This window comes from Mesoplodon densirostris, chromosome 4, assembly GCF_025265405.1.
Source record: "Mesoplodon densirostris isolate mMesDen1 chromosome 4, mMesDen1 primary haplotype, whole genome shotgun sequence".
NCBI classification, from domain to species: Eukaryota; Metazoa; Chordata; class Mammalia; order Artiodactyla; family Ziphiidae; genus Mesoplodon; species Mesoplodon densirostris.
In genome coordinates, this window is record NC_082664.1 from 140,672,325 (window position 1) to 140,816,503 (window position 144,179).

General features: G+C 44.6%; 2 protein-coding genes and 1 pseudogene across 4 annotated transcripts; all 3 read left to right on the plus strand.

The window, feature by feature from the left end:
* The first annotated feature begins 3,326 nt into the window (after positions 1-3,326).
* GNB5 (G protein subunit beta 5) lies at positions 3,327-50,738 on the plus strand. 3 transcript variants are annotated; one of them, XR_009531806.1, is made up of 13 exons: positions 3,327-3,562; positions 16,896-17,032; positions 20,537-20,578; positions 22,605-22,681; positions 28,592-28,724; positions 34,428-34,571; positions 36,363-36,454; positions 39,627-39,675; positions 41,187-41,283; positions 42,548-42,714; positions 43,927-45,633; positions 47,106-48,203; positions 49,204-50,738. XR_009531806.1 is itself a non-coding variant. In XM_060097331.1 (11 exons), exons 1-11 carry the CDS (start codon positions 3,451-3,453, stop codon positions 43,936-43,938), a joined length of 1,062 nt encoding a protein of 353 aa, XP_059953314.1. In that variant the 5' UTR covers positions 3,327-3,450; the 3' UTR covers positions 43,939-46,663. The 3 variants fall into 3 exon arrangements, 1 of the variants encoding a protein (XP_059953314.1); XR_009531807.1 differs by lacking the exon at positions 3,327-3,562 and adding an exon at positions 3,978-4,070; XM_060097331.1 differs by lacking the exons at positions 47,106-48,203; positions 49,204-50,738 and having other exon boundaries at positions 43,927-46,663.
* Positions 50,739-51,412: 674 nt separating this feature from the next.
* Positions 51,413-55,521, plus strand: BCL2L10 (BCL2 like 10). Its single transcript, XM_060096118.1, is given in 4 exon segments — positions 51,413-51,530; positions 51,533-51,849; positions 53,850-53,928; positions 55,367-55,521. Coding segments are annotated over 4 exon segments (669 nt in total).
* An 830-nt stretch (positions 55,522-56,351) lies between these two features.
* On the plus strand, positions 56,352-57,654 carry LOC132488180 (T-complex protein 1 subunit delta-like; annotated as a pseudogene).
* Positions 57,655-144,179: the final 86,525 nt, after the last annotated feature.

A 144,179-nucleotide genomic window follows, 5' to 3' on the forward strand; every position in this document is an offset into this window, starting at 1 on the left:
TTTTCTCGTACACACACATCCCTTTTTCGTCTCTCCCTCTCTTTCAGCTTCATCTTGGGTAAAAGATGTGTGATCAGACCTTTCTCGTTAACGTATTTGGCTCCTGTGACAAATGTTTCAAACAACGGGCTCTGAGACCAGTTTTCAAGAAATCTCAACAGCTCAACTACTGTTCAGTATGTGCAGAAATTGTAAGTGCTGCTCTTTAAAACTTTAAGTCACTACCTGTCTTTAAACAATGTCTAATGTGAGGGTCCTGTGACAGGTGGGTTGCCAGAGAATCAGTTAACATACACACACACACACACACACACACACACACATTTGCAGCACACCCAGGCTGGGTGAGACAGTGTAGTGTGGGGATTTAGGATGTGGGCTCTGGGCTCTGACTGCCTGGGTTCAACTCTCAGTTATGTTCCTTGGAGGCCTTGTACCAATGGACCTCCCCTCTCCTGGGAGGTCTGTTTTCCCATCTGTAAAACAACAATAATGGCATCTGTCTCATAGGGTTTTGGGAGAAACAAAAGTGAGTTTATTTGAGAAAGTGTTTAAAACAATACCCAGCAGAGGAAGTGCTCAATAAATGTTTTAGCTTATTATTTTTTAGAGCTAATGCTTTTTTCTTCTGTCTTCTCCTAGTCTGCTTGGCAAGCAAGCAAGCTAAAAGAAACTCTGGTAAATAAACAGCCGGGGAGCACCTTCCCAAAGGCCCTGCTCCGGCTGTCCCTAGGAACAGCTCTGCAGAAGATTGAACCATATAGGGCCTCAGTATTTAGCGAAATCAGGCTTAAGGAAAAGTGCTCCTTGGGTCTAAGCCTTCAGCGAGGGTAGGCACTGAACACAAAACCTGGCACTTTTCAAAATACACACATCAATCCTCACCAGAGATGGCTTTGCGCAGGCTTCAGACCTTGCAGCAGAAATGCCCACAGCCGGGCTGAGGCACTAGGAATATCCTGTCTCAGAGGATTTGCAAAGCCGTGTGGAGCCCCCACCTGGTCACACGTGGTAAAGCACTCTTCCCCACAAGCTCAGTAGGAAATCCCGATCATGGACACGATGAAAAAACAAAACACATATCTAAGGGAGGAAAGATAACGTTGACATTTTATCCAACTGAAGAGGAAAAACTGTATTCATCCTTTTAGTCCCATTGTAACCCCTGACAGTGATCACATTTTTAAAAATTATTCCTATAAAGCAAATTGCAAGTAAGCAGCCTCAGGTGGCACACAGGCTTTGGTACAGCATAGTAATCCTGATGTCACGGGGTTCAGGCTCAGTGTGATGGGCTTCTACCTGCAGCACATTGTGTTCTAAACTTGGATCTGCAAACTGCAAACTGAGGACATTCAGTTCTTAAAATAAACCTGCTTTCTGATGGCCCTACCATCCTGGAGCAGTGCTATTTATTAATCCAGCTCTTCTTTTGAAACAACTTCCTCTGTGGACAGAAGGAGCCCAGAATCCCAGATGTCAGGTCCTCTGTAGCATCACAGATTCTTCCCAGGTCAGAACCCTGCCTGGAGATACTCTTCAGAGGATTGTCGCCAGCTATCTCCACCACAAGCACTTGGGGTTCCCAAATATTCAGACAGAGTCTTTGGACTGTGGAGACATCCAAATGACTGACAGCTAACTTTTTAATCCAGGTGTTTGGGATTGTGTAGACACAGCCCCCCGGGGACACTTTTCATGGATAGGGGCACCCCTGTAACTCCACCACTGCTGAAACGTAGCAGCTCTCAACTTTTCTGACCTCCAGCTTCCTCACAAAAAGCAGTGAACAGCAGACTACAGGAAGGCACTTTGCAAACTTTGCCAGCCATTGAAAAGTTACATGGCCTCATCTCTAGATGGTAAACTCTCCAGATTGGAGGATGTTTGGGGGTTATTTTACACAAAGAGCCTTCAGAGGAGGGCACACACCAGTATGGAGCTCCACTCACCCCAGGTATCCACAAACAGGCAGCCCCTGAGGTAGACACACATCCCACAGTGGGCAAAGAGGTGCCAGCCTGAGGAGGTGATGAGAGGATGCTGCTCTTCCCAGGTCTTCTGAGATGATACTTGTGAGAAGTGTCCCCCATGATCCAGTGTCTCATTTAAATTACTTGCTGTGAATTGCTCGAGTGTACCAGGCAGCCTTAATGATAACAACGAGCACATACTGTGTGCCACGCTTCACTCTGAATGCTCTACATAGTCACTCCTGATGAGGATCCTATGAGGAAGGTATTATCCCCATTTACAGATGAGGAGCCTGAGACACAGAGAAGTTTAGTAAGCCACTCAAGGCCACACAGCACAACCAGGATTTACCCCCAGGCAGTCTGATCTAGACAGAGCCTGTGCCCTTAGTCTTTTGCTCTAATTCTGACACTGTTTCTGGGAGTGTGAACTAAGCAAAGCATTTAACCTTTCTGTGCCTCAGTTTCCTCGTTTGTAAAATGGAGGTGACAATAATACCCATTCAGGGTGACTGTGGTGAGTTATTAATGTAAAGCACTTGGAACCGTGCCTGGCATGAAAAGAGACTGGAAAGAACGGGTGCTTGAGTCTGCCACAAAGTCACTAATTTGCTTCCTTGAGGGAATTATAGCAACCCTTCATTCTAAGGTGGAGGAAGCTGCCTCAGAAGTGACGTGTCTGAGATCACTGGGCAGGGGCTCAGAAGCCCCTAGTCTGGGTCCCTGTGTGTCCCTGGCCCCACCACCACTTCCTTCTGCTGCCAGGGACTTAATTCCCGAGTGAATAAAAGAAAGGCAAAACCAAGAACGGGCAAAGACCCCACAGCTTCTCAGAAGCCAGAACTAGCTTTGTATATTTAAGTCAATAAACGAGGAGAGTTTTCATTTCGTTGTAGGGGGAGCATCAGAGCTACCAGGGGTCAGACCGGGTACCAGTGGCGCGAGCCAGGCCCCCTTCCCCTCTCCTCTCTCGGCAGGCAGAAGCCACCAAGCAGGGGAGATGTGTGCGGGGGGACAGGGGGAAAGGGGTGTTGCAAGGGCTGTGTCACTGGGACTTCCCCAAACTCCCAGGAGCCGGGCAGTCCTGGGTTGGAATCCCAGCTTGGCCCTCACTAAGTGCGCGTCCTTCAGCAAGTCACGTATCTCCTCCTAACCTCGGTTTTCCCACCCGCAAAATGGGCACGACACTCCCTGCGTCCCCGGGTGCTGTGCGCTGCAGCGCTAACTCGGGCCTCGCCTAGGGCACTGCGCAAGGGCTCTGCGCCCGCGGACACGTCCGGGGGAAGGGGGAGGGGGGAGGGGGATCGGCCGCAGCAGCCCGGCTCTCAGCAGCCGGCGTCAGCGCCGAGGGGCGGGGCGCGCTCGGGGAGACGGCTGGAGCTGCGCCGGTGGCGGCTCGGCGCAAGCTCGCCGGCCCGGCCTCCGCCGCCCGCTGACTCGCATCCCCGCTTCCCTCCCGCCGCGTCCGCGCTCGAAGATGGCAACCGACGGGCTCCACGAGAACGAGACGCTGGCGTCGCTCAAGAGCGAGGCCGAGAGCCTCAAGGGCAAACTGGAGGAGGAGCGGGCCAAGCTGCACGACGTGGAGCGTGAGTGCGGGCCGGGGCGGGGCCGGGGGCTGCGCGCAGGGAGGCGGGCCGGGGAAAGGAGACCGGCTCCGGCTCCCGGGGGGATAGGGGGAGAGGATGGAGGGGGGCGGCCCGGGCCCGGAGCCAGGCCCCTGCTATCGCCCTGGATGAGGGCCCCGGTGCCTAGGCGCCACATGAGACGCGGGTAGCGGCCCGAGCCCCCGGACGCGCGGGTAGGGGACCCGAGACGGACGCTCGCGGGCTCCCGGCACCTCGCAGAGCCCCTGCCGGCTAGTGGAAGCCAGCCCGCCTCTGGGCGGGGGCGGCCCCTGGCTGCTGTCCTCCTGACGTTGGATCGTGGGACCAGTTACCGTCATCACCTGCCTGCCTGGAAGACGCAAGCTGATCTCATTCTTGCCCTTCCCCAGCGGAGCGGGGTGGGCGGGGCGGGGCGGGGGGTGGTTGTCAGCGGAGGCAAGCGCAGCGAGCTCTTGTGGACGCGGCCTAGGGTAAACTCCTGGTTTTTTTGGTAAGCATTTTACTTTCTCCATCACTGTTGTCTTTTCTCAGTTTCGCTTTTGCAAGGACCCAGACTCTGATATAAAAGCTCACTTTTCCAGTCCGAGAGTGGAGAGCCAGATGGGGGAAGGGAAGCAGAGGAGCTTAACAAATCCAAACATTTAGTTCCTTTAAGGCTGTTTAAGAAGCTTTTGGACGGATGAGGTGTGGTTAGCATAAAACAGCAGTAGCAATCTTAATAAACTTACATTATTGACCACGACCATAATTCAGAACCAGTCTGTGATTTTTATGAGTGAACAATTAAATAGCCAGATTACATGACTTAGTGGGATCAGCTTCCCTTTACTCTGTGGGATGCTGTGTCCTCAGTAGTGCTTGGGCTCAGGCCAGGCTTGGGGAAGTGGCTTCATCTTCCTTTTCAGCCCTGAGGGTGGCAGCTCCCCTTTGCTGAACAGGGCCTCCGCATGCATGGTGTTCTCAGGCACACCTATACGTTGTGCTCTTGCCATTTTGGTACCACCCCTCTACATTCACTTTGGAAAAGAAAGATGGGGTTTATGCTAGGTCCTTTAGCACTTGATTCCTTTCTTTGAAAAAAATCACTTGATAGAAGCAGGTGACCTGAATTTCAAATGTGCTGTGCTTTTGTAGGAGGCAGGCTAAGCCCCTATATCATTTAGAAATGTATTCAGCTACAATTAGCTATAAACCCCAAATAAAGTAATTAAGCAAATTGGGAGTTATTTTTCTTAACAAGAACAAGGGTAGGCGATTGTCAGCTTTGGTTCAGCCGCCCGGTGTGCTATCAGGAACCCATGCTTCTTTTTGCTCCACTACCTCAGAGCACTGGCATTTGCCCATGGTTATAACTGCCACAGTGCCCAGCATCACCTCCGTATCCAGGGCTGGAAGAAGGGGGAATGTGGGCACCAGCTTCTGTTTCTCCTTCTTTTCAGGAAGGCAAAAGTTTTTTCAAAAACCTCCTTTCTCCCCAACAGATTTCTGTTTGCGCTTCATTGGCCAGAACTAGGTCACATGGCTACAGCAAGGGAGGCTGAGAAAGAGAGAAGTGAGCTGAGTACGCTGCCATTCCCAAACAAAGTTGGGTTCTGTTATCAGAGAAGTAGGGAATGGATAATGGGTCTGCCCCATTTCCCTTGGCAAATTCCTACACGCTGCAGATGATAGTGACGATGCTGCAAGCATGGTGTTAGTGCCTCTGAGGTAGGTCGTCTGATTCCTCCATTTCACAGACGAGGAAACTGAGGCACAGAGAGGTGAAAGGACTTGCCGAAAGATCCCAGCTAGTAAGTAGTGGACCCAGGATTCCAGCCCAGCCAGTCAGAGCTCCAGCCCAACCTCACTTCAGCTTTTTTGCCAAACGCCTTAGTGCTCAGTGCAGAGGGCATTCTCCAGAAACGCTCTGGAGAGTAAAGGCTGCCCACTGGGATATGTTTCAGGATTTTCTGTGAATCTGGTAAATTGCCTAAGGCAGAGAGATGGTCAAGGTGCAGCTTCTCAACAGGGAACCTCTGTCCTGCCAAGGATGCAGTGCTCTCAGAGGTCGGGGCCAAATTTTGGACCCACAGTGGAAGGATTTATCCCCACCTGCATATGTTAGAACTTTTGAGTAGAAAAGACCAGAAGCCATGTGGTCAGGGTCGCCTTTATTCCCTCTGTATCTTCCGGACCACTTCTCTTCCACTCTCATGTAAAACCCTTGTTCCTTTGAGGCTCCGAGCACTCAACTGATCTCCCTCTCCATGTTGCTGTCTCCTGACCCCCCAGCCAGGCTCCCTCCTTTTCTGAGGACTATGGCACATGGCTCAAGCCTTCCTTTTGACCCTAAGCCCTGTCCTATCCCTGGTGTCTTCAGGATCCACAAGGGTGACCCTCGTAAGACACTGGCCCCTCACTCCGTCACAGCCCCCCGGGATCTTGTAAGCACTCAGCACTGCTCCTCCTCTTGTGACCGCAGTCTCTCCCACAGAGATCTCCATGATCCCTGGGCTCTTCCAGTCTCTCAGCCTCTTCCTGAGCATGTGCGTTTTTGCATTTTGGTGATGTTAAATCATAGGTTGCCCTGTAGCACCTACCCTGGTCAGGGAAAGGTCTTTAGGCCATAGCCAAGGTGACCAAGTCATCCTGGTGCACCTGGGACTCTTGGTTTTAAAATGGAAAGCCTTGCATACTGGGAAGCCCTTCAGTCCTGGGCAAACCAGGACAGTTGTTCAGCCTTCTATTAGCTCTGACTTGCCCAAATTCTTGCCATAAAAAACTCAACACAACAAAATTACAGAGCATAAACTTGGAGGAAAGAGAACTTAACTGAACTTCAGACTCTCAGTTCTTCAGCTCCCATCCCTTTGACCCTCAAACCAGCATCCATTTTGTTGGGCCCTCATTTCCAAGTCAGACACTGGGCCAACTTTAACTACAGGAAGTGGCCTTTATGGGCGGCCTAAGGGGAAGCCAGCCTACGTCAAACTCCACAGCCCCAGGCCTCGGGCCCCTGCCCTGCCTTTCCCCTCACTCCTCCAGCATTTCCTGCTTCTCTCCACATGTTTTCTGTCATCACCTTCTGCTTACCTTCTCCCATGGGTAGGTGCTCGCTCGTTTGATTCTCAGGCATTTTAGAACCGTGAGGTGGCAGCTTGTGTTAGTTTCCTACTTCTCTTGTACAAATCTCCATAAACATAGTGGCTTAAAACAACACATTTATTCTCTTACAGTTCTGGAGATGAGAGATCTAAAATGGGTTGGAAGGGTTGCATTCCTTCTGAGGCTTTGTGGGAGAGTCCATTCCTTGCCGTTCCCAGCTTCTAGAGGTTGCTGCATGCCTTGGCTTGTGACCCCACTTCACTCCAACCTCGTTTCTGTCATCATATCACTTTCTTTGACTTTGATCCCCCTGCCTCCCTCTTAGAAGGACCCTTGTAATTACTTACATTGGGCCCACCTGTATAATTCAGAATACTCTTCCCATCTCTAGATCCCTAACTTCATCACATCTTCAAAGCACCTTTTGTCACGTAAGGTAACATATTCACAGCTTCTGAGAATTAGGATGTGGACATCTTTGGGGGGGCCTATCACACAGCTCTTGAAACTAGAGGGGTCACCTGCTTCAGCTTCAGTTTTCAGGCACAAAAAGTTTTCTTCCCCTCCCAACAGCCCTCTCCCCTTTCCTTGGGGATGAAGTAGCAGCAGAGATCCAGGGAAGGGTTAAGGGATTTCCCAGAGGTTATGCAGCTACTCTAAGGGCAAATGGGGAGTACAGCTCTCCTTCTCACCATGCTAGACGGTCTCTCAGAAAGCTGAGAGTCACATTAAAATGGAAAAAAAACAGAAACGAAAAACTAAATCTGTGTGCGTGTGTGTGAAGAGGTGTCAGTATTGAGTAAGAAAAAAAAAGTGCCCAGCAGTGTGTATGATATGGTCTCATTAGCTTAAACAAGAGCTGCTTGTATATGCATTAAATTTGTGGCAGGAGACACAGGAAGCTTGTTATCTCTAGAGAGGGGAGTGGGGGGACGTAGAGGTATGTTTTACTTTATACACATGTGTGCATTTATTGCTTTTATAATAAAAAATGAATACTGAAATGGGAGTCAAGATCCAGAGAAAAAGGAGAGAGTTCAGTTTTAAAGAGTTCTTAACTTGAAATTAAAGGGACACATGATCTGGAAGACAGGCTGAAAGCAGACAGCAGGAGGGAGGCCGTGTTCATTTTGGCCAACATATGTGGCAGCCTTGTGGGCCTGTGTGGGGATGACTTCATTCCGGTTCCCAGCTCCTTGGGGGCAGATTCTATTATTATCTAGGAGCAGAGCATCTCAAAAAAGATCTGTGTAATGTCTTTAGGTTAAAAATCCAGAGGAAATATGGGAAACCACAGGAGTCATCATCTGATGTTATTCCCTTTTCTTTGTGTTCTGAGTGTAATTCTGTGAACTTGTGGCTAGAGCCTTGGACTATTCTGACTTTACAGTGTAAAGAGAAATTTAGGAAATCCGTATTTCTGGATTAGTCTGAAGCAAATATGTTGATCCACTTTTTCCACGTTCTAAGGAAATATGCTGCGTGTACTGAGGCTTATAAAAGTGAGTTTCCCAGCAAAGTAATCTGCTTCCGGCTGCTCTTCCATGTGTGGCCTGTGGTATCAGAAGGAGCAGAAAGCAAACTTGCCTTTCATTTCCTCACCCCTTCCTCTTGCTAGAAAACTGTCATAATAAGCTAATGCCGCTGTAGCAGATTCAGAAATACAGGAAAACAAGTCATCCATAACCCCACCACCCAGAGGTAGCCACTTTTAATATTTTGATGTTTTCATGTTTGTGTGTGTATTTATAAGCTTACTTGGGACTTTATAGCTTACGTTTTCACGTCTGTGTATGTATTTATAAGCATACTTGGGATTGTAGTAGGTATAGTTTGAGTTTAGTTTGTTTTTTGTATGAGTCTAGTTTTAATTTAACCCAATGGATTGAATACCTCCTCATGTCATTTTACAGTTCTTTTTAATGTCAGTATTTAAAAATTATGATTTGGAACCATATAGTATTCCATCATAAAGGCTGTACCATAACTTAACCCTTCCAACTTTTAATTCAGGAATTCACGCATTTTTGTTTGTGGCTAATTTATGGTTTTGGGGCAATTCAAAAATCTCTGACAGAGTGAAGTAAGTCAGAAGGAGAAAAACAAATACCGTATGCTAACACATATATATGGAATCTAAAAAAAAAAAAAAGTGGTCATTGAAGAACCTAGGGGAAGATGGGAATAAAGATGCAGATCTACTAGAGAATGGACTTGAGGACGCGGGGAGGGGGAAGGGTAAGCTGGGACAAAGTGAGAGAGTGGCATGGACATATATACACTACCAAAAGTAAAACAGATAGCTAGTGGGAAGCAGTCGAATAGCACAGGGAGATCAGCTCGGTGCTTTGTGACCACCTAGAGGGGTGGGATAGGGAGGGTGGGAGGGAGGGAGACGCAAGAGGGAAAAGATATGGGGACATATGTATATGTATAACTGATTGACTTTGTTATACAGCGGAAACTAACACACCATTGTAAAGCAATTATACTCTAATAAAGGTGTTAAAAAAAAATCTCTAACGCAAGTGAGGTAATGTGATTATAAATGTTTTCCTTCCATCCAGGTGTGTGAGGGTTTTGTATACATCCCATCCCATTCTACCTTGGGGTAGAATCAGACAGAATGAGTTTTTAAAAATTAGCTTTGGATAAGTTTTCTTCCTTGATTCCTTTGATCTTCTACCAAATTGTGGCCATCACAAGACTGTATGTTGATGTAAAATTTAGTAAGTTATTCAAGATCATTTTTTTAAAAAATATTTATTTATTTATTTATTTATGGCTGTGTAGGGTCTTCGTTTCTGTGTGAGGACTTTCTCTAGTTGCGGCAAGCGGGGGCCACTCTTCATCGTGGTGCGCGGGCCTCTCACTATCGTGGCCTCTCTTGTTGCGGAGCACAGGCTCCAGACGCGCAGGATCAGTAGTTGTGGCTCACGGGCCTAGTTGCTCCGCGGCATGTGGGATCTTCCCAGACCAGGGCTCGAACCCGTGTCCCCTGCATTGGCAGGCAGATTCCCAACCACTGCGCCACCAGGGAAGCCCCCAAGACCATTTTTAAAATAGTTCTGTTTTCGTATTTAAGACCTCTCATATGTCTTTGAACTTGTGTTCTGTATTTACAATCAATTTCACAGTGTTCATTTTCAGGGAAATTTTAGAGCGTGTTCATGCTGGGGTCATTTTTTCATTGCCTTATGGAGCAACAGGAATGACGCTGTTGCATAATTTCACTTTATGAAGTTACATGGCTTGAATTCTTGTGTATTGACCTCCACGTTCTACATTTTACTTTAGGTTCCTGTGTGCACTGATTATAAAATAAATAGCAAAACTCTTCCCTGAAAGTTGAGAGGAAGCCACTCTTGATGAAAAGTTCATCTTTGTCTGAAGCCAGTATTACAGATCATTTCCAAGGCCCCAGAGATAAACCCATCACACCCTCATTTTACAGAGGAGGGCACAGGCTCAGAGGACACATTTGTTTACCTCTAATTTATAAGTGTGCCCTCCCCTCAGGACTCATTTTCCTTTCTGAGAAGTGACAGGGCCGGCGCCCCATGTCGGCCTGCACGCTTGCTGTTTGGACCTTGGGAGCCCCTGGGCTCGAGGCGTGCAGAGCAGAAGCGCCTCTGAGCCCAGCACCTCCCTCGACTGTTCATCAGCCTGGCTTTGCTCTGTCTAGTTTCTAGATTGGGCTTCTAGTAAAATTTTATCTATGAGAGAAAGTGGAAGCAGGCAGGGGGAGGGAGCCTTGTGCAACTCAAATAGAAGTTTGAAAACAACTGCTCCACATGACTGCCCAACCCCAGGCCCTGGGCAGGGAGGGTTCAGCCCTGCACACAGGACACCCTGCACAGGGTGCCTGGGGATGATGCTGGGCACTGCTTGTCGAGTTGCTAAGGTCTCTTTTGGCTCTAACTTGGCACCCCTCTCCCTGCCAGGTGGTGGCTGAGCCAGGTGAGGGCGGGTTTCTTGACTCTTGGTCTAAAGGATCCATTGCTCTGGCTACATCAGGAAGTGGGAGGGATCCAAGGTTGGGGTGTCTTCTGGACCAGGAAGCCTTTGTCACTGCCTCACCTAGTCCTTGATTTTCTAAAGAATCACAGCCACCTGCCCAGAGTTTACCCCACGATGGGAGGTATTTATCTGTTCTTAGAGGCCCAAGTGTGTGTGTGCATAAGGTCCTTAGCCTCCCTGAGCCTGTTTCCTTTTCGGTAGAAATGGAGATAAAGCCCGTGACCTCAGGCAATGTGTAAAGCTCTCAGCCCGGCACCTGTCACGCGGGAGACACACAGTAAATGATGGATAATGGCAATGGGCATTGAAAGCCTTCAAAAATGTGCTTTCCGTTTAACTCAGCAATGCCACAAATTGGAATTTATCTGAGGAGGTAATGCAATGCAAGGGTATCACAGTGGCGCTGGAGCAAAGTAAGTGTCCACTGGTTGGGAATTTTTAGTTAATGGTATATTCATAAGTGGAATGTTCTGCCGTCATTAAAAATGACAGATAATTACATTTGACATTTCATGGCCCTTCCATTTCAGAAGCCCTCTTTCCTCCAGGTCATGTTGTTTCCAGTGTTTTGGTCCTCAGCCCCTAGTCCCCACCTGTACATTTTTGATTCCTGGCCAGCCAAATATTGTTAAGCACTTTAATTTGCTTTCCCTATTAAACCACAGCACTCCCCATGGATTAGGTCATGTCTTCCGTTTTACTGAATAACGAACAAAAGTAAATGGTAAGAAACTAATTTCCTGCCTCCCCCTTCCCTACCCCAACTCCTATGCATCCTTCAAAACCAGGTTCCTGGGCTTCCTTGGTGGCACAGTGGTTGGGAGTCCGCCTGTCGATGCGGGGGACATGGGTTCGTGCCCCGGTCTGGGAGTATCCCACATGCCGCGGAGCGGCTGGGCCCGTGAGCCATGGCCGCTGAGCCTTCGCGCCTGGAGCCTGTGCTCCGCAACGGGAGAGGCCACAGCGGTGAGAGGCCCGCGTACCGCAAAAAAAAAAAAAAACAGGTTCCTGTGACGTCTCCTCCGATGGTTGCACCTGCAGCAGAGTCAGCCATGTTGCTCTCGGCTCCCCAACACCTCTGTTAGCTACCTTCTCACTACACGGCAGTGGTTACCTGTGTGCTGGCCTGTCCGTGCCCTGCAGACTGTGAGCCCAGTAAGAGCAGGAACTGTCTTCTTCTTTTCTGTACCCAAGCATTTGGCACATAGGAGGGAAACATCATTCAAGCAGTAGACAGTTACTAGCCTATACTTCTAGCTCTATCCCTCTTCTTGAGTTCCAGCCATGGCTTTCAGTTTCCAGCAACTACCCTACCTGCACATCATTCATAAGAAAGAGCGCTTACCATCTTAATTCCCAACCAGCTCCTTTCTTTCTTTTTTTTTTTCAATTTTATTGGAGTATAGTTGATGTACAATGTTGTGTTAGTTTCAGGTGTACAGCAAAGTGATTCAGTTATACATATATTCATTCTTTTTCAGATTCTTTTCTCATATAGGTTATCACAGAATACTGAGTAGAGTTCCCTGTGCTATACAGTAGGTCCTTGGTGGTTATCTATCTTATATATAGTAGTGTGTGTATGTTATCCCAAGCTCCTGATTTATCCCTCCCCACCACGTTTCCCCTTTGGTAACCATAAGTTTGTTTTCAATATCTGTTAAGTCTGTTTCTGTTTTGTAAATAGGTTCATTTGTATCATTTTTTAAAATTAGATTCCACATATGAGTGATAGCATATGATATTTGCCTTTGTCTGACTTACTTCACTTAGTATGATAATCTCTAGGTCCATCCATTTTGCTGCAAATGGCATTATTTCATTCTTTTTTATGGCTGAGTAGTATTCTATTGTATATATGTACCACATCTTCTTTATCCATTCCTCTGTCAGTGGACATTTAGGTTGTTTCCATGTCTTGGCTATTGTAAATAGTGCTACAGTGAACATTGGGGTGCATGTATCTTTTTGAATTATGGCTTCCTCCCCAACCAGCTCCTTTCTGAATTGTCTGTTGGGGTTTGAGGCATCGCTGTGTTCTCAGCCACAGACTCTGGAATCCTCCCTTTATCTGCCCTATTTCCCCGCCCCGCCCTCCCATCCAAGAAGCTGCCTTTCTGAACCTTCTCAGAGCTGCCCCACCTCCACCTTTAGTGGGTATAACTCACCTGGAGAGCATGTGGAAATGCAGCATCCTGGCTCCATCCCATGGATTCGGACTCCTTGGATCAGGAAACAAGTGAGGCTCCCACTGCCAGTGCTAGCAAGTTTGCGCTGATAAATTTAGGAGTTGGTTGGCAGCTGAAGCAGAGATGATGGATTAGGGCTAGAGAGAGGTACAGAAGAAGAAGAGAAAGGGGCTGAAAAGTTAGGTTAGCCCACCAAAACCTGCTGCCTAGGATTGCTGCAGTTGACTGAAATTTAGTAATCACTGAGCATTCCCTTTATCCTTTCAATAAATATTTACTGGGTACCCACTGTGTGCCAATCTGGAGAGTAATAGCTAACATTCATTGAGTGCTCCCTTTGTGCCAGGCTGGGATAGTTGTCCCAGCAACCCCATGAGGGAAGTGAGGGGGCAGGAAGGTGAGCGGAGGCTCACGGTTGCACAGCTGGTGTGCGACTGCGCAGGACTGTGACCCGGAGCCCTGGTGACCGCTCTGTTGCAGTGAATGCTCCAAGGAGATCCAACAAGACAGCACCCCATCCTCCTGCCACTTACCTTCTAGTAGAATTTCTTAACAGGCTATCATTCTATTCTAGTAAGTTATTATTATAGAAACCAGCTAGCCGTGTTCATCATTTCTTTTTTTTAAAAAGAAAAAGTTAAATCCTGAAGGCCTGTTTCATCAGAAGGCAAAGGAGAGAAACCACATCTGTCCTGAACCAAGCTCCCACAAATGAGTTACAGAGCATATTCTACTCGTTTCCAGTTTTCTGGGTTTTGTTTTTACTTTCTGGTATTTAAAGTTTTTAAAAACTCTTTAATTCAGCAGATGTGAGATTTGGCAGATAGAAACAGGATAGAGTAGGTTGGGAGTGAATCTATATATGGGAAGAGAAAATGTAGTAAGAAAAAATAATTAATAGTTGGGATGTGTTCAAATTCATGCTTTGCAAGGAGGCCCTATTTTGGTTGGTGAGTCATCTTTTTTTTTTTTTTTTGGTAAGAGTGACATTAAATGGCTATGATTGTCCTAATGCTGAACTGGGGGAAGTAGCACTAATTTGATATGAAGTTTCAAAGTAAAATACTAACTAGAATATGCTCACAGCTCTGAGCTGGTATAGGCTTGTGTAAAAGGCCTATAAAAAATCAGAAAAATTCAGTCTGTTTTTAAATTGCATTCAATATGTTTTTGTGAAGAATGTTTCCATAAAAGACTAACATGCTGTTGGTGGCAATAAAGAATGCAGTGTCTTCGCAGAAGTGATGGCATAATAATTGCACACTCGTGTAGCACTGTATAGTTTAGCAAGTACTTTTTTTAAATTTTAATTTAATTTAATTCTTTTTACATCTTTATTGGAGTATAATTGCTTTACAATGGTGTGTTAGTTTCTGCTTTATAACAAAGTGAATCAGTTATACATATACATATGTTCCCATATCTCTTCCCTCTTGCGTCTCCCTGCTTCCCACCCTCCCTATCCCACCCCTCTAGGTGGTCACAAAGCACCGAGCTGATCTCCCTGTGCCATGCGGCTGCTTCCCACTAGCTATCTATTTTACTTTTGGTAGTGTATATATGTCCATGCCACTTTCTCACTTTGTCCCAGCTTACTCTTCCTCCTCCCCTTATCCTCAAGTCCATTCTCTAGTATGTCTGTGTCTTAGCAAGTACTTTTTACAGCGTGGGTTTTCACAGAGACTTTTAACCTGTTCACTCATTTTTATTTCATCACAAAGAAATGGGGCAACTAAAAGAAACCAGGACTTCTTGGAGAAATAAATGCCTGCTTCCAGGGCTAGGGCAGGGAGGGAACATGAGCCCGCAAGAAGATGTGCTCCGAGGATGATGGGGACCTGTTGGAAGGTCTCAGGAGCCTGCCTGATAGGACTCCCACTGAGCAAACCAGGGACGAGTTGGGCATCAAAATAAATAGTAGTAAAGGATCATAACTTCTTGAATAAAGTGAGAGTCCATGAGTCCCTTCTAATGTAAATGAATGAATAAATACATTGGGGAAGAAGGAGCACTCCTCTTTATATTAGAAAGTCAACGAAAAAATGCAGAAGGAATGGTGGAATTAGAAAAGTCACCACTTACCAACCATCATAATAATTGGTTCAGGCAAGAATCATTAATGGATGTTAAAAGTAGGGTATTCAAGTTTGAGGAGTATGGTGATGTTTATGTACTCTCAGAGTACATCCCCACAAAGTACTTTTTCATGACAAAAGGCAAAATGGTAACTGTACAGTGGAGAACCCTGGCAGACACCACCTTGACCAAATGATCCGGGTAAACGTTGCTGGTGATGGGACTAGCAGACAGCAGGTGCCTCCTGATGGGACAGGTGTTCGGGGCAGGACCTCAGCGCTAGTCTGTGGTGTCCCTGCCAAACGTGCATTACCCAAAGCTAATCTTGAGGAAGCATCAGACAAGCCCAGGTTGGGGAACAAACTAACTAGAGATGAAAGAAAGCGACCAGTGACTGCAACACGTGATCTTAGGTTTTCTTTTGCTATAAAGGTATTGTTGGGACAATGGAGAGCATCTCAATAAGGTCTACAGATTAGACATCGTATTGTTTCAGTGTCCGTTCTCTGACTTTGATAGTCATACTGTGGTTATGCAAGAGAATTCCTTGTTTTCAGGAACTACACACTGAAGTGTTTAAAGAGAAGGAAGGGAAGAGGGGAGGGAAGAAGGAAGGAAGGACTTCCTGAGAAGGGGCGCTGTTGTCACAAGGGTTAAAGCACAGAGTCAGCCCCTCAGCCCAGGCTTCAAGGGAGGGAGCTGGGCACTTCCCCAGCGAGCACCAGCAGCTCCCTGGGAAGGCCAGAGCCGGTGCCTTGCCTCCCTCCACCCCTGATGTCCTGTCTGTACCAAGACACCACACCTTTCCTGGGGCTGTCCCCTGGCCTAGAATGCCCCCTTCCCTCCTCCCCACCTGCCCAGAAAAAGGCCCAGCTGAGAGATTTAGAGGAAGGAGAAGCAGAGGTGGGGTTAGGAGCCCGGCGCAGCCTCTAACCGGAAAGAGAGTGGCGCCGCACAAGGGGGCAGAAGCCACGTGACCCCCACCTCAGTTTCCTCACCTGCACAATGACAGCATGGACCGGATGGTTTCTGGGGCCCTTTCTGCTACTTCGCATGAACTTGTCTCCCTCTGACAGCCTCTCCAAAAGCCCCCCAAAAGCTCTCCCCTGGCCTCAGGAAAGAGGCTGTGATCCCAGCCCCTGAGAGATTGATTTTTGGAGCACCTGCCTGAGGTATGTACCTTCTGCAGATCATGTGTTCAGACCTGTGGAATGTTGCGTTGATCTCTGCCCGCCCTGTGAGTTTTCAGTAAATCCACAGTGTACTGTTTGGAGGGTCAGTCAATTTGCTCTTTCCTGCAGCACGTGGATTGGGCAATTACCATGTCCCAGACCCGTGCCCGGCATGGGGGGGACCAGTGAGGAAACACAGGGCCTGCTGTTGAGCAGATGGTGCACGTCCTGGCACCTGATAGGACGGTTTCTGTAAAGTCACTTGTCCTTGTGACTGGAAAGTGGTAGGTTAAAGAACCAGAAGCCCCCACTTTGCTCCTGGTCAGTTGTATGAACTCGTATTAGCCGGATAACCTCTGTAAGCCTCAGTCTCTTCACCCATTCAAAGGGAATAGCGATCTCATTCCACTTCCTACCTGCCCGCCTTGCAGAGCTGTGGCCCTTCAGTGGGAGAGTTCTATGTAGAGCTTTGCAAATATGAGGCAGTCCTGTCCTTAATCCCTCAACGTGCATATATGGAAGTGCTTTGAAAAACAGGGTCATTTTTTATTGAAGTATAGTTGATGCACAATATTATATAAGTTATAAATGTAGGGTCTTAAACACAGAGATAATGGCAGCGTGTCTCTACCTTCTCCTGAGCTTGAAAGAGAGAGCATCGTGAGGGCAGTAGGGTAAAGCGCAGGAGAATGAAGCACCGATGGCTTCCCTGTGCCAGCTTGTGGCTCAGACCTGGTCCTTGGTCACGGGATTGAGTGTGTCTTGTCCTTGCAGTGCACCAGGTGGCCGAGCGTGTGGAGGCCCTGGGGCAGTTTGTCATGAAGACCAGAAGGACCCTCAAAGGCCACGGGAACAAGGTTCTGTGCATGGACTGGTGCAAGGATAAGAGGAGGATCGTGAGCTCCTCGCAGGTACGTCACACCTGTTGGGTGATGGTGGGCACATTTCTCATTGTAAGCTGAAGGGAAAGAGCCGTCCTTTTCAAAAGACCCTCTCCGAATGTTATGTCTCTGCCTGTTCGCCAAAGGACATGAGTTACCCCATTAAGAATTCTTCTGGCATACTTGAAAACTTCACTAATTTGGGTAGATTTGGAATTAGTAATAACTGAAATATTATAAAGTCTATTTGACAAACCATTCAAAAATTTTCTTCCTGAGTCTATTTCAAGGTCTTATTTGTAAGTGAAACCATTTATAAATTAGGGTTTTTTTTCCCTCCAAGTTGAGGGCGTAAGTGGTTGAAGTGCCATTGTGGCTTCTTTCAGTTTAAGAGTTCAGCAGTTTTTATGCCTTAAAGAACAAATATAAACTATGTATTTTGTGAAGTATAATTTTTTCATTCATTTTATATAGTTGACATGGTTTATTTCACATCTTATGTATTAGTTATTAAACTGCTACATAACAAATTACCCTCAAGTTTAACAACTTACACAGTGAATATTTCATATCTTACATGGTTTCTGAGAGTGAAGAATCAGGAGCAGCTCAGCAGGATAGTTCTGGCTCAGGGTGTCTCACAAGGTTTCAGTCAAGATGTTGGTCAGGGATGCAGTCATTTGACAGCTTGGCTAAGGCAGAAGCTCACTTCCAAAATGGCGCACTCACATGGCTCTTGGCTGGAGGCCTTAGCTCCTCACCGCGTGGACCTGTCCATCGGGCTGTTCGCGGCATGGTAGCTGGCCTCCACCAGAGCAGGAGAGGGAGACAAAGGCAGAAGCCGTGCTCTCTTTGATGACCTGGCCTCAGAAGTGACATTCCTTCCCTTCTTCTGCATTCCACTGGTCACACAGACCAACACCGATACAATGAGAGAGGGGCCTGGACAAGGACATGTCTTTCAGGAGGCTAGCTACCACTGCTTAGTGCTTTTTATGTGTATTTTGATGTTACATTCGTTGAACATAAAACCATAAACTGAAGTCATATATTTTTATGGCCAGTTTACTGCCCCCCAACCCCTGCCTCTGCCTTTAGTCCAGCTTTTTCAAAGGCAAATTTGGTTTTTATTTATAACCCTTTTAAGTATCAAAACTGTACATATTCTAAATAATCCATGAGTTCTAATATCTGTGTCGGTACTATGTTTGATAGGACAGGTGTTATTAATCTGCTGTATTACCTACAAATCTAGTATATCACGTTGCACTTGCTTTTTTTATGTTCATAAAAAAATTAATATATCAGTTATGTATTTAACTGGAAAAAAGAAAAGGTTTTCACCCCTACCACCCTGTTACAATCATTATTATCTTAGAGCATCTCTTTCTAGACTTTTTTCCAAAGGCTCCTTTTTTCAAAGTGGTTGTTGAGATGTACATGTTGCCGCCTAGCCTTTTAGACTTTTTTTTAATCCTTAAAAGGATGCCATATGTTGGACTTTCTGTCACTCGTGTACCACTCTTACTAGAGAGGGTGGGAGAGGGGGAGGGATGCTTCAGCACTGCTGACTGACTCTATCCATCCACCTCTACTGCAAAGGGAGTTGGAGAGGTGGGTGGGGGAAAGGAGGAAGGTGGGAAACAGCAGAAGGGCTCTGGAACAGACTTTGAGTGACTCAGAGCAGCCTTTCTCCCTTAAAAGGCAGGAAATTAATCTGCCTGACTGAGTGGGTTGGGGTTTGGGGTGGAGGCACAGTCTCTCCAGGTACGTAGGCCCCTGGTGTAAATGTCTGTGCTCACGGAGGGACCACATTTAGTTATGAGACTGCTTTTAGCTTCTTGGTTGCCTTTCTCTCTCCAGAGCGCACAGTAGGTGGGCGGTGGAGCAAGGCAGGCGGGCTGTGCGGTGGAGGAAGCCTCTGAAGGGAACGCTGACTTGAGTGATACACTGAGTCTCTACCCCCCGCCCCGCCACAGCCCTCTGTTCTGTTATCTAATTCACCCACACAGCATGTATGGGCGTTTAGTCAGAAAAATTAGATGCACAAATGTGCTTAGGAGTCCTAAAAGGCCCCAAACCACCGACTTTGCCTTTGATCACAGCCTCTCAGCCCCACGCACCGTGAATATGGAAATCTTCCGTCAGATCAAGTGAAGCAAGCAGCTGTGTCACTTTCGTTACTCAGACCTTGCTGATGCCCCTAAGTGGCATTCACCTCAATCACCAGATCTGGCTCCAAATGGCTTGAGTGATTAAAAAAAATCAAGCCTGCGGTAGAGGCTGCAGATTCTCCATCCCTGAGGATGTGGGGGGGACCCACGTGCTGAAGGAGGTCGGCTCAGCCGTCCTCCTCCACTGCCAGCGGGAGCCTGGGGGCCCAGACAACCCTTACACCACGTTCTGGGTAGATGACTGCGCTGCAGCGACTGGGGCTTACGTGGGTTTATCTCTGAAGAGTTTGCGTTACAAACAGATGGCATCATATCCCTCCCCACACCCCCTACTGGGGCTGCAGAGCGATTGCAGTGAAAGTGGCCGTGTTGTCTGTGGCATCGCCCAGAGCTCACCCTCCACAGGGAGTGCTCTTTGTTTCCGGAACAGCTGCCCACGGGGGTCCCCACCATCAGAGGTGTGAGTCCCATGTTGTTTTGCAGGGTGGGTGGGGGTGAGGCTGTGATGTCCCTGAGCACCTGGGGGAGTCAGACTGATGTCAGGCCCACCCAGTCCCCCTCCACAGCTTCCACGCAGGGAGGGGGGCGAAGGGTGGGGTGGGGCTCTTACACGGTCCTGCAGGGAACGTGGACTCAAAGGCGAATGGTAGGGAGGACAGGCTGGGGAGGTGGGGTGGGGGGAGGGTGAGGAGAAGGACCATTAGTTACTGTCAGGCATCTGAAGGTAATTTCAGCTTTACCTTATCCATGTATAACTTACTGACATTTGGGGTACGATGGTGATGTCAGTTTACCAACAATTCGTGCTTGGTTTATAATTGGCATAAAAGAAGTGTCTGAGTGTTGCTTTCTGTCATTGTGTCTACACAAAGGATGCAAGGTTGAGAACTGAGACTTGCATCAGGCTGGAAAGTGCTGTCGCCACCTACTCCCATTTCTTCAAGGATGGGTTGGAGGGTCTTGATTGTCCAGATACTTGCTCTGGCTTTCCACTTGGCACTGCCCAGCTGGACTTGGCTTTCCATGAGGTTCTCAGCAGTTAATGTGTTAGGGCTTGTTGACAGTTTTTGAACTGTTTACTCTTTTTTGTTTTTCTTCAAGTGTAGTTGATAATACAATATTATATAAGTTACAGGTGTACAGTATAGTGACTCACAAGTTTTAAAGGTTATGTACTCCATTTATAGTTATTATTAAATATTGGCTATATTCCCTGTGTTGTACAGTATATCTTTGTAGCTTATGTTATACATAACAATTTGTACCTCTTCATCCCCTACCCCTATATTGCCCCTCCCCGCCTTCCATCTCCCCAGTGGTGACCTCTAGCTTGTTCAACTGTTTACTCATTTCCCTCCAGGATGGGAAGGTGATCGTGTGGGATTCCTTCACTACTAACAAGGTAAGGCATTGTCCCTGGTGGATTGAGGCACTTCAGAACCCCAGCCCTGTCCTCGTCCTCTCCAAGCACCCCACTACTGGTCGCCCTGCCCTTCAGGAGCCTATTTGGGGGTGCAAACCCCATGAAAGCCCACCCGTGTTCGGATGGTTCAGCAGCCCACTGTAGCGTTCATTCCTCTCCTGAGCCGAACCCCTCGCCCAGAGAAGAGCATGCAGGGCTAACACAGAGGGTGCCGATACGGAAACAGGAAAGGGCATGGCCCCGAAACTTGCCACATTCACACATGCTACTACTGCATTTAGGATTTTTCTTCTGGCTGATGATAAGAGGTACCCAACCCCCAGTTTCCTCTCCCCTCTCTGTCTTCGACTAGACTCCATAGCACGTGGACTTGAGCAAACAGTGGGTGGGGAGCTGAGACTTCAGTGGGATTAAACCGCTCTTCACAGGGATGCCGTGGAGTCACAGCCCCTTGCAAGTCTGGCGTAGGCATGTACTGCTCCAAGTGAGACCTAAGTTTAGACTTCTAATGAAACAGAAAGGCCAGAATCTATGTGTAGGTGCGCTTGCATGCCTGCATCGTGTTGGCGTTTGCAGTAACAAGTACTGTATGTTAAATATGGACTCCAGTGTTTACTTAGAAAGAAAGCCTTCCTTTTCACTGTATAAAAAAGAAACCTATTATCTGTCTCAAATTGAACAGCGTCCTTATTCTGCATTATTGAACATGTTCAGTAAATGTCATAATAGGCAGTTGTTATACAGCCTGCTCAAGGGGGCCCAGAACCATCTTGTAGAGCAGAGTCTGGAATGGTCAGGCCCCTGGGGAATAATAAAAATGACAATGTAACAATTTGCAGAGGGCTTTCCTATACATCACTCTGCCTCTCCAGAACTCCTCAGCATCTTCAGGGGTGGGGCTAGGGGGTTACTTCTGTTTATGCCTTAGCATGGCGTAGAGCACACGCTGCCTGATGTCTGGGGAGCCATGGGGTTGCCACTTGTGGTCCCTGGCAGGGCCATAGTTATCACTTGTCAGCAAAGGGGCCGGGGTGCCCTGTGCTGAGAGTGGCCACTCATTCGTGGAAGTAGGTTATTCATGATGTCTGAAGGGCTACTACTCTGTGAGTGACAAAGAACTTTGACAGGCAGTATCAAGGCCCATGTCTCCCCACAAAAACACAGAGAATCATAACAGGAAAGAAGACCAGCACTTGAATGTACTTTACAAACCATCTAGTCCCATCCTCTCCCTTCCTAGACGGAGTAAATAAGATAAGACAATGGCCAGCCTATGTGAGGCTGCACATCTCGCTGGTGTTAGAACCAGGTCCAGGGCCCATGGCTCCCATGGAAATAGGGCCACAGACTGAGAAGTTTTTGAATCATGCCTTAGTTGCTTATATGCATGCAGGAGAATACAGGTGACTCAGACCCCAGCCAGGAGCCGAGGACTTACACCTCCTCTGAATGCTTCCATTTTACAGGTTTCCTTTTCTCCCAGAGCACAACTCTAATTCCCCTCCCCAAGCCCACCCCCATTCCTACCTGCCCTGGAATGGTTTAAGACCCACAGAGGACAAAGGCTCTTGTAGACTCACTCACAGGTAAACAAACTTGTAACACACATATAAAGAGTCATTCAAGAATATGTTTTTCAAATAGAGGGAATCTGAGTAAATAAGGTGAAGCATATACGTATGTGAAATGAAATTCAGACAGATCTTTCAAAGAAAATGAGCCCCAGTATTCATTCAGAACAACAGGGGGAGTATAACAGTAAGAAAGAAGTAAGACGTTAAGGATATTCTTTTGCTAGTTGAGATTTTTAACTTTTAGAATGTATGACATAAAGTTTGGTTGATTATGGAGGATCGGAGTCTCCTCATCAGTCTCAGCCCAAACCACTGACCTTTGAAACTAGAAAGTAATTTGGTAGACGCTTCAGTGATTTTACTTGGTAAAAACTGACGTTTGTGTAGAAGTGCCCTCGTTCATTGCGTGCATGGTGTGTGCTGTGTTGCAGGAGCACGCGGTCACAATGCCCTGCACGTGGGTGATGGCATGTGCGTATGCCCCATCGGGATGTGCCATTGCATGCGGGTAAGTATGGGTGACACAGCAGCGTTTCACATGTCCTGTTGGCCATAAAATATTGTTCTATGACCTCTCTCCTGGAGGTCAGGTTAATATCTTTAGTCTCTACTTCCTTCAGAGGTGAGAACTCACAGGATGTGTCCCAAAACCTCCATCACAAATCACAATGTTAGACTGTCCAGTGGCCAAAACCCCAGGCAAAGACACTCCCAACAGGCAGGACATTCCAGGGCCTTAGAGATCACCTCCCAGCAGCGAAGGGCAAAGGCCAGACCTTCCATTAAGTAAGGTTAATTCTTCAGTACTCAGTAAGAATGATAAATACTCTACATTTAAAAAAACCCTCGGGTAGTATGTTTCTAATCGGGCATTAATTGTAGCAAATGCATAGAGTTGGATGGGTTATATAAATTTCTCAATATTTGCTATTGAGATATCAGATGTCTAGCACCAAATTACAAAAAGGATACATTGGGTATATCCTTCTGTGATATATGATGAATATAATAATATAGCACACAATGTCTTCAACAGTAGTTCAGAAAATGATTCTGTAGGCTATTTCTTATTTTAACCCTCACTCCATGAAACCCAGTGGAAGGATTTCCAGGAGGACAGGGGGACAGTCAGGGGTGAGAATAATTTTACAAGGCCCAGGTAGACAGCTTTTTTGGTGACACCCGGTGCAGAGAGAGTACAGAGTGGAGGAATGGCTGGTGCCTTCAGCGCTGTCATCTCTGTTTCCCGGGTCCTGGCATGTGGTAGATGGTCAAGGCCTGCATTGGCTGTCTCACAGGCTGATATAAAAACCAAAGTAGAAGTTCAAGGTGTGAATATTTGGGAAAACACTTTTTAAAATATCGGGAGTCCCATGGATGAGGAGAGAGCAGAAAAACTAAACTGAGAAAGACTGAGTCCTCATCTTAGATAAAAGCACCATCTGCCCTACTCACACCATGCTGCGATTCGTTTTGAGTTTCCAGTGATAATCTAACATAGTGTTTCCCAGCTATGGCTTTGTGACATCCCTGTAACTCCATTATCACACAGATCCACACCTATGTCGTATTCTCTAAATGTCGTTATAGGTGACAAAAGGGTGTTTTTCTCTTCATCTGCCTGACTACTGGGTCTATCTCTCGGTTGGTTCCAAACTTGAAAGCTAAAACTCCACCAGTATTTACACAATTCCCTTCTCAAAAAAATGTGTCAGTTGATTTTATATACATATATGTGTATTTTTTATTTGAAGCCATATCACCAAGAAGCCTTCATTCAGGTATTGTACACTTGCTATGAGCACCTGTGTGCAAGGCACTGGACTGGATGTCCTAGGGAAATTCAAAGATGAATAAAACATAGTACCTGCCTCCAAGCAAGAATATAAAAATAACAATAATGACCACTTACTGAGCCTCTGTCATGCGTCAAGGGCCATTCTGAACTCTATATTTTCTTCACAACAGCCCCTTGTGAAAGGTGGGTGGGATCCACTCCATTTTATAGTTAAGAACACTGAGGCTTAGAGAGGCTAAAAAACATAACAAAGATCACAAAATGAGTTAGGTACTAAAGCAGAGATTCGTTACCAAATGCATCACATTGCAAAACCTTTCTGCTTCTCATAGCAATGCAAATAAACCCAAGTGTGAGTGAGTATCCCGACAGAGCTACAGAAATTACTCTGAGGCTTCAGAATAGGAGAACATGTTTCACCTTGAGAGTCAGGGAAGCCCATAGTCTGAAGCATGCTGGTTCATTGTCACAGCCAAGTGCAAATCGTTCTCACTCACACCATCTATAAACATGCTGCCAAAGCTAGTTACTTGTAAGAGACTACCCAAGTCTACACCTGCACCTCCAAGCAGTTGGAAAGGCAAAGGGGTCCCCTAGGTTCCCCAGGGCCTCAGAAGGGAGTGCCCCTCCTAAATGTCATTCCCCACTAAATGGAAGCAGAGCTCCTTGGAGTAAGACTGATTGTAGGTCTAGGGCAGGAAAAGAGTAAAGTGAACCTAGGATATTTTCTTGTTCCAGAAAGCAAGGGAACACTCAAGTCATATTAATGGAATCTTATCAAACAGAAACAGGAGCCTCTTGAAGGGCCCCCCGCCAACTTTCCAAATTGGGATAATTTTAGCATCACATGGAATAATGGTAGTAATGTATCATAACCCAGTTGAAGAGAAAAAAGAATCCATGGGTGTGCAGTGATACGGGGAGGAGGAGGGATTGGATTTGTCTTTACAGAAAAATATCAGCTAATAAATGCAGAAGGAATTATCACATTAGAGGATCACTATTTTGTACCATAAAGTAATATTTTATTCAAACAAGGATAATCATGCTAAAGCCATTGTATGATGGTTGTTGGGAACAGGATATTAACATGACCTAAAGGTGTCACACCACAGTTATTATTACAGGCATACCTTGGAAATATTGCAGGTTTGGTTCCAGACCATTGCAATAGAGCAAATATCACAATGAAGTGAGTCACACGAATTTTTTGGTTTCCTAGTGCGTATAAAAGTGATGTTTACACTATACTATAGTCTAAGTGTGCAGTAGCATTATGTCTAAAAAAATGTATATACCTTAATTTAAAAATGCTTTATTGCTAAAAAATACTAACCGTCAACTGAGCCTTCAATGTGTCTTAATCTTTTTGCTGGTGGAGGGTCTTGCCTCAGTGTTGGTGGCTGCTGACTGAGCAGGATGGTGTTTGCTGAAGGCTAGGGTGCCTGTGGATGTTTCTTAAAGTAAGACAGCAGTGAAGTTTGTTGTATAGATTGAGTCTTCCTTTCACAAACAATTTCTCTGTCACATGCAGTGCTGTTTGATAGCATTATAGCCACAGTAGAACTTCTTTCAAAATTGGAGTCCATCCTCGCAAAACTTGCCACTGCTTTATCAACTAAGTCTATTAATATTCTAAATCCTTTGTTGTCATTTCAACCACCTCCACGGAGTAGATTCCGTCTTAGGAAACCACTTTCATTGCTCATCCATAAGAAGCAACTCCTCATTCGGTCAAGTTTTATCATGAGATTGCAGCAATTCAGTCGCATCTTCAGGCTCCACTTCTCATTCTAGTTCTCTTGCTGTTTTCACCATATCTGCAGTTACTTCCTCCACTGAAGTCTTGAACCCCTTACTGAAGTCTTAAACCCTTCAAAGTCATCCATGAGGGTTGAAATCAACTTCTTCCAAACTCGTTTTAATGTTGATATTTTGACCTCTTCTGATGAATCACAAATGGTCTTAATGGCATCTAGAATGGGGAATCCTTTCCAAAGGTTTTCAACTTACTCTGCCCAGATCCATCAGAGGAATCCTGTCTATGGCAGTTATAGCCTTACGAACCGTATTTCTTAAAGAATGACTTGAAAATCAAAATTTCTCCTTGAACCATGGGCTGCAGAATGGATGTTGTGTTAACAGGCATGAGGACAGCATGAATCTTGTGTACATCTCCATTAGAGCTCTTGGGTGACTGGTGCATTGTCCATGAGCAGTAATATTTTGAAAGGAATCTTTTTTTCTGAGCAGTAGTTCTCAACAGTGGGATTAAAATACTCAGTAAACCATGTTGTAAACAGATGTGTTGTCACCCAGGCTTTATTGTTCCACTTATAAAGCACAGGCAGAGTAGATTTAGCATAATTCCTAAGGGTCCTAAGATTTGTGGAATGGTAAATGAGCATCGGCTTCAACTTAAAGTCACCAGCTGCATTGACCCCTAACAAGAGAGTCAGCCTGCCTTTTGAAGCTTTGAAGCCAGACGTTGACTTTTCCTCTCTATCTGTGAAAGTCCTAGATAGCATTTTTTCCAATATAAGGCTCATTTGTCTACGTTAAAAATCTGTTGTTTAGTGTACCACCTTCATTAATTATCTTAACTAGATCTTCAGGATAACTTGCTGCAGCTTCTACATCAGCCCTTGCTGCTTCACCTTGCACTCATGTTATGGACAGCAGCTTCTTTTCTTAAACCTCATGAACCACCTCTACTAGCTTCAGACTTTCCTTCTGCAGCTTCCTCACCTCTCTCAGCCATCACAGAATTGAAGAGAGTCAGGGCCTTGCTCTGGATTAGTCTTTGGCTTAAGGGGATGTTGTGGCTGGTTTCATCTATCCAGACCACTAACACTTTCTTCCTTTCAGCAATGAGGCTGTTCTGCTTTCTTATTCATGTGTTCCCTGGAGCGGCAAGTTTAATTTCCTTCAAGAACTTTTCCTTTGCTTTCACAGCCTGGCTTGCACAAGAGGCCTAGCTTTTAGTCTGTCTTGGCTTTCAACATGCCTTCCTCACTAAGCTTAGTCATTTCTGGCTTTTTATTTAAAGTGAGAGGCATGCAGCTCTTCCTTTCACTTGAACGCTTGGATGCTATTGTCGGGTTATTAATTGGCCTAATTTCAGTATTGTTGTGCCCTAGGGAATAGGGAGGCCTGGGGAGAAGGGGAGAGAGAGAAGAACGGCTGGTCAGTTGGAGCAGTCAGAACACATACAGCATTTATCGCTTAAGTTCACCATCTTATATGGGCATGGTTCATGGTGCCTCAAAACCATTACGATAGTAACAGCAAAGATTACCGATCACAGATCACCATGACAAATATAACAATAATGAAAAAGTTTGAAATATTTTGAGAATTACCAAAATGTAACACAGAGACACAGAGTGAGCAAATGCTGTTGGAAAAATGACACCAATAGACTTGCCTGATGCCAGGTTGCCACAAGCATTCAATTTGTAAAAATGCAATAAAGCAAAGTGCAATAAAACAAAATATGCTTGTAATTACAAACAAATCCCCCTTACCATGGAGAGATCTGGTGGTCCCCACTTTGATCAAGTAATCAAAGTTGGCATCACCAATCTTGACACAAGAGACATTGCAAGCCTCCTAAAGTGAAGCAGTAAGAAAGAAATAACACAATATCACCTTTATATATCACATTTATATTATTGCTAAAAATGTTATACTTGAGGGACTTCCCTGGTGGCGCAGTGGTTAAGAATCCGCCTGCCAATGCAGGGGACACGGGTTTGAACCCTGGTCCGGGAAGATCCCACATGCCGCGGAGCAGCTAAGCCCGTGTGCCACAACTACTGAAGCCCGTACACCTAGAGCCCTTGCTCTGCAACGAAGAGAAGCCACTGCAATGAGAAGCCCACGCACTGCAACTAAGAGTAGCCCCCGCTCGCCACAACTGGAGAAAGCCCATGCACAGTGATGAAGACCCAACACAACCCAAAATAAGTAAAATAAAATAAATTTATAAAAAAATGTTCTACTTAAATATAACCATTAAGAAACAACATGACAAATCCAGACTGTGTGACATTCTGTAGGACCACTGACCTAAGTTCTCTCATTATAAACAACCAAAAAAATGTGTGTGTTCTCCATTAAAAGTTCTAAAAAAGACATAAAAACAGAATGTAATGTGTGGATCTAAATGGGCCCTGGATCCTGGAGACAGTTGGGAAAGACTGAATATGGATGGCTTATTAAACGGTGTTAGGGAATTTTTGTCTTCGCAGATGTGATAATGAGTTAGTGATTATAGAATATGTCCTTATTTTAGGATGTAAGTTTGCAGATTGAAGTACTTAGAAGTAATGTGTCATGTCTGCCACTTGTATTCAGATGGTTCAGAATTTGCTCCCACAAGTATGGCACAATGTTAAGTTAGTGAATGTATGTGAAGAGATCTGGGTGTTCATTGTACTATTTTCTCTTTCAATTTTACTGTACATTTGAAAATCTTCAAAGTAAAAGCTGAGGGAAAGGTTACAGCATATGATACTGCCAAAGGAAAACAATTTGAAAAGTTTGTGTGAATGAGAAAGCATACACATATTCTACTGCCCTGTATTAACATTTGACACTTCCGTCTTTCCATGCTAGTGGTTTGGATAATAAGTGTTCTGTGTATCCACTGACGTTTGACAAAAATGAAAACATGGCTGCCAAAAAGAAGTCTGTTGCTATGCACACCAACTACCTGTCGGCCTGCAGCTTTACCAACTCTGACATGCAGGTAAATAAGGGGATGCATGATGACGGGCCAGCCTGCTGGGGAGCAGGGTTGGTCGTGGAGAGCTAAAGCGGAGTTGCAGGCGAGGAAGCTGTTCTGGTGTCCCTCTTCACAGGAGGCTGTGTGCACTCCAGTTGGCTATAAGAGGAAGCTTCTGTTGTTTTTCATATATATGTGTATATGTGTGTATATGTATATATATGTGTGTATATGTGTGTGTATGTGTACATGTGTGTATATGTGTATATATGTGTGTGTGTTTATATATGTTTATGTGTGTGTGTATGTGTGTGTATATGTGTATATATGTGTGTATGTGTATATGTGTGTATATGTTTATATATGTGTATATATGTGTGTGTGTGTATGTGTGTATATGCGTATATATATATTTTTTGGAGGGGGCGTGCCACTCAGCTTGTGGGATCTCAATTCCCCTACTAGGGATTGAACCCAGGCCATGGCAGTGAAAGGGCCGAATCCTAACCACTAGACCACCAGGGAATTCCTGGTTATATCGTTATTTTTAATAAAATCAGAAATGGGGAAAGTCAGGGCTGTTGACTGTTGGTAGAGATGAGATGAACTCCATGCCATATTGAACATCCTCCTCTAATTGACTTGGTGGGGGTGGGAGTGGGTCAAGGAACCTTCTGGGGTGGTGGAAATTGCTATCTGGGTCAGAGAGGTGGTTCCAAGGTGCTTCCGTATGTAAAACTTCACAGGGTGCTGACTTTCAGAGTTGTGCACATGACACGCCTCATCGTACCTATTTTACACTCCCGTTTTAACACATTCGAAAAGAAAAAGCATCAGAGGGTAAACCTGTGCCCTACTATGAACAAGCCACAAAGTGGAGACAATCCAACTTCAACGCTTTGGCTACGTTTTCTCTCACAAGTCCTAAAGCATCCTATCGTGTCTCTGTCACGTCTCTGCAGAAAACCTGCACAGATGCCACCACCCACACTGCCAGATACCAGGGGTGATTGAATAGCAGGGGAAGCTGGGAGCTCAGAGCAGGAGTAGGGGGTCGTAAACGTGCTGCAGGGGCCACCCTGGAGGACGAGTGTGTTGCCAGTGAGGTGGAGGGGAGCACTGTAGGAGGCAGGTGGCCCGAGAGGTGGGCAGGGCCCGATCACAGGGTGCCCTGAGTGGTGGGGCTGACCCTACAAATGTCAGGGAGCCATTGCTGGGGCTGGGGCAGATTGGGTTTGTTTGAAGGAGGAGACTGAGTCAGATTAAAGGCCACTCTGGCTTCAGCTGACTGATGTCAGTGGTGGGGGGTGGGGGGTGGCAAGCATAGCGGCAAGGAGACCCGGGAATGGGTAATGGTCTCACTGCTGACTGGAGGGCTGTTGGGACTTAGAGGGCAGCGTTTACACCTGTTGTTTGCGACCAGGAGTCTTGCAGGCCTGTGCAGTAGAGAGTGCTGTTGCCCTGGCTGCTGCAGTGGCCAGATCGGATGTCTTGGGCCTGAGGGGCAGCCAAAGCAACCGAGGATGTTTAGTCTCCTGTTCTGGATGGTGAATCCTAAACAAGGTTTTATTATTATCTGTGTTTTGTTTTTCTCACTTGCAAGTGAGGATCGTAGTAAATTCCTCCCTCATGAGGTTTTCTGAGGATTAAATGAGATGATCCATCTCAAATACTTAGTAAATATCAATAAACATCAGCTCTTATTGTTTTGTTATTTGTATTAACACAAAGCTTCATGGGTGATTCAGATGCATAGCCTAGTTTGGGTACCACTGAACTCATGAACTAAGCTTCCTTCCAGCTCTGGGATCTAAGATGAAAAACAAAAACCTCAAGAGGCTGGTATAAAACCTACAGATTCTCTACATTCCAGAATAAGTGAATGACAATGAGTTAGAGGATCTGTTTAGTGCATTTATCATAATGAATATTTGGTTTATAAAATTTATTTTTACTTACATTGTAATGAAGATCACAAATATTTAAAATATTTTTTAAATATTAAGAATTTACTGTTAACTTTTAAAAACTATTCATTTCTTTGACTGAAGAGTATGGTATGGAAAATTCCCATTAAAGAGCTAGACCGAGGGACTCATTTCAGGCAGTCATTTGTTTGGACCTGATGTCCCAAAAAAGATTGGCAATTACTGGCCCTCTTGCAAATGTTAGGACAGGACTGGGGTGGAACATCCACTAGTGGGTGTGGCCAGCAGAGATTGGAGGGAATTGTAGCACATCACAAAATACAAGTTCTCAAATTAAGACACGGTCCAAGTCTTGCGTGTTCCTAAGCTGCTTTTACCAGCCTGAGTCCTCTTGTCAGATGTACACAGGCCTATTAAGGGAAGTCGAGGCCAGAGGGAGTCCCATGGGCAACTGCATGGGCTTTGCAGCCTGGAGAGTCTCCAAATTTGAGAGCTGCCTGCAAGTGGCGGCTTTGAGGAGGGCCTTGGGGCCCACACCCAAGAAGCCTGAGAACTCCGGAACTCAGCCAGCTCTTTCTCCATGGAGGGGCCTCTCCTGGCTGCAAGAAGATCCTAGGCCTCCCAGACTGCTGGCAGGAACCCACTCCCAAGACGGTGTGGCCAGCAGGTGCAAGGCCACAGTGGGAATGGATTCTTTCCTTGTAATATGTCCCCTCCCTGCAAGAAAAAGAAGATTCTTTTACAAGTGCTAGGCCTAGCATGCGAGAGGGAAGGGAAGAGAGGGGGAAGGAGGGAGAGGGTGAGAGGAGACCACCAGCACGTGGAAACTAGAGGTGCAGCACAGTCAGTGGGTACACTGAGTGCTGGCAGTCCTGTAAGGCCTACTTTCTGTTTTCTTTCCTCAGCCATCAGTAATCTCGACCCACAGAGGGCTCTGTTGTGGGCACTTACACTGCAAGAGCCCCTTCCCACACTGTCTTATCACCTTGTCCAGCCCCTGTGAGCAGCAGGAAGGTGGGGCGTAGGGAGGCTCTGCTTGCCAGGGTTTAACCCTTGTGGGTCCCCCCATGGCTGCTCGGAACCATGCTGGCTCCAGGGCTCTGCGATACCATCAGCTGGGTCTTTGAGGCCTTGAGCGCTGGATCCCCACTGCCTTTCTCCCAATTGCACTAGAGCCCAAGCCTCACACACACTGGCAGCAACAAAATTTAAAACCCTAGTTCTGGCCGCCACGCCTTTCCCCAGGCACCCCAGTGTTCTTCTTCATGCATGGGCCAGCCTTTGCACTTGAAACTATCCGGAGTCTGCTTGAGGGACAGCTGCACTGACCTCAGACAGATTTTCCTAAAATATACCCTTGATTTGGTCGTTCTGCTCAGAAGCTTTCCACAGGTCCCTCTTGCCTACAGGCTAAAGTCCTCACTCTGTACCCAGGCACACCTTTCATTCACTGCACAGGTGTGCCTTCACCTCAGCTCGCTCTGCTCTCCTCCCCTTCCTCAGTGAGTGGCCAGCTCTCACTCCTCCTCTGAGATCAGCTCACATGTTGCCAAAGTGGGTTTGGTGTCCCTCTCACAGACCTACCCGTATCTCAGCACTTCTCACTTTATCATAAGTGATCATTGTCTTGTCTGCCAAGACCATCAGGAACACCTGCCACCCAGCAATGCTAAGTTTATTAGACCTACTGCAGCAAGGGAGAACCCCAACTTGACAGAATCGCTATACCTTCTCAAAATGAAGAAACTGGGGAAGGGTCCTGAGAGGGTTTCAGGGTCCAGGGTGCGTGGTCCAACCTCGCCATGGTTGCAGACCCTGAATCACAGTTCTCTGCTGATCCTGAATAAACCCATCTTTGCTGGAGAAATACCTGGCAGTGTGTTTGTTTCAGGTCAACAGCTTGCTCACCAGGACTTGCTTTAAGACCCTTACCTCGCTGGGTTTACCAACCCTAAGCTATTATGTCATAACTAGTTTTCCACCTTAAAAGCCCCACCTTAAAATGGGAGGGCACACACCTTGGCAGCGGTCATGGAGGAAACCGGCGAGGCTTCCAGAAAGAGCTGGTGAGCAAGCTGCTGTCCCTGCGCTTTTTTTGCCTGCAACTATAGCGAGTGGACCGTGGCTAGGCATGTGCAAGTCCCCACACAGCAAGGCAAGGAGGACCCTTTTACAGAGTAGAAAAGGAAGTTGGGAGGATTAAACAGAGTTCATGGTTTTTCTTTTTTTAATTTATTTAATTTATTTATTTTTGGCTGTGTTGGGTCTTTGTTGCTGCACATGGGCTTTCTCTAGTTGTGGTGCGTGGGCTTCTCATTGCGGTGGCTTCTCTTGTTGCGGAGCACCGGCTCTAGGCTCGCGGGCTCAGTAGTTGTGACTTGCAGGCTCTAGTGTGCACAGGCTCAGTAGTCGTGGTGCATGGGCTTAGTTGCTCCATGCATGTGGGATCTTCCCGGACCAGGGATCGAACCCGTGTCCCCTGCATTGGGAGGTGGATTCTTAACCACTGCGCCACCAGGGAAGCTCGAGTCCATTGCTTTTCATTGGCTGAATCCTTGCCAGGAAAGAAGAGAAGTCTGTCTTCTTCCTGTTGGTCTCTATCATCACAGGACATGAGAGCTCCCCCGTCTGGTCTCCCACTACATTTAATTGAGGCTTCTGTTTCATTAATTTTTTACAAAGCTATTAGTCTTGATAAGTAAGCTTAGTTGGTTCACAGTTTTGTTTTGTTTTTTTTTTTCGGTATGCGGGCCTCTCACTGTTGTGGCCTCTCCCGTTGCGGAGCACAGGCTCTGGGCACGCAGGCTCAGCGGCCATGGCTCACAGGCCCAGGCGCTCCGCAGCATGTGGGATCTTCCCGGACCGGGACACAAACCCATGTCCCCTGCATTGGCAGGCGGACTCTCAACCACTGTGCCACCAGGGAAGCCCTGCTTCACAGTTTTATCTTGCAGGAGCAGTTATTTCCTGGAGCGGGCAGCTAGGTTATTTTTACTTGGCTTCTCAATATTGTCTAACGCAGCACCGGGAAGTGTGCCTGGCCCTGGAATTGATTAACGTAGGGACAGGGATTTTGGTGGGTTTCAGTCCTTCCTGACAATCCTGTTAACCAAGTTCCAGGAGAGCAGAGACCAAGACACAGTCTTTCTGCAAACCCTGACGCCTAGTGGAGGGCCTAGACGTGGTCAGCACACGGCAGATGCTGGTGGGCCCTGTCTGTCTGTCAGCACCACTCAGTGGCCCAGGGAGCCTCTGGGGGATCCAGCTACAGGAAAATGTGTTTAGCAAAATCCTGCTTCAGGTGGGTCCCGGCAAGCAGCGTCAGCATCACCTGGGAGTTTGTGGGAAATACAGAATCTCAGGCCCCACCCCAGGCTCTCTATTAGCAGCTGAGTGTGGGGTTGCACATTAATGTCTGGGAAGCACAACGCTGAGCTTGGCTGCTTGTGGGAGCCGCTTGAGGTTCTGTTAAGCAAACGTTCACAGAGCACTTCCTACGTGGCAGGCAGGTATAGAGCCCCGCAGGTACCACAGGGAGACCTCTGGGTTTCATACTCTGCAGGAGGACAGGCACATAAACAGCTCAAGGACAGCGAGGGTGTCAAAAATGAACTGTTTCTTTCTCAGTACCAGAGAAAGAGTTCTGTGCTTGAGTCCAGATTTAGCAGGTGTGTGTGTGTGTGTGTGTGTGTGTGTGTAAGGAGCCTCCTCTTCCCCGTGGAACTGTAAGCATCTGCTTGGCTTCCCCTGACAGGGACATTAATGACAGCCACACCCTTCCTGTCCTTTCCTGCGGCAGATCCTGACAGCGAGTGGCGATGGCACGTGTGCCCTGTGGGACGTGGAGAGCGGGCAGCTGCTGCAGAGCTTCCATGGGCACGGGGCCGACGTGCTCTCCTTGGACCTGGCTCCCTCAGAAACCGGGAACACCTTCGTGTCTGGGGTAAAGAGCCAAGGAAGATCTCTGGGGGGTCCTTTGTCCACTAGGGGGGCTCATGGTGGCACTTCCTGTTAATTTGTGGGACTAGGCTGGACACTTCCCTGGATGGGGCTGAGATTCCCTAAAGAAGTAGCAGAGAGTTAGCATCTGAGAGCTTTAGAGACAGTCGCTAGGCACCAGGACGCTCAGGGGGCAGTGGTGGCAAGGCGTCGCTGTGGTGTGATCAGAGCTTTGACACTGGTGGGACACTCTCCCGCCCCACCCCTGCCGGTCACCAGCCCCTCCCACTCTCAGGCACAGGGAGCAGTGTATCTGAAGGCTACGAGTCGGACAGGCAGGCCACCATGGCAGAGGAGCACCAGATGAGGAGCCAGCACACCTGGGACCCACGTTTGCTACCTGACTCTACATTTCATCCTCTGTAAATTGGGCATAAGGCACGATAGCATTTGCCCCCCACCTTCCCCAGGATATTGTGAGCAGTAGAGGGAAGGGTTTACAGTGTGTTATGCAGAGAGGCACGTATTTCTGTGGACACCTGGGAATAAGAATGGAGAACTGAGGTGGCTGGCCTGACCCCTGGGTCCTGTCTCATCTCGCTCAGGAGACAGTGATGAGAGAGGACAGAGATGCAAACGCTATCTAATGATGTTTGCTCCGAGCTGCCCACATCTTAGTCCTGGGCCTCAGGTGAGGGCTGTGAGGCCTCTAGTTGGCAGGGACCCTGATTTTCTTCTTGGGTGTTTGGCCCTATCTGTGTACATTTCATTCTTGTGTCTTTGTATAACTGTATTTATCCCTACTCAACTACACTGTTTTTTCAAATTGTTGATATCATTGTGGATTGTATTGTCTCTTTCAGAGTATTAAACTCCATCTGATTTAGGGTCCTGTAACGATTTGAAGAGACTCGCTGATTCCTTTGTCCACAGTCTCAGTAAAGATGCTTGGAGTACTCAACTCCCATAGCAGGTCTTTCTGAGACATCAGTTATGGCACCTCATCCATCCTTTCCTCTGAGTTGAAACCAACAACTTGGACACTAATTTTAATCCATTACTCCTTCTGTTTGACCTTTGAGAGTCTAATTATACTGCTCATGCTTGATCACAGAAAGCTCTGCAGGAATTTATGAAAATGCTCCCGGAAGCAGGATAGTATGTGAAAGCCTAGTGTTTATGATTCTCTGGGTCATGGTAGCAACCCAGACAAGGTTCACTTTACAGGTGTTGAGGCAGAAGTCCAGGGAGGTGACTTGCCTGAGCCACCCAGCTGACTGCAGGCAACACCCTGACTAGGCTGCTGGGGTGCAGCTGGCCCAGGGGCACCCGGCTCTCCACCTGTGCTCAGGCTGCCCCACACAGCTGAGACAAAGCTGGGAGGTCCCACCACACCCACTGTCCACCTGCCCTCCTCCCCTCTGGGCTTATAGCGGCAGAGATAAAGAGGAGGGGGAAAGGGAGGGAAAAGTGAAGAGACATGCCCAGGAGGAAGGGGAGAAGGAGGCTCTGGAGAGTTTGTAGCCCCTCAGAAAGGTGGGAGAGAAGAAAACATGCTTAAAAGGGGGCTGGGTGCCTTCCCTTGCTCGTCACCCTGACCCCAAGACCTCACTCTGGCCGTGTGAGGGCTTATCAGTTGAGGAAAGTGGCCTTAGGTAAAGCTAGCGCCAGAAAAGCATATTGTCAGCCGTTTACTAATGGGAACTAAAAGGTCTCTGTGACATAACCAGAACTCATGCCTGTCTGTAGACATTCCTTGCATTGTACATAACTCTGGGTAACTTTCCGTTTGTAGGGATGTGACAAGAAAGCCATGGTGTGGGACATGCGCTCCGGACAGTGCGTGCAGGCCTTTGAAACACACGAATCTGACATCAACAGCGTCCGGTCAGTGAGTGAAATGTTCACGTTGCTCCTCTTTCCTCCCAGTGTTCCCCGGCCTGGGCTAGCGCTTAGCCTCTAGGCTCAAGTTACTTGGCTGAGAGAGGCTTTTCCAGCACTAATGGCTGATTCGTGGTGGGACTGAACAGCACTCCCGATTTCTTGGAGAATTTTAATATAATTGCACTAGGGGCAATGGATATTATCCTGTCTAGGTCAAGTCAGTGTTTCTCATTCATTCATTCAACAAATGTTTATTAAGTCCTTATCTGCTAGACATTATTCCAGAAACTGGGAGTACTGTTTTGAACAAGACAACATCTCTCCTGTCCTATGGAAGACAAAGCACAGATAAATGTGCTATTTAAGTACTACTAAGTGCTAAGAAAAAGTAAAACAGGGAACTGTGGTAAGATGGGTTATTTCTTTGAATGGTCAAGGCCTCTCTGAGAAATTGATGTTTAAATTGAGACCAGGATAATGAAGGAGCCAGGCTTGCAAAGAGCTGGGGGGAAGATCAGGGAGGTGAGATGTTCAGGGACCTAACAAAAGGCCAGGTCACCACTAGCGAGTCCTGAGTTGGGGAGGTGGCTAGCATGATCCATGTTTTGCCTTTAAAAGATCGCTCTGGATGCTGTATGGAGAATGGATTGTAGGGGAGCAAGAATGGAAGTATGACGGCCAGTTAGAAGGTTGTTGTGTGAGTCTGAGAATGAAATGATGGTGGCTGAAACTAAAGGAGGCACACAGGGAGGACAGAAATGTCTAGAATTGGGAAGGATTTGAGATTTTACCCTAGCTGCAAGCTATGAAGTAAGGCTGCCACAGATTCGTGGATGCTGCTAGAAGGCATGAGACTCCTGGGTTAGAGATGAAGGATAGTTGGTTACTCATAGTGATGGCAGTAGCTGGGGTATCAGCATTTTTGTGCTGGTTACCTAAGCCCCAATTCTACAGGGTCACATGAAAAGGGCCAAATGACACCTGCCCAGGCAAAGGGCTGCATTACAGGAGAAGAGCCCTGAGCTTAGGGAACCTGAATCTTTTATAAGGGGCAGTAAGCACTGATCCATTTGCTAAGACAGGGAGGGTTGGAGGCAGTGCAGGGAGAAGGCAGTGGTTGCACATGAATTCTGGAGCTCTGTCTTGGGCTAGCTAAGTCTGAGATGCTGTTATACGACCAAGTGGGAATGTCAAGTAGGTAGCAGGAGCTGTGAACCAGATTCCAAGAGAGAGGTCAGGACTTGACATATATATTTAGAAGCTGGCACTGTCAGGACAGCATTTAAAGTATAATCACTGAAGAATCTTTATACTTAGAGGAAAGCACTAGACTTATTCCCCTTAAAAGCTAGAACACAGGGCTTCCCTGGTGGTGCAGTGGTTAAGAATCCGCCTGCCAATTCAGGGGACACGGGTTTGAGCCTGGTCTGGGAAGATCCCACAGGCTGCGGAGTAACTAAGCCCGTGCGCCACAACTACTGAGCCTGTGCTCTAGAGCCCATGAGCCACAACTACTGAGCCCGTGTGCCACAACTACTGAAGCCTGCACGCATAGAGCCCGTGCTGTGCAACGAGAGAAGCCACCGCAATGAGAAGCCCATGCACTGCAACCAGAGAAAAGTCCACATGCAGCAGTGAAGACCCAGCACAGCCAAAAATAAATAAATAAAATAATAATAATAATTTTAAAAAGCCAGAACACAATAAGAATACTTAATTACCTTAGTGGTAGAAATATTAATGAGAATTTTCTAGCTCTTTGACCTCAAATGTAGGAAAGGAAAACGGGAAAAAAAAGATCACTTTTTGCAAATGTGCAGTAATTACCCAGAAAATCCAAGGAAATCAATTGAGAAATTACTACAGATAGTAAATGAGGTTTTTAAGATACAGGATAGAATATAAAGCCACAAAACTAAATTAAATCCCTATATATTCATGAAATAACAGCTTAAACATGCACATTCTCTCACCCATGCTGTTCCCTCTACCCAGAACCCTCTTCTTCTAATATCCACCAGGTCTCTACTTAGGCTGCCCTCTCTCCAGAAGGCCTGATTATTTTTCTTTTTAGATATTTATTTATTTTGGCTGTGCCAGGTCTTAGTTGCAGCACGCGGGATCTTCGTTGTGGTGTGTGGCATGCATGCGGGATCTAGTTCCCCGACCAGGGATCGAACCCGGGCCCCCTGCACTGGGAGTGCGGAGTCTTACCCACTGGACCACCAGGGAAGTCCTTGAAGGCCTGATTAGAGGAGAGGATGACCATAACAGTAATAATCATTAGTTACTGCATGCTTTTTATTTGGCACCATGCCACATTCTTTGTATAATATATATACTGTCTTATTCAGTCTTTTTTTTAATTTTTTTTACAACTTTATGGGAGTATAATTGCTTCACAATGGTGTATTAGTTTCTGCTTTATAACAAAGTGAATCAGTTATACATATACATCTGCTCCCATATCTCTTCCCTCTTGCGTCTCCCTCCCTCCCACCCTCCCTATCCCACCCCTCCAGGCGGTCACAAAGCACGGAGCTGATCTCCCTGTGCTATGCGGCTGCTTCCCACTAGCTATCTACCTTACGTTTAGTAGTGTATATATGTCCATGCCTCTCTCTCGCTTTGTCACTGTCTTATTCAGTCTTTACAGCAGGAAATGTGCTTTATCCTCCTCACTTTTCAGATGAAGAAACTGAGGCTGGGCCAGGTGAAGGCACTTGCCAGAAGTATCCCATGTAGTGAGTGGTCAGTGCACACAGCTTCCCATGGCTCTGTATATCTGATTGCAGTGTCTGTGTTTATAACCACTGTCTTATCCCTTAGCTCTGGCCAAGTCTTGGGAATGGGGTATATGATCAAGGGGAAGCAAGGATACAGGGGACCTGCCTGTGTTCGGTGTCTGGTACAGATATACATATTATCTCATTTACTCCTCACCAATACTCTGCAAGGTCAGTGTCACTGTCCCCTGTTTACAGAGAAGAAAATTAGGTAGGTCAGTGGGACCTTCCAGATGAGCCTCCCTTTCTGGCCTCTGTAATGAGTGGTCTGTGTATCCCTAGAAGTCTGGGGGACCAGCATGGGACAGCCTTCCCAGATGCTTCTGATGGGCACCCAGGATTGGGAATCACCATTCTAAGTGCTTTCTCCCCACACTTTCTCTCTGCAGATACTACCCGAGCGGAGATGCCTTTGCTTCGGGATCAGATGATGCTACGGTATGTTTCTAAGTGATTGAGAGCTTTTCCTATCCAAAGGAGAGATACGCTGACCTAATTTTAGTTTTCAAAAATAACTTTTTTCCTGATTACAGAACTGATGTGACTTCAATAAAGAAAACTTGGGGGAAAACACTAAATTATGTTAATCATTATACCCAAGAAAAATCACAGTTCGGTGAATTCCTTTCTGTCTTTTTAGTTTTAAAACAACATGCTTATAATTTCCTTTTTTCACTTAGCAATAGATTGTGAACATTTTCCCATGCCAATACATATTTTTCTCCCACATTATATTTTCTTAATGATTAAATAGTTTTCCATGTTATGGATATGCCATCATTTACTTAACCAGTCTTCAAGTTTGGGGTCATTAGGTTTTTTCCAAGGTTTTTTTTCCTGTTAAAAGCACTGCTATAAGCAAATATTTTTGGTACTTCTCTTATCATTTCCTTAGAATTAATTCTCAGACATGAACTTGTTGAGTTAAAAATCAGCCTAGTTTTAAGGTTTTTGATACTAATTATCAAATTATGTTGACCTATATTTCAGGAGAAAAAAAATATCCTCCTGTGCCCTCAAAATAGAAAATATCTTATTAAATAATGAATTGTACCCTAATTTGCTATCATGGAAGAAATTACAGGGGAATAGATTGAGGGTTTGATAGTAATGAAAATTTAAAACCTGTATTTCAAAAAATATTTAACAAAATTTAAGGGCATACATTTGGGAAAATTCAAGAGCTTTCAAAACTTCCCTACCCTTTGATCCAGCCATGCTGTTTCTTGGGAACAATTCTATTCTAAGGATTCTGTTTTTTAGCTACTCTAAGGAAAATATCAGAGATGCATATAAAGATTTTTATAGAAGAAGGATCATGGCTTCCCCATAATTTTGTTTGTAAAAGAGAAAAATCAGACATAATCAAACACTTAGCAGGGTATGGCTAAGTAGATTCTGATATATCCACATGAGGAATATAACAACCATATTACTCCTGTTTTTTTAAGATTATTTAATGATATGAGAAAATGCTCACAACATAATGCTAATAGAAGCAATAATGAAACATCCTCCCCATTTAAATCCAAGACTGAAGGAAATAGTACAGGTGTTAGTAAATACCTCTAGGATTGGGGGTGACTTTTATTTCCTCCTTTATGCATTTCTGAGTTTTCCTGAATTTTCTGCAGTGAACACATATTCTTTGTCAGAAAAAAAGAGAGGGCTTTCATTTTTGTTTTTGTACCTAAAGAAATCTGTATTTGCTGTTTCTTTGAATCTCAGTAATCCCTGGAGATTGATAGGAATCGGGATTTAGGGAGAAAATACTAGGAGAGAAAATGAAAGAGGTTTTTTCCCTTATCCCTCAAACTACACAAGCCAAAAAAAAACCAAAAAAAACAAAAACTACACAAGCCACTGGCACCTGCCTGTAGCTCTGTGGCCATCAATGCACCAAACAGGATCCGGAAACAAGTGCCTCTTTGTCTTCTTTGTCACCCCAGTGTCGTCTCTACGACCTCCGGGCAGACAGGGAGGTTGCCATCTATTCCAAAGAGAGTATCATCTTTGGAGCTTCCAGCGTGGACTTCTCCCTCAGTGGTAAGATTTTATTTCAGAAACTTTCCCGGGACTGTAAAACAGGACTTCAATGAAACCCAGCTCTGCCAAGCTTCCCCTCCTAGCTAAACTTCCTATGGGTCCATGTGCTAAAGAGTCTACTTTTGCACCAGTTTTCCTCCACTGCATTTTTGACAGCCTGCTTTGCCCTGCCTGAAGCAGCCTCCCCAGCCCAGTTCGCTCCACGAGAAATGAAAGCTGGGCCCACCTTACGTTCTTCTTCAAAACAATGATGTATCAAAACTCCATCTGCACCTTTAGGCATTTCCTCTCCAGCCTTCCATTTTCCTTTCACACCTGAAAAGGGACCTCTTTTTTCAGAGGTGGGGTGGGGGGGAGTGAAGCAAGAGTCCCTTTCTTAATGCCCCGAAGCTTATGGCACCTCTGCCCTCTCAGCTGGGGAGGCTGCCTGTGAAAGTTAAGGCAGCACTCGTATGCTGGGTCACTGGACCATTCAGTTTTCCCAGACACCCCCCGGTTGTGTAGCTGTGCCTTTGTGCATGCATGCTGCTACTGGAACGTCTTTTCCCTTCCTTCTCTGCATTGCAAACTCCTATTCAGCCCTCAAAGGCCAGCTCAAAAGTTGCTTTCCCTGTAGTGCCCTTTTTAAAAATTTTTTAAATTTAATTTAATTTAATTATTTATTTTTGGTTGTGTTGGGTCTTTGTTGCTGTGCATGGGCTTTCTCTAGTTGCATCGAGCAGGGGCTACTCTTCATTGCGGTGCACGGGCTTCTCATTGCGGTGGCTTCTCTTGTTGTGGAGCACGGGCTCTAGAGCGCGTGGGCTCAGTAGTTGTGGCGCATGGGCTTAGTTGCTCCGCAGCATGTGAGATCTTCCCAGACCACGGCTCGAACCCATGTCCCCTGCATTGGCAGGCAGATTCTTAACCACTGTGCCACCAGGGACGTCCCCTGTAGTGCCCTTCTTGATCCCCCTTCCTCTATGATCACATAACACTTCACACATAGCTGAGCACTTCCATGACAGCCCTTACCACAGGGTGCTGCAATGATTTATGAGTCAGCCTGCCCACCACCACCCTCCACAGGGGCCAGCAACTGTGCTTTCTCCTCTTTGAATCCCCAGGGCAAAGCACAGTGCCTGGCACATAATGGGCACTAAATCACTGTTTATTAAATGAATAAATGAATGAATGAATGAGCGAGTGCATGAGTGAGAGTCATGAAAAGAAAAACAAGAAGGAAGGAACTGGTTTCATAACCATCATATCCTCCTGCTTTAAGGTCGCCTGCTGTTTGCTGGATACAACGATTATACCATCAACGTCTGGGATGTCCTCAAGGGATCCCGAGTCTCCATCTTGTTTGGACATGAAAACCGTGTTAGTACTCTACGAGTTTCCCCTGATGGGACTGCCTTTTGCTCAGGATCATGGGATCATACCCTCAGAGTAAGAGAGAAGTTTTTCTACTTTCCTCTGTGTGTGAGAGCAGGAGTGATTGGCCTTCCTGAAAGCAGAGAGGTCAGAGTAAGCTAGGATGGGCCTGGGCAGCCAAAATAGAGCTCTACTTTCAATTCTGTAGCCACAGAGAAATGATTTGCCTGGAGAGGTAGTGAGTTCCCCATCAATGCAGCTATTCAAGCATAGATACCCTAAAAGTCTGATTCCAGCCTTTGACAAGTCAGATTGCCAGTCTCACCTCCCAGTAGTGCTGGATTCTTAATCTTTGGTCACAGACGCCTGTGAAGCCCACACAGGGGCTTCAGGAGACCTATGAAGCCCCTGCAATTATATGCTAAATTGGGTGTGTGTGTGTGCGCACGTGCGCGCGTACGCATTTTTTTCCAGGAAAAGTGTCCTCATGGCTTTTATTAGATTCTCAAAGAGCTCCATGACTTTGTCAGATGTTGGCTCCCTAGAAATGCCACCAAAATAACCTGTTCATCAAGCAAAGCTTATCTCACTGTGGAAGATCACAAACTTGACAGTTTTATTAGCATTTCAGAAGGGGAGAGCAAAAGCAGGTATTTATGAGGTTTGGGGAGTCTGGTTGAAGGCAAGTCTTTTGATGGAGGGACTTGATTAGGATTGGACAAATTTGTGGCATAGTTTAAGATTGTTGGACACAGGGTCGGGGGAGGGAGAGAATTTCGAAGACCGTCTTGAAAAGTAGGTGGTCATTTGATGCTGTGTACTGTCGTGAGAAGTGTGTGTCTTTTCTAAAGAGGGTAATTGAGTAGTCTAGTCTTAGGGTAAATAGATAAAAGGATTTTTGCGAAGTTCCTGAAACAAACAGTAAAGTTACCTGTGACTTCATCATCCTGGGCAAGAGTTTGCTAAATTAATAAACATGTCAATGTACCCAGTGAGCTGAGTGGGTACAGAGGGTTCTGGTTTTCAATCTAAGAGTTACCTTCCCTAGCAAGAAGGCCACAGATGCCCTTCAGATGATTAACTAAGGGAGAGGGGGAGCCAGGGCCAAAGAAGCACCTTTGAGATGCTAGGAGTAAAGAGTTATCTTTCTAAGACACGTGAATGCTCTATTTTGGATGTAGTGTGTATGTTTGTGTATAGTAGACTTTGATTTTATCTGTTTAAACTCAGGTTTTACAAGTCATTAACTGAAAACAGACTAAATATTATCTATTTGTGTCTTTGCAGGTCTGGGCTTAATCATAATGCACATATAGGTACCTGAGAATAGAATTTGAAATCGTCACATGTAAATAGATCTTGCTTCTAGAGGATCTGAGAGTTTATTGCAACTTAGCTTAAGGGAGCAGCTCCATGACTGAATGTTCAGCAAGCATCTCCAATATTACTGTTAAAACCACCACCCTGGAAAGATCCCAGAATGAGCCTTCAGCACTATGAGAACACCTTCAAGTACAGTGTTTTTCATTTCAAACACTTTTTAAAATGTATCTTTTTTTTTTTTTTTTTTTGCGGTACGTGGGCCTCTCACTGTTGTGGCCTCTCCCATTGCCGAGCACAGGTTCTGGATGCGCAGGCTCAGTGGCCATGGCTCACGGGCCCAGCCACTCCGTGGCACGTGGGATTTTCCCGGACCAGGACACGAACCCGCACCCCCTGCATCGACAGGCGGACTCTCAACCACTGCGCCACCAGGGAAGCCCAAAATGTATCTGTTTTTAAGGTTATTCTAAACTGTCGTCTCAACTCATTCTATCCCCAGTACAGTTCAGCATATAATATATTCCATATTGTTTCCTTGAATCAAATTTATTTTTCGGAGCACTTTAAAAGCTGATTTTTCTCAGTGTACACTGTGACTTTTGGAACTTTCCCCTGCAAGTGCTGACTTTAATGGACTGTGTGAGAAGGACAGTGTTAATTGGTCTTTGATAGAAGAAAATGCCAATTCCAAATGTAATTAGACAGAATCAATTTTTTTAAAGTGTGTTTTTATGGTGAAAGTAGCCTTTTCAGCCTTGCGTCCTATTGTATTTTTTAGGATAAAACATTTTCATATGTGTAAACAGTTATAAATGAAGCAGAGATATCATAAAATAGAAGGTTTGATGTGTGAATCTTGTGATGGTGGGATATATCACTGCATCATGGGGACAGGACTTTTTCTTAGAGGGAAAAGCTGAGTGCTGTTTGTGACACAAATGCTTCTCAGAGCAACCAAAACCTTTCTGTGTGGGAACATAAGACAGTAAACTCATTTAAAAACCTGTTTGTAGTGTTAGACGTATTAGGATTAGTAGCATCTACTCAGACTAAAATGAATCTTGTTCGTATCAGTTACACTCATCTTTATTGCATTGCAAGTGCAATTACATATACAAATTAATTGATAGGGTAGGTCTCGAATGATAATGTCTTTGTTTCACTTATATTGAGGAAAAATAACATAAAATATATCTTGTCTTTATTTGAAATTCAGCAGTTCCTTCTGGAAGGTACCAAGTGCTTTAGTTACAGGATCCCTTATTTTCTGTTCTGTCTTGTTTTAAGGTGTAGAGGCTTATTCTTTGTTTTAGAAAACTCCTCATTCATAAAGATGGCATGCATCACTTAGGCAAATAAAAGGTCATCTCTGACCAAAAATGGTTCCTGGGTGAGGCTTGCCCTGTGGGTGGTCTGGGGTCTGGCAGGCCAGGTTCTCATGGTGCCCGAGGGCTGTGTGTGCTGAGTCCCCTGGATCCTCGGTCCCCTCTCTTGGCCCTGCTCCAGCCTGGCCCTTTTCCTAATGGTAGTTCTGGCTTTGCAGGCCCAGCCGCAGGCTCTGCTGCTTGAAGTTGCCCTTCCAGGGTTTGGAGCCATCCGACAGGCCTGGACCCAGTGCCCCTGTAAACCTCAGGGGGCGTGCCAGGCCCACCTGCAAAACAACTTGTTCAGGTATCAAGATGGGCCCAGTCAGTCAAAAATTACCCAAGCCAGCTTTTCAATCAACTCTTTTGAAATAAACATAATGATTATATGCAATCATTTGCCAAGAAAACATTTACCAAGGGTTTTACTACACAGCAGGCCCTGGAGTAGAGAGAGAAAATATGAAAGGCTACTGCTCACCCCCCTACCCCCTCACCCCCCCTCCTCCCGCATCTCCCAGACCTCCACCCCGCCCTACCCACCTTGAGAGCCCAGAGGGAAGGCGGGGAGGGAGCATGGTCCAGAGGGACAACTTTTCAGCCACCTTCTCCCTCTAGTAGATTCCAGTCTGAACAGGGGCTCAGGGAAATGGGCACAGGGTCTACCCAGCTCCTGCCAACTGCCGAAGGGCTGGCCCCACAATGTGTCCTGTGACATTCTCAAGCTCTGCTCCCAGAATGTTCCTGAGCTTGTTCCTGGGCTCCTAGTTAGGGCATCCCCTCCTCTCTCTCCCACAGACCTTTTTGTGTCTCTGCACTCTGACCTGGGCCTCCCAGAAGTGAAGGAAGGCAGGGCAAAGGAAAAGTCACCCAGACTCTGGGGAAGCAAATTCAAGGTTATATGTTTGGAGAGGTGGGGGAGCATCTTCAGTATATGTGCAAAATAGCCCCTAACTTTCCAATCAAAAAAGTGACCACAATGTGACCACAAAAGTGACCACATTTCAGCCATAAAAAGAAACAAAATTGAGTTATTTGTAGTGAGGTGGATGGAACTAGAGACTGTCATACAGGGTTAAGTAAGTCAGAAAGAGAAAAACAAATACCATATGCTAACACATACATATGGCATCTTTAAAAAAAAATGGTTCTGAAGAACCTAGGGGCAGGTCGGGAATAAAGATGCAGATGTAGAGAATGGACTTGAGGACACGGGGAGGGGGAGGGGTAAGCTGGGACGAAGTGAGAGAGGGCATGGACATATATACACTACCAAATGTAAAATAGATAGCTAGTGGGAAGCAGCCGCATAGCACAGGGAGATCAGCTGGGTGCTTTGTGACCACCTAGAGGGGTGGGATAGGGAGGATGGGAGGGAGGATGGGAGGGAGACGCAAGAGGGAGGGGATATGGGGATATATGTATATGTATAGCTGATTCACTTTGTTATACAGCAGAAACTAACACACCATTGTAAAGCAATTATACTCCCATAAAGATGTTTAAAAAAATAAATAAAAAATAATTTTTAAAAAAGTGACCTTCAAGGCCCTAAGAAAGTATTCCCTCAAACACTCACCCCCATGGGCAGTTAGCCACCTCCCCTATAAGTATGTAATCTCACAGCGCCTGTTGTTTAGTATTTATTGATGAAATACTTGGTTGGAAATATACTACACCACATGGAGACTGAAGGATAAACCCCAGGTAATAAATTATATTTTGCATATTGAAAATAATGCTGAGTGGAGATTTTTAATCAGGTTTTCTTTTTTTTAGAGGACTTGGAGGCAAAGCTACCAAACCATTGTGGTGAAGGTGCCAAATAGATGTGCCCCGAGGTGTGCATAGCCTTGGACACCCCCTTTCCAGCCAGAGAAGAGAAAGGTTAGGCAGACAGGGGGGTCAAACAAGGAGGTATGTGATGACAGGTGTTTGTGGGAAATACCTGTGAACTGAAACCAAGGCAGCTGCTTTGGAGGGAATGGGCGGCTGGCCTCCCAGAAGTAGGGCCCTGCTGCTGGTCCTGTTCTGGAATGAGCCCAAGGCCAGAGCAGGCACCCCATATCCACTTCCCTCTTCCCACCCTGGACCTCCTCTATACCCTTCCCGGGATTATAAGTGGCTTAAAGGCAGTACAGGTTGTAAGGGCCTTAGCATCCTTGCCTCTCATAGTTGCTTGGCCATCTGGCTAGAAGGTGGTCCTGCTGACACTAGGACTCATCTATAAGAGGGGGACAGCATGGGGACAAAGGATGTGCACCTAGTTTCAGACCCAGCTCTACCACTTTTACAGGATATACAATGTCTAAATTTGTCTCAGCCTTTGTTCCCTCATCTAGGAAATGGGACAGTTCCAAGGTATGTAAAGTACCTTCCCCTCCTCCCTTTCCTGTTCCCTTCCTCTCCTTTCCAACTCCTTTCCCTTTTCCCTCCTCCCCCCTCCCTTGCCCCATTTCCTCCCTCCTCTCTCTTCTTGTCTCACCTCTTTCCTGATCCCCTTCCTCCTCCTATCTCTCCCCCTCTTCTTCTCCCCCTCCTCCCTATGCCCCTTCCCCTTGTTCATTCTTTTCTCTCCTCTCCCCCCACTCCACATAAGCGATCCCTACTCATGTATCAAATTGGTAATTATCATCAATTAGAGATTCATCTGGGCCAGTGGTTCTCAAAGTTTTCCATCTTAGGATCCCTCTACACTCTTAAAAATTATTGAGGACCCCAAAGAGCTTTTTGTTTATATGGATTTATATCTATCAATATTTATCATATTAGAAATTCAAACTGAGAAAAATCATAAAACACAAGAATACAGAAGCACATATTCCAGTGATGATGCCTTCACCACACATCAGTAGCCTCTGGAAAACTCCTGAGAAAGTGAGTGTTTTAAAAGCCACACGTACAGAAAAGAGTCAGTATTATTATGAAAATAGTTTTGACCTTGGAGGATCCCCTGGAAGGACTCCCAGGGTCAGATCAACTTTGAAAGCAGCTCATCTGGGCTAATGAGCCCTTTTCCAGCCCCTCCCTGTGAGACGTCCCTGGGGCCATTCAGGCCCTTGTAGGGGTTTGGAAGAGGAGGAGGAAGGTAATTGAGAGAGGGTGGCTCAAGCGGAGGCTCTGGGGCAACCATATGCGGCACAGGAGGGGCCCTGCGGGCACAGAGAGGCAGTGGGAAAGGCAAGAGACCAATGGGGGCTGTGAATCACTGAAAATCTCTAGATATTTTCAGTATTTTAAAAACAAAAACAAAACCAGAAACCATATAAGTAAGGCTCACCAAAAATGTCACATCTTGATTTTTTGGTTAAAAGTGGGACAAGCGAGCCTGGTAACCCTGGTCAACTCATACTAATAACACAAGCTCCTCTGTAAAGAGCTTTTACTATGTGCCCGGTACTATGCTAAGGCCTTTGCACATACCAACTCATGTAATCCTTGTAACAGCCTATAATGCAGTTTATTGCCTCCATTTCATAGGTGGGGAAATGGAAGTTGGGAGGGCTGAATAACTTGCTCATGGTCGCCCAGCTTCTGAGTGGCAGAGTGGGGATTGTAACCAAATCTGACTGCAAACTGCATAGGAAATTCTGTGTGGAGGTTAATTTATTCATCTGTTGTTTGATTGCACTGATAATTATTAGAGTTAACCAATGACAGGGCCAGAGGATCTACCTCTAACCCCCAGGCTACTCCAAATCTAAGAAAAAACTCTGTGCTTGCTGCTAAAATATAATGTTCAAAAAGATAAAATCATGACTCCCTTGAAAATAAAACATGAACATATATCAAAATGTTTATTTAATAATTACTAAGGGAATTCGTAAGATGTCACAACCAGCTCAGCTTGACTTACAGAGATTTATATTCCCTTCAGGCAAAATTCATTTGGCTCACCATGGAGGAATCACTGGCACTGGCAGATGAGGCACTCGGCAGTAGCAGTAGCCAGCTCAGCCTTTGTAAGGGGAATTCTGTTGTTGCCACATCCTCGGTCCCTGCTGCATGGCCTCTTCATTCACGGTCGCATGGACCAAGCACTGTGGCAGCTGTGTAAAGAAGCTCGCTGACCTCCACAGAGTACAGGAGTTTGTCTACCTGATTATTAAGAGTCTTCTCTGCAGTGGCTGCCCTTTGGATTGGAGGCGTTGACATGGGAGACGAGTATCTTCATTCTGCCTCTTCAGAGGGTTCCAGCCACATATCTCTGTCCAAGATTTCCTTGTCACCAATCTTCAAGGCCCTGACCATCCAGCCAAACCATCAGCAACTGCCCATGAATCAATGTAGATCTGTACTCTGGCCATCTCTCCCCCCAGGCATAGTGTACAGTCATATATCCTGTTTGAATTTCTGCCCACTGGGAGGATTTTCCTTCACCCTTGTCTTCACAGTCCCCCACTGAGTGGGGCTATAATGCTCCAGCTGTCCACTTTCATGTAGTACCAGCATATCATACAGACCCATCTATAATCCACGCTTGAGTTTTCTCCCTCAGTCAGCTGGTCATAAGCAATCCCCTGAAGGCCATAGGCATGGAACAAGAGAAGAGGCAAACAACAGGAGCTGTGTTGCAGGGGTCTGAGCCACCTACTCACAATTTACTTGTACCTCACGGACCTGCCTGAGTTCAGTCTCTCATATACCATTTCCACTTGATGAAAGATTGCTGCTGTGCACACCCAACCTTAAAACAAGGCGTGTCAGACAACGTCCATATTATGAGGAGAACTCAAGCTGCATGGTCACCTCATTCAGCCTCTATGAAGACCTAGTAGCAAGCCAGAACCTGCTTCTCAAAAGGATAGTCATCTGCAGAAGAGGACGTAGATTTGCTTCACAATCCTAGAGGTCTGCACCATAACTGTATCGGTGCTTGCCAGAGGCTCCATACAGCTTCTCTATTTGATACTTCAAGTATCATTGGACCTGCTGGATCATAAAACCCAAGTGATAAAATAAGAGTAGCTTGTACTGTAGCCTAAACAGCTGCAAGAGCCTTCTCTTGTTCTGCTTCCCAATCCACCTGCCTGTAGATGGGTTGAGGTTGCATACTCAAATGTGTATGTTGCCTCCAAAGTGACCTACCGAGGGTTGTCCCTCCTTTTTGTCAGTGATACAAGCTGCAGCAATTCATCTTCCACCCTGACGGGGATATTTCAAAATGCTCCAGACCAATGAACCCTCACAAATTTCACTGCTGGTACAATTCTATGTCAGTCTGTGTCCAATCAGGAGAAAGAAGCCATAGAGTAACATGAACAGAGAAAGATTAGTATAAGAAGTATTAACTGTAATAGGGAATTGGGGTAATGAGGGATTGGCCAGTAAAAAGTGGAGAATTCTAAGCAATATAGGGTTGGTAGCTATAAGAAACAGCCAAAAGCTGGGTACTCCCTCAACCTCTATTACAGTGATAATTTAACTGTACTGTGATTGCCTGTTTCTTTTTCCCATCACTAGACTCTAGGGTCCTTGAGAGCAGGAACCACATGCCTTGTTCTCCATTATATCTCCAGTGCTAAGGGGGAGACCTACCACCGCCAAAGACTAGGAGTAAATGAGTGAATGAATGAGTGAATGCAGCCAATATTGGCACTCTAGCAACCTGCAGGAGAATCATCCTGTTTCCTGCCACATATACCAGACCCAAAGAAAGGTACCTCCAACACACACCTGGATGCTTCAGTCCAATCTGAGATGCTGATAATCCTTTCAAGGGAGCCTCCAGTGGAGGGCTGTGTGTAGCCTTTGTCAACCTCTCCTAAAAAGGAGGCAAAAGTCTAGTCCAGCTTCCCAGACTGTCCCCACTGGGTTCTTAGTCCCCAAGCCAGAGCTAAACAATAACCCCAAAAGAGTCTCACTCTGCCCCTGATTGTTATGTGAACACATGCACACAGCTGGGTCTCGTCTATTGGGGCCGGAACAGGTGTAGATGGGATTCCCATCGAAAGCTCCTCTCCGGACCTGGGAAAGCAACTGCTCGCGGCGGACCGGGCGGAGCCGAGTCAAAGCGGAGCGGGGAGGGGCGGGGCGCGGGCGGGCCTAGAAAACAGGCCGGGTCGGGCCCCGGCAGAGGCGGAGCCATGGGGGACGCCTTCTGGGAGCGCACAGCCAGGCTGCTGATGGACTACCTGGAGTACTGCGCCTGCGAGCCCGGCACCCCCGTGCGGACGCCGTCCACGCCTGAGGCCGCCGTGCTGCGCCCGTGGCCGCCCGGATACAGGAGACCAACCTGCACTTCTTGTCCCAATACCGCGGCTTCCGCGAGAACCGCGTCGAGCTGGTGGCCTGGATGGCGCAGGAGCTACTCGCCAACAACCGTGGCGGCCCCAGCTGGGCCCGCATAGCAGCGCTCGTAACCTTCGCGTGGACGCTGCTGGAGAGGCCGCCGCGGGGGGCCCGTAGGCGGAAGAAGACGGAGAATGAAGACGTTAGCAGAGACTGCCGGTTCCTGGTGGCCTTGCTGTGTGCTCAGCTCTCCGGACGGCACCGCGCCCGGCTGATGGCGAACGGCGGCTGGGTGAGCGCGGCGGGCGCGGGGACCCGGCGTGGGTGGGCAGCCCGGGACGCGCCCACGCGGCCGGCGCCCGGAGGGACCCTGCGGCGCCAGCCCCGTGGGGCGTTCGTTTCAGGAGGCCTGGGACATTCGTGGTGAAGTTCGGCTTTCTCCTCTACTGGCGGAGTCAGTCACCGAAACAGGTCTAGCTAGACGGCTCTCATACTAACCCATTCTGAAACAGCAGCGCACGACTTGGGTTTGCACACTTTGGCCTTGTCCTTGACCGCCCTCGGGGTTTTAGGGTGCGCTCATGTTAGGTCTGGATGCTTTGCTTAGGTAGAAATTCCCAAAGTGGCGAAGTCAGCAACGGGGTGGCCTGGGCCAGGTGGGTTCTTTCTCCAACACTTATTAGTTGCACCTTTTTCCATAGACCCCATGGCTCTGCAGGTCAGAGCACGCCAGCCTAAAACGTTAGAATGAAAAGGCAGCCCCTTGTCCAGCACCCCCATCTCTCAGGAAGAGCTGAGGCAGAGGTCTCTGGGGGGGTGGGGGTAGGGGGCAGTGGTTGCGCGGGCACCCCGTGGTGCTGACGACTTGAGGTTCCTTAACTTCTGATTCACTGCACCCAGCCCTCAATTGGGAGATAGCCAGGCGCCCTGGCGCGCAGCTGTAAGCCATTGATCTCTGTGGTCTAGGCTAGAGCGGGAGGCCCTTGCACTGCGGCTCCTAAACTGAGCTCATGATCAGCGAGAGTCTGGCCAGCCTTCAGTAAGAAGGGAGAATGCCTCCTGGGTTCTGAGCGAGACCTCTACTTCTTTCTTCTCCTCCTTACTGGAGTTGAATCAGCAACCGTGGTGACCCAGGTTATAGAAGAAACACAGCCAAACTATTAAAACCAACAATTTAAAAAAAAATCTAAGAATCTAGGGAAGACACTGCAGGAAACTTAGCCTCCTGTTTTGCAATTTCCTGGTAGACCTGTATTGATGAATTGGGTTCCATTTGTGGAGGAGAGGTAGTATTTGAATCAGAACCTTGACCTTGCATGAACAGTTTGAGGTGTTAGCATTAATTCCATTATTTTGGGATGGGAAGGGATGGGGAGGCGGGGTCTTCAACTATTCAGGCCTGTGAACTCTCAGAACCCCACCTGAGCCATTTGTCTTAACAAGGCATTTGGCCCCCAAGGGCACTCCGCCCTAAAGAGGAAATTGATAGGGGGCATTGTTTTTGTTCTCATCTTTTGGCTAATCACCAATGAGTAAGGAACAGTCTTTTAACATCAAGAAGCAGAAATTCTCCAAATGAGTAAACTAGACATGCCCACACCTCTCTCAGCTGCAGTTAAAATGCCACAGGCTGGATTTCAAGTCTCTCCCCCACCCCCATTTTTCTGACTGGAACTGCTTGCTTTATTGTCTCAGGGGATACCTTTCAATTTAGTGATTTGTCAATTTCCCCAAATGGCATCTTTGCTCAGGAAAGAACATGATATAGTATTCTACCTTCCTCTCAGCTTTTGAAAGAAGTGAATGAAAAGATGAGTATTCCTGCTCTAACTGACAAAGTTGTGTCCCTTATGTCCTTCTACCCCCTATGTTAGACTACTTCTTACAAATACTAACTCAAAGATTCCTAATTACAAGTTACCTATTGCTCAGGATTTTCTTTTTTCTTTTTTTTTTTTTTTTTTTTTGCGGTACGCGGGCCTCTCAGTGTTGTGGCCTCTCCCGTTGCGGAGCACAGGCTCCGGATGCGCAGGCTCAGCGGCCGTGGCTCACGGGCCCAGCCGCTCCGCGGCATGTGGGATCTTCCCGGACCGGGGCACGAACCCGTGTCCCCTGCATCAGCAGGCGGACTCTCAACCACTGCGCCACCAGGGAAGCCCCAGGATTTCCTTTTTTTACATTTTAAATTCAGGAGTTGTCTTAGTGTTTAATCTAGAACCTCAGGTGTATTTTATTGAGTACAGGTTTTGAGTGTTATGAAGCAATCTAATTCTCTTCTCCCTCCCCTTATAGGATGGATTTTGTCTCTTCTTCCAAAGTTCATTGCAGCCATCTTGGGAAAGACAGCTGGTCTGGGTTTTTCTCTCATATTGTACAGCAATGATCTTAATCTACTTCTGGTCAAAATTATTGTGAGTTCTAAAATTCTTAACTCATTTCTACCTGCCTAACTGTGACCAGCCAAGCAAATTTGAGATGTGAAAGAACAAACCAGAGTAAACCACCTCCTGAGACATTTTTACCTGCATTCATATAAGTAGTCCTACAGTGATTCAGCCAGCATTTTAACTCCTGACAAGTACTCAGAGATATTAGGACAAAGGCACAAATGGCCCTTCTTTAAATGGGAGACACAGGGATCTAAAGGCTTATTGCTCCAAAGAATTACAGAAGAAACTGCTTTCCATTAAATAGGAAATACAGTGCTATTTGCTATGTTTGGATATGAGTGGATATGTATCTCTCATCTATCCATGATTTCATGTGCTACTGCTGACTAATTTATCAGGGCACTGTGTCGGGGTGTAAAATGATACTACAAGTCCTCCGAGTCACAGTTTAGTTTAACAAAGAATGTAATGGTAAATCCTTTTATAAGGAATTCTTTCTAAATCCTTTAAAATGTAATTTCTGGGACTTCTAGGTTTTTAGGGTTAATATATTGAAATTTTATTTTTCTGACTTCAATAAATTATTAAATCTTTAAAGTTTTAATTTATGCATCTTTAAAAAACAGTTGGTTTTGCTTGGGATTCAATAAGTCTTTATTCTTAGGAGTAACTTGATTGATGACAATTTCCTTTTTATTGTCTCTTTAAATACAACACATACAATTATCTTAAACATTTAATCAATACACAGGCACATAACAAGTCCTTCTCTTTCACCTTCTATTCTGTAGTCAACCCATCACTTGAAGTAGATGGAGAAAGAAAACTTTACCCTGTACCTGAGCCCTATGAATTTCAAAGACAAAAGATAGCTTAACAGGAGAGAAACATACAAATCTTATTTGATGTTAATGTTTTTTACAGGGGACTTCATATAAAAGACGTGAAAACTCAAAGAAGCAGTAAGACTTGGGGTTTATATACCATTTTAACAAAGGGTGATAAATTGTGGAGATATGACTAAACAAAGAAAAGGGGCTTGGGCTTCCAGGGGTGTTATATTGTGGGACAGTGACTAAGAAATATATGGGGGAAGCTAATGGAAGATGAGGATTATTTTAGTAAAATTAATGTAGATTCATCTTGGTATTAACTCCCATTGCCAGTGATAAGAGTGTTCTCCCCTTCCTGGTACAAGAAGGCACCTTTCTCACAGGAAATTTATGCCCAGCTTTTAGGCAGAAAGGGGTCAGAGAGCCCTTCCTATATATGCTATTTCTCAGTTGCCTTCAGCTAAAATAATCAATATGCCAAAGTGAAATATTTGGGGGTAACATGTTCTGATCCCCTTCAGTGGTTAATAGAGAACACAGTTATTCTAGTGCCTGCTGGAATTTGCGCCCACCTGTCCTTTCGGAGCCCACACAGACCCAACCAAGCTTGCTAGCAGCCAGGGGAAAAGCACCCGTGAGGACAAGAAGCCAGCACAGATCTGCTTCAGCAACATCTTCATGGCCAAAGGTGTTGCCGATGCATTAGATCAAGACTTGGACCAAAAGGAATGGATAAAATGATTCAAGATGGAAGAGGTGATGTGACCATTACAAATGGTGCTACCATTCTGAAACAAACACAAGCATTACATTCAACAGCCAGAATGCTGGTAGAGCTAAGGCTCAAGAGAAAGAAGGAAATGGCACCACATCAGTGGTCATCATTGATGGCTCTCTCTGATTCCTGTACCAGGTTTTTTCAGAAATGGATTCATCATTTCCAAATCACTTTAGAAGGATTTGGAAAGGGTATTGAAATCTTGACATGCCGTGACCTGTGGAAGCGAGTGATAGAGAAGTGTTGTTAAACATTGCAGCCACTTCATTGAGCTCAGCAGTTGTCTCTCAGTATTCAAGTCTTTCTCTTACTTGAGTGTAAATGCAGGGAGGAAAGTGATTGATCCAGCCACAGCTACTGTTGTAGATCTCAGAGAGGTCAGAATAGTTAAAAAACCTGCTAATGCCCTCCAGGGTATAATGCTAAGTGAAATAAATCAGACAGAAAGACAAATACTGTGTCATCTCTCTTACAGGTGGAATCTAAAAAAAAAAAACATAAAACCTCATCGATAGAACAGGTTGGTGGTTTCCAGAGGTGGGGGTAGAGGGGTGAGAGAAATGGGTGGGTAAACTGTTCTTGTTTTTTTGCTTGTTTTTAGTTTAAATAAACTATCTTTTTTTTTTTTTTAAAAAAAAGGAAACTTGGTGGGACAATTGATAATTTTGTGTTGGTGGAAGGGCTGGTTCTCACCCAAAAGGTGGCCAATTCCTCTGACATATCCAGAGTTGAAAAGATTAAGATTGGGCTTAAAAACAGATCATGATAATCAAACAGTTTCTGCTATGCCCACATGGATGGAGCCCTGAGGAAAGACAGACTATATTCTAAATTTAACGAAGCAAATTTAAAAAATGGATATAATGTCTTTCGCATACAGAAGTCTATTCTTAAGACATGCTCTTAGTGATCTTGTATTAAATTTCCTGATCAAAATGAAGATTGTGGTAGTTAAAGACATTGAAAGAGAAAATATTGGAACCAAGCCAATTGCTCATACTGACCAACTTAACTGCTGACCTGTTGGGTTTGGCTGAATGAGCTGAGGGGGTCAATTTACATGGTTCTGGCACACTGCTCAAGATTACAGGCTATATTATCCCAGGAAAAAGTTACAGCTGTCGTTCCTGGTTCTAACACATTGGTGATTGAAGAAGCTGGGCCCTCAGTTCATGATGCCCTATGTGTTATTCATTGTTTAGTAAAGCAGAGAGCTCTTATTGCAGGAGGTAGTGCTCCAGAGATAGAGTGGGCCCTGTGGTTAACCGAATATTCACGAACATTGAGTGGTTTGGATTCCTACTGCGTTCATGCCTTTGCGGATGTTACGGAGCTCATTCCATCTACACTAGCTGAAACTGCTGGACTGAATCCCATGTCTACAGTCACAGAACTAAGGAAACCGGCATGGCAAGGAGAAAAACTGTAGGCATAATGTCCAAAAGGATGGTATTTCCAACGTTTTGGAGGAACTGGTTATTCAGCCTTTGTTGGTTTCAGTCAGTGTACTGACTCTAGCAACTGAAACTGTGTGGCCCTGCAATAAACCTTTCTCTGCTCCAAATTCTGATGTTTCAGTTTGTTTGTCTTCACTGTATGTGGGGCACATGAACTTGCATTTGGTAACAGTATGAAGTAGGATTCACTTCTTATAAAAGAAAAGTTGGGGTGGGTATTTCAGCACTGTTTATAGATGGTCTGTTTTTTCCCAGCTAATTTGAATGTTTTCTCTAGTTTGTTGACTTATCTTTTCCTCTACTAATAGCACTCTGTCTCAATTACTCTATGTTTATGACATGTTTAAACATCTGGTGTTATAGTCTAATCTACCCCGCCATTCTTCTTTCTCAAAAAAAAAATCCTTGGCCATTTCTGTGAATTGTTTAAGTTGAACTCTGAAAGCCAGTTTATAAAGAATCCGTTAAGACATTGCTTTAGGATTTTGAATAGAATGGGATTGGATTATAAATCAATTTGGAAATAAGTAGTAACTTTACAATATTGTGTCTTCCCTTCTAGGAACATAACTCCTGTTCCACTTATTTAGGTCTCTTATGGTTTTCTTCATACAGGTCCTGTGTTTTTGCCAGGAGTAGTCCAACTCTTTGAGTTCTTTTGCTACTGGGAATAGAATCTGGAGAGGATGTTTTGCCTTCCCAGAGAGAGCCTGCCTTGAAGAGAAGAGCTCACAGGACAGAGGTCAGAGATTGGGGGTGGGATGGAGCATGGAGAAAAAGTTTTGATGACATGACTGAAATCTCACAATTTGGCTGTGCCTAAAGCTAGTTGGGGCTCAATAAATTAACTTTTCTGCTTAAGCTGATTTTTTAAAAACTTATTTTATATTGGAGTATAGTTGATTAACAATGCTGTGTTAGTCTCAGGTGTACAGCAAAGTGATTCAGTTATATACATATACATGTATCTACTCTTTTTCAAATTATTTTCCCACTTACATTGTTACATAATATTGAGCAGAGTTCCCTGTGCTATACAGTAGGTCCTTTTTGGGTATCTATTTTATATATAGCAGTGTATACATGTCAATCCCAAACTCCCTAATTATCCCTCTCCACCCTCCACCCTTCCCCTCTGGTGACCATAAATTTGTTCTCTAAGTCTGTGAGTCTGTTTCTGTTTTGTAAATAAGTTCATTTGTATCGTTTTTAAAATATTTTTTATATAAGTGATATCATATGATATTTGTCTTTGCCTGTCTGACTTACTTCACTTAGTATGATAATCTCCAGGTCCATCAATGTTGCTGCAAATGGCATTATTTCATTCTTGTTAATGGCTGAGTAATATTCCATTGTTTATATGTACCATATCTTCTTTATCCATTCTTCTGTCGATGGACATTTGGGTTGCCTCCATGTCTTGGCTATTGTAAACAGTGCTGCAGTGAACATTGAGGTGCATGAATCCTTTCAAACCATGGCTTTCTCCAGATATATGCCCAGGAGTGGAATTCCTGGATCATATGGTGGCTCTATTTTTAGTTTTTTTAAGGAACCTCCATACTATTCTCCTTAGTAGCTGTACCAATTTACATTCCCACCAATAATGTAGGAGGGTTCCCTTTTCTCTACACCCCCTCCAGCATTTATTGTTTGTAGACTTTTTGATGATGGCCATTCTGACTGGTGTGAGGTGATATGTCATTGTAGTTTTGATTTGCATTTCTCTAATAATTAGCAATGTTGAGCATCCTTTCATGTGACTGTTGGCCACCTGTGTGTCTTCTTTGGAGAAATGTCTATTTAGGTCTTCTACTCATTTTTTGATTGGGTTGTTTGTCTTTTTGATATTGAGCTGCATGAGCTGTTTGTAAATTTTGGAGACCAATCCCTTGTCGGTCGCATCATTTGCTAATATTTTCTCCCATTCTGTGGGTTGTCTTTTCATTTTGTTTATGGTTTACTGTGCAAAATCTTTTGAGTTTAATTAGGTTCCATTTGTTTATTTTTGTTTTTATTTCCATAACTCTCGGAGATGGATCAAAAAAGATGTTGCTGCGTTTTTTTTTAAGAGTGTTCTGCCTATGTTTTCCTTTAAGAGTTTTATAGTGCCTGGTCTTCAACTTAGGTCTTTAATCCATTTTGAGTTTATTTTTGTGTATGGTGTTAAAGAGTGTTCTAATTTCTTTTTTTTTTTTTTACATGTAGCTGTCCAGTTTTCCCAGCACCATTTATTGAAGAGACTGTATTTCCCCCATTGTATAGTCTTGCCTCCTTTGTCATAGATTCATTGACATAGCTGTGTGTGTTTATTTCTGGGCTTTCTATCCTGTTCCATTGAACTATATTTATATTTCTGTGCTAGTACCATAATGTTTTGATGACTATACCTTTGCAGTATAGTCTGAAGTCAGGGCGCCTGATTGCTCCAGCTCCATTTTTCTTTCTCAGGATTGCTTTGGCTATTCAGGGTCTTTTGTGTCTCCATACAAATTTTAAGATTTTTTGTTCTAGTTCTGTGAAAAATGCCATTGGTAATTTGATACGGATTGCATTGAATCTGTAGAGTGCCCTGGGTAGTATAGTCATTGTGACAATATTGATTCTTTCAATCCAAGAACATGGTATATCTTTCCATCTGTTTGTGTCATCTTCAGTTTCTTTCATCAGCATCTTATAGTCTTCACAGTACAGGTCTTTTGTCTCCTTAGGTTGTTTTATTCCTAGCTATTTTATTGTTTTTGATGTGTTGGTAAATGGGATTGTTCCTTTAATTTCTTTTTCTGATCTTTCATTGTTAGCATATAGAAATACAACAGATTTCTTTCTTTTTTTTTAAACATCTTTATTGGAGTATAATTCCTTTACAATGGTGTGTTAGTTTCTGCTTTATAACAAAGTGAATCAGTTATACATATGTCCCCATATCTCTTCCCTCTTGCATCTCCCTCCTTCCCACCCTCCCTATCCCACCCCTCTAGGTGGTCACAAAGCACTGAGCGGATCTCCCTGTGCTATGTAGCTGCTTCCCACTAGCTATCTACTTTATATTTGGTAGTATATATATGTCCATGCGACTCTCTCACTTTGTCCCAGCGTACCCTTCCCCCTCCCCGTATACTCAAGTCCATTCTCTAGTAGGTCCACATCTTTATTCCTGTCTTCCCCCTAGGTTCTTCTGACCATGTTTTTTTCTTTTTATATTCCATATATATGTGTTAGCATATGGTATTTGTTTTTCTCTTTCTGACTTGCTTCACTCTGTATGACAGTCTCTAGGTCCATCCACCTCCTACAAATAACTCAGTTTCGTTCTGTTTTATGGCTGAGTAATATTCCACTATATATGTGCCACATCTTTATCCATTCATCTGTTGATGGACACTTAGGTTGCTTCTATGTCCTAGCTATTGTAAATAAAGCTGCAATGAATATTTTGGTACATGACTCTTTTTGAATTATGGTTTTCTCAGGGTATATGCCCAGTAGTGGGATGGCTGGGTCATATTGTAGATCTATTTTTAGTTTTTTAAGGAAGCTCCATACTGTTCTCCATAGTGGCTGTATGAATTTACACTCCCACCAGCAGTGCAAGAGGGTTCCCTTTTCTCCACATCCCCTCCAGCATTTATTGTTTCTAGATTTTTTGATGATGGCCATTCTGACTGGTGTGAGATGATATCTCATTGTAGTTTTGATTTGCATTTCTCTAATGATTAATGATGTTGAGCATTCTTTCATGTGTTTGTTGGCAATCTATATATCTTCTTTGGAGAAATGTCTATTTCGGTCTGTGCATTTTTGGATTGGGTTGTTTGTTTTTTTGATGTTGAGCTGCATGAGCTGCTTGTAAATTTTGGAGATTAATCCTTTGTCAGTTGCTTCATTTGCAAATATTTTCTCCCATTCTGAGGGCTGTCTTTTGGTCTTGTTTATGGTTTCCTTTGCTGTGCAAAAGCTTTTAAGTTTTCCCATTTGTTTATTTTTGTTTTTATTTCCATTTCTCTAGGAGGTGGGTAAAAAGGATCTTGCTGTGATTTATGTCATAGAGTGTTCTGTCTATGTTTTCCTCTAAGAGTTTTATAGTGTCTGGCGTTACATTTAGGTCTTTAATCCGTTTTGAGTTTATTTTTGTGTATGGTGTTAGGGTGTGTTCTAATTTTATTCTTTTACATGTAGCTGTCCAGTTTTCCCAGCACCACTTATTGAAGAGGCTGTCTTTTCTCCATTGAATATTCTTGCCTCCTTTATCAAAGATAAGGTGACCATATGTGCATTGGTTTATCTCTGGGCTTTCTATCCTGTACCATTGATCTATATTTCTGTTTTTGTGCCAGTACCATGCTGTCTTGATTATTATAGCTTTGTAGTATAGTCTGAAGTCAGGGAGCCTGATTCCTCCAGCTCTGTTTTTCTTTCTCAAGATTGCTTTGGCTATTTGGGGTCTTTGTGTTTCCATACAAATTGTGAAATTATCTGTCTGGTTGTGTGAAAAGTGCCATTGGTAGTTTGACAGGGATTGCATTGAATCTGTAGATTGTTTAGGTAGCATAGTCATTTTCACAATGTTGATTCTTCCAATCCAAGATTATGGTATGTCTCTCCATTTATTTGTATCATCTTTAATTTCTTTCATCAGTGTCTTATAATTTTCTGAGTACAGGTCTTTTGTCTCCTTGGGTAAGTTTATTCCTAGATATTTTATTCTTTTTTTTTAAAGGCCTTTAATATATTTTTAATGTGTAGTCACTACCAGCTATGTTGTCAATGTAGAAGATGTGATTTACTTTTTTTTTTACATCTTTATTGGAGTATAATTACTTTACAATGGTGTGTTAGTTTCTGCTTTATAACAAAGTGAATCAGTTATACATATACATATGTTCCCATATCTCCTCCCTCTTGTGTCTCCCTCCCTCCCACCCTCCCTATCCCACCCATCCAGGTCGTCAAAGCACCGAGCTGATCTCCCTGTGCTATGTGGCTGCTTCCCACTAGCTATCTATTTTACGTTTGGTAGTGTATATATGTCCATGCCACTCTCGCACTTTGTCACAGCTTACCCTTCCCCCTCCCCACATCCTCAAGTCCATGCTCTAGTAGGTCTGTGTCTTTATTCCTGTCTTACCCCTAGGTTCTTCATGACCTTTTTTTTTTCTTAGATTCCATATATATGTGTTAGCATATGGTATTTCTTTTTCTCTTTCTGACTTACTTCACTCTGTATGACAGACTCTAGGTCCATCCACCTCACTACAAATAACTCAATTTCGTTTCTTTTTATGGCTGAGTAATATTCCGTTGTATATATGTGCCACATCTTTATTATCCATTCATCAGATTATGGACACTTAGGTTGTTTCCATCTGATATTTTATTCTTTTTGTTGCAATGTAAGTGGGAGTGTTTTCTTAGTTTCACTTTCAGATTTTTCATCATTAGTGTATAATAATGCCAGATATTTCTGTGCACTAGTTTTGTATCCTGCTATTTTACCAAATTCATTGATTAGCTCTAGTAGTTTTCTAGTAACATCTTTAGGATTCTCTATGTATAATATCATGTCATCTGCAAACAGTGACAGCTTTACTTCTTCTTTTCTGATTTGGAATCCTTTTATTTCTTTTTCTTCTCTGATTGTTGTAGCTAGAACTTCCAAAACTATGTTGAATAAGAGTGGTGAGAGTGGAAAATCTTGTCTTGTCCCTGATCTTAGTGGAAATGCTTTCTGTTTTTCACCATTGAGGACGATGTTGGCTGTGGATTTGTCATATATGGCCTTTATTATGCTGAGGAAAGTACCCTCTATGCCTACTTTCTGGAAGGTTTTTATCATAAATGGGTGTTGAATTTTGTCGTAAGCTTTCTCTGCATCTATTGAGATGATCATATGGTTTTTCTCCTTCAATTTGTTAATATGGTGTATCACGTTGATTGATTTGCATCTATTGAAGAATCCTTGCATTCCTGGAATAAACCCCACTTGATCATGGTGTATGATCCTTTTTATGTGCTGTTGGATTCTGTTTGCTAGTATTTTATTGAGGATTTTTGCATCCATGTTCATCAGTGATATTGGCCTGTAGTTTTCTTTCTTTGTGACATCTTTGTCTGGTTTTGGTATCAGGGTTATGGTGGCCTCATAGAATGAGTTTGGGAGTGTTCCTCCCTCTGGTATATTTTGGAAGAGTTTGAGAAGGACAGGTGTTAGCTCTTCTCTAAATGTTTGATAGAATTCGCCTGTGAAGCCATCTGGTCCTGGGCTTTTGTTTTTTGGAAGATTTTTAATCACAGTTTCCATGTCAGTGCTTGTGATTGGCCTGTTCATATTTTCTGTTTCTTCCTGATTCAGTCTCCAAAGTTGTGCATTTCTAAGAATTTGTCCATTTCTTCCTGTTTGTCCATTTTATTTGCATATAGTTACTTGTAGTAATCTCTCATGATCCTTTGTATTTCTGCACTGTCAGTTGTTACTTCTCCTTTTTCATTTCTAATTCTATTGATTTGAGTCTTCTCCCATTTTTTCTTGATAAGTCTGGCTACTGGTTTATCAATTTTATCTTCTCAAAGAACCAACTTTTAGTTTTATTGATCTTTGCTATTGTTTCCTTCATTTCTTTTTCATCTATTTCTGATCTGATCTTTATGATTTCTTTCCTTCTGCTAACTTTTGGGGTTTTTTGTTCTTTCTCTAATTGCTTTAGGTGTAAGGTTATGCTGTTTATTTGAGATGTTTCTTGTTTCTTAAGGTAGGCTTGTATAGCTATAAACTTCCCTCTTAGAACTGCCTTTGCTGCATCCCATAGGTTATGGGTCATTGTGTTTTCATTGTCATTTGTTTCTAGGTATTTTTTAATTTCCTCTTTGATTTCTTCAGTGATCTCTTGGTTATTAAGTAGTGTGTTGTGTAGCCTCCATGTGTTTATATTTCTTACTGATTTATCCCTGTAATTGATATCTAGTCTCATAGCGCTGTGGTCAGAAAAGATACTTGATATGATTTTAATTTTCTTAAATTTACCAAGGTTTGATTTGTGACCCAAGATATGATCTATCCTGGAGAATGTTCCATGAGCACTTGAGAAGAACGTGTATTCTGTTGTTTTTGGATGGAATGTCCTATGAATATCAATTAAGTCCATATTGTTTAATGTATCATTTAAAGCTTGTGTTTCCTTATTTATTTTCATTTTGGATGAACAGTCCATTGGTGAAAGTGCAGTGTTAAAGTCCCTTACTATGACTGTGTTACTGTCGATATCCCCTTTTACGGCTGTTAGTATTTGCCTTATGTATTGAGGTGCTCCTATGTTGGCTGCATAAATACTTACAATTGTTATATCTTCTTCTTTGATTGATCCCTTGATCATTATGTAGTGTCCTTCTTTGTCTCTTGTAATACTCTTTATTTTAAAGTCTATTTTGTCTGATATGCGAATTGCTACTCCAGCTTTCTTTTGATTTCCATTTGCATGCAATATCTTTTTCCATCCCCTCACCTTCAGTCTGTATGTGTCCCTAGGACTGAAGTGGGTCTCTTGTAGGCAACATATATATGGGTCTTGTTTTTGTATCCATTCAGCCAGTCTAACTTTTGGTTGGAGCATTTAATCCATTTACATTTCAAGTAATTATCGATATATATGTTCCTAGGACCATTTTCTTAATTGTTTTGGGTTTGTTATTTTAGGTCTTTTCATTCTCTTGTGTTTCTTGCCTAGAGAAGTTCCTTTAGCTTTTGTTGTAAAGCTGGTTTGGTGGTAGTGAACTCTCAGCTTTTGCCTGTCTGTAAAGGTTTTAATTTCTCCATCAAATCTGAGTGAGATCCTTGCTGGGTAGAGTAATCTTGGTTGTCAGTTTTTCTCCTTCATCACTTTAAATATGTCCTGCCACTCCCTTATGGCTTGCAGAGTTCCTGCTGAAAGATTAGCTGTTAACCGTATGGGGATTCCCTTATGTGTTACTTGTTGTTTTTTCCTTGCTGCTTTTAATATTTGTTCTTTGTATTTAACTTCTGATAGTTTGATTAATATGTGTCTTGGTGTGTTTCTCCTTGGATTTATCCTGTATGAGACTCTCTGTGCTTCCTGGACTTGGTTAACTATTCATTTCCCATATTAGGAAAGTTTTCAACTATAATCTCTTCAAATATTTTCTCAGTCCCTTTCTTTTTCTCTTCTTCTTCTGGGACCCCTATAACTCGAATGTTGGTGTGTTTAATGTTGTCCCAGAGGTCTCTGAGACTGTCCTCAATTCTTTTGATTCTTCTTTCTTTATTCTGCTCTGCAGTAGTTATTTCCACTATTTTATCTTCTAGGTCACTTCTCTGTTCTTCTGCCTCAGTTATTCTGCTATTGATTCCTTCTAGAGAATTTTAAATTTTATTTATTGTGTTGTTCATCTCTGTTTGTTTGCTGTTTAATTCTTCTAGGTCCTTGTTAAACATTTCTTGTATTTTCTCCATTCTATTTCCGAGATTTTGGATCATCTTTACTATCATTATTCTGAATTCTTTTTCAGGTAGACTGCCTATTTCCTCTTCATTTGTTAGGTCTGGTGGGTTTTTGCCTTGCTCCTTCATCTGCTGTGTGTTTCTCTGTCTTCTCATTTTGCTTAACTTACTGTGGTCTCCTTTTCACAGGCTGTAGGTTCGTAATTTCCATTGTTTTTGGTGTCTGTCCCCAGTGGCTAAGGTTGGTTCAGTGGGTTGTGTAGGCTTCCTGGTGGAGGGGACTAGTGCCTATGTTCTGGTGGATGAGGCTGGATCTTGTCTTTCTGGTGGGCAGGTCCATGCCTGGTGGTGTGTTTTGGGGTGACTGTGGCCTTATTATGATTTTAGGCAGCCTCTGTGCTAATGGATGGGGTTGTGTTCCTGTCTTGCTAGTTGTTTGGCATAGGGTGTCCAGCTCTGTAGCTTGCTGTTCGTTGAGGGGAGCTGGGTCTTGGCGTTGAGATAGAGCTCTCTGGGAGATTTTCACCATTTGATATTACATGGAGTTGGGAGGTCTCTTGTAGACCAGTGTCCTGAACTTAGCTCTCCCACCTCAATGGTACAGCCTTGATGCCTGGCTGGAGCACCAAGAGCCTGTCCTCAGAATAAAAGGCTCAGAATAAAAGGGAGAAAAGAAAGAAAGAAAGAAGGTAAAATAAAATAAAAAATAAAATAAAATAAATTTATTAAAATAAAAAATAATTATTAAGAAAAAATATTTTTAAGTAATAAAAAAGAAAAAAAAACGGACAGACAGAGCTCTAGGACAACTGGTAAAAGCAAAGCCAGACAGACAAAATCACACACAGAAGCATACACATACACACTCACAAAAAGAGAAAAAGGGAAAAATATATATATATCGTTGCTCCCAAAGTCCACCTTCTCAATTTGGGATGATTCGTTGTCTATTCAGGTATTCCACAGGTGCAGGGTACATCAAGTTGATTGTGGAGATTTAATCCACTGCTCCTGAGGCTGCTGGGAGAGACTTCCCTTTCTCTTCTTTGTTCACACTGCTCCCGGGTTTCACCTTTGGATTTGGACCCGCCTTTGCATGTAGGTCGCCTGAGGTCGTCCGTTATTCACTCAGACAGGACGGGTTAAAGGAGCCGCTGATTCGGGGGCTCTGGCTCACTCAGGCCGGGGGGAGGCAGGGGTATGGATGCGGGACGAGCCTGCAGCTGCAGAGGCCAGCGTGGCTTTGCACCAGCCTGAGGCGCACTGTACGTTCTCCCGGGGAAGTTGTCTCTGGATCACAGGACCCTGGCAGTGGCGGGCTGCACAGGCTCCTGGGAGGGGAGGTGTGAATAGTGACCTGTGCTTGCACACAGGCTTCTTGGTGGCTGCAGCAGCAGCCTTAGCGTCTCATGCCCATCTCTGGGGTCCACGTTGATAGCTGCGGCTCGTGCCTGTCTCTGGAGCTCCTTTCAGGCACGCTCTTAATCCCCTCTCCTCGTGCACCAGGAAACAAAGAGGCAAGAAAAAGTCTTGTGTTTTCGGCAGCTCCAGTTTTTCCCAGACTCCCTCCCGGCTAGCCGTGGTGCACTAGCCCCCTTCAGGCTGTGTTCACGCAGCCAACCCCAGTCCTCTCCCTGGGATCCGACCGAACCCCGAACCTCAGCTCCCAGCCCCCACTCGTCCTGGTGGGTGAGCAGACAAACCTCTCAGGCTGGTGAGTGCTGGTCAGCACCGATCCTCTGTGCGGGAATCTCTCCTCTTTGCCCTCCGCACCCCTGTTGCTGCGCTCTCTTCAGTGGCTCTGATGCTCCCCCGCTCTGCCACCCACCCGAGAAGGGGCTTCTAGTGTGTGGAAACCTTTCCTTCTTCACAGCTCCCCGCCCCTGGTGCAGGTCCCGTCCCTATTCTTTGTCTCTGTTTATTCTTTTTTCTTTTGCCCTACCCAAGTACGTGGGGGAGTTTCTTGCCTTTTGGGAGGTCTGAGGTCTTCTGCCAGCATTCAGGAGGTGTTCTGTAGGAGTTGTTCCACATGTAGATGTATTTCTGATGTATTTGTGGGGAGGAAGGTGATCTCCGCATCTTACTCTTCCACCATCTTGAAGCTCCTCTGCAACAGAGTTCTGTGTATTAATTTCATAACCTGCAACTTTACCGAATTCATTGATGAGCTCTAATAGTTTTCTGTCATCTGAAAACAGTGACAGTTAACTTCTTCTTTTCCAGTTTGGATTCCTTTTATTTCTTTTTCTTCTCTGATTGCAGTAGCTAGGACTCCCAAAAGTATGTTGAATAAAAGTGGTGAGAGTGGACATCCTTGTCTTGTTCCTGATCTTACAGGAGATGTTTTCAGCTTTTCACTGTTGAGTATGATGTTAGCTGTAGGTTTGTCATATATGGGCTTTATTAAGTTGAGGTATGTTTCCTTTATACCCACTTTCTGGGGAGTTTTTATCATAAATGGGTGTTGAATTTTGTCAGAAACTTTTTCTGCATCTATTGATATGATCATATGGTTTTTATTCTTCAGTTTGTTGATGTGTATCACAGTGATTGGTTTGCAGATATTAAGAAAACCTTGCATCCCTGGGATAAATCGCAGTTGATCAGGGTGTGTGATCCTTTTAATGTATTGTTGGATTCAGATTGCTAGTATTTTGTTGAGAAGTTTTGTATCTATGTTCATCAGTGATACTGGCCTGTAATTTTCTCTTTTTTTGTTATCTTTGTCTGGTTTTGGTATCAGGGTGATGGTGGCCTCATAGAATGAGTTTGGGAGTGTTCCTTCCTTTGCAGTTTTTTGGAACATTTTCAGAAGGATAGGCGTTACTCTTCTCTAAATGTTTCATAGAATTCGCCTGTGAAGCTATCTGATCCTGGACTTTTGTTTGTTGGGAGTTTTTTCCACCACAATTTCAATTTCAGTACTTGTGATTGGTCTGTTCTTATTTTCAATTTTTCCTGGTTCAGTCTTGGGAGATTGTACCTTTGTAAGAATTTGTCCATTTCTTCCAGGTTTTCCATTTTATTGGCATACAGTTGCTTGTAGTAGTCTCTTAGGTTCCTTTGTGTTTCTGTGGTGTCAGTTGTAACTTCTCCTTTTTTTCATTTGTAATTTTATTGATTTGAGTCCTTGCTTTTTTTCTTGATGAGTCTGGCTAAAGGTTTTTCAATCTTGTTTATCTTTTCAAAGAACCAGCTTTTAGTTTCATTGATCTTTGCTATTGTTTTGTCTGTATTTCCTTTATTTCTGCTCTGATCTCTATAATTTCTTCTACTAACTTTGAGTTTTATTTCTTCTTTCTCTAGTTGCTTTAGGTGTAAGGTTAGGTTGTTTATTTGAGATTTTTCTTGTTTCTTGAGGTAAGATTGTATTGCTATAAACTTCCCTCTTAGAACTTCTTTTGCTGCTTCCCATAGATTTTGGATCATTGTCTTTTTGTTTTCATTTGTCTCTAGGTATTTTTTGATTTCCTCTTTGATTTCTTCAGTGATCCATTGGTTGTTTAGTAGCATATTGTTTAGCCTTCAGGTGTTTGTGTTTTTTACAGTTTTTTTCTGGTAGTGTATTTCTAATCTCATAGGATTGTGGTCAGAAAAGATGCTTGATACGATTTCAGTTTTCTTAAATTAAATGAGGCTCGCTTTGTGGCCCAGCATGTGGTCAGTCCTGGAGAACATTCCATGTGTATTTGAAAAGAATATGTATTCTGTTGTTTTGGGATAGAATGTCCTATAGATGATATCTGTTAAGTCCAGCTGGTCTACTGTGTCATTTAAGACCACTGTTGCCTTGTTGATTTTCTGTCTGGATGATCTGTCCATTTGATGAAAATGGGGTGTTAAAGTCCCCCACTATTATTGTGTTACTGTCAATTTCTCCATTTTGGCTGTTAGTATTTGCCTTATATATGGACGTGCTCCTATGTTGAGTGCATATATATTTACCATTGTTACATCTTCTTCTTGGATTGATCCCGTGATCATTATGCAGTGTCCTTCTTTATCTCTTATAACAGTCTTTAAAGTCTATTTTGTCTGATATGAGTATTGCTATTCAGCTTTCTTTTGATTTCCACTTGTGTGGAATACCTTTTTCCATCCCCTCACTTTCAGTCTGTAAGTGTCCCTAAATCTGAAGTGGATCTCTTGTAGACAGCATATATATGGGTCTTGTTTTTGTATCTATTCAGCCAGTCTGTCTTTTTGGTTGGAGCATTTAATCCATTTACATTTAAGTTAACTATTGATATGTACGTTTCTATTGCCATTTTCTTAATTGTTTTGGGTTTGTTTTTGTAGGTCTTTTTTCTTCCTTTCCTCTTCTGTTCTCTTGTGGTTTGATGACCGTCTATAGTGTTGTGTTTGGGTTGCTTTTGTGTGTGTGTGTGTATGAATCTATTGTAGTTTTCGGGTTTGCTGTTCCCATGAGGTTTTGATATAGCAGTCTATATATGTACATGGTTGTTTTAAGTTGCTGGTCTCATTCCTGCCCGGAGAAGTTCCTTTAACATTTGTTGCAAAGCTGGTCTGGTGGTGCTGAATTCTCTTAGCTTTTGGTTGTCTGTAAAGCTTTTGATTTCTCCGTCAAATCTGAATGAGAGCCTTGCTGGGTAGAGTATTCTTGGTTGTGTAGTTTCTTCCCTTTCATCACTTTAAATATATTATGCCACTCCCTTCTGGCCTGCAGTTTCTGCTGAGAAATCAGCTGATAACCTTAAGGGACTTCCCTTTTATGTTGTCATTTGTTCCTTATTGCTTTAATATTTTTTCTTTGTCTTTAATTTTTGTCAGTTTGATTACTGTGTGTCTCAGAGTGTTCCTCCTTAGGTTTTTCTGTGCCTGGGACTCTCTCTTCCTACACTTGGGTGAGTGTTTCCTTTCCCATGTTAGGGAAGTTTTCAGCTATTGTCTCTTCAAATATTTTCACAGGTCATTTCTCTTTCTCCTCTCCTTCTGGGACCCCTATAATGTGAATGTTGGTGTATTTAATGTTGTCCCAAAAGTCTCTTAGACTGTCTTGATTTCTTTTTCATTCTTTTTTAAAAATTCTGTTTCGTGGCAGTAATTTCCACCATTTTGTCTTCCAGGTCACTTATTTGTTCTTCTGCCTCTGTTATTCTGCTATTGATTCCTTCTAGTGTACTTTTCATTTCAGTTATTGTATTCTTCATCTCTGTTTGTTCTTTAGTTCTTCTAGGTCTTTGTTAAACATTTCTTGCATCTTCTTGATCCTTGCCTCCATTATTTTTCTGAGATCTTGGATCATCTTCACTATCATTATTCTGAAGCATTTTTCCAGTAGGTTGGCTATCTCCACTTCACTTAGTTGTTCTTCTGGGGTTTCATCTTGTTCCTTCTTCTGGGACATATTCCTCTACCATCTAATTTTGACTAACTTTCTATGATTGCAGTGTCTGTTCCACAGGCTGCAAGATTGTAGCTCTTGCTTCTGCTGTCTGCCCTCTTGTGGTTGAGGCTGTCTAAGAGGGTTGTGCAGGCTTCATGATGGGAGTGGCTGGTTCCTGCCCATGGGTAGATAGAGCTGGGTCTTGTCCTTCTGGTGATCAGGGCCATGCTCAGGGAGACTTTAAGCATCTTGTCTGCTGATGGGTGGGGCTGTGTTCCCGCCCTGTTGGTTGTTTGGCCTGAGGTGACCCAGCACTGGAACCTACAGGCTGTTTTGTGGGGCTAATGGTGGCATCTGGGAGGGCTCATGCCAGTGAGTACTCCTCAGAACTGCTGCTGCCAGTGTCCTTGTCCCCACAGTGAGCTACAGCCACCCACGCCTCTGCAAGAGACCCTCCAATACTAGCAGGTAGGTCTGACCCAGTCTCTTATGGGGTCACTGCTTTTTTTCCCCTGGGTCCTTGTGTACATGAGACTTTGAGTGCCTGCCAGGAGTGGAGATTCTGTTCCCCCCAGTCCTGTAGAAGTCCTGTAATCAAACCCCACTGGCCTTCAAAGCCATATTCTCTGGGGACTCCTCCTCCCATTGCTTGACCACCAGGCTGGGAAGCCTGACATGGTGCTCAGAACTTTCACTCCTGCGGGATAACTTCTGTGGCATAATTGTTTTACACTTTGTGAGTTGCCCACCTGGCAGGTATATGATTTGATTTTTATCATGATTGCACCCCTCCTATCATCTTGTTGTGGCTACTTCTCTGTCTTTGGCTGTAGGGTATCTTTTTTGGTAGGTTCCAGCATTTTTTTATCGATGGTTGTTCAGCAGTTAGTTGTGATTTTGGTGTTTTTGTAAGAAGGGGGTGAGCTCATGTCCTTCTACTCCACCATCGTGAGCTAATCTCTAAACTGATTTTTTTTTTACAAGTGAAACTCAATTCATTATTGAGTCACAGAATCAATTTTTCCCTGTTACATTTGTTAGTAAGTAATGGCTGTCATAAAAAGAAATGTAATGTGGGTTTTGAATCTGGCTATTTTGAACTCTAACTAGTTGGAACTAATGTTTATTTCTCAAAATTTATACCTCACTTTCTTTTTCTTAGATAATTGTATAAATTAGTGAATGATGGGGATAGTTGTTTTCTATCTCCCAGGAATTCCCTTGATTTCTGGTCTGTTGATGGCCTTCTTTTCTTCCAGCATTTTTTTTCATTTTAGTATTTTAGGAGGGAGGAGTTGTGGTGTCATTGCTCAGACCAAAATTTAACCTAGGATCTCTCAGGTTCTTTGAGTAAATTAAGGATTAGACACACCTATATTAATCCTCTGGTAAGAAAAAAACAGTACCTTAACGGCACTGACAGTGCTGAGTGATGAAGCATTCCAGGTTTCAGATATTTTTTTTTTTTCTTTTTGCGGTATGCGGGCCTCTCACTGTTGTGGCCTCTCCCGTTGCGGAGCACAGGCTCCGGATGCGCAGGCCCAGCGGCCATGGCTCACGGGCCCAGCTGCTCCGCGGCATACGGGATCCTCCCAGACCGGGGCACGAACCCGTATCCCCTGCATCGGCAGGCGGACTCTCAACCACTGCGCCACCAGGGAGGCCCTCAGATATGTTTTTGACTGGACTATCTAGCCACAAGAGGATGAAATATTTTTCCCATGTGGTAATTTTGTCATTGTTCTTAGCACGTGTATGCTTGTTCCACAAGCTAATTATTGTGGGCTCATGAGAAGAAGATGAATAGCATTAGGTAGCACTGAGTAATGTGACAGTTCAAGACACTCTTGGGGTGCTGGGTTGGAGTGCATTTTCTAGTAATATTCTTACCCATCAGCCTGTAAGCATTGGGTCCCTCCAAATTTTGTCTGATACCCTATCCCTTGTCTACCTGGAAGGATAATATATTTGTTATTATCTTTTCTCAAATTTATCCTGCATTTCTAGCTTCTAGCTGGGCACTTCTAGGTAAATGCTCTTGCTTCAAACTCATCCATTTTTTCCAGTTGTCCTTTTCCCGTAGTTCTTTTGGACCCCACTCCCCTTCATCTCCCTACTGCTTTTCCCAACCCACACTACTATCATTCTGAGGGTGTATTCTTTCCCTCTTTTAATCAAAATATTCTCTAATCTTCCTCTAGAAGCCTGTCTCTACCCCACATGCCCCACATTTATGACCTTAAAACCTTTCCAGCTCTCTTTGACCACTTTTCATCCTCATATATGCCAAATCCATCTGCAACTTTGCTACCTGGAATAACTAGTAAAATGCTTCTCAGGGATGCATCCTTGTTTAAAGATCTTTATTGGTTCCTCATGGCCTGCAGTGGAAACAGTCCAGATCCCGAGACCAGCTTTCCCTCATTCTGGCCTCATAGTCCTGCCAGTCTGTCCCACTGTCCCCTAGATTCATGTTCTCTGTACTGTCTCTGAACCAGTTTTGTGTTCATGCCATTTCCTCAACAACACTCTTTCCCATCCACCACTCGCTGAAATTCTTCAATACCCATATTAAATTTTGTCTCTTCAGTGAAATTTCAAGAAAACATCTCCCTCTTACTGCTAAGTTCTCTTTGGCTTAAACTGCCACTTTGTATTTTAGTTCTTACCTTACTACTCCCCTTCCCTTCTCTCACCTCCATCAAATGGGCTGAATTATTAAAATAAGCACAAATCCCTGACTTCTACTACCCTCAACTCATTATCAACAGAAAGCCAAATACATAAAGTGTTCAGAATACTTAATAATGGCTCTTCATTAGCTTTTCAATGGCTCTCAGGTGCAGAGAATCACATCAATCATAATTATTAGTTCAGGACATACACATCATTAATCCATGCCTGCACGGACTGCTTATTTTTAATGAAATAACCATGAATACACCACACAGTATAAAAGCTAGGACCTTAACCAAAACATACCTGGTTCTTTGGTCTCTCCCAAAGGTTTCCTTTTGCAAGCACTTACAACTACGGAAATGCAGTGCTATGAAAGTGGGGCAGTCAGGGCTAATATTTATGTATGTATGTGGGATCTTAGTTCCCCGACTAGGGATTGAACCCGGGCCCCCAGTAGTGAAAGCACAGAGCCCTAACCACTGGACCACCAGGGAATTCCCTTTTTTCAGCTTTTTTTTGTTTGTTTTTGGAGGGCTAATTTAGAATGAGGATTCAAGGAGGGCCTCCCTGTAGAGGTGAAGTTTGAGTCGCAGGAGGAGTGGAGAGCCCTGGGGGAAGGGGAGAGAAGAGAGCAGAGAAAAGGAGGAAACTAGGGGTGTGATGGAAACCAAGAGGAGGTGGCACTTGAAGAAGTCAGGACTCCTTAATGTCATGTGATAGAAACTGCAGCAGTAATTTAGGGCTGAATTGCTTTCTGATTGACCCACATGGCTCCTGCCTGGCATGGGGGTTTTCATTTTCCTCCCTCTGGATGTTTTTTGTGGGGGGGTGGGGGAGAAGGTCACAGTTTTTTTTTTCAGTTTTATTGAGATATAACTGACATACATTACTACATAAGTTTAAGATATACAACATAATGGCTTAACTTACATATATTATGAAATTATTACTACAATAAAAAGAAAAATTTTTTTTCCTGTGATGAGAACTCAGGATCTACACTCTTAACAACTTTCCTGTATATTATACAGCAGTGTTAACAATAGTCATCATGTTGTACATTACATCCCTGGTACTTTTTTATCTTATAACTGGAAGTTAGTACCTTTTGACCACCTTCATTCAATTCTCCCTGCCCCCATTCCCTACCTTTGCTAATCACAGATCTGATCTCTTTTTTATGAGTTTTTTTGTTTTGTTTTGTTTTAGATTTCACATATATGTGAGATCATACAGTATGTCTTTCTCTGACTTACTTTACTTCACATAATGTCTTCAAGGTCCATCCATGTTGCAAATGGCAGGATTTCCTCATTGTTGTTTTATGGCTGAATAATACTCCTGTGTGTGTGTGTGTAAGTGTGTGTGTGTGTGTGTATAGAAAACCCTGAAGTCTCCACCTAAAAATTATTAGAACTGATAAATGAATTCAGCAAAGTTGTAGGATACAAGATTAATATACAAAAATCTGTTGCTTTTCTATACACTAATATTGAACTAACATACATACACCACAACTTCTTTTTCTATTCATCCATTGACAGACACTTAAGTTTTTTCCATGTCTTGGGTATTGTAAATAATGCTGCTATGAACATGAGAGTACGCATATCTCTTTGAGTTAATGTTTTCATTTCTTTTGGATAACTCCCAGAAGTCAAATTGCTAAATCATATGGTAGTTACATTTTTAAGGTTTCTCCATACTGTTTGCCACAGCAGCTGTACCAACAATGCACAAGAGGTTCCTTTTCTCCACATCCTCTTTTTTGTCATCTCTTGTCTTTTTAATGACCATTTTTTATATGGTGTGAGGAAATGTTCTAATCTCATTGTTTTACATGTGACTGTCAGTTTTTCCAGCACCATTTATTGAAGAAACTGTCTTTCTCCATTGTATATTCTTGCTTTCTTTGCTGTAAATTAATTGACCTTAAGTGTGTGGGTTTGTTTCTGGGCTTTCTATTCTGTTCCGTTGATCTATTTGTCTGTTTTTGTGCCAGTACCATGCTGTTTTTATTACTATACTTTTATAGTATAGTCTGAAGTCTGGGAGGGTGACACCTCCAGCTTTGTTCTTTTTTCTCAAGATTGCATTTGCATTTGCATTCATTTCCATATGAATTTTAGGATTATTTGTTTTAGTTCTGTGAAGAATGTCATGGGTATTTTAATAGGGGTTGCATTAAATCTGTAGCTTGCTTTGGGTAGTATGGCCATTTTAATAATATTAATTCTTCAATCAGAGAGCATAGGATAATTTTCCCTTTCTTTGTATCATCTTCCATTTCCTTCCTCAGTGTTTTATAGTTTTCAGAGAATAGGTCTTTCACTTCCTTGATTGTTTATTCCTAAGTATATTATTTTTGATGCAATTTTAAACGGGATTTTTTTTTTACTTTCTCTTTCTGTTCATTATTAGTGTATAGAAAAACAACAGATTTCTGTATATTAACCTTGTATCCTGCACCTTTGCTGAATTCATTTATTAGTTGTAGTTTTGGGTGGAGACTTCCGGGTTTTCTATATAAAGTATCATGTCTCTACAAATAGTGACACTTCAACTTCTTCCCTTGAGGTATGGATACTGTTAATTTCTTTTTCTTGTCTGATTGCTGTGGCTAGGACTTTAATACTGTGTTAAATAAAAGTGATGAGAGTGGGCATCCTTGTCTTGTTCCTGAATTTAGAGCAAAGGCTTTCAGCTTTTCACTGTTGAATATGATGTTAGCTGTGGGTTTGTCATAAGTGGCCTTTATTATGTTGAGATTTGTTTCCTCTCTACTCACTTTAATGAGAGTTTTTAATCACAAATGGATGTTGAATTTCATCAAATGCTTTTTCTGCATCTGTTGAGATGATCATGTGGTTTTTATCCTTTTGTTAATATGGTATATCACATTGATTGTTTTTTGAATATTGAACTATCCTTTCATCCCTGGAGTAAATCCAACTTTGATGGTGTATGATCTTTTTTTAAAGATCATATTGTTGGATTCAGTTTGCTAATATTTTGAGGATTTTTGCATCTATATTCATCAAAAATACTGGCCTGTAATTGCTTTTTTGTAGTGTCTTTGGTTTTGGTATCAGGGTAATGGTGTCCTCATAGAACAAACTTGGGGAGTGTTCTGTTCTCTTGAATTTTTTTGGACTAGTTTGAGAAGGGTAGATATTAGTTCTTCTTATATGTTTGGTACAATTCCCCTGCAAAGCTGTCTGGTACTGGACTTTTGTTTACTGGGAGTTTGTTTTCAGTTACAAATTCAATTTCAATTAGTGATTGGTCAGTTCCAATGTCTGTTTCTTCTTGATTCAGTCTTCGAAGGTTGTATGTTTTTAGAAATTTGTCTGTTTCTCCTAGGTTGTCTAATTTTTTGGCATATAATTGTTCATAGTATTTGCTTATGATTTTTTTGTATCTCTGGTATCAGTTATTTCTCCTTTTTCATTTCTTATTTATTTGGGTCCTCTCTCTTTTCTTCTTGGTAAGTTTGTCTAAAGGTTTATCAATTTTGTTTATCTTTTCAAAAAACCAACTCTTGGTTTCACAGTTTTTTCTATTGATTTTTTTTTGTCTGTGTTTCCTCTCTGATCTTATTTCCTCCCTTCTGCTAATTTTGGGTTTTGATTGTTCTTTTTCTAAATCCTTTAGGTGGTAGGTTAGGTTGTTCATTTGAGTTTTTTGTTTGCTTGTTTCTTGAGGAAGGCATGTATCACTATAAACTTAGAACTGCTTTTGCTGTATCCCACAGATTTTGGAGTGTTGTGTTTCCATTTTCACTTGTCTTGAGGCATTTTCTGATTTCCTCTTTGATTTCTTCATTAACCTATTGGTTTTTTAGTAGCATGATGTTTAGTCTCCATGTGTTTGTTCTTTTCCCATTTTTCTTTCTGTAATTGATTTCTAGTTTCATACTGTTGTGTTAAAAAAATTCTTGATATAATTTCTGTCCTCTTAAATTTGTTGAGAATTGTTTTCTGGCCTAGTGTGTGATCTATCCTGGAGAGCATTCCATGTGTATTTGAAAAGAATGTGTATTCTGTTGTTTTGGGATGTACTGTCCTATAGATATCTATTAAGTCCTACTCGTCTGTTGTGTCATTTAAGACCACTGTTGCCTTAGTGATTTTCTGTCTGGATGATCTGTCCATTGATATCATTGGGGTGTTAAAGTCTTCTACTATTATTATTGTCAATTTCTCCTTTTACGTCTATTAGTACTTGCTGTATATATTTAGGTGCTCCTGTATTGGGTGCACATATGTTAATGAGTGTAATAATCTCTTCTTGTGTTGATCACTTTATCATTATATAATGCCCTTTGTCTTTCTTTATGGCTTTTGTTTTAAAGTCTATTTGTCTGATGTGAGTATTGCTACCCCTGCTCTCCTGTTTCCATTTGCAAGAAATATCTTTTTCTATCCCCTCACTTTCAGTCTGTGTGTATTTTTAGCTCTGAAATGAGTCTCTTGTAGGCAGCATATAGAAGGGTGTTGTTTTTTCATCTGATAAGCCACTCCATCTTTTGATTAGAGCATTTAGTCCATTGACATGTAAAGCAAATGTTGATAAGCATGTACTTATTGGCATTTTATTACTTGTTTTCCAGTTATTTTTGTAGTTATTGTCTGTTTATTTATTCTTATTTTTTTCCTTTGTGGTTTGATGATTTTCTTTAGAATATGCTTGTGTTCTGTTCTTTTTAGCTTTTGTGTATCTATTGTAGGTCTTTGATTTGTGGTTACCATGTGGATAATATATGTTTTTTTATTTTTTAAACATCTTTATTGGAGTATAATTGCTTTACAGTGGTGTGTTAGTTTCTGCTTTACAACAAAGTGAACCAGTTATACATATACATATGTTCCCATATCTCTTCCCTCTTTGTGTCTCTCCCTCCCACCCTCCCTATCCCACCCCTCTAGGTGGTCACAAACCACCTAGCTGATCTCCCTGTGCCATGCAGCTGCTTCCCACTAGCTATCCACCCTATGTTTGGTAGTGTATATATGTCCATGCCACTCTCTCAGTTTCTCACAGCTTACCCTTCCCCCTCTCCATATCCTCAAGTCCATGCTCTAGTAGGTCTGTGTCTTTATTCCCATCCTACCCCTAGGCTCTTCATGACTTTTTTTTTCTTAGATTCCATATATATGTGTTAGCATAGGTATTTGTTTTTCTCTTTCTGACTTACTTCACTCTGTATGACAGACTCCAAGTCCATCCACCTCACTACAAATAACTCAATTTCGTTTCTTTTTATGGCTGAGTAATATTCCATTGTATGTATGTGCCACATCTTCTTTATCCATTCATCTGTTGATGGACACTTAGGTTGCTTCCATGTCCCGGCTATTGTAAACAGAGCTGCAATGAACATTTTGGTACATGACTCTTTTTGAATTATGGTTTTCTCAGGGTATATGCCCAGTAGTGGGATTGCTGGGTCGCATGGTAGTTCTATTTGAATTTTTTTAAGGAACCTCCATACTGTTCTCCATAGTGGCTGTATCAATTTACATTCCAAACAATAGTGCAAGAGTGTTCCCTTTTCTCACACCCTCTCCAGCATTTATTGTTTCTAGATTTTTTGATGATGGCCATTCTGACCAGTGTGAGATGATATCTCATTGTAGTTTTGATTTGCATTTCTCTAATGATTAAAGCTGTTGAGCATTCTTTCATGTGTTTGTTGGCAATCTGTATATCTTCTTTGGAGAAATGTCTATTTAGGTCTTCTGCCCATTTTTGGATTGGGTTGTTTGTTTTTTTGTTACTGAGCTATGTGAACTGCTTGTAAATCTTGGAGATTAATCCTTTGTCAGTTGCTTCATTTGCAAATATTTTCTCCCATTCTTTTGATCTTGTTTATGGCTTCCTTTGCTGTGCAAAAGCTTTGAAGTTTCATTAGGTCCCATTTGTTTAGTTTTGTTTTTATTTCCATTTCTCTAGGAGGTGGGTCAAAAAGGATCTTTCTGTGATTTATGTCACAGAGTGTTCTGCTTATGTTTTCCTCTAAGAGTTTTCTAGTGTCCGGCCTTACATTTAGGTCTTTAATCCATTTTGAGTTTATTTTTGTATATGGTGTTAGGGAGTGTTCTAATTTCATACTTTTACATGTAGCTGTCCAGTTTTCCCAGCACCACTTATTGAAGAGGCTGTCTTTTCTCCACTATATATTCTTGCCTCCTTTATCAAAGATAAGGTAACCATATGTGTGTGGGTTCATCTCTGGGCTTTCTATCCTGTTCCATTGATCTATATTTCTGTTTTTGTGTCAGTACCATACTGTGTTGATTACTGTAGCTTTGTAGTATAGTCTGAAGTCAGGGAGCCTGATTCCTCCAGCTCCATTTTTCATTCTCAAGATTACTTTGGCTATTCGGGGTCTTTTGTGTTTCCATACAAATTGTGAAATTTTTTCTTCTAGTTCTTTAAAAAAAATGCCAGTGGTAGTTTGATAGGGATTGCATTGAATCTGTAGATTGCTTTGGGTAGTAGAGTCATTTTCACAATGTTGATTCTTCCAATCCAAGAACATGGTATATCTCTCCATCTGTTTGTATCATCTTTAATTTCTTTCATCAGTGTCTGATAATTTTCTGCATACAGGTCTTTTGTCTCCTTAGGTAGGTTTATTCCTAGATATTTTATTCTTTTTGTTGCAATGGTAAATGGGAGTGTTTTCTTAATTTCACTTTCAGATTTTTCATCATTAGTGTATAGGAATGCTAGAGATTTCTGTGCATTAATTTTGTATCCTGTTACTTTACCAAATTCATTGATTAGCTCTAGTAGTTTTCTGGTAGCATCTTTAGGATTCTCTGTGTATAGTATCATGTCATCTGCAAGCAGTGACAGCTTCACTTCTACTTTTCCGATTTGGATTCGTTTTATTTCTTTTTCTTCTCTGATTGCTGTGACTAGAATTTCCAAAACTATGTTGAATAAGAGTGGTGAGAGTGGGCAACCTTGTTTTGTTGCTGATCTTACTGGGAATGGTTTCAGTTTTTCACCATTGAGGACGATGTTGGCTGTGGGTTTGTCATATGTGGCCTTTACTATGTTGAGGAAAGTTCCCTCTATGCTTACTTTCTGGAAGGTTTTTATCATAAATGGGTGTTGAATTTTGTCGAAAGCTTTCTCTGCATCTATTGAGATGATCATATGGTTTTTCTCCTTCAATTTGTTAATATGGTGTATCACATTGATTTGCATCTATTGAAGAATATTTGCATTCCTGGAATAAACCCCACTTGATCATCGTGTATGATCCTTTTAATGTGCTCTTGCATTCTGTTTGCTAGTATTTTGTTGAGGATTTTTGCATCTATGTTCATCAGTGATATTGGTCTGTAGTTTTCTTTCTTTGTGACATCTTTGTCTGGTTTGGGTATCAGGGTGATGGTGGCCTCATAGAATGAGTTTGGGAGTGTTCCTCCCTCTGGTATATTTTGGAAGAGTTTCAGAATGATAGGTGTTAGCTCTTCTTTAAATGTTTGATAGAATTCGCCTGTGAAGCCATCAGGTCCTGGGCTTTTGTTTGTTGGAAGATTTTTAATCACAGTTTCAATTTCAGTGCTTGTGATTGGTCTGTTAATTTTTTCTATTTCTTCCTGGTTCAGTCTCGGCAGGTTGTGCATCTCTAAGGATATGTCCATTTCTTCCAGGTTGTCCATTTTATTGGCATAGAGTTTCTTGTAGTAATCTCTCATGATCTTTTGTATTTCTGCAGTGTCAGTTGTTACTTCTCCTTTTTCATTTCTAATTCCATTGATTTGAGTCTTCTCCCTTTTTTTCTTGTTGAGTCTGGCTAATGGTTTATCAATTTTGTTTATCTTCTCAAAGAACCAGCTTTTAGTTTTATTGATCTTTGCTATCGTTTCCTTCAATTTTTTGTTCTTCTTTCTCTAATTGCTTTAGGTGCAAGGTTAGGTTGTTTATTTGAAATGTTTCCTGTTTCTTAAGTTAGGATTGTATTGCTATAAACTTCCCTCTTAGAACTGCTTTTGCTGTATCCCATAGGTTTTGGGTTGTCGTGTCTCCATTGTCATTTTTTTCTAGGTATTTTTTGATTTCCTCTTTGATTTTTTTCAGTGATCACTTCATTATTAAGTAGTGTATTGTGTAGCCTCCATGTGCTTGTATTTTTTACAGATCTTTTCCTGTAATTGATATCTAGTCTCATAGTGTTGTGGTCAGAAAAGATACTTGATACGATTTCAATTTTCTTAAATATACCAAGGCTAGATTTGTGACCCAAGATATGATCTATCCTGGAGAATGTTCCATGAGCACTTGAGAAAAATGTGTATTCTGTTGTTTTTGGATGGAATGTCCTATAAATATCAATTAAGTCCATCTTGTTTAATGTATCATTTAAAGCTTGTGTTTCCTTATTTATTTTCATTTTGGATGATCTGTCCATTGGTGAAAGTGGGGTATTAAAGTCCCCTACTATGATTGTGTTACTGTTGATTTCCCCTTTTATGGCTGTTAGTATTTGTCTTATGTATTGAGGTGCTCCTATGTTGGTAGCATAAATATTTACAATTGTTATATCTTCTTCTTGGATCGATCCCTTGATCATTATGTAGTGTCCTTCTTTGTCTCTTGTAATAGTCTTTATTTTAAAGTCTGTTTTGTCTGCTATGAGAATTGCTACTCCAGCTTTCTTCTGATTTACATTTGCATGGAATATCTTTTTCCATCCCCTCACTTTCAGTCTGTATGTGTCCCTAGGTCTGAAGTGGGTCTCTTGTAGACAGCATATATATGGGTCTTTTTTTTTGTATCCATTCAGCCAGTCTGTGTCTTTTGGTGGGAGCATTTAATCCATTTACATTTAAGGTAGTTATTGATATGTATATTCATATTACCATTTTCTTAATTGTTTTGGGTTTGTTATTTTAGGTCTTTCGTTCTCTTGTGTTTCTTGCCTAGAGAAGTTCCTTTTGCATTTGTTGTAAAACTGGTTTGGTGGTGCTGAACTCTCTCAGCTTTTGCATGTCTGTAAAGGTTTTAATTTCTCTGTCAAATCTGAATGAGATCCTTGCTGGGTAGAGTAATCTTGGTTGTCAGTTTTTCTCCTTCATCACTTTACATATGTCCGGCCATTCCCTTATGGCTTGCAGAGTTTCTGCTGAAAGATCCACTGTTAACTGTATGGGGATTCCCTGGTATGTTATTTGTTGTTTTTCCCTTGCTGCTTTTAATATGTTTTCTGTGTATTTAACTTCTGATAGTTTGATTAATATGTGTCTTGGTGTGTTTCTCCTTGGATTTACCCTGTATGGGACTCTCTGTGCTTCCTGGGCTTGATTAACTATTTCATTTCCCATATTAGGGAAGTTTTCAACTATAATCTCTTCAAATATTTTCTCAGTCCCTTTCTTTTCCTTTTCTTCGGTGACCCCTATAATTCAAATGTTGGTGCATTTAATGTTCTTCCAGAGGTCTCTGAGACTCTCCTCAATTCTTTTGATTCTTTTTTCTTTATTCTGCTCTGTAGTAGTTATTTCCACTATTTTATCTTCCAGGTCACTTATCTGTTCTTCTGTCTCAGTTATTCTGCTGTTCATCCCTTCTAGAGTATTTTTAATTTCATTTATTGTGTTCATCATTGCTTGTTTCCTCTTTAGTTCTTCTAAGTCCTTTTTAAATGTTTCTTGCATTTTCTCTGTTCTGTTTCCAAGATTTTGGATCATCTTTACTATCATTATTCTGAATCCTTTTTCAGGGAGACTGCCTATTTCCTGTTCATTTGTTAGGACTGGTGGGTTTTTACCTTGCTTCTTCATCTGCTATGTGTTTTTTTGTCTTTTCATTTGCTTATCTTACTGTGTTTGGCGTCTCCTTTTTGCAGGCTGCAGGTTCGTAGTTACCATTGTTTTTGGTGGGTGTCCCCAGTGGGTAAGGTTGGTTCAGTGGTTAAGGTTGGTTCAGTGTAGGTTTCCTGGTGGAGGGGACTAGTGCCTGTGTTCTGGTGGATGAGGCTGGATCTTGTCTTTCTGGTGAGCAGGTCCACGTCTGGTGGTGTGTTTTGGGGTGTCTGTAGCCTTATTATGATTTTAGGCAGCCTGTCTGCTAATGGATGGGGCTGTGTTCCTGTCTTGCTAGTTGTTTGGCATAGGGTGTCCAGCACTGTAGCTTGCCCTTCGTTGAGTAAAGCTGGGTCTTGGCATTGAGATGGAGATCTCTGGGAGATTTTCGCTGTTTGATATTACGTGGAGCTGGGAGGTCTCTTGTGGACCAGTGTCCTGAAGTTGGCTCTCCCACCTCAGAGGCACAGCACTGACTCCTGGCTGGAGCACCAAGAGCCTTTCATACACAAGGCTCAGAATAAAAGGGAGAAAAAAATAAGAAAGAGGGAGGGAGGGAGGGAGAGGGAGAGAGAGAGAGGGAGAGAAAGAAAGGAGATAAAGTAGGATAAAATAAAGTTATTAAAATAAAAAATAATTATTAAGAAAAAAAATTTTAAGTAAAAAAAAAGAAAAAAATATTGGACGGTCAGAACCCTAGGACAAATGGTGAAAGCAAAGCTATACAGACAGAATCTCACACAGAAGCATACACATACACACTCCCAAAAATGGAAAAGGGGAAAAAATAATATATTTTGCTCTCAAAGTCCACCTCCTCAATTTGGGATGATTCGTTGTCTATTCAGGTATTCCACAGATGCAGGGTACATCAAGTTGATTGTGGAGCTTTAATCCGCTGCTCCTGAGGCTGCTGGGAGAGATTTTCCTTTCTCTTCTTTGTTCGCACAGCTCCCGGGATTCAGCTTTGGATTTGGCCCTGCCTCTGTGTGTAGGTCGCCTGAGGGCGTCTGTTCTTTGAACAGACAGGACGGAGTTAAAGGAGCAGCTGCTTCGGGGGCTCTGGCTCACTCAGGCTGGGGGGAAAGAGGGGCTCGGATGCGGGGCGAGCCTGCGGCGGCAGAGGCCAGCATGATGTTGCATCAGCCTGAGGTGCACCGTGTTCTCCCAGGGAAGTTGTCTCTGGATCACGGGACCCTGGCAGTGGCGGGCTGCACAGGCTCCCAGGATGGGCGGTGTGGATAGTGACCTGTGCTTGCACACAGGCTTCTTGGTGGCGGCAGCAGCAGCAGCCTTAGCGTCTCATGCCCGTCTCTGGGGTCCGCTCTGTCAGCCACGGCTCGTGCCTGTCTCTGGAGCTCCTTTAAGCAGCATGCTTAATCCCCTGTCTTTGCGCACCTGGAAACAGAGAGGCATGAAAAGTCGCTAGAAAAAGCCTTTTGCCTCTTCGGCAGCTCCAGACTTTTCCCCGGACTCCCTCCCGGCTAGCTGCGGCACACTAACCACCTTCAGGCTGTGTTAACACCGTCAACTCCAGTCCTCTCCCTGGGATCCGAAGGAAGCCCGAGCCTCAGCTCCCAGCCCCCGCCCGTCCCGGCCGGTGAGCAGACAAGCCTCTCAGGCTGGTGAGTGCTGGTCGGCACCGATCCTCTGTGCGGGAATCTCTCCGCTTTGCCCTCTGCACCCCTGTTGCTGCGCTCTCCTCTGTGGCTCTGAAGCTCCCCCCCTCCCGCCAACCCCCATCTCCACCCACAAAGGGGCTTCCTAGTGTGTGGAAACCTTTCCTGCTTCACAGCTCCCTCCCACTGGTGCAGGTCCCGTCCCTATTCTTTTTTTTTTTTTTTTTTTTTTTTATTTGCAGTATGAGGGCCTCTCCCTGTTGTGGCCTCTCCCGTTGCGGAGCACAGGCTCCAGATGCGCAGGCTCAGCGGCCATGGCTCACGGGCCCAGCCGCTCCGCGGCATGTGGGATCTTCCCGGACCGGGGCACGAACCCGCATCCCCTGCATCGGCAGGCGGACTCTCAGCCACTGCGCCACCGTGGAAGCCCCCGTCCCTATTCTTTTGTCTCTGTTTTTTCTTTTTTCTTTTGCCCTACCCAGGTACATGGGGAGTTTCTTGCCTTTTGGGAGGTCTGAGGTCTTTTGCCAGCAATCAGTGGGTGTTTTATAAGAGCAGTTCCACGTGTAGATGTATTTCTGATGTATCTGTGGGGAGGAAGGTGATCTCCACGTCTTACTCTTCTGCCATCTTCTCTCAAAACCCTGGATAATATATGTTGACCTATAACTATATCTACTTGTTTTAAACTGGTGCTCATTTAAGTCCAAACACACCTGAGAGATCTACTTTTTTTTACTCCCCTCCACCACATTTTTTGTTTTTGATGTCATATTTTACACCATGTTTATCCCGTAACTGTTTATTGTAGTTATAATTGCTTTTACAATTTTTTGTCTTTTAGTCTTCAGGCTGGCTTCTTTAAGTGATTGATTCTCAGTCCTTACTCTATATTTGTCTTTCCTATTGGTATTTTCCCTTTCCTCTGGATTCTTACTTCTTTTCATGTAGAGAGGGCCCTTTAACACTTCTTTTACAGTAGGTTTAGTATTGATAAACTCCTTTAGTTTTTGCTTGTCTGAGAAGTTCTTTATCTCTCCTATTCCAAATGATAATTTTGCTGGGTAGAGTATCCTAGGTTGCAGATTTTTCCCTTTCTGCACTTGAATATATCATGCGCCTCCCTTTTGAACTGCAATGTTTCTGCAGATAAGTCAACTGATAGTCTTCTAGCAGGGGTGGTTCTCTTGTTTATGACTCTTTGTTTTTCTCTTGCTGACTTTAGAATCCTCTTTTTAGCTTTAACTTTTGCCATTTTAATTATGATATGCCTTGGTGTGGGTCTGTTTGGGTTCATCTTGTTTGGGACCCTCTGTGCTTCCTGTACCTGGATATCTATTTCCTTCTTCAGGTTTGGGAAGTTTTCAGCCATAATTTCCTCAAATACATTTTCAATCCCCTCTGCCTCTCTTCTCCTTCTGGGACCCCTCTAATGCAAATGTTGGTATGCTTAATGTTTCCCAGAGATCTCTTAAATTGTTTTCATTTTTTTAATTTTCTTTCTATTGTTCTGATTGGGTGATTTCCATTATTCTATCTTCCAGATGATTTATGCATACTTCTGTATCACTTTGTCTGCTATTCATTCCTTCTAGTGTGTTTTTTATTTCAGCTATTGAATTTTTCATTTCTGATTGGGTCTTTTTTATATTTTCCAGTTCCTTGTTAAATTTTTCACTGTGTACATCTATTCTTCTGTCTAATTCAGTTAACATTTTTATTACCAATGCTTTGAATTCTTTATCTGGTAAATTGTTTGTTTCTGTTTCATTATTTTTTTCAGGGGTTTTCTCTTGCTCTTTCAATTGAGAGCAATTCCTCTGCCTTTCCATTTTGCTTAACTTTCTCTGCCTCTGAATTTAGGTGAAACAGTTACCTATTGCATCTTGAAGGGGTGTTAAGTGGGAGTATCCCTATACAGACTGTGTGTGCCCAATGCCTTTGATGGGAGAGCTGGATTAGACATGGATGCATACTACCTTTTTCCTCAGGGTGTGCTGGCAGCTATCACCTTGGTAGGGGGTGGGGCTGGAGATGAAGGGCCTGGAGCTGGAGCTTAGTATAAGGCAGGACTTCCCCTCTGCTCAGTGGCTGTCACCACCCTATCACGGGCAGGGTCTGATCCCAAGGTGCTGGAGCAGAAGCCCTGAGGGTTGGGCTGACCTGGATGTGTTCCCTTTAAGTGTGTGTTTTCCCTTCTTCCCAGATGGGGACAGTTGCCCCAGAGGAAGGGAGTGCTGAAGCAAATGGGGCCCATGTGGAGCCCCACCGCAGGGCAGGAGGGGCCCATGTGGACTCTGAGCATGTATTGGGGTTAAGCTGTGGAGGAGCAGCACCATCAGAATCTGGGCTGCTTCTAGTATGCCACTTGAGTAAGCACCAACAGTGGCCACCGCTGCCCTGCCCAGGCTCCACCCCAGGACCAGGTCACCTCTATATCCCACAGTCAAGTCTTCTCCCTGGTGATGGCCACCCCAGATCCAGTGCTGCACTGTGACATGGAATGAACAGGGGGCTGACCATTCACTTGGTTCAGGCTGGGGTGCACACCACCATGGTTTCAGGAAACCCAGTGGCTGCTAGAGCAGAACTCTCTCTGCCCTGCCTCAGGGGCAAGCCAGCACATGTGTGCTCCCCTCAAGTGGAGTCCAGGCTTCCCATAGCCCTTCTATTAGTCCCAGCAGTCCTCCAACCAGGAAAGGAGGCTGTTCTCTTCCTTCTGGTGTAGGACCCCAGGACTGGGATGCTCAATCTGTGGCTCTCACCACTCACTCCCTAGGGTGGGTGTCCACCCATGTAATCTCCCTTTTCCTCTGAGTTCCCTCCCAGGGGCATAGGTCCCTACCCAATTTCTATTCCCTTCCTACCAGATTACACGTGTATCTTTCTTACATCCTTGGTTGTATAGGAGTCCTCCTGCCAGTTTCCAGTTAGTTTTCAGTGAGAATTGTTACACATGTAGATGTACTTTTTTTTTTTTTCTTTTTTGCGGTATGTGGGCCTCTCACTGTTGTGGTCTCTCCCGTTGCGGAGCACAGGCTCCGGATGCGCAGGCCCAGCGGCCATGGCTCACGGGCCCAGCCGCTCCGTGGCATATGGGATCCTCCCAGACCGGGGCACGAACCCGTATCCCCTGCATCGGCAGGCGGACTCTCAACCACTGCGCCACCAGGGAGGCCCTAGATGTACTTTTGATGTGTTCATGGGGGGAGGTGAGCTCCACATCCTCTTACTCCACACTGTGATTGATCCCCCGCACATATAATTGATTGTATGTATTTTGCAATGTGTCAGTTATCTAACACTCACCTGATTAGTGTTCTCAGCCTTCATGGATTAAGGCCTATGTCCATGATTATTATTTACAACATCTAAAACTTAGAGTAAACACTTGTATTAGTCCGCATGGGCTACCATAACAAAGTGCCATAGACTAGATGTCTTAAACAACAGAAATTGATTTCTCACAGTTCTGGAGGTTGTAAATCCAAGATCAAGGTGTTGGCAGCATTGGTTTCTCCTGAGGCCCCTCTCCTCGGCTTGCAGACGGCCATCTTCTCATGTCCTCACATGGACTTCTCTGCACAGGCATCCTTGGTTTCTCCCTTCTTATAATGACACCAGTCTTATTGGATTAAAGCCCCACCCTTATAACCTTATTTACCACTAATTACCTCTAAAATTCCTATCTCCAAATACAATCACATTGGGGGTGGGGGGTAGGATTTCAATATACAAATTTGTGGGGGCCAATTTAGTCCATAACAACTGTCATTTCCTCATCCCCTTTGAAGCAGGACCCAAGAAGCTCAACCCTCCTAATAGTCTTCCATGTGGCAGCCAGAAAGCTCTTTCTTTAAAAGCCAGCCTAATGGTGTCCAGCTTCCCGAGCTTTCAGATACAGTTTAGACTATCTAAATTAACCCATAAGTGTCTAAGCCATTGGCATCTTGCTCAGCTCTCTGACCTTATATCCTGCTCTGTACAAGCCACCCACCCAATTCTCTGCCTTTTCCTACCCCTTCTCCACCGTGTTCCTTCTTTATGGAAGTGATTATAACTTGCTACCTTCAGGTTTTATCCTGTGCGCTTCCATCTGCTCTCCTATCTGTATCCTTTATGCAGCTGAATCTTACTTGTTGTTCAAGACTCAGCTTGGGTCTCCTCTTCTAGAAGCCTCTTTACAGGACACTCTCCTGTACAACATCCTATCTTGTGTGCATATTTATAGCTCAAACTGTGGCTCTTGGCTTGTCTCACCCCATCTGAACCATAACCTCTTTGAGGGCAGGGACTGTGTCCTACTTATTCCATTTGTACTCCCAGCACTTCACACGGTGCCTGGAATGACATAGAGGAAGAAATCTATGGAACTATTTGAATAGTGATGCAAATCAGATACTGTCATTCCATCTCTTAAGCAAATAGCTCTTTTTGAGGCTGTTGTGTATTCCTGTTCAGATGATCATGGGGGCATCCTTTCTTACTGATTATGCTGCCATATTACTAGTTGGCCCAGGCTTGTAAGCTGTTTTGCTAACGGTCCCCACAAAGAACTAGAAAAAGAACAAATTAAGCCCATAATTAGTAGAAGGAAGGAAATAAAAATCAGAGTGAAAGAAATGGAAACCAGATAAAAATAGGAAGAATCAACGAAACTAAAAACTAATTCTTTGAAAAGATAGCTAGACTATATATGTGTTGATTGCTAAAACTTTCCTCTCAGAACCTCTTTGGCTGCATCCCACAAGATCTGATATGTTGTATTTACATTTTCTTTTGTTAAATAACTTTTTAGTTCAGTTGCAATTTCTTTGACCCATTGGTTGTTTAAAAGTGTATTGTTTAGTTTTCACATGTTTGTAGATCTCACTTTCCTCTTGATCTAGATTTCTACTTTTATGCCATTGGGGACAGAAAAGGTAGCTGGTATGATTTCAGTCTTAGATTTGCTAGGATTTGTTCTGTGTCCTATCATATGCTATATGCTGTAGAATGTTTCTTGTGCACTTGAAAAGAATGTGAATTCTGCTTTTGGATGGAATGTTCTATGTATATTTATTAAGTTCATCTGGTCTAATGTGTCTTTTAAGGCCAGTGTTTCCTTATTGATTTTCTGTCTGGATGATCTACCATTGATGTAAGTGGGGTGTTAAAGTCCCCTACTATTATTGTGTTACTGTCAGCTTCTCCCTTTATGTCTGTTAATATTTCCTTTATGTATTTGGTGCTCCTATGTTGGGTGTATTTATGTTTATAATTTTTATATGTTCTTGGTGTATTGACCCTTTTGTCTTTATTTGTCACTTCTTACCATTTTTTATTTCAAGTCTATTTTGTCTGATATAAATATTGCTACACCCACTTTCTTTTTGTTTCCAGTTCTTGGAATATCATTTTCTGGCCCTACATTTTGAGCCTCTTTATTAATATGCCTTTAGAGCTGAGATGAGTCTCCTTAGGCAGCATATAGTTGGGTCATTTTTTTTAATCCATCCAGCCACTCTGTACTTTTTGATTGCTGAGTTCAATCCCTTTATATTTAGGGTGATGTTGATATGTAAGAACTTACTACTGCCATTGAATCTTTTTCCTTCTGGTTATTTTGTTGCTCCATTGTTTTTTATTTTTAACTTTAAAAAAATTTATTGGAGTGTAGTTGATTTACAATATTGTGATAGTTTCTGGTGTACAGCAAAGTGAATCAGTTATACATACACTTATATACAATCATTTTTCGATTCTTTTCCCATATAGGTCATTACAGAGTATTGAGTAGAGTTCTCTGTGCTATACAGTAGCTCCTTATTAGTTATCTAATTTTATATATAGTAGTGTGTATATGTCAATCCCAACCTCCCAGTTTATTCCTCCCTCCATTTCCCCACTGGTAACCATAAGTTTGTTTTTTACATCTGTCCCTCTATTTCTGTTTTGTAAATAAGTTCATTTGTACCATGTTTTAGATTCCACATATAAGTGATATCATACGATATTTGTCTTTCTCTGTCTGACTTACTTCACTTAGTATGACAATCTCCAGTTTCATCCATGTTGCTGCAAATGGCATTATTTCATTATTATTATGGCTGAGTAATATTCCATTGTATGTATGTACCACCTCCTCTCACCCATTCCTCTGTTGATGGACACTTAAGTTGCTTCCATGTCCTGGCTATTGTGAATAGTGCTGCAGTGAACATTGCATGTATCTTTTCGATTTATGGTTTTCTCAGGATATATGCCCAGGAGTGGGACTGCTGGATCACATGGTAGCTCTATTATTGGTTCTTTAAGGAACCTCCATACTGTTCTGTATAATGGTCGTACCAGTTTACCTGCCCACCAACAGTGTAGGAGGGTTCCCTTTTCTTCACACCCTCTCTAGCATTTATAGTTTGGAGATTCTTTGATGCTGGACATTCTGACCAGTGTGAGGTGATACATCATTATGGTTTTGCTTTGCATTTCTCTAATGATTAGTGGTGTTAAGCACCTTGGCATGTGCCTCTTGGCCGTCTGTGTGTCTCCTTTGGAGAAATGTCCGTTTAGATCTTCCCGCCATTTTTTTTTTTCACGCACACACTGTATTTTATTTTTACAAGAGATAAATCAACTGACACCAAGCATTGTAACTGGATGACCACAACAAAAGCAGCAATGATTGCAATTACCAAACATGAAACACACTCATACTATGTCATAATATTGACATTCAGTCCAGTAATCCTACACTGTAACAGCTCCTTTACTTTGCAGTGAAAATTGATTTGTATATTTTTTGCCTCTGAGTCCTTGTGGGATTTTTTTTATTATTCAAACAGAAAGTCACAAAAATTATAATCATCCTCATCAGTTCACTCAGTCCCATGTAATTAATTTTTTTTCATCTTGATCTTTGGTAGCACTTTTATGAATTCATCAGTTTTCCATTAGAGTTCTGAAAATGCTTATTCATTCAGTTCAGCAGTATAGTCAGTTACCAGAAACCTGTACTTGTCAGAGTCTTTCCATGATTTCCTTGAAGATGAGACCCTTTTATAGGAACATTTTTGCAAAATCATCAGAGTACACTCAGAACTCTCTGTAAATGACAAAAGACTTAAAAATGACCACAGTTAAAGATTTGATGAAAGTTCATAATAATGCAGTTGACAAGGAAATTTAGTTATTTCTGATATACATTTTAAAGTAATAACTAGAATTATGACATAACATTTTACCAGAACTTATAAGATTTTTAGAAATTTCATGTAATGTCTGAAACATTTATATTAACATATTGCCATACAAATAACCCAAAGAAAGTTTAGTATTAGTTGTTTCATTTGTGTTTGTTTTTTTATACTGCAGGTTCTTATTAGTCATCAATTTTATACACATCAGTGTATACATGTCAATCCCAATTGCCCAATTCAGCACACCACCATCCCCAGCCCACCGCGGTTTTCCCCCCTTGGTGTCCATATGTTTGTTCTCTACATCTCTGTCTCAACTTCTGCCCTGTAAACCGGTTCATCTGTACCATTTTTCTAGGTTCCACATACATGTGTTAATATACGATATTTGTTTTTCTCTTTCTGACTTACTTCACTCTGTATGACAGTCTCTAGATCCAACCATGTCTCAACAAATGACTCAATTTCGTTCCTTTTTATGGCTGAGTAATATTCCCTTGTATATATGTACCACAACTTCTTTATCCATTCGTCTGTCGATGGGCATTTAGGTTGCTTCCATGACCCGGCTATTGTAAATAGTGCTGCAGTGAACATTGGGGTGCATGTGTCTTTTTGAATTATGGTTTTCTCTGGGTATATGCCCAGTAGTGGGATTGCTGGATCATATGGTAATTCTATTTTTAGTTCTTTTTTTTTTTTTTTTTTTTTTTTTTTACGGTACATGGGCCTCTCACTGTTGTGACCTCTCCCGTTGCGGAGCACAGGCTCTGGACATGGAGGCTCAGCAGCCATGGCTCACAGGCCCAGCCGCTCCGCGGCATGTGGGATCTTCCCGGACCGGGGCACGAACCCATGTCCCCTGCACCGGCAGGCGGACTCCCAACCGCTGTGCCACCAGGGAAGCCCATATTTTTAGTTCTTTAAGGAACCTCCATACTGTTCTCTACAGTGGCTGTATCAATTTACATTCCCACCAACAGTGCAAGAGGGCTCCTTTTCTCCACACCCTCTCCAGCATTTGTTGTTTGTAGATTTTCTGATGATGCCCATTCTAACTGGTGTGAGGTGATACCTCATTGTAGTTTTGATTAGCATTTCGCTAATAATTAGTGATTTTGAGCAGCTTTTCATATGCTTCTTGGCCATCTGTATGTCTTCTTTGGAAAAATGTCTATCTAGGTCTTCTGCCCATTTTTGGATTGGGTTGTTTGTTTTTTTTAATATTGAACTGCATGAGCTGTTTATATATTTTGGAGATTAATCCTTTGTCTGTTGATTCATTTGCAAATATTTTCTCCCATTCTGAGGGTTGTCTTTTCATCTTGTTTATGGTTTCCTTTGCTGTGCAAAAGCTTTTAAGTTTCATTAGGTCCCATTTGTTTATTTTTGTTTTTATTTCCATTACTCTAGGAGGTGGATCAAAAAAGATCTTGCTGTGATTTATGTCAAAGAGTATTCTTCCTGTGTTTTCCTCTAAGAGTTTTATAGTGTCTGGTCTTACATTTAGGTCTCAAATCCGTTTTGAGTTTATTTTTGTGTATGGTGTTAGGGAGTGTTCTAATTTCATTCTTTTACATGTAGCTGTCCAGTTTTCCCAGCACCACTTATTGAAGAGACAGTCTTTCCTCTATTGTATATCCTTGCCTCCTTTGTCATAGATTAGTTGACCATAGGTGCGTGGGTTTAGCTCTGGGCTTTCTATCTTGTTCCATTGATCTATGTTTCTGTTTTTGTGCCAGTACCATATTGTCTTGATTACTGTAACTTTGTAGGATAGTCTGAAGTCAGGGAGCCTGATTCCTCCAGCTCCGTTTTTTTCCCTCAAGACTGCTTTGGCTATTCGGGGTGTTTTATGTCTCCATACAAATTTTAAGATGATTTGTTCTAGTCCTGTAAAAAAATGCCATTGGGGACTTCATTGGTGGCACAGTGGTTGAGAGTCCGCCTGCCGATGCAGGGGACATGGGTTCGTGTCCTGGTCCGTGAGGATACCACATGCCGCGGAGCGGCTGGGCCCGTGAGCCATGGCCGCTGAGCCTGTGCGTCCGGAGCCTGTGCTCCACAACGGGAGAGGCCACAACAGTGAGAGGCCTGTGTACCGCAAGAAAAAAAAATGCCATTGGTAATTTGATAGAGATTACATTGAATCTGTAGATTGCTTTGGGTAGTATATTCATTTTCACAGTATTGAGTCTTCCAATCCAGGAATATGGTATATCTCTTCATCTGTTGGTGTCATCTTTAATTTCTTTCATCAGTGTCTTACAGTTTTCTGCATACGGGTCTTTTGTTTCCCTAGGTAGGTTTATTCCTAGGTATTTTATTCTTTTTGTTGCAATGGTAAATGCAAGTGTTTCCATAATTTCTGTTTCAGATTTTTCATCATTAGTGCATAGGAATGCAAGAGATTTCTGTGCATTAATTCTGTATCCTGCAACTTTACCAAATTCATTAATTAGCTCCAGTAGTTTTCTGGTTGCATTTTAAGGATTCTGTATGTATAGTATCATGTCATCTGCAAACAGTGACAGTTTTACTTCTTTTCCAATTTGTATTCCTTTTATTTCTTTTTCTTCTGATTGCCATGGCTAGGACTTCCAAAACTATGTTGAATAATAGTGGTGCGAGTGGATATCCTTGTCTCATTCCTGATCTTAGAGGAAATGCTTTCAGTTTTTCACCATTGAGAATGATGTTTTCTGTGGGTTTGTCTTATATGACCTTTATTATGTTGAGGTAGGTCCCCTCTATGCCCACTTTCTGGAGAGTTTTTATCATAAATGGGTGTTGAATTTTGTCAAAAGCTTTTTCTGCATCTATTGAGATGATCATATGGTTTTTATTCTTCAATTTGTTAATATGGTGTATCACAGTGTTTGATTTCCATACATTGAAGAATCCTTGCATCCCTGGCGTAAATCCCACTTGATCATTGTGTGTAATCCTTCTGATGTATTGTTGGATTCAGTTTGCTCATATTTTTGCATCTATGTTCACCCATGATACTGGCCTATAATTTTCATTTTTCTGTGATATCTTTGTCTGAGTTTTTGGTATTAATTTGATGATGGCCTTGTAGAATAGTTTGGAAGCATTCATTTCTCTGCAATTTTGGGGGAATGGTTTGAGAAGGATAGGTGTTAACTTTTCTCTAAATGTTTTGTGGAATTCACCTGTGAAGACATCTGTTCCTGGACTTTTGTTCGGTGGGAGGTTTTTTTTTTTTAATTGGTCTGTTCATATTTTCTATTTCTTGCTGGTTTAGTCTTGGGAGATTGTACATTTCCAGGAATTTCTCCATTTCTTCTGTGTTGTCCAATTTACTGGCATAGAGTTATTTGTAGTAGTCTCTTATCCTTTATATTCCTGTGGTGTCAGTTGTAACGTCTCCTTTTTCATTTCTGATTTTATTGATTTGGGCCCTCTTTTTTCCTTGATGAGTCTGGATAAGATATGTCAATTTCATTTAGCTTTTAAAAAACCTCTTAATTTCATTGATCTTTTTAATTTTTTTGTTTCTATTTCATTTATTTCTGCTCTGATCTCTACCATGTCTTTCCTTCTACTAACTTTGGGGTTTGTTATTTTTTCTAGCTCCTTTATATGTAAGGTTAGGTTGTTTATTTCAGGTTTTTTGTTTCCTGAGGTAGGCTTGTATTGCTATAAACCTCCTTCTTAGAACTGCTTTTGTTGTTCCCATAGAATTTTGGATTGTTGAGGTTTGGTTTTGTTTTCATTTGTGTACAGGTATTTTTAAATTTTCTCTTTGATTTCTTCAGTGATCTGTTGGTAGTGTAGTAGTACATTGTACAGCCTCCACATGTTAGTGTTTTTTTTCTCCTTATGGTTGATTTTTAGTCTAATGCTGTTGTGGTCAGAAAAGATGCTTCATAGAATTCCAATTTCCTTAAATTTACTGATGTTTGCTTTGTGTCCTAGCATGTGATCTATTCTGGAAAATGTTCCATGTACACTTAAAAAGAATGTGTATTCTGCTGTTTTGGGATAGGATGCTCTATATATATCTATTAAGTTCACCTGATCTAATGTGTCTTTTAAGGCCAGTGTTTCCTTATTGATTTTCTGTCTAGATAATCTTTCCTTTGATATGATTGGGATGTTAAAGTCCCCTACTATTATTGTGTTACTGTTGATTTCTCCTTTTGTGTCTGTTAATATTTCCTGTATGTATGCTTCTATGTTGGGTGCATATATATTTACAAATGTTATATCTTCTTGGATTGATCCCTTGATCATTAGGCATTATGTAGTGTCCTCCTTTGTCTCTTATAACAGTCTTTATTCTAAAGTGTATTTTGCTACTCCCAGCTGTCTTGATTTCCAGTTGCATGGAATACCTTTTGCCATCCAACTTTCAGTCTGTGTGTGTCTTTAGATCTGAAGTGAGTTTCTTGTAGCAACATATTTATACGACTTGATTATTGTATCCATTCAGCCACTTTGTCTTTTGATTGGAGTATTTAGTCCATTTACGTTTAAAATGACTATTGATGTATGTGTTCTTATTGACATTTTGTTAATTGTTTTGGATTTGTTTTTGTAGGCCTTTTTTGTTCCTTTCATCTTTTGTTTCTTGTGATTTTTACTATCTTTAGTGTTATGTTTGGCTTCATTTTTCTTCTTTGTGTGTATCTATTATAGATTTTTGATTTATGGTTACAATGAGGTTCACATACAGCTAGCTCGCAGATAGATAGATAGATATGAATGATTGTTTTAAGTTGCTGATCTCTTAATTTCACATGCATTTTAACAACTCTGCATTTGTACTCTCCTCCTAATTACTGTTTTTGATACAATATTTTACATCTGATTGTTTTGTCTTTCCCTTAACTTCTTAATGTGGATATAGATTATTTTACTAGTTTTATCTTTTAACCTTCCTACTAACTTTATGAGTGAACGATTTCCTACATTTACTATATGTTTGCCTTTACCAGTGAGCTTTTTCCGTTTGTAATTTTCATGTTTTCTTGTTGTGGTCTTTTCTTTTTCACTTAGAGTTTCCTTTAACATTTCTTGTAAAGCTGCTTCAGTCATCCTGAACTCTTTTAGCTTTTGCTTGTCATTAAAGCTTTTGATCTCTCCAACAAATCTGAACAAGAGCCTTGCTGGGTAGATTATTCTTGTTTTAGGTTTTTCTCTCTCACTACTTTAAATATATCATGTCACTCCCTTCTGGCCTTCAGAGTTTCTGCTGAAGAGTCAGCTGATAGCCTTATGGGAGTGCCCTTGTGTGTAACTTGCTGCTTCTCCCTTGCTGCCTTTAATTGTTGCCGCCATTGTAATTAAAAAGAGAATATTAAAGATAATGTTTCTTGCTGTGTTCCTCTTTGGGTTAATCCTGTATGAGACTCTGTGAGCTTCATGGACTTGGATATCTATTTCCTTTCCCAAATTAGGGAAGTTTCCAGCCATTACATCTTTAAGTATGTGCTCAGTCTCTTTCTCTCTTCTCCTTCTGGACCCCCTATAATGCGAATGTTAGTGCACTTAAGTTGTCCCAGAGGTCTCTTAAACCATTTTCATATCTTTTCATTCTTTTTTCTGTTCAGTTTGTGATTTCCACTACTGTCTTCCAGCTCGCTGATCCATTCCTTTGTATCATTTGGTCAGATGTTGATTTCTTCTAGTGTGCTTTTTCATTTCAGTTATTGTATTCTTCATCTGTTTGGTTTTTCTTTGTATATGCTCTTTGTTAGAAACATCTAATCTCTCTCTCTCTCTGTGCATCCCTTCTTCTCCCAAGTTCTTTGATCATCTTTACAATCATGACCCTGAACTCTTTCTTGGGTAGATTGCTTATCTCTATTTCACTTAGTTCTCCTGGGGCTTTATCTTGTTCCTTTGTTCACAACATATTCATCTGTTGCCTCATTTTGCCTAATTTGTTCTTTACATTTCCCAGCCTAGGAGAAGTGGCCTTTTGTAAGAGACATCCTATGCATCCGAGCAGTACACTCCCCTCTTGCCACCAGAGCTATATGAGCTAGGGGTTCCTAGAGAGCTGTGTGGGGCTTTCTGTCTTGGTAGGCTGACTGTGTGGTCAGTCTGGTAGGCTTGGTTGGCCCCTAGCCTGGTTGGTTGCCAGGTCCTACCTTTTGTGGAGGCTGCTAGCTGCTGGTTGGCAGGGCTGGGTCATGAGGTGGCTGATTGTGGAACCCCACAGGTTCTCTAGGCTAATGCTGGGTTACTGGTGGGCAGAGTCAGGGTCCAGGAGACCCCAGGGCTGTTGTCCACCCACTGCTATGTGAAGCTGAGTCCTGGGGCTAGTGCCAACCTCCTGGCTGATAGAGGTGGGTCCTGGCGTCTGATTGCAGGTCCCAGAACTGGGGTCAGATAGCTGGTGAGTGGGGCCAGTTCCTGACACAGTTGGCTGTGGGACCTGGGGTGTTTTGAAGCTTGTGTTGGCCTGCTGGTGGCCAGGGCCCAGCTGGTCCCTGGGCAGAGTCTGGCCTGCTGGGTCTGCAAGCTGCAGGACTGTTTTCTTGCAGCTGGTGTCTGCGCCCTAGTGGGTGAGAGTGGGTCCTGGGGTCTTTGGCTGGCGGGTCCTGGTGGGCCTCGGCTAGTGCCTGCACACTGACATGTGGGGCTGGGTCCTGGGCCCGTTCATGGACAGGGCTGTGTCCTGAGGCAGCTGTGGGCTCAGAGGGTCTTAAGGCAGCCTGTCCACTGGTGGGTTGGACTGTGGTTACACCCAGTTAGTTGCTGTGTCTTGGGGCCAATAAGCTAGAAGGAGGATTCCAAAATGGCACTTGCCAGCACCAGGGTCCACATGGTAAAAGGAGCTCCCAAAGATGGCTACCATCTGTGTCTGTGTTTCCAGGATGAGCTGCAGTTGTTTCTTGCCTCAAGGAGACTTTCCAAGATCAGCAGGCTTCTATCAAATTACTGCTTCTCCCTGGGTCCTGGAGTGTGTGATATTTTGTGCACACCCTTTAAGAGTGAAGTCTCTTATTTCCTACAGACTCTGGGACTCCTGAAAGTAAGCACTGCTGGCCTTCAAACCCACATGCTCTAGGTGCTCATCTTCTTGGTGTAGAATCCCTGGGCTAGAGAGTCCAACATGGAGCTCGGACCTCTCACTCCTTTGGGAGAACCTCTGCAATTGTAATTATTCTCCCTTAGCTTGGTGCTTTGTGACCACCTAGAGGGGTGGGATAGGGATGGTGGGAGGGAGACTGCAAGAGAGAGGGGATATGGGGATATATGTGTACATATAGCTGATTCACTTTGTTATACAGCAAAACTAACACACCACTGTAAAGCAACTGTAGTTGAAGATATTAAAAAAAATTGTAATTACTCTCCCATTTGTGGGTTGCCAACCCATATGTAGGGGACTTGACTATATTGTGACTCTGCCACCTCCTAACTGTTGTGGTTCCTTCTTTATTTATAGAAGACCTTTTTTGGTAGGTTCTTCTTTTTCATTGATGGTTGTTCTGCAGATAGCTATGATTTTGGTGTGCCTGTGAGAGGAGGTGAGCTCAGGGTTTTTTTACTCCACCATCTTGACTGCTTCCCTCACCTGAATCATTTCTAAAGTCCTATCACTGGCTTGCTAATCCTCTCTTCCATGCGATCTGCTCTATTTCCAATGTTTTTTTTTGTTTGTTTGTTTGTTTTCTTTTTGCGGTATGTGGGCCTCTCACTGTTGTGGCCTCTCCCGTTGCGGAGCACAGGCTCCGGATGCGCAGGCCCAGCGGCCATGGCTCACGGGCCCAGCCGCTCCGCAGCATATGGGATCCTCCCAGACCGGGGCATGAACCCATATCCCCTGCATCGGCAGGCGGACTCTCAACCACTGCGCCACCAGGGAGGCCCTCCAATGTTTTTAATGCAGCCTTCGTCTCATTTCCTGTGTGAGTTCCTCAGGTCCAGAATTTGTTTGGTTCTTTAGAATTTCATTCTCTTGGTAAAGTATTCCTTCTGTTCATTAATTTCATTCTTCAGTTCACTGAAAGTTTGTTGAATTTCTTCATGACAACTCTTGAATTCTTTATAAGGTAGATCACAGTATTCTGTGTCTTTGGGTTCAGTTGCTGAAAAACTGTCATTTTATTTTTACTTTTGCCATATTATGACGATTTTTTCATAGTGTTTGATGAAATGTGCCTCTGCACATTTTCATTTGAAGTAACAGGTAAGGCTTTGTTTGCTTTGATTCTAATAAACAGGTTGGCAATAAGAAGCCTTTCTTTTGCTTTCCAGAAGGTGGCAATATAGCACACGTTTTTGACTTACTGGAGCTAAGTTGGGAGCATGTGCATAAAAAAGCTGGTGTTAAAAAAAGAACAAAGGCTGGTGACAGACTGGGGGGTACATAATAAGCACTTGGAGCTTTGAGTATGCCCATGGCCTGGTAGGGGGATCTTCCACTGGGGGAGCTCCAGCAGTGCATAGGGGGACTTCTTGATGGAATTCCAGGACACATGGCAGGAAACCCATACCTTCGGTTGTCTTTGGCTGCCTTCTTTCCTTTCCATCCTCCTGGTTACAGAGGTCTCTCTTCAGGACTCTGCCAGGCAGACTCTCACCCCTTTCACTTTCCACCTCCTCTGCCAGAGAGACTGTTGCCACCACCACTGCAACTCCCTTGGCTCTGTGGTCTTCTCCAAGATCCAACCCACCCACTTTCAGATGCACAGATGGATGCATCTCTTGGGTGTCTTGGTGTGTGTGCAGAGGCACTTTCTGTTACAGATGTCTAATAGTTGTAGGTTGAGGGGGAGAGAAAAAAAAGGAACAACTCATGCCACCATGATACTGCCTGCACTCCCAGCCTCACTCTTGTGACCAGCTGCCAACATTGCATTGTGCCCTTGAGCACATCCTTTCCTTGTATGTAATTAACACCAGATGGAAATCAAATCTATTCAGAAACCATTTTTACTCATTGGAGTTAATGAGCTAAAAGAATAATATCAGTACTGTTGACAACTGCAAGTCCCCCACAGGCTGCAGTCCTGGAAGTCAGGTGGAGTAAGTGTTTCAAGGAGGAAGGAGAGATCAGCTGTCAAATCACGCTTGATGCATCATGTAGGATGAAGATGGAGAAATGACCACTGGATTTAACAACGTGGAGGTCATTAGTGGTCTTAAGCAAGTTTGCTGAAATGGTAAGGGAAAGAAGCCTGAATAAAGGAGGTTCAAGGGAATAGGAGGAAAAGAAATCAGTCAGTGAATATACTATTTCAAGGAGTATCACCATCAAGGGAAGCAAAGAATGTAATAGCTAGAGAGAAAGTGGAATTAAGATGATTTTTTTAACCTTTTCCATGTATATTTTCAAGCATACACAAGAATAGAGGGAAAAGTAAAATGGACCTACTGATACATGTACTCGTTTCCCAGTTTCAATAGCTATTGATATTTTGACAATCTTGTTTCATCTACAACTTTCTGATTGGAGTATTTTAAAGAATCATTGTTTCACCTCTGATAACTTTAGTATATATTGTTTTTAGATGAGAACTTAAAATTATAATCACAGTGACAATATTAACAGTAGTGCCTTAATGTCATAACTCATCTGTGTTTATCTTTTTCCAATAGAAAAGAGACTTTTTTTTAAGGGAAAAATAACAGCATGTGTGTATACTTATGGGACTGATCCAAGAGATGGAAAGAACGAGATGCAGGAACAAGAGGAGATGGGCCCTCATGCCCGGATGGAGGAGTGGCCTTACATAGATGCAGAGTGGTCTCCCTGGTTAGAGGAGAGAAGGCCGAGTGTGTGCACACAGATGCACAGCATGGGGGAGATCTGGTGGAGAGAGCATGTGGTGGTTCTATTCAGATGCTTCCATTGTCTCAGTGAAATAAGAAGCAAGATCCTTATTTGGAGTAAGGATGGAAGAGAAGGTGTTGGAGGTTTCAGGAGGAGAAGGTGTGTGATAGCAGGAGCTGAGCACTACTTACCCAGAATGGGATCCTTAAGATGATCCTTCTTCCTGTGCAGGAGAAGGCAGGCAAGTCACTTTGCTTGGCCACCATTTAAAAACAATACAAAGGAAGCATCTGAAGTAACTAGTACAGAAGCAAAACTTGATCATTTCCAGGTTCAGGAATTTATCTTTCTTTATATCCAAAGCAATCTGAATGCCAAGTCACTGGACATTCTAGTTCTGAAGACTCAGTGTAAATGAGTGGTCCATTTCAAGGCCCAATGTGGTAGTCACTGTAGAAGTGAAAGAATTCTGAGCCAGAAAGAGAAACTGCTGTTGCCCCCACCTTCTGTCTGTCTTATCCCTGAGCTTCTGCTTTCTGATTTGAAACTTTGCATTATCAATTGGGAATTTTTCTCAACTTTTTCAGGGCTAATTGGGAATTTAAAAATTATTCAAAGTATAGCATGATGTTTCCTCTCCTTAACCTTTATCTAAGCTCTCCTCTCGTATATTCACTCCTGCCTGCTTTCACAGCTATTTATACTAGCTAATTAACATTTATTCATTATTCACTCTATGCTTTGTACTCATTTGAGGAAACAGACTTTGAGAGGTTGAGTGACTTGCCCAAAGACACATTATAGGTAAGGGGCCAGTTCTTGAAGCAAGGTCAAATGACTTCCAAGACCTCTATCTCAGCCACAATACTGCACCCACCTGGTTATCACTCAGACAGTTTCCCTCACAGCCATTAGCACAATGACATGCTGAAAAGCAAACTATGACGACTGGCTGGCCCCCTGATCCTGCCTGGTCTAATCTCAGCTCTGCCACTTTTTAATTGAATGACATTGGACAAATTATTTAGCCTCTTGTAACATCTGTTACCTCATTAGTACAGAAAAATACCTATTAATAGATTTACAACATAAGGTTGTTTTGAAGATTGAATTATATGAAACATATAAGGTACTTAGAGCCTGCCACATAACACGTACTAACTAAATGTTACCTAAAAAATATTATTCTTACCATTCATCAGCTTTGTCCAAGTGACTTCACATCTCTAAATATCATGTTCCACTTCCCTGATTTGCTTTGACAGAGTTCTGGGAATCACTGAACCATGTAAGGTATACCTTGGAGGATGATGTTCCTGTTTTTGCCCTATTAGGGAAAATTGAGTGTTCTTATAATTTATCATTCTTTCTCTGACCATCCCACAAAACTCCTTTCTCCTTTTCTTGCAGTGACTGCATTTGTTCTAGGAAGCTGTTACATGCTATCTGCCTTTTATGTATTTGGGACAACAGTACAGAGACTTTTTATGTTTTTGTTAATGCTAATTTCCCACAGAAAAACTGTAAAAATAGGCCACACAAAAATGATAAAAACAAAAAACAATTGTATTTTTAGGGTGAGAAGTAAATAATATTTAGTTCTCCAGAGATTAAAAACCTAAAAGACAATTTGATTAGCGTACACTTCTGCCCAGTAGTCAAACAAGCAGGGAGTAGAAGGGCTTTGGGTTCAGGGGTGAGGAGGTTTGTCTAAAGTCAGTTGTTCTTCTACAAGTCAGAATGGCCATCATTAAAAAGTCTACAAATAACAAATGCTGGAGAAGATGTAGAGAAAGGGAACCCTCCTACACTGTTGGTGTGAAAGTAAATTGGTGCAGCCACTATGGAGAACAGTATGCAGGTTCCTCAGAAAACTAAAAATAGACTTGCCATATGATCTTGCAATCCCACTCCTTGGCATATATCCAAAAAAAACTCTAATTCAAAAAGGTACATGCAACCCTGTGTTCATTGCAGCACTATTTACAACAGCCAAGACACAGAAGCAACCTAAATGTCCACTGACAAAGGAATGGATAAAGAAGATGTGGCACATATATACAATGGAATATTCTCAGACATAAAAAAAAATTTTAAATGCCATTTGCAGCAACAAGGGTGGACCTAGAGATTATACTAAGTGAAGTAAGTCAGAGAAATACCATGTAATATCACATATGTGGAATCTCAAATACGACACAAATGAACTTTATCCACAAAATGGAAATAGACTCACGCCAAGACACATTGTCTTTAATTTTTGCAAATTCGATTACTAAGAAAAATTACTGAAAGCAACAAGGGAAAAATGACAAATAATATACAAGGGAAATCCCATAAGGTGAACAGCTGATTTCTCATCAGAAACTCTACAAGCCAGAAGGGAGTGGCATGATACACTTAAAATGATGAAAGGGAAGAACCTCTAACCAAGATTACTCTACCTGGCAAGGATCTCATTCAGTATTGACAGAGAAATCAAAAGCTTTACAGACAAGCAAAAGCTAAGGGAATTCAGCACTGCCAAACCAGCTCTACCACAAATGCTAAAGGAACTTCCCTAAGTGCGAAACACAAGGGAAGAAAAGGACCTACAAAAACAAACCCAGAACAATTAAGAAAATGGTCATAGGAACATACATATCTATAATTACCTTAAACGTGAATGGATTAAATGCTCCAACCAAAAGACAGAGGCTCGCTGAATGAATACAAAAACAAGACCCATATATGCTGTCTACAAGAGACCCACTTCAGGGCCTCCCTGGTGGCGCAAGTGGTTGAGAGTCTGCCTGCCGATGCAGGGGATACGGGTTCGTGCCCCGGTCTGGGAGGATCCCATATGCCGCGGAGCGGCTGGGCCCGTGAGCCATGGCCGCTGAGCCTGCGCGTCCGGAGCCTGCGCGTCCGGAGCCTGTGCTCCGCAACGGGGGAGGCCACAACAGTGAGAGGCCCGCATACCGCAAAAAAAAAAAAAAAAAAAAAAAAGAGACCCACTTCAGACCTAGGGACACATACAGACTGAAAGTGAGAGGATGGAAAAAGATATTCCATGCAAATGTAAATCAGAAGAAAGCTGGAGTAGCAATACTCGTATCAGATAAAACAGACTTTAAAATAAAGAATGTTACAAGAGACAAGGAAGGACACTACATAATGATCAAGGGATCAATCCAAGAAGAAGATATAACAATTATAAATATATATGCACCCAACATAGGAGCACCTCAGTACATAAGGCAACTGCTAACAGCTATAAAAGAGGAAATCGACAGTAACAAAATAATACTGGGGGACTGTAACACCTCACACCAATGGACAGATCATCCAAAATGAAAATAAATAAAGAAACAGAAGCTTTAAATGACACAATAGACCAGATTTAATTGATATTTATAAGACATTCCATCCAAAAACAGATTACACTTTCTTCTCAAGTGCGCATGGAACATTCTCCAGGATAGATCACACCTTGGATCACAAATCAAGCCTCAGTAAATTTAAGAATATTGAAATCATATCAAGCATCTTTTCTGACCACAACACTATGAGATTAGAAATGAATTACAGGGAAAAAAACGTAAAAAACACAAACACATGGAGGCTAAACAATACGTTACTAAACAACCAAGAGATCACTGAAAAAATCAAAAGGAAATCAAAAAATACCTAGAGACAAATGACAATGAAAACACGACGATCCAAAACATATAGATGCAGCAAAAGCAGTTCTAAGAGGGAAGTTTATAGCAATTCAATCCTACCTCAAGAAACATCTCAAGTAAACAATCTAACCTTACACCTAAAGGAACTAGAGAAAGAAGAACAAACAAAACCCAAAGTTAGCAGAAGGAAAGAAATCAAAGAGCAGAAATAAATGAAACAGAAACAAAACAATAGCAAAGATCAGTAAAACTAAAAGCTGGTTCCTTGAGAAGATAAACAAAATTGATAAACCATTAGCCAGACTCAGCAAGAAAAAGAGGGCAAGGCCTCAAATCAATAAAATTAGAAATGAAAAAGAAGTTACGATAGACACTGCAGAAATACAAAGCATCCTAAGAGACTACTACAAGCAGCTCTATGCCAATAAAATGGACAACCTGGAAGAAATGGAAAAATTCTTAGAAATGCACAACCTTCCAAGACTGAACCAGAAAATAGAAAATATGAACAGACCAATCACAAGCACTGAAATTGAAACTGTGATAAAAAGTCTTCCAACAGACAAAAGCCCAGGACCAGATGGCTTCACAGGCGAATTCTATCAAACATTTAGAGAAGAGCTAACATCTATCCTTCTCATACTCTTCCAAACTACAGCAGAGGAACTAAGACTCCCAAACTCATTCTATGAGGCCACCATCACCCTGATACCAAAACCAGACAAAGATGTCACAAAGAAAGAAAACTACAGGCCATTATCACTGATGAACATAGATGCAAAAATCCTCAACAAAATACTAGCAAACAGAATCCAACAGCACATTAAAAGGATCATACACCATGATCAAGTGGGGTTTATCCCAGGAATGCAAGGATTCCTCAATATATGCAAATTGATTAATGTGATACACCATATTAACAAATTGAAGAATAAAAACCATATGATCATCTCAATAGATGCAGAGAAAGCTTTCAACAAAACTCAACACCCATTTATGATAAAAACCCTGCAGAAAGTAGCCATAGAGGGAACTTTCCTCAACATAATAAAGGCTATATATGACAAACCCACAGCCAACATCGTCCTCAGTGGTGAAAAACTGAAACCATTTCCACTAAGATCAGGAAAAAGACAAGGTTGTCCATTCTCACCACTGTTATTCAACATAGTTTTGGAAGTCCTAGACATGGCAATCAGAGAAGAAAAGGAAATAAAAGGAATCCACGTCAGAAAAGAAGAAGTAAAGCTGTTACTGTTTGCAGATAACATACTATACATAGAGAATCCTAAAGATGCTACCAGAAAACTACTAGAGCTAATCAATGAATTTGGTAAAGTAACAGGATACAAAATTAATGCACAGAAATCTCTAGCATTCCTATACACTAATGATGAAAAATCTAAAAGTGAAATTAAGAAAACACTCCCATTTACCATTGCAACAAAAAGAATAAAATATCTAGGAATAAGCCTACCTAAGGAGACAAAAGACCTGTATGCAGAAAATTATCAGACACTGATGAAAGAAATTAAAGATGATACACATAGATGGAGAGACATACCATGTTCTTGGATTGGAAGAATCAACATTGTGAAAATGACTTTACTAACCAAAGCAATCTACAGATTCAATGCAATCCCTATCAAACTACCACTGGCATTTTTCACAGAACTAGAACAAAATATTTCACAATTTATATGGCAATGCAAAAGACCCTGAATAGCCAAAGCAATCTTGAGAAAGAAAAACAGAGCTGGAGGAATCAGGCTCCCTGACTTCAGAGTATACTACAAAGCTACATTAATCAAGACAGTATGCTACTAGCAAGAAACAGAAATATAGATCAATGGAACAGGATAGAAAGCCCAGAGATAAACCCACACACATATGGTCACCTTATCCTTGATAAAGGAGGCAAGAATATACAGTGGAGAAAGGACAGCCTCTTTAATAAATGGTGCTGGGAAAACTTGACAGGTACATGTAAAAGTATGAAATTAGAACACTCCCTAACACCATACACAAAAGTAAACTCAAAATGGATTAGAGACCTAAAGTAATGCCAGACACTATAGTACTCTTAGAGGAAAACATAGGCAGAACACTCTATGACATAAATCCCAGCAAGATCCTTTTTGACCCACCTCCTAGAGAAATGGAAATAAAAATAAACAAATGGGACCTAATGAAACTTAAAAGCTTTTGCACAGCAAAGGAAACGATAAACAAGACCAAAAGACGACCCTCAGAATGGGAGAAAATATTTGCAATGAAGCAAGTGACAAAAGATTAATCTCCAGAATTTACAAGAAGCTCATGCAGCTCAATATCAAAAAGCAAACAACCCAATCCCAAAATGAGCAGAAGACCTAACTAGACATTTCTCCAAAGAAGATATACAGATTGCCAACAAACACATGAAAGAAAGCTCAACATCATTAATCATTAGAGAAATGCAAATCAAAACTACAATGAGATATCACCTCACACCAGTCAGAATGGCCATCATCAAAAAATTTAGAAACAATAAATGCTGGAGAGCATGTGGAGAAAAGGGAACCCTCTTGCACTGCTGGTGGGAATGTAAGTTGACACAGCCACTATGGAGAACAGTATAGAGGTTCCTTAAAGAACTAAGAATAGAGTTACCATATGACCCAGCAATCCCACTACTGGGCATATATCCAGAGAAAACCATAATTCAAAAAGACACATGCACCCCAATGTTCATTGCAGCACTATTTACAGTAGCCAGGTCATGGAAGCAACCTAAATGCCCATCGACAGACGAATGGATAAAGAAGTTGTGGTACATATATATAATGGAATATTAGCCATGAAAAGGAATGAAATTGGGTCATTTGTAGTGACGTGGATGGATCTAGATACTATCATACAGAGTGAAGTAAGTCAGAAAGAGAGAAACAAATATCATATATTAACTCATATATGTGGAACCTAGAAAATGGTACAGGTGAACCAGTTTGTAGAGCAGAAATTGAGACACAGATGTAGAGAACAAATGTATGGACACCAAGGGGGGAAAGTGGTGGGGGTGGGGGAGGTGGGGGGGCAGTGTGATGAATTGGGAGACTGGGATTGACATGTATACACTGGTGTGTGTAAAATGGATGACTAATAAGAAAATAAATAAACATTAAAAAAAATATATATGGGCTTTCCTGGTGGTGCAGTGGTTGAGAGTCCGCCTGCCAATGCAGGGGACGCAGGTTCGTGCCCCAGTCTGGGGAGATCCCACATGCTGCAGAGTGGCTGGGCCCATGAGCCATGGCCTCTGAGCCTGCGCGTCCAGAGCCTGTGCTCCGCAACGGGAGAGGCCTGTGTACCACAGAAAAAAAAATTAAAAAATAAAAAAATAAATAGATGTACATCATTAAGACTGCTGATTTCATTATGTATTTTCCAATACCAAAATATAAAATAAAATGAAAACTGCGGAAAAGAAAAAAGAAAACAAAACCACGGAATAATGCCAAGATCAGAAGCGGCAAAGGCATCAAAAGAGGGACTAGTGGGCTTCCCTGGTGGTGCAGTGGTTAAGAATCTGCCTGCCAATGCAAGGGACCCAGATTCCAGCCCTATTCGAGGAAGATCCCACGTGTCACGGACCAAGTAAGCCCATGCGCCACAACAAGAGAAGCCATAACAATGAGAAGCCTGTGCTCTGCAATGAAGAGTAGCCCCCGCTCACCGCAACTAGAGAAAGCCTGCACACAGCAATGAATACCCAATGCAGCCAAAAGTAAAGAAAGAAAGAAAGAAGAAAGATTCTTTAAAATATATATATATAAAGAGGGAGTAGTGCCTGGAAGTTAGCTGGGCATTAAATAAGGAGTGAAGCACCAGGGCCAGTTTCAAACCCCCAAACATCTGACTCTAGCTTATTCTCCAGTGGATAAAAGCATAATTACCGTTTCCTGAAATTAGAGTTCTGGCAAGGGAGCCACCACAGTAAGATCTGAAGCCAGAGAAGCAGCAGAACTGAAGCCAGAGAAGCAGCAGAGCTGAGGTCACAATACACCAGGGAGCCTAGATGTGTAGGCAGGTTATCTGGACCCCTGGCATGGTTGCTCTTCTCAACCCCACCCTTCAAAAAACCTAAGGCTGGCATAAGGTAGAGTTTCCTGGCCCCCACGATCTCCTAAGGTGGAGTTTCCAGAGCCCCTTCATTCACCAAGGAGGAATTTCCTGGGGCCCTGCACTCTCCTAAGTTTGACTTTCCTGGGCCCACACAATCATCTTAACTAGAGTTTACTGGGCTCTCACATCACCTAAGGTGGAGAGTATCCTGACTCCATCAACACTGAAAAAAATAGAGAAACCTCAGATAGAGTCAGGAAGCCAGAAGGGGGAACTCTCATGTCCTGTGATGATAACAGAGCCCAACAGGAAGAAGACAGACTTCTTTCCTGGCAATGACTCAGCCAATGAAAAGCAATGGACTCTATTTACTCTAGTCCTCTCAACTTCCTTTTCTCCTCTATAAGAGCTCTCCTTGCCTTGCTGTGTGGGGACATGCAAGTAGTTCCACATAGTTGCACACCCTGAATTTTAATTTTCTGCAGATCCCAAATAAACCCATTCTCTTGCTGAAGAAATAACTGACAGTCTATTTTAGTTCAACATTACCAAAAGGTAGTTTGTGGACCCCCACAATAACCTAGAGTGGAATTTCATGAGCCCCCTACAATCACTAAGGTAGAATTTCCTAATCCCCTCACAATAAGCCAGATTTCCTGGGCCTGCACAATTACCATATAGAGTTTCCTGGGCCCCCACAATCACCTAAGGTAGATTTTCCTGGAAACAAATTCATCTAAAGTAAGTTTTTAGTCTCTCAGAATCACATACAGAAAAATTTCCTGCCCCGCCCCAACACTAACCTAATGTAGATTTTCTTCACCCTCACATAAGAGTTTCCTAGGCCCCCAAAGTCATCTAATATAGAGTTTCCAGGGCCCCCAGTATCACCTAAGGTAGATTTTCCTGGGACCCCAAATCACTAAGAGTTAGATTCCTATTCCCCACAATAAACTATGGTAGTTTCCTAGACCCAAATTACCTAACATACAGTTCTTAAGACCCCTATAATTGATCACCTAAGATACATTTTCCTAGGCACCAACAATTACTAAGGTAGAATTTCCCCACAATCATTTAAGGATGAATTTCCTGCCACCCCATGATTACCTAAACTTGATTTCCTGGACCAAAACAGTCATCTAAGCTTCCTGGGACCCCACAATCACCTGAGCTAGAGTTTCTTAGACCCCAAATCACCTAAGCTTGATTTTCCTAGACCCCCCAAATTCACCTAAGATAGAGTTTCCTGGGCCCCCTCAATCATTTAAGGTAGAATTAGTTTACTAGGCCCCCCAAATCACCTAAGGTGGAGTTTCCTGGCCACAGAAAACCTTAAGATGGAATTTTTGGAGGACCTAAAACCATTAAGATATAGTTTCCAGGCCCCCACAATCACCTAAAGTAGAGTTTGGTCCACAGTCATCTATTGTAGTGTGTCCTGGGCACCTACCATAACCTAAGGTAGAGTTCCCTAGTTCCCACAATGAACTAAGATAGTTTCTTGAGCCCACAATCATGTAGGGTAGACTTTCCTTGGCCTTCACAATTCACTAAGGTAATTTCTAGGGCCTCCATAGTCACCTTAGGTAAAGTTCCTGGGCCCACATCACCTAAAGTAGTAGGTGATTTGGTCTCCTGAGAATCACATAAGGAAGATCTTCCTGGTCCCCCACAATCACCTAAGGTAGAGTTTCTTTGACACCCTCCCCCCCCCCACAATCACCTAACAGTTTCCTGGGCCCCCAAACAACCACAGGTAGAGTATCCCAGGCCTCAAAACCCACAAAGTGTACAGTCCTTGGCCCCCTAAGTCACCTAAAGTAGAACTTACTTGGGCCCTAAATTCAGTATAGTTTCTTGGCCCCCACGATGAAATGACACGAGTTTTCTGGGAACCAGCAAATAACTGAGGTAGAGATTCCTGAGAACTCACAATCACCTAAGAAAGAGTTTCCTGGAGCCCCACTAACACCCAAGATAGATTTCCTGGTCTTCCACAATCACCTAAATTAGATTTTGCTGAGGTACCACATTTCCCTAAGGTAGTTTCCTGGGCCCCTAAATCACATAAACTAGAGTTTACTGGCTCCCACAATCACATAAAGTAGATTTCCCTGGGCCCACACAATCGTCTAAGCTAGTTTCCTGGGCATCCATAGTCACTAAGCTAGAGTTTCCAGGGTCCCCCCAAATTACCTAAGGTAGAGTTTCAGGGCCCCCAACATTCACAGAACCTAGAGTTTCCTGGGCCCCCAATTTTTGTAAGTTTCAAGTGCCCCCACAATCACCTATGGTAAAGTTCCTGGGACTTACAATCAATAAGTAAGAGTTTCCTAAGCCCTCATAATCCCCTTATGTAAAGTTTCTTGGGCTCCCAAAATATTGTAAGGTTTCCTGGCCCCCCACAATCACCTAAGGAAGAGTTTCCAGCCTTCCACCATCACCTGAGCTAGAGTCTCCAGGACCCCCACAATGACCTAAGCTAGAGTTTCCCCAACAATAACCTTAGGTAGATATTCCTGGGCTCATGTCACCTAAAGTAATAGTTTGGGGCCCCCCAGAATCACATAAGGAGAAACTTCCAGGCTCCCACAGCTACCAAAGGTAGAGTTTCTTCAATTCCCACAATCCCCTAACAGAGTTTCCTGGATCCCCAAAATATCCTAAGGTAGAGTTTCATAGGCCTCAAAAATCACATAAGGTACAGTTTCATGGGCCCCTCAATCACCTGAAGTAGAGTTTCCAAGGGCCCCAAATTTACTAAGGCAGAGCTTCCTGGGTCCCACAATGAAATGAGGTAGAGTTATGGGCACCTACAGTCACCTAACCTCAAGTTTCCTGGTACACAACAGTTACCTAAAGGTATTATTGCCTGGGCAGCAAAAACTACCTAAAGCAGAGTTTCCTGAGGCCCACAATCACCTAAAGGTGAATTTCCTGGGTCCACAATCACCAAAGATAGATTTCCTTGGCCCACAATAGCTTAAAGTAGTACTTCTAGGTCCTCCACAGTCTCATAAGGACGATTCACTGCCCCCTCCCCCACTTCAATCACCCAAGCTAGAGTTTCCTTTGTCCCTACAATCACATAACTCACAGTTTGCTGGGTCCCCACAATAACGTAAGTTACAGTTTATAGCATCTCCACAATCTTCTAAGGTAGAATTTCCTGGGCTCCCATAATTATCTAAGGTAGACTTTCCTGGTCTCTCAATCAACTTACGAAGAATTTCCTAGCCTCCCGTATCACCTAAGCTAGAGTTTCCCTATCCCCCACCATCATCTAAGATAGAATTTCCTGGCCACCAACAATCCCCAAAGCCAGAGTGTCCCATGTCCCAACAATCACCCAATTTAGAGTTCTGAGCCACCCCCATAATCATATGAGGTACAGTTTCATGGGCCCCCAACATTCACCAATGGAGAGTCCCCTGGGGCCCTAGAAACACCTAAGCCAATGTTTTCAGCATCACCCAGTCACCTAAGGTACTGTTGCATGAGGCCTCAATCATTTGAAATAAATTTCCTAGGATTACCTCACCTAAAGAAATCGTTTGTTTATTCTTTTTAAAGTAATAATTTTTTGCCACCAAAATCAAATCAGGAAGAATCAAATTAATAGTGACAGAGTGTGTTGGGACACACATTGACCTAAGGAAGTCTCCTGGACCCAAAAATACCTACGACAGAGGTTCCTGCTCCCCCCGCGTCCCCCTCCCCCGCCAAGAGAAAGTTACTGGGACACAGCATGACTTAAGTTAGATTTTTATAGCCCCTCAAAATCAACTAAGGTGGAGCTTTCTGGGTCTCGACAATTTCCTACTGTCGAGCTTCTTGGGCCACAACCTCTCCAAAGGTAGAGTTTCTCAAGCTCATAATCACCTGAGGTTAAGCTCTGGGGGACTGCACAAACACATAAGATAGAGTTTCTCTGGTCAACAGTCTCCTCCACAGAGATTCCTGGATTCTCACAATCACCTAAGGTCGAATCTTCAGCGCACCACAATCACCAAGGAAGAGTTTCCTGGGACCTCACTGCCACTTAAGTTTGAGTTTAGGGCCCCCCAATCACTTAAGTTTGATTTTCCCAAGTGCCCACAACCACGTAAAGTATAGTTTCCTAGGTCACCATCATCATATAAGGTAGATTTTCCCAGGCCCCCACTATCTTCTAAGGGTGATTGCATGGACCCCCACAATCAGGTAAGGTAGTGTCCTCACAAACAACAGGGTAGGATTTCCTAGCCCTTCCATGATCCAGTCAAATAAGGTAAACGATTCTGGGCCCCCACAATCACCTAAGGTTGAGTTTTCTGGGCCCACACAATCCCCAAAGGTAGAGATTCCTAGCCTCACCATCACACACCGCCCACCAACATCACCTAAGGCTGAGTTTCCAGGTGAGTTGGGACACATCACCTAAGGCTGATATTCATAGGGCCTTACAATCTCCTAAGGGGGACTTCCCTAAGCCCCCACAATCACCTAAGGCAAGTTTCCTGGGGGTCATCCTCAACTAAGGTAGACAATCCTGGCCCCCCACGACCGACTATGGTACATTATCGTGGCTCCCACCGTCACTTCAGGATGAGGTGATACCCTAAGGGTGAACTACCTCTACCCCACATTCACATCGGGTAGAGATTCCTGAGCCCCCGTAATCACCTATGGTAGAGTTTCCTGGCTCCCTCAAACTTAACTAAGGCGGACATCCTGGCCTCCCACAATCACCTAAGATCCATATGCATGGTCCCCCACAAACACCTAAGGTAGAGTTTCCTGAGCCCTCACAATCACCTCACATAGACGTTCCCAAGGGCCCTGGGATCACCTAAGGTAGAACACCTCAGGTCCCCAGATACCTAAGGTTCAATAATCTGGGCCCCCACAATCAAATAAGGTCAAGTTTCGTGGGTCTCACAGTCACATAGAGTCGAGTTTCCCGGACCACCTCCACCACCTAATGTCTAGTTTCCAGGGCCCCCACGGTCAACTAATAGGCAGAGGTCCCTGGCCCACAGTCAACTAATGCACAGTTTCCTGGGACCCCACAACCACCTAAGGTAGTGTTTATGGGGCAACCACAGTCACTGACATAGAGGTTCCTGGCCTCACAATCACCTAAGCTAGTTCCCTGGGCCCCTAGAAGCAGTAAGGTATAGTTTCTTGGGCAGCCACAGTCATGCAAGCTAGGGTTCCCTGGCCCCCGTAATCACCTAAGGTCGTTTCAGGGGCCTTCACAAACAACTAACCTAGAGTTTTCTGGGACCCCATAAGCACCTGAGGGGAGATCTCTGACCCCCTACAATAACCTAAGCTAGAGCATCCTGGGACCCAACATTCGCCTAAGGTAGAGCTTCCTGGACCCACAATCACCTAAGGTAGAGGTTTCTAGGCCCCTACGATCACCTAAGCCAGCGTTTCATGGGTCCCCAAATCTCCTAATGTCGAGTGTTCTGGGACCCCACGATCAGGTAAACTAGTCACTCCGAGGCCCCCAAATCAACTAAAATTATTTCCTGAGCCTCTACAAACACATACGGGAGAATGTCCTGCCACACCCACCCCCCATAATTACCTAAGGTACAGTTTCTTGGGCACCCGCAATCACCTAGGATTTGTTTCCTGGGCCTCCAAAATCCCCTAAGTTAGAGATAGGGGTCTCGCAAAATCACCTAATGGAGAGTTTTCTGGCCCCCCACAAACACACACTAGTTTCCTGGGCTCTGACAATCACCTAAGGTGTTATTTCCCGGGTCCCCTCAATCATCTAAGATCGGGTTTCTGACTCCGCACATCACCTAAGTTAGACTTTCCCGTGCTCCCAACATTACCTAACGTACAGTTCCTTGGGACCACACAGTCCCCTAAGGCTGGGTTTCCTGAAACCCCACAATCACCTCAGGTAGACTTTAGGCCATGATCACCCACTATAGAACTTCTGAAGCCCACAACACCTAACGTAGAGTTTTCCAAGCCCCCACAATCACCTCAGGTGGAGTATCCTGGCCCCATAATCAACTCAGCTGGATTTTCCTTGGGCACCCACAATCACCTACACAGAATTTCCTCAGGTACCGTTATCGCGTAAGATATAGTTTCCTTAAGCCCCCAACACCTAGGTCAAGTTTCCAGGGCCTCATAATGCCCTAAAGGTGGATTTCATTAGGCCCCCGCCATTGCTTACACAGAATTTCCAGGCATCCAGATCACCTAGGTAGAGTTTCCTGGGCCCCCACCATCACCATAGCTAGATTTTCCTGAGGCCACAATCACCTCAAGTAATAAGCTGTCAACCCCACACAATTACTTAAAGAAGACTATCCTGGTCCCCCACAATCACTTAACACAGAATTTCCTGGCCCTCTGCCCCCGCATAGGGGAGAGTTTCTTGGGCACCAACAATCACCTAAGCTAGAGTTCTCTGGCCCTACAATCACCTAAGTGAGACCTTTCTTGGTACACCCCCCAATCAACTAAGGTAAATTCTCTGTGTCCCTCAATGGACTCAGGTAGGGTTCCTGGGCCACCACAATAACCTCAGTTAGAGTTACCCAAACTACCATGGTCACCTACGGTCGACTTTTCAGGGCCCACATAATCACGTACACTAGAGCTTCCTGGGCACCACAATCACGGTAGATTTTCTAGGGTCCCCACCGTCACCTAAGGTACAATTACCTTTGGCCAAACGCTCACCCAAGGTAGAATTTCCTTGGTCCACAACCACCGATCACCAGAACTAGAGTTTCCTAGGCCCACAGTCACTGAAGGTAAATATTCCTAGTCCCACCAAAATCACCTAAGGTAAGAGTCTCCTGAGCCCACAATCACCTAAGGTAACGTTTGCGGGGACCACTTCCACCCGAGGTAGATTTTCCTGGGCCCCCAATACCTAAGGGAGAGTTTCCTGGGCCCTCACTATCACCTCTGGTAGTTACCTGGCCCAATTGCCTAGCTAGAGATTCCTTTCAGTTAGACACTCCTAGGCTCACAGTCACCTAAGGTAGAGTTTTTAACCCACCACGTCCATCTCGGTAAAGTTTGGGCCACAGTCACCTACTTTAGAGTTTCCTGGGCTCCCACAATCCCCTAAGGCAGAATTTTCTGGACTCCCGACCATCAGTTCTAAGGCAGAAATTTGGGACCCCACAATGAACTAAAATAGATTTTCTGGAGTACCCACAAACACCTAAGCTAGAGTTTCCTGCCCCCCACCCCCGCCAAGGGAGAGTTCCTGGGACACAGCATCACTTAAGTCAGATTTTTTTCTAGCCCCTCAAAATCAACGAAGGTGGAGTTTCCTAGGTCCCCACCATCAATTATGGTATAGTTTGCTTGGATTACACTCACTTAGGTACCATCCCCCGGAGCGCACACTCACCTAAAGCCGTCTCTCCTGGGCCCACAGTCACCTAACTAAGAGTTTTGTGCCCACAATCACCTAAGGGAGAGACTTCTGGACACCACAGTCACTTATGGTAGAAGTTTCCGGGCCATCAAAGTCACTTAAGGTACACTTTCCTTGGTCCCCACAATGACATAAGCTACTACCTTTGCCTCCACAATCACCAAAGCTAAACTTTCCTGAGACCAAAACCACCGAACATACAGGCTCCTGGACCCCCCAAATCACCTAAGCTAGAGTCTCCAGGGTGCCACAGTCACCTCCACTAGGGTTTTCTCAGCCCCCACTATCACCTAAGGTAGCATTCCTGACCCCCCATAATCACCTAACATAGGGTATCACGAGCCCCCAAGAATCACATAAGCTAGGTTTCTGGGCCTCCTAAATGACGTAAAGTAAGATTTCCTGGGGCACCAAAATCACTCTTATACTTCCATGGCCCCCACGGGGAACTAAGGTACAATGTCCTGCTCCTATAATCCCCTAAGCTCGAGTTTCCTGGGCCCACAATAACGTAAGATAGTTTACTGGGTGGCCACAATCTCCTAAGCTCGAGTGTTCAACACCCCCAAATCACGAAAGGCAGCATTTCCTAGACATACAATCATCTAAGCAAGAGATTTATGGCCCACTACAATCACATAACGAACAGTATGGGGCCACTACTCTAGCGTTTCCTGGGTAGAATTTCTTGTAACAATCATCTAAGGTAGCCTTCCTGGACCCACACAGTCACATAAGGCAGAGTTTCAAGAGGCCACAATCACCTAAGATGGGTATTGCTGGGTTTACAATCACCTCAATAATTGGTTTTGGTCCCCACAATCACATAGGGAGGAATTTCGAGGCACCCAACAATGAATGAAGACAGGGCAAGCTAAGAAGCACAATCACCTGAGCTAGTGTTTCTTGGGCCCCCACAATCAGTTAAGAGTTTTCTGGGCTCCCAATCACCTAGAGTGTCCTGGGTGCCCAAAGTCGAATAAGGTACAATTTGATGCCCCACAAAATCAACTACGTTAAGGCTTCCCTGGTGGTGCAGTGGTTCAGAGTCCGCCTGCCGATGCAGGGAATGTGGGTTCGTGCCCCGGTCCGGGAGGATCCCACGCGGAGCGGAGCAGCTGGGCCCGTGAGCCATGGCCGCTGGGCCTGCGCATCCAGAGCCTGTGCTCCGCAACGGGAGAGGCCACAGCAGTGAGAGGCCCGCGGACCGCAAAGAAAAAAAGCAAAAAACACAAAAGAACACAGAAAATGAACTACCTTACACCCTCCTGGGCCCCACAATCCTGTAAGGTCGAGTGTCCTGGGCCCCAACAATGTCTAATGTCAAGATTCATGGATCCCAATATCACCTTTGGCTGAATAGATATATGTTCCCCTACAAACACCTAAGGTCGAGTCTCTGGGGGCCCCACTATCAGCGAAGTCAAGTTTCCAGCACCTCCACGAGCTCCAGAGCTCGAGCTTCCAGGGTCCCCAAAGTCACCAAGAAGGAGTTTTCCGGGCCTCCACAATCTCCTAGGGTCACGTTTCTTGGGCCACCATCGTCTCCTAAGGTAGAGTTTCCCAAGCTCATAATCACCAGAGGTCAACTTTTGGGGGACCCCACAAACACATAAGATAGAGTTTCTCTGGCCAACAGTCTCCTCCATAGAGATTCCTGGAATCCCACAATCACCTAAGGTCCAATCTTCAGCGCCCCACAATCACCAAGGAAGAGTTTCCTGGGACCCCACTGCCACTTAAGTTTGAGTTTAGGGCCCCACAATCACTTAAGTTTGATTTTCCCAAGTGCCCACAATCACCTAAGGTATAGTTTCCTAGGTCACCGTCATCATATAAGGTAGATTTTCCCAGGCCCCCACTATCTTCTAAGGGTGATTGCATGGACCCCCACAATCAGGTAAGGTAGTGTCCTCACAAACAACAGGGTAGAATTTCCTAGCCCTTCCATGATCCAATCAACTAAGGTAAACCATTCTGGGCCCCCACAATCACCTAAGGTTGTGTTTTCTGGGCCCACACAATCCCCAAAGGTAGAGATTCCTAGCCTCGCCACCACACACCACCCACCAACATCACCTAAGGCTGAGTTTCCAGGTGAGTTGGGACACATCACCTAAGGCTGATATTCATAGGGCCTTACAATCTCCTAAGGGGGACTTCCCTAAGCCCCCACAATCACCTAAGGCAAGTTTCCTGGGGGTCATCCTCAACTAAGGTAGACAATCCTGGCCCCCCACGACCGACTATGGTACATTATCGTGGCTCCCACCGTCACTTCAGGATGAGGTGATAGCCTAAGGGTGAACTACCTCTACCCCACATTCACATCGGGTAGAGATTCCTGAGCCCCCGTAATCACCTATGGTAGAGTTTCCTGGCCCCCTCAAACTTAACTAAGGCAGACATCCTGGCCTCCCACAATCACCTAAGATCCATATGCATGGTCCCCCACAAACACCTAAGGTAGAGTTTCCTGAGCCCTCACAATCACCTCACATAGACGTTCCCAAGGGCCCTGGGATCACCACCTAAGGTAGAACACCTCAGGTCCCCAAATACCTAAGGTTCAATAATCTGGGCCCCCACAATCAAATAAGGTCAAGTTTCGTGGGTCTCACAGTCACATAGAGTCGAGTTTCCTGGGCCACCTCCATCACCTAATGTCTAGTTTCCAGGGCCCCCACAGTCAACTAATAGGCAGAGGTCCCTGGCCCACAGTCAACTAATGCACAGTTTCCTGGGACCCCACAACCACCTAAGGTAGTGTTTACGGGGCAACCACAGTCACTGACATAGAGGTTCCTGGCCTCACAATCACCTAAGCTAGTTCCCTGGGCCCCTAGAAGCAGTAAGGTATAGTTTCTTGGGCAGCCACAGTCATGCAAGCTAGGGTTCCCTGGTCCCCGTAATCACCTAAGGTCGTTTCATGGGCCTTCACAAACAACTAACCTAGAGTTTTCTGGGACCCCATAAGCACCTGAGGGGAGATTCCTGACCCCCTACAATGACCTAAGCTAGAGCATCCTGGGACCCAACATTCGCCTAAGGTAGAGTTTCCTGGACCCACAATCACCTAAGGTAGAGGTTTCTAGGCCCCTACGATCACCTAAGCCAGCGTTTCATGGGTCCCCAAATCTCCTAATGTCGAGTGTTCTGGGACCCCACGATCAGGTAAACTAGTGACTCCGAGGCCCCCAAATCAACTAAGATTATTTCCTGAGCCTCTACAAACACATACGGGAGAATGTCCTGCCACACCCACCCCCCATAATTACCTAAGGTACAGTTTCTTGGGCACCCGCAATCACCTAGGATTTGTTTCCTGGGCCTCCAAAATCCCCTAAGTTAGAGATAGGGGTCTCGCAAAATCACCTAATGGAGAGTTTTCTGGCCCCCCACAAACACACACTAGTTTCCTGGGCTCTGACAATCACCTAAGGTGTTATTTCCCGGGTCCCCTCAATCATCTAAGATCGGGTTTCTGACTCCCCACATCACCTAAGTTAGACTTTCCCGTGCTCCCAGCATTACCTAACGTACAGTTCCTTGGGACCACACAGTCCCCTAAGGCTGGGTTTCCTGAAACCCCACAATCACCTCAGGTAGACTTTAGGCCATGATCACCCACTATAGAACTTCTGAAGCCCACAACACCTAACGTAGAGTTTTCCAAGCCCCCACAATCACCTCAGGTGGAGTATCCTGGCCCCATAATCAACTCAGCTGGATTTTCCTTGGGCACCCACAATCACCTACACAGAATTTCCTCAGGTACCGTTATCGCGTAAGATATAGTTTCCTTAAGCCCCCAACACCTAGGTCAAGTTTCCAGGGCCTCATAATGCCCTAAAGGTGGATTTCATTAGGCCCCCGCCATTGCTTACACAGAATTTCCAGGCATCCAGATCACCTAGGTAGAGTTTCCTGGGCCCCCACCATCACCATAGCTAGATTTTCCTGAGGCCACAATCACCTCAAGTAATAAGCTGTCAACCCCACACAATTACTTAAAGAAGACTATCCTGGTCCCCCACAATCACTTAACACAGAATTTCCTGGCCCTCTGCCCCCGCATAGGGGAGAGTTTCTTGGGCACCAACAATCACCTAAGCTAGAGTTCTCTGGCCCTACAATCACCTAAGTGAGACCTTTCTTGGTACACCCCCCAATCAACTAAGGTAAATTCTCTGTGTCCCTCAATGGACTCAGGTAGGGTTCCTGGGCCACCACAATAACCTCAGTTAGAGTTACCCAAACTACCATGGTCACCTACGGTCGACTTTTCAGGGCCCACATAATCACGTACACTAGAGCTTCCTGGGCACCACAATCACGGTAGATTTTCTAGGGTCCCCACCGTCACCTAAGGTACAATTACCTTTGGCCAAACGCTCACCCAAGGTAGAATTTCCTTGGTCCACAACCACCGATCACCAGAACTAGAGTTTCCTAGGCCCACAGTCACTGAAGGTAAATATTCCTAGTCCCACCAAAATCACCTAAGGTAAGAGTCTCCTGAGCCCACAATCACCTAAGGTAACGTTTGCGGGGACCACTTCCACCCGAGGTAGATTTTCCTGGGCCCCCAATACCTAAGGGAGAGTTTCCTGGGCCCTCACTATCACCTCTGGTAGTTACCTGGCCCAATTGCCTAGCTAGAGATTCCTTTCAGTTAGACACTCCTAGGCTCACAGTCACCTAAGGTAGAGTTTTTAACCCACCACGTCCATCTCGGTAAAGTTTGGGCCACAGTCACCTACTTTAGAGTTTCCTGGGCTCCCACAATCCCCTAAGGCAGAATTTTCTGGACTCCCGACCATCAGTTCTAAGGCAGAAATTTGGGACCCCACAATGAACTAAAATAGATTTTCTGGAGTACCCACAAACACCTAAGCTAGAGTTTCCTGCCCCCCACCCCCGCCAAGGGAGAGTTCCTGGGACACAGCATCACTTAAGTCAGATTTTTTTCTAGCCCCTCAAAATCAACGAAGGTGGAGTTTCCTAGGTCCCCACCATCAATTATGGTATAGTTTGCTTGGATTACACTCACTTAGGTACCATCCCCCGGAGCGCACACTCACCTAAAGCCGTCTCTCCTGGGCCCACAGTCACCTAACTAAGAGTTTTGTGCCCACAATCACCTAAGGGAGAGACTTCTGGACACCACAGTCACTTATGGTAGAAGTTTCCGGGCCATCAAAGTCACTTAAGGTACACTTTCCTTGGTCCCCACAATGACATAAGCTACTACCTTTGCCTCCACAATCACCAAAGCTAAACTTTCCTGAGACCAAAACCACCGAACATACAGGCTCCTGGACCCCCCAAATCACCTAAGCTAGAGTCTCCAGGGTGCCACAGTCACCTCCACTAGGGTTTTCTCAGCCCCCACTATCACCTAAGGTAGCATTCCTGACCCCCCATAATCACCTAACATAGGGTATCACGAGCCCCCAAGAATCACATAAGCTAGGTTTCTGGGCCTCCTAAATGACGTAAAGTAAGATTTCCTGGGGCACCAAAATCACTCTTATACTTCCATGGCCCCCACGGGGAACTAAGGTACAATGTCCTGCTCCTATAATCCCCTAAGCTCGAGTTTCCTGGGCCCACAATAACGTAAGATAGTTTACTGGGTGGCCACAATCTCCTAAGCTCGAGTGTTCAACACCCCCAAATCACGAAAGGCAGCATTTCCTAGACATACAATCATCTAAGCAAGAGATTTATGGCCCACTACAATCACATAACGAACAGTATGGGGCCACTACTCTAGCGTTTCCTGGGTAGAATTTCTTGTAACAATCATCTAAGGTAGCCTTCCTGGACCCACACAGTCACATAAGGCAGAGTTTCAAGAGGCCACAATCACCTAAGATGGGTATTGCTGGGTTTACAATCACCTCAATAATTGGTTTTGGTCCCCACAATCACATAGGGAGGAATTTCGAGGCACCCAACAATGAATGAAGACAGGGCAAGCTAAGAAGCACAATCACCTGAGCTAGTGTTTCTTGGGCCCCCACAATCAGTTAAGAGTTTTCTGGGCTCCCAATCACCTAGAGTGTCCTGGGTGCCCAAAGTCGAATAAGGTACAATTTGATGCCCCACAAAATCAACTACGTTAAGGCTTCCCTGGTGGTGCAGTGGTTCAGAGTCCGCCTGCCGATGCAGGGAATGTGGGTTCGTGCCCCGGTCCGGGAGGATCCCACGCGGAGCGGAGCAGCTGGGCCCGTGAGCCATGGCCGCTGGGCCTGCGCATCCAGAGCCTGTGCTCCGCAACGGGAGAGGCCACAGCAGTGAGAGGCCCGCGGACCGCAAAGAAAAAAAGCAAAAAACACAAAAGAACACAGAAAATGAACTACCTTACACCCTCCTGGGCCCCACAATCCTGTAAGGTCGAGTGTCCTGGGCCCCAACAATGTCTAATGTCAAGATTCATGGATCCCAATATCACCTTTGGCTGAATAGATATATGTTCCCCTACAAACACCTAAGGTCGAGTCTCTGGGGGCCCCACTATCAGCGAAGTCAAGTTTCCAGCACCTCCACGAGCTCCAGAGCTCGAGCTTCCAGGGTCCCCAAAGTCACCAAGAAGGAGTTTTCCGGGCCTCCACAATCTCCTAGGGTCACGTTTCTTGGGCCACCATCGTCTCCTAAGGTAGAGTTTCCCAAGCTCATAATCACCAGAGGTCAACTTTTGGGGGACCCCACAAACACATAAGATAGAGTTTCTCTGGCCAACAGTCTCCTCCATAGAGATTCCTGGAATCCCACAATCACCTAAGGTCCAATCTTCAGCGCCCCACAATCACCAAGGAAGAGTTTCCTGGGACCCCACTGCCACTTAAGTTTGAGTTTAGGGCCCCACAATCACTTAAGTTTGATTTTCCCAAGTGCCCACAATCACCTAAGGTATAGTTTCCTAGGTCACCGTCATCATATAAGGTAGATTTTCCCAGGCCCCCACTATCTTCTAAGGGTGATTGCATGGACCCCCACAATCAGGTAAGGTAGTGTCCTCACAAACAACAGGGTAGAATTTCCTAGCCCTTCCATGATCCAATCAACTAAGGTAAACCATTCTGGGCCCCCACAATCACCTAAGGTTGTGTTTTCTGGGCCCACACAATCCCCAAAGGTAGAGATTCCTAGCCTCGCCACCACACACCACCCACCAACATCACCTAAGGCTGAGTTTCCAGGTGAGTTGGGACACATCACCTAAGGCTGATATTCATAGGGCCTTACAATCTCCTAAGGGGGACTTCCCTAAGCCCCCACAATCACCTAAGGCAAGTTTCCTGGGGGTCATCCTCAACTAAGGTAGACAATCCTGGCCCCCCACGACCGACTATGGTACATTATCGTGGCTCCCACCGTCACTTCAGGATGAGGTGATAGCCTAAGGGTGAACTACCTCTACCCCACATTCACATCGGGTAGAGATTCCTGAGCCCCCGTAATCACCTATGGTAGAGTTTCCTGGCCCCCTCAAACTTAACTAAGGCAGACATCCTGGCCTCCCACAATCACCTAAGATCCATATGCATGGTCCCCCACAAACACCTAAGGTAGAGTTTCCTGAGCCCTCACAATCACCTCACATAGACGTTCCCAAGGGCCCTGGGATCACCACCTAAGGTAGAACACCTCAGGTCCCCAAATACCTAAGGTTCAATAATCTGGGCCCCCACAATCAAATAAGGTCAAGTTTCGTGGGTCTCACAGTCACATAGAGTCGAGTTTCCTGGGCCACCTCCATCACCTAATGTCTAGTTTCCAGGGCCCCCACAGTCAACTAATAGGCAGAGGTCCCTGGCCCACAGTCAACTAATGCACAGTTTCCTGGGACCCCACAACCACCTAAGGTAGTGTTTACGGGGCAACCACAGTCACTGACATAGAGGTTCCTGGCCTCACAATCACCTAAGCTAGTTCCCTGGGCCCCTAGAAGCAGTAAGGTATAGTTTCTTGGGCAGCCACAGTCATGCAAGCTAGGGTTCCCTGGTCCCCGTAATCACCTAAGGTCGTTTCATGGGCCTTCACAAACAACTAACCTAGAGTTTTCTGGGACCCCATAAGCACCTGAGGGGAGATTCCTGACCCCCTACAATGACCTAAGCTAGAGCATCCTGGGACCCAACATTCGCCTAAGGTAGAGTTTCCTGGACCCACAATCACCTAAGGTAGAGGTTTCTAGGCCCCTACGATCACCTAAGCCAGCGTTTCATGGGTCCCCAAATCTCCTAATGTCGAGTGTTCTGGGACCCCACGATCAGGTAAACTAGTGACTCCGAGGCCCCCAAATCAACTAAGATTATTTCCTGAGCCTCTACAAACACATACGGGAGAATGTCCTGCCACACCCACCCCCCATAATTACCTAAGGTACAGTTTCTTGGGCACCCGCAATCACCTAGGATTTGTTTCCTGGGCCTCCAAAATCCCCTAAGTTAGAGATAGGGGTCTCGCAAAATCACCTAATGGAGAGTTTTCTGGCCCCCCACAAACACACACTAGTTTCCTGGGCTCTGACAATCACCTAAGGTGTTATTTCCCGGGTCCCCTCAATCATCTAAGATCGGGTTTCTGACTCCCCACATCACCTAAGTTAGACTTTCCCGTGCTCCCAGCATTACCTAACGTACAGTTCCTTGGGACCACACAGTCCCCTAAGGCTGGGTTTCCTGAAACCCCACAATCACCTCAGGTAGACTTTAGGCCATGATCACCCACTATAGAACTTCTGAAGCCCACAACACCTAACGTAGAGTTTTCCAAGCCCCCACAATCACCTCAGGTGGAGTATCCTGGCCCCATAATCAACTCAGCTGGATTTTCCTTGGGCACCCACAATCACCTACACAGAATTTCCTCAGGTACCGTTATCGCGTAAGATATAGTTTCCTTAAGCCCCCAACACCTAGGTCAAGTTTCCAGGGCCTCATAATGCCCTAAAGGTGGATTTCATTAGGCCCCCGCCATTGCTTACACAGAATTTCCAGGCATCCAGATCACCTAGGTAGAGTTTCCTGGGCCCCCACCATCACCATAGCTAGATTTTCCTGAGGCCACAATCACCTCAAGTAATAAGCTGTCAACCCCACACAATTACTTAAAGAAGACTATCCTGGTCCCCCACAATCACTTAACACAGAATTTCCTGGCCCTCTGCCCCCCCATAGGGGAGAGTTTCTTGGGCACCAACAATCACCTAAGCTAGAGTTCTCTGGCCCTACAATCACCTAAGTGAGACCTTTCTTGGTACACCCCCCAATCAACTAAGGTAAATTCTCTGTGTCCCTCAATGGACTCAGGTAGGGTTCCTGGGCCACCACAATAACCTCAGTTAGAGTTACCCAAACTACCATGGTCACCTACGGTCGACTTTTCAGGGCCCACATAATCACGTACACTAGAGCTTCCTGGGCACCACAATCACGGTAGATTTTCTAGGGTCCCCACCGTCACCTAAGGTACAATTACCTTTGGCCAAACGCTCACCCAAGGTAGAATTTCCTTGGTCCACAACCACCGATCACCAGAACTAGAGTTTCCTAGGCCCACAGTCACTGAAGGTAAATATTCCTAGTCCCACCAAAATCACCTAAGGTAAGAGTCTCCTGAGCCCACAATCACCTAAGGTAACGTTTGCGGGGACCACTTCCACCCGAGGTAGATTTTCCTGGGCCCCCAATACCTAAGGGAGAGTTTCCTGGGCCCTCACTATCACCTCTGGTAGTTACCTGGCCCAATTGCCTAGCTAGAGATTCCTTTCAGTTAGACACTCCTAGGCTCACAGGCACCTAAGGTAGAGTTTTTAACCCACCACGTCCATCTCGGTAAAGTTTGGGCCACAGTCACCTACTTTAGAGTTTCCTGGGCTCCCACAATCCCCTAAGGCAGAATTTTCTGGACTCCCGACCATCAGTTCTAAGGCAGAAATTTGGGACCCCACAATGAACTAAAATAGATTTTCTGGAGTACCCACAAACACCTAAGCTAGAGTTTCCTGCCCCCCACCCCCGCCAAGGGAGAGTTCCTGGGACACAGCATCACTTAAGTCAGATTTTTTTCTAGCCCCTCAAAATCAACGAAGGTGGAGTTTCCTAGGTCCCCACCATCAATTATGGTATAGTTTGCTTGGATTACACTCACTTAGGTACCATCCCCCGGAGCGCACACTCACCTAAAGCCGTCTCTCCTGGGCCCACAGTCACCTAACTAAGAGTTTTGTGCCCACAATCACCTAAGGGAGAGACTTCTGGACACCACAGTCACTTATGGTAGAAGTTTCCGGGCCATCAAAGTCACTTAAGGTACACTTTCCTTGGTCCCCACAATGACATAAGCTACTACCTTTGCCTCCACAATCACCAAAGCTAAACTTTCCTGAGACCAAAACCACCGAACATACAGGCTCCTGGACCCCCCAAATCACCTAAGCTAGAGTCTCCAGGGTGCCACAGTCACCTCCACTAGGGTTTTCTCAGCCCCCACTATCACCTAAGGTAGCATTCCTGACCCCCCATAATCACCTAACATAGGGTATCACGAGCCCCCAAGAATCACATAAGCTAGGTTTCTGGGCCTCCTAAATGACGTAAAGTAAGATTTCCTGGGGCACCAAAATCACTCTTATACTTCCATGGCCCCCACGGGGAACTAAGGTACAATGTCCTGCTCCTATAATCCCCTAAGCTCGAGTTTCCTGGGCCCACAATAACGTAAGATAGTTTACTGGGTGGCCACAATCTCCTAAGCTCGAGTGTTCAACACCCCCAAATCACGAAAGGCAGCATTTCCTAGACATACAATCATCTCAGCAAGAGATTTATGGCCCACTACAATCACATAACGAACAGTATGGGGCCACTACTCTAGCGTTTCCTGGGTAGAATTTCTTGTAACAATCATCTAAGGTAGCCTTCCTGGACCCACACAGTCACATAAGGCAGAGTTTCAAGAGGCCACAATCACCTAAGATGGGTATTGCTGGGTTTACAATCACCTCAATAATTGGTTTTGGTCCCCACAATCACATAGGGAGGAATTTCGAGGCACCCAACAATGAATGAAGACAGGGCAAGCTAAGAAGCACAATCACCTGAGCTAGTGTTTCTTGGGCCCCCACAATCAGTTAAGAGTTTTCTGGGCTCCCAATCACCTAGAGTGTCCTGGGTGCCCAAAGTCGAATAAGGTACAATTTGATGCCCCACAAAATCAACTACGTTAAGGCTTCCCTGGTGGTGCAGTGGTTCAGAGTCCGCCTGCCGATGCAGGGAATGTGGGTTCGTGCCCCGGTCCGGGAGGATCCCACGCGGAGCGGAGCAGCTGGGCCCGTGAGCCATGGCCGCTGGGCCTGCGCATCCGGAGCCTGTGCTCCGCAACGGGAGAGGCCACAGCAGTGAGAGGCCCGCGGACCGCAAAGAAAAAAAGCAAAAAACACAAAAGAACACAGAAAATGAACTACCTTACACCCTCCTGGGCCCCACAATCCTGTAAGGTCGAGTGTCCTGGGCCCCAACAATGTCTAATGTCAAGATTCATGGATCCCAATATCACCTTTGGCTGAATAGATATATGTTCCCCTACAAACACCTAAGGTCGAGTCTCTGGGGGCCCCACTATCAGCGAAGTCAAGTTTCCAGCACCTCCACGAGCTCCAGAGCTCGAGCTTCCAGGGTCCCCAAAGTCACCAAGAAGGAGTTTTCCGGGCCTCCACAATCTCCTAGGGTCACGTTTCTTGGGCCACCATCGTCTCCTAAGGTAGAGTTTCCCAAGCTCATAAGCACCAGAGGTCAACTTTTGGGGGACCCCACAAACACATAAGATAGAGTTTCTCTGGCCAACAGTCTCCTCCATAGAGATTCCTGGAATCCCACAATCACCTAAGGTCCAATCTTCAGCGCCCCACAATCACCAAGGAAGAGTTTCCTGGGACCCCACTGCCACTTAAGTTTGAGTTTAGGGCCCCACAATCACTTAAGTTTGATTTTCCCAAGTGCCCACAATCACCTAAGGTATAGTTTCCTAGGTCACCGTCATCATATAAGGTAGATTTTCCCAGGCCCCCACTATCTTCTAAGGGTGATTTCATGGACCCCCACAATCAGGTAAGGTAGTGTCCTCACAAACAACAGGGTAGAATTTCCTAGCCCTTCCATGATCCAATCAACTAAGGTAAACCATTCTGGGCCCCCACAATCACCTAAGGTTGTGTTTTCTGGGCCCACACAATCCCCAAAGGTAGAGATTCCTAGCCTCGCCACCACACACCACCCACCAACATCACCTAAGGCTGAGTTTCCAGGTGAGTTGGGACACATCACCTAAGGCTGATATTCATAGGGCCTTACAATCTCCTAAGGGGGACTTCCCTAAGCCCCCACAATCACCTAAGGCAAGTTTCCTGGGGGTCATCCTCAACTAAGGTAGACAATCCTGGCCCCCCACGACCGACTATGGTACATTATCGTGGCTCCCACCGTCACTTCAGGATGAGGTGATAGCCTAAGGGTGAACTACCTCTACCCCACATTCACATCGGGTAGAGATTCCTGAGCCCCCGTAATCACCTATGGTAGAGTTTCCTGGCCCCCTCAAACTTAACTAAGGCAGACATCCTGGCCTCCCACAATCACCTAAGATCCATATGCATGGTCCCCCACAAACACCTAAGGTAGAGTTTCCTGAGCCCTCACAATCACCTCACATAGACGTTCCCAAGGGCCCTGGGATCACCACCTAAGGTAGAACACCTCAGGTCCCCAGATACCTAAGGTTCAATAATCTGGGCCCCCACAATCAAATAAGGTCAAGTTTCGTGGGTCTCACAGTCACATAGAGTCGAGTTTCCTGGGCCACCTCCATCACCTAATGTCTAGTTTCCAGGGCCCCCACGGTCAACTAATAGGCAGAGGTCCCTGGCCCACAGTCAACTAATGCACAGTTTCCTGGGACCCCGCAACCACCTAAGGTAGTGTTTACGGGGCAACCACAGTCACTGACATAGAGGTTCCTGGCCTCACAATCACCTAAGCTAGTTCCCTGGGCCCCTAGAAGCAGTAAGGTATAGTTTCTTGGGCAGCCACAGTCATGCAAGCTAGGGTTCCCTGGTCCCCGTAATCACCTAAGGTCGTTTCATGGGCCTTCACAAACAACTAACCTAGAGTTTTCTGGGACCCCATAAGCACCTGAGGGGAGATTCCTGACCCCCTACAATGACCTAAGCTAGAGCATCCTGGGACCCAACATTCGCCTAAGGTAGAGTTTCCTGGACCCACAATCACCTAAGGTAGAGGTTTCTAGGCCCCTACGATCACCTAAGCCAGCGTTTCATGGGTCCCCAAATCTCCTAATGTCGAGTGTTCTGGGACCCCACGATCAGGTAAACTAGTGACTCCGAGGCCCCCAAATCAACTAAGATTATTTCCTGAGCCTCTACAAACACATACGGGAGAATGTCCTGCCACACCCACCCCCCATAATTACCTAAGGTACAGTTTCTTGGGCACCCGCAATCACCTAGGATTTGTTTCCTGGGCCTCCAAAATCCCCTAAGTTAGAGATAGGGGTCTCGCAAAATCACCTAATGGAGAGTTTTCTGGGCCCCCACAAACACACACTAGTTTCCTGGGCTCTGACAATCACCTAAGGTGTTATTTCCCGGGTCCCCTCAATCATCTAAGATCGGGTTTCTGACTCCCCACATCACCTAAGTTAGACTTTCCCGTGCTCCCAACATTACCTAACGTACAGTTCCTTGGGACCACACAGTCCCCTAAGGCTGGGTTTCCTGAAACCCCACAATCACCTCAGGTAGACTTTAGGCCATGATCACCCACTATAGAACTTCTGAAGCCCACAACACCTAACGTAGAGTTTTCCAAGCCCCCGCAATCACCTCAGGTGGAGTATCCTGGCCCCATAATCAACTCAGCTGGATTTTCCTTGGGCACCCACAATCACCTACACAGAATTTCCTCAGGTACCGTTATCGCGTAAGATATAGTTTCCTTAAGCCCCCAACACCTAGGTCAAGTTTCCAGGGCCTCATAATGCCCTAAAGGTGGATTTCATTAGGCCCCCGCCATTGCTTACACAGAATTTCCAGGCATCCAGATCACCTAGGTAGAGTTTCCTGGGCCCCCACCATCACCATAGCTAGATTTTCCTGAGGCCACAATCACCTCAAGTAATAAGCTGTCAACCCCACACAATTACTTAAAGAAGACTATCCTGGTCCCCCACAATCACTTAACACAGAATTTCCTGGCCCTCTGCCCCCCATAGGGGAGAGTTTCTTGGGCACCAACAATCACCTAAGCTAGAGTTCTCTGGCCCTACAATCACCTAAGTGAGACCTTTCTTGGTACACCCCCCAATCAACTAAGGTAAATTCTCTGTGTCCCTCAATGGACTCAGGTAGGGTTCCTGGGCCACCACAATAACCTCAGTTAGAGTTACCCAAACTACCATGGTCACCTACGGTCGACTTTTCAGGGCCCACATAATCACGTACACTAGAGCTTCCTGGGCACCACAATCACGGTAGATTTTCTAGGGTCCCCACCGTCACCTAAGGTACAATTACCTTTGGCCAAACGCTCACCCAAGGTAGAATTTCCTTGGTCCACAACCACCGATCACCAGAACTAGAGTTTCCTAGGCCCACAGTCACTGAAGGTAAATATTCCTAGTCCCACCAAAATCACCTAAGGTAAGAGTCTCCTGAGCCCACAATCACCTAAGGTAACGTTTGCGGGGACCACTTCCACCCGAGGTAGATTTTCCTGGGCCCCCAATACCTAAGGGAGAGTTTCCTGGGCCCTCACTATCACCTCTGGTAGTTACCTGGCCCAATTGCCTAGCTAGAGATTCCTTTCAGTTAGACACTCCTAGGCTCACAGTCACCTAAGGTAGAGTTTTTAACCCACCACGTCCATCTCGGTAAAGTTTGGGCCACAGTCACCTACTTTAGAGTTTCCTGGGCTCCCACAATCCCCTAAGGCAGAATTTTCTGGACTCCCGACCATCAGTTCTAAGGCAGAAATTTGGGACCCCACAATGAACTAAAATAGATTTTCTGGAGTACCCACAAACACCTAAGCTAGAGTTTCCTGCCCCCCACCCCCGCCAAGGGAGAGTTCCTGGGACACAGCATCACTTAAGTCAGATTTTTTTCTAGCCCCTCAAAATCAACGAAGGTGGAGTTTCCTAGGTCCCCACCATCAATTATGGTATAGTTTGCTTGGATTACACTCACTTAGGTACCATCCCCCGGAGCGCACACTCACCTAAAGCCGTCTCTCCTGGGCCCACAGTCACCTAACTAAGAGTTTTGTGCCCACAATCACCTAAGGGAGAGACTTCTGGACACCACAGTCACTTATGGTAGAAGTTTCCGGGCCATCAAAGTCACTTAAGGTACACTTTCCTTGGTCCCCACAATGACATAAGCTACTACCTTTGCCTCCACAATCACCAAAGCTAAACTTTCCTGAGACCAAAACCACCGAACATACAGGCTCCTGGACCCCCCAAATCACCTAAGCTAGAGTCTCCAGGGTGCCACAGTCACCTCCACTAGGGTTTTCTCAGCCCCCACTATCACCTAAGGTAGCATTCCTGACCCCCCATAATCACCTAACATAGGGTATCACGAGCCCCCAAGAATCACATAAGCTAGGTTTCTGGGCCTCCTAAATGACGTAAAGTAAGATTTCCTGGGGCACCAAAATCACTCTTATACTTCCATGGCCCCCACGGGGAACTAAGGTACAATGTCCTGCTCCTATAATCCCCTAAGCTCGAGTTTCCTGGGCCCACAATAACGTAAGATAGTTTACTGGGTGGCCACAATCTCCTAAGCTCGAGTGTTCAACACCCCCAAATCACGAAAGGCAGCATTTCCTAGACATACAATCATCTAAGCAAGAGATTTATGGCCCCCTACAATCACATAACGAACAGTATGGGGCCACTACTCTAGCGTTTCCTGGGTAGAATTTCTTGTAACAATCATCTAAGGTAGCCTTCCTGGACCCACACAGTCACATAAGGCAGAGTTTCAAGAGGCCACAATCACCTAAGATGGGTATTGCTGGGTTTACAATCACCTCAATAATTGGTTTTGGTCCCCACAATCACATAGGGAGGAATTTCGAGGCACCCAACAATGAATGAAGACAGGGCAAGCTAAGAAGCACAATCACCTGAGCTAGTGTTCCTTGGGCCCCCACAATCAGTTAAGAGTTTTCTGGGCTCCCAATCACCTAGAGTGTCCTGGGTGCCCAAAGTCGAATAAGGTACAATTTGATGCCCCACAAAATCAACTACGTTAAGGCTTCCCTGGTGGTGCAGTGGTTCAGAGTCCGCCTGCCGATGCAGGGAATGTGGGTTCGTGCCCCGGTCCGGGAGGATCCCACGCGGAGCGGAGCAGCTGGGCCCGTGAGCCATGGCCGCTGGGCCTGCGCATCCGGAGCCTGTGCTCCGCAACGGGAGAGGCCACAGCAGTGAGAGGCCCGCGGACCGCAAAGAAAAAAAGCAAAAAACACAAAAGAACACAGAAAATGAACTACCTTACACCCTCCTGGGCCCCACAATCCTGTAAGGTCGAGTGTCCTGGGCCCCAACAATGTCTAATGTCAAGATTCATGGATCCCAATATCACCTTTGGCTGAATAGATATATGTTCCCCTACAAACACCTAAGGTCGAGTCTCTGGGGGCCCCACTATCAGCGAAGTCAAGTTTCCAGCACCTCCACGAGCTCCAGAGCTCGAGCTTCCAGGGTCCCCAAAGTCACCAAGAAGGAGTTTTCCGGGCCTCCACAATCTCCTAGGGTCACGTTTCTTGGGCCACCATCGTCTCCTAAGGTAGAGTTTCCCAAGCTCATAAGCACCAGAGGTCAACTTTTGGGGGACCCCACAAACACATAAGATAGAGTTTCTCTGGCCAACAGTCTCCTCCATAGAGATTCCTGGAATCCCACAATCACCTAAGGTCCAATCTTCAGCGCCCCACAATCACCAGGGAAGAGTTTCCTGGGACCCCACTGCCACTTAAGTTTGAGTTTAGGGCCCCACAATCACTTAAGTTTGATTTTCCCAAGTGCCCACAATCACCTAAGGTATAGTTTCCTAGGTCACCGTCATCATATAAGGTAGATTTTCCCAGGCCCCCACTATCTTCTAAGGGTGCTTTCATGGACCCCCACAATCAGGTAAGGTAGTGTCCTCACAAACAACAGGGTAGAATTTCCTAGCCCTTCCATGATCCAATCAACTAAGGTAAACCATTCTGGGCCCCCACAATCACCTAAGGTTGTGTTTTCTGGGCCCACACAATCCCCAAAGGTAGAGATTCCTAGCCTCACCACCACACACCACCCACCAACATCACCTAAGGCTGAGTTTCCAGGTGAGTTGGGACACATCACCTAAGGCTGATATTCATAGGGCCTTACAATCTCCTAAGGGGGACTTCCCTAAGCCCCCACAATCACCTAAGGCAAGTTTCCTGGGGGTCATCCTCAACTAAGGTAGACAATCCTGGCCCCCCACGACCGACTATGGTACATTATCGTGGCTCCCACCGTCACTTCAGGATGAGGTGATACCCTAAGGGTGAACTACCTCTACCCCACATTCACATCGGGTAGAGATTCCTGAGCGCCCGTAATCACCTATGGTAGAGTTTCCTGGCCCCCTCAAACTTAACTAAGGCACACATCCTGGCCTCCCACAATCACCTAAGATCCATATGCATGGTCCCCCACAAACACCTAAGGTAGAGTTTCCTGAGCCCTCACAATCACCTCACATAGACGTTCCCAAGGGCCCTGGGATCACCACCTAAGGTAGAACACCTCAGGTCCCCAAATACCTAAGGTTCAATAATCTGGGCCCCCACAATCAACTAAGGTCAAGTTTCGTGGGTCTCACAGTCACATAGAGTCAAGTTTCCTGGGCCACCTCCATCCCCTAATGTCTAGTTTCCAGGGCCCCCACGATCAACTAATAGGCAGAGGTCCCTGGCCCACAGTCAACTAATGCACAGTTTCCTGGGACCCCGCAACCACCTAAGGTAGTGTTTACGGGGCAACCACAGTCACTGACATAGAGGTTCCTGGCCTCACAATCACCTAAGCTAGTTCCCTGGGCCCCTAGAAGCAGTAAGGTATAGTTTCTTGGGCAGCCACAGTCATGCAAGCTAGGGTTCCCTGGCCCCCGTAATCACCTAAGGTCGTTTCATGGGCCTTCACAAACAACTAACCTAGAGTTTTCTGGGACCCCATACGCACCTGAGGGGACATTCCTGACCCCCTACAATGACCTAAGCTAGAGCATCCTGGGACCCAACATTCGCCTAAGGTAGGGTTTCCTGGACCCACAATCAACTAAGGTAGAGGTTTCTAGGCCCCTACGATCACCTAAGCCAGCGTTTCATGGGTCCCCAAATCTCCTAATGTCGAGTGTTCTGGGACCCCACGATCAGGTAAACTAGTGACTCCGAGGCCCCCAAATCAACTAAGATTATTTCCTGAGCCTCTACAAACACATACGGGAGAATGTCCTGCCACACCCACCCCCCATAATTACCTAAGGTACAGTTTCTTGGGCACCCGCAATCACCTAGGATTTGTTTCCTGGGCCTCCAAAATCCCCTAAGTTAGAGATAGGGGTCTCGCAAAATCACCTAATGGAGAGTTTTCTGGCCCCCCACAAACACACACTAGTTTCCTGGGCTCTGACAATCACCTAAGGTGTTATTTCCCGGGTCCCCTCAATCATCTAAGATCGGGTTTCTGACTCCCCACATCACCTAAGTTAGACTTTCCCGTGCTCCCAACATTACCTAACGTACAGTTCCTTGGGACCACACAGTCCCCTAAGGCTGGGTTTCCTGAAACCCCACAATCACCTCAGGTAGACTTTAGGCCATGATCACCCACTATAGAACTTCTGAAGCCCACAACACCTAACGTAGAGTTTTCCAAGCCCCCACAATCACCTCAGGTGGAGTATCCTGGCCCCATAATCAACTCAGCTGGATTTTCCTTGGGCACCCACAATCACCTACACAGAATTTCCTCAGGTACCGTTATCGCGTAAGATATAGTTTCCTTAAGCCCCCAACACCTAGGTCAAGTTTCCAGGGCCTCATAATGCCCTAAAGGTGGATTTGATTAGGCCCCCGCCATTGCTTACACAGAATTTCCAGGCATCCAGATCACCTAGGTAGAGTTTCCTGGGCCCCCACCATCACCATAGCTAGATTTTCCTGAGGCCACAATCACCTCAAGTAATAAGCTGTCAACCCCACACAATTACTTAAAGAAGACTATCCTGGTCCCCCACAATCACTTAACACAGAATTTCCTGGCCCTCTGCCCCCCCATAGGGGAGAGTTTCTTGGGCACCAACAATCACCTAAGCTAGAGTTCTCTGGCCCTACAATCACCTAAGTGAGACCTTTCTTGGTACACCCCCCAATCAACTAAGGTAAATTCTCTGTGTCCCTCAATGGACTCAGGTAGGGTTCCTGGGCCACCACAATAACCTCAGTTAGAGTTACCCAAACTACCATGGTCACCTACGGTCGACTTTTCAGGGCCCACATAATCACGTACACTAGAGCTTCCTGGGCACCACAATCACGGTAGATTTTCTAGGGTCCCCACCGTCACCTAAGGTACAATTACCTTTGGCCAAACGCTCACCCAAGGTAGAATTTCCTTGGTCCACAACCACCGATCACCAGAACTAGAGTTTCCTAGGCCCACAGTCACTGAAGGTAAATATTCCTAGTCCCACCAAAATCACCTAAGGTAAGAGTCTCCTGAGCCCACAATCACCTAAGGTAACGTTTGCGGGGACCACTTCCACCCGAGGTAGATTTTCCTGGGCCCCCAATACCTAAGGGAGAGTTTCCTGGGCCCTCACTATCACCTCTGGTAGTTACCTGGCCCAATTGCCTAGCTAGAGATTCCTTTCAGTTAGACACTCCTAGGCTCACAGGCACCTAAGGTAGAGTTTTTAACCCACCACGTCCATCTCGGTAAAGTTTGGGCCACAGTCACGTACTTTAGAGTTTCCTGGGCTCCCACAATCCCCTAAGGCAGAATTTTCTGGACTCCCGACCATCAGTTCTAAGGCAGAAATTTGGGACCCCACAATGAACTAAAATAGATTTTCTGGAGTACCCACAAACACCTAAGCTAGAGTTTCCTGCCCCCCACCCCCGCCAAGGGAGAGTTCCTGGGACACAGCATCACTTAAGTCAGATTTTTTTCTAGCCCCTCAAAATCAACGAAGGTGGAGTTTCCTAGGTCCCCACCATCAATTATGGTATAGTTTGCTTGGATTACACTCACTTAGGTACCATCCCCCGGAGCGCACACTCACCTAAAGCCGTCTCTCCTGGGCCCACAGTCACCTAACTAAGAGTTTTGTGCCCACAATCACCTAAGGGAGAGACTTCTGGACACCACAGTCACTTATGGTAGAAGTTTCCGGGCCATCAAAGTCACTTAAGGTACACTTTCCTTGGTCCCCACAATGACATAAGCTACTACCTTTGCCTCCACAATCACCAAAGCTAAACTTTCCTGAGACCAAAACCACCGAACATACAGGCTCCTGGACCCCCCAAATCACCTAAGCTAGAGTCTCCAGGGTGCCACAGTCACCTCCACTAGGGTTTTCTCAGCCCCCACTATCACCTAAGGTAGCATTCCTGACCCCCCATAATCACCTAACATAGGGTATCACGAGCCCCCAAGAATCACATAAGCTAGGTTTCTGGGCCTCCTAAATGACGTAAAGTAAGATTTCCTGGGGCACCAAAATCACTCTTATACTTCCATGGCCCCCACGGGGAACTAAGGTACAATGTCCTGCTCCTATAATCCCCTAAGCTCGAGTTTCCTGGGCCCACAATAACGTAAGATAGTTTACTGGGTGGCCACAATCTCCTAAGCTCGAGTGTTCAACACCCCCAAATCACGAAAGGCAGCATTTCCTAGACATACAATCATCTAAGCAAGAGATTTATGGCCCACTACAATCACATAACGAACAGTATGGGGCCACTACTCTAGCGTTTCCTGGGTAGAATTTCTTGTAACAATCATCTAAGGTAGCCTTCCTGGACCCACACAGTCACATAAGGCAGAGTTTCAAGAGGCCACAATCACCTAAGATGGGTATTGCTGGGTTTACAATCACCTCAATAATTGGTTTTGGTCCCCACAATCACATAGGGAGGAATTTCGAGGCACCCAACAATGAATGAAGACAGGGCAAGCTAAGAAGCACAATCACCTGAGCTAGTGTTTCTTGGGCCCCCACAATCAGTTAAGAGTTTTCTGGGCTCCCAATCACCTAGAGTGTCCTGGGTGCCCAAAGTCGAATAAGGTACAATTTGATGCCCCACAAAATCAACTACGTTAAGGCTTCCCTGGTGGTGCAGTGGTTCAGAGTCCGCCTGCCGATGCAGGGAATGTGGGTTCGTGCCCCGGTCCGGGAGGATCCCACGCGGAGCGGAGCAGCTGGGCCCGTGAGCCATGGCCGCTGGGCCTGCGCATCCGGAGCCTGTGCTCCGCAACGGGAGAGGCCACAGCAGTGAGAGGCCCGCGGACTGCAAAGAAAAAAAGCAAAAAACACAAAAGAACACAGAAAATGAACTACCTTACACCCTCCTGGGCCCCACAATCCTGTAAGGTCGAGTGTCCTGGGCCCCAACAATGTCTAATGTCAAGATTCATGGATCCCAATATCACCTTTGGCTGAATAGATATATGTTCCCCTACAAACACCTAAGGTCGAGTCTCTGGGGGCCCCACTATCAGCGAAGTCAAGTTTCCAGCACCTCCACGAGCTCCAGAGCTCGAGCTTCCAGGGTCCCCAAAGTCACCAAGAAGGAGTTTTCCGGGCCTCCACAATCTCCTAGGGTCACGTTTCTTGGGCCACCATCGTCTCCTAAGGTAGAGTTTCCCAAGCTCATAAGCACCAGAGGTCAACTTTTGGGGGACCCCACAAACACATAAGATAGAGTTTCTCTGGCCAACAGTCTCCTCCATAGAGATTCCTGGAATCCCACAATCACCTAAGGTCCAATCTTCAGCGCCCCACAATCACCAAGGAAGAGTTTCCTGGGACCCCACTGCCACTTAAGTTTGAGTTTAGGGCCCCACAATCACTTAAGTTTGATTTTCCCAAGTGCCCACAATCACCTAAGGTATAGTTTCCTAGGTCACCGTCATCATATAAGGTAGATTTTCCCAGGCCCCCACTATCTTCTAAGGGTGATTTCATGGACCCCCACAATCAGGTAAGGTAGTGTCCTCACAAACAACAGGGTAGAATTTCCTAGCCCTTCCATGATCCAATCAACTAAGGTAAACCATTCTGGGCCCCCACAATCACCTAAGGTTGTGTTTTCTGGGCCCACACAATCCCCAAAGGTAGAGATTCCTAGCCTCGCCACCACACACCACCCACCAACATCACCTAAGGCTGAGTTTCCAGGTGAGTTGGGACACATCACCTAAGGCTGATATTCATAGGGCCTTACAATCTCCTAAGGGGGACTTCCCTAAGCCCCCACAATCACCTAAGGCAAGTTTCCTGGGGGTCATCCTCAACTAAGGTAGACAATCCTGGCCCCCCACGACCGACTATGGTACATTATCGTGGCTCCCACCGTCACTTCAGGATGAGGTGATAGCCTAAGGGTGAACTACCTCTACCCCACATTCACATCGGGTAGAGATTCCTGAGCCCCCGTAATCACCTATGGTAGAGTTTCCTGGCCCCCTCAAACTTAACTAAGGCAGACATCCTGGCCTCCCACAATCACCTAAGATCCATATGCATGGTCCCCCACAAACACCTAAGGTAGAGTTTCCTGAGCCCTCACAATCACCTCACATAGACGTTCCCAAGGGCCCTGGGATCACCACCTAAGGTAGAACACCTCAGGTCCCCAAATACCTAAGGTTCAATAATCTGGGCCCCCACAATCAAATAAGGTCAAGTTTCGTGGGTCTCACAGTCACATAGAGTCGAGTTTCCTGGGCCACCTCCATCACCTAATGTCTAGTTTCCAGGGCCCCCACAGTCAACTAATAGGCAGAGGTCCCTGGCCCACAGTCAACTAATGCACAGTTTCCTGGGACCCCACAACCACCTAAGGTAGTGTTTACGGGGCAACCACAGTCACTGACATAGAGGTTCCTGGCCTCACAATCACCTAAGCTAGTTCCCTGGGCCCCTAGAAGCAGTAAGGTATAGTTTCTTGGGCAGCCACAGTCATGCAAGCTAGGGTTCCCTGGCCCCCGTAATCACCTAAGGTCGTTTCATGGGCCTTCACAAACAACTAACCTAGAGTTTTCTGGGACCCCATAAGCACCTGAGGGGAGATTCCTGACCCCCTACAATGACCTAAGCTAGAGCATCCTGGGACCCAACATTCGCCTAAGGTAGAGTTTCCTGGACCCACAATCACCTAAGGTAGAGGTTTCTAGGCCCCTACGATCACCTAAGCCAGCGTTTCATGGGTCCCCAAATCTCCTAATGTCGAGTGTTCTGGGACCCCACGATCAGGTAAACTAGTGACTCCGAGGCCCCCAAATCAACTAAGATTATTTCCTGAGCCTCTACAAACACATACGGGAGAATGTCCTGCCACACCCACCCCCCATAATTACCTAAGGTACAGTTTCTTGGGCACCCGCAATCACCTAGGATTTGTTTCCTGGGCCTCCAAAATCCCCTAAGTTAGAGATAGGGGTCTCGCAAAATCACCTAATGGAGAGTTTTCTGGGCCCCCACAAACACACACTAGTTTCCTGGGCTCTGACAATCACCTAAGGTGTTATTTCCCGGGTCCCCTCAATCATCTAAGATCGGGTTTCTGACTCCCCACATCACCTAAGTTAGACTTTCCCGTGCTCCCAACATTACCTAACGTACAGTTCCTTGGGACCACACAGTCCCCTAAGGCTGGGTTTCCTGAAACCCCACAATCACCTCAGGTAGACTTTAGGCCATGATCACCCACTATAGAACTTCTGAAGCCCACAACACCTAACGTAGAGTTTTCCAAGCCCCCACAATCACCTCAGGTGGAGTATCCTGGCCCCATAATCAACTCAGCTGGATTTTCCTTGGGCACCCACAATCACCTACACAGAATTTCCTCAGGTACCGTTATCGCGTAAGATATAGTTTCCTTAAGCCCCCAACACCTAGGTCAAGTTTCCAGGGCCTCATAATGCCCTAAAGGTGGATTTCATTAGGCCCCCGCCATTGCTTACACAGAATTTCCAGGCATCCAGATCACCTAGGTAGAGTTTCCTGGGCCCCCACCATCACCATAGCTAGATTTTCCTGAGGCCACAATCACCTCAAGTAATAAGCTGTCAACCCCACACAATTACTTAAAGAAGACTATCCTGGTCCCCCACAATCACTTAACACAGAATTTCCTGGCCCTCTGCCCCCCCATAGGGGAGAGTTTCTTGGGCACCAACAATCACCTAAGCTAGAGTTCTCTGGCCCTACAATCACCTAAGTGAGACCTTTCTTGGTACACCCCCCAATCAACTAAGGTAAATTCTCTGTGTCCCTCAATGGACTCAGGTAGGGTTCCTGGGCCACCACAATAACCTCAGTTAGAGTTACCCAAACTACCATGGTCACCTACGGTCGACTTTTCAGGGCCCACATAATCACGTACACTAGAGCTTCCTGGGCACCACAATCACGGTAGATTTTCTAGGGTCCCCACCGTCACCTAAGGTACAATTACCTTTGGCCAAACGCTCACCCAAGGTAGAATTTCCTTGGTCCACAATCACCGATCACCAGAACTAGAGTTTCCTAGGCCCACAGTCACTGAAGGTAAATATTCCTAGTCCCACCAAAATCACCTAAGGTAAGAGTCTCCTGAGCCCACAATCACCTAAGGTAACGTTTGCGGGGACCACTTCCACCCGAGGTAGATTTTCCTGGGCCCCCAATACCTAAGGGAGAGTTTCCTGGGCCCTCACTATCACCTCTGGTAGTTACCTGGCCCAATTGCCTAGCTAGAGATTCCTTTCAGTTAGACACTCCTAGGCTCACAGGCACCTAAGGTAGAGTTTTTAACCCACCACATCCATCTCGGTAAAGTTTGGGCCACAGTCACCTACTTTAGAGTTTCCTGGGCTCCCACAATCCCCTAAGGCAGAATTTTCTGGACTCCCGACCATCAGTTCTAAGGCAGAAATTTGGGACCCCACAATGAACTAAAATAGATTTTCTGGAGTACCCACAAACACCTAAGCTAGAGTTTCCTGCCCCCCACCCCCGCCAAGGGAGAGTTCCTGGGACACAGCATCACTTAAGTCAGATTTTTTTCTAGCCCCTCAAAATCAACGAAGGTGGAGTTTCCTAGGTCCCCACCATCAATTATGGTATAGTTTGCTTGGATTACACTCACTTAGGTACCATCCCCCGGAGCGCACACTCACCTAAAGCCGTCTCTCCTGGGCCCACAGTCACCTAACTAAGAGTTTTGTGCCCACAATCACCTAAGGGAGAGACTTCTGGACACCACAGTCACTTATGGTAGAAGTTTCCGGGCCATCAAAGTCACTTAAGGTACACTTTCCTTGGTCCCCACAATGACATAAGCTACTACCTTTGCCTCCACAATCACCAAAGCTAAACTTTCCTGAGACCAAAACCACCGAACATACAGGCTCCTGGACCCCCCAAATCACCTAAGCTAGAGTCTCCAGGGTGCCACAGTCACCTCCACTAGGGTTTTCTCAGCCCCCACTATCACCTAAGGTAGCATTCCTGACCCCCCATAATCACCTAACATAGGGTATCACGAGCCCCCAAGAATCACATAAGCTAGGTTTCTGGGCCTCCTAAATGACGTAAAGTAAGATTTCCTGGGGCACCAAAATCACTCTTATACTTCCATGGCCCCCACGGGGAACTAAGGTACAATGTCCTGCTCCTATAATCCCCTAAGCTCGAGTTTCCTGGGCCCACAATAACGTAAGATAGTTTACTGGGTGGCCACAATCTCCTAAGCTCGAGTGTTCAACACCCCCAAATCACGAAAGGCAGCATTTCCTAGACATACAATCATCTAAGCAAGAGATTTATGGCCCACTACAATCACATAACGAACAGTATGGGGCCACTACTCTAGCGTTTCCTGGGTAGAATTTCTTGTAACAATCATCTAAGGTAGCCTTCCTGGACCCACACAGTCACATAAGGCAGAGTTTCAAGAGGCCACAATCACCTAAGATGGGTATTGCTGGGTTTACAATCACCTCAATAATTGGTTTTGGTCCCCACAATCACATAGGGAGGAATTTCGAGGCACCCAACAATGAATGAAGACAGGGCAAGCTAAGAAGCACAATCACCTGAGCTAGTGTTCCTTGGGCCCCCACAATCAGTTAAGAGTTTTCTGGGCTCCCAATCACCTAGAGTGTCCTGGGTGCCCAAAGTCGAATAAGGTACAATTTGATGCCCCACAAAATCAACTACGTTAAGGCTTCCCTGGTGGTGCAGTGGTTCAGAGTCCGCCTGCCGATGCAGGGAATGTGGGTTCGTGCCCCGGTCCGGGAGGATCCCACGCGGAGCGGAGCAGCTGGGCCCGTGAGCCATGGCCGCTGGGCCTGCGCATCCGGAGCCTGTGCTCCGCAACGGGAGAGGCCACAGCAGTGAGAGGCCCGCGGACCGCAAAGAAAAAAAGCAAAAAACACAAAAGAACACAGAAAATGAACTACCTTACACCCTCCTGGGCCCCACAATCCTGTAAGGTCGAGTGTCCTGGGCCCCAACAATGTCTAATGTCAAGATTCATGGATCCCAATATCACCTTTGGCTGAATAGATATATGTTCCCCTACAAACACCTAAGGTCGAGTCTCTGGGGGCCCCACTATCAGCAAAGTCAAGTTTCCAGCACCTCCACGAGCTCCAGAGCTCGAGCTTCCAGGGTCCCCAAAGTCACCAAGAAGGAGTTTTCCGGGCCTCCACAATCTCCTAGGGTCACGTTTCTTGGGCCACCATCGTCTCCTAAGGTAGAGTTTCCCAAG

Excerpts from the sequence above, each read along its gene's own strand:
- GNB5 (XM_060097331.1), top strand. The coding sequence starts at position 3,451 with ATGGCAACCGACGGGCTCCACGAGAACGAGACGCTGGCGTCGCTCAAG. Across the intron at positions 20,579-22,604 it reads ATTCCTTCACTACTAACAAG|GAGCACGCGGTCACAATGCC; the intron begins GTAAGGCATTGT and ends GCTGTGTTGCAG. Across the intron at positions 34,572-36,362 it reads GGAACACCTTCGTGTCTGGG|GGATGTGACAAGAAAGCCAT; the intron begins GTAAAGAGCCAA and ends TTCCGTTTGTAG.